At 31.5% G+C, this 144,179-nt stretch overlaps 11 protein-coding genes and 2 long non-coding RNA genes across 20 annotated transcripts in view; 3 read left to right on the top strand and 10 right to left on the bottom strand.

The window, feature by feature from the left end:
• Nucleotides 1-23,663: 23,663 nt before the first annotated feature.
• Nucleotides 23,664-30,148, bottom strand: LOC127904193 (uncharacterized). Its single transcript, XR_008057106.1, has 2 exons — nt 29,732-30,148; nt 23,664-23,768 (listed from the first exon to the last, which is right to left on the bottom strand). It is a non-coding gene; the product is annotated as an uncharacterized LOC127904193 (long non-coding RNA).
• Nucleotides 30,149-41,545: 11,397 nt separating this feature from the next.
• LOC127904192 (uncharacterized) lies at nt 41,546-49,363 on the bottom strand. Its single transcript, XR_008057105.1, has 2 exons — nt 49,078-49,363; nt 41,546-41,797 (listed from the first exon to the last, which is right to left on the bottom strand). It is a non-coding gene; the product is annotated as an uncharacterized LOC127904192 (long non-coding RNA).
• A 9,462-nt stretch (nt 49,364-58,825) lies between these two features.
• On the bottom strand, nt 58,826-59,874 carry LOC7487696 (ethylene-response factor C3). Its single transcript, XM_002319063.4, has one exon. The coding sequence runs from the start codon at nt 59,786-59,788 to the stop codon at nt 59,111-59,113; it is 678 nt and encodes a 225-aa protein (XP_002319099.2). The 5' UTR covers nt 59,789-59,874; the 3' UTR covers nt 58,826-59,110.
• An 11,622-nt stretch (nt 59,875-71,496) lies between these two features.
• On the bottom strand, nt 71,497-73,438 carry LOC7487695 (deacetoxyvindoline 4-hydroxylase). The gene is made up of 3 exons (XM_052446506.1): nt 73,037-73,438; nt 72,008-72,138; nt 71,497-71,722 (listed from the first exon to the last, which is right to left on the bottom strand). The coding sequence occupies exons 1-3, from the start codon at nt 73,436-73,438 to the stop codon at nt 71,497-71,499; spliced, it is 759 nt and encodes a 252-aa protein (XP_052302466.1).
• A 1,738-nt stretch (nt 73,439-75,176) lies between these two features.
• LOC7474620 (1-aminocyclopropane-1-carboxylate oxidase homolog 1) lies at nt 75,177-77,327 on the bottom strand. The gene is made up of 3 exons (XM_024583060.2): nt 76,676-77,327; nt 75,806-76,127; nt 75,177-75,723 (listed from the first exon to the last, which is right to left on the bottom strand). Exons 1-3 carry the CDS (start codon nt 77,209-77,211, stop codon nt 75,481-75,483), a joined length of 1,101 nt encoding a protein of 366 aa, XP_024438828.2. The 5' UTR covers nt 77,212-77,327; the 3' UTR covers nt 75,177-75,480.
• Nucleotides 77,328-80,889: 3,562 nt separating this feature from the next.
• LOC7474619 (rubisco accumulation factor 1.1, chloroplastic) lies at nt 80,890-82,611 on the top strand. Its single transcript, XM_002319615.4, has one exon. It carries the CDS (start codon nt 80,983-80,985, stop codon nt 82,336-82,338), a length of 1,356 nt encoding a protein of 451 aa, XP_002319651.1. The 5' UTR covers nt 80,890-80,982; the 3' UTR covers nt 82,339-82,611.
• A 135-nt stretch (nt 82,612-82,746) lies between these two features.
• LOC18104083 (pentatricopeptide repeat-containing protein At1g08070, chloroplastic) lies at nt 82,747-87,937 on the top strand. Of its 3 annotated transcripts, XM_052446480.1 has the most exons (4): nt 82,747-83,494; nt 84,122-84,168; nt 84,280-84,870; nt 86,463-87,937. In XM_052446480.1, exons 3-4 carry the CDS (start codon nt 84,786-84,788, stop codon nt 87,842-87,844), a joined length of 1,467 nt encoding a protein of 488 aa, XP_052302440.1. In that variant the 5' UTR covers nt 82,747-83,494; nt 84,122-84,168; nt 84,280-84,785; the 3' UTR covers nt 87,845-87,937. The 3 variants fall into 3 exon arrangements, with proteins under 3 accessions (XP_052302440.1, XP_052302441.1, XP_024439436.2); XM_052446481.1 differs by lacking the exon at nt 84,122-84,168; XM_024583668.2 differs by lacking the exons at nt 82,747-83,494; nt 84,122-84,168; nt 84,280-84,870 and having other exon boundaries at nt 85,274-87,937.
• Nucleotides 87,938-88,698: 761 nt separating this feature from the next.
• Nucleotides 88,699-93,131, bottom strand: LOC7474618 (uncharacterized). 2 transcript variants are annotated; one of them, XM_002319060.4, is made up of 5 exons: nt 92,848-93,131; nt 91,954-92,252; nt 91,789-91,878; nt 89,414-89,778; nt 88,699-89,288 (listed from the first exon to the last, which is right to left on the bottom strand). In XM_002319060.4, exons 1-5 carry the CDS (start codon nt 93,032-93,034, stop codon nt 89,024-89,026), a joined length of 1,206 nt encoding a protein of 401 aa, XP_002319096.3. In that variant the 5' UTR covers nt 93,035-93,131; the 3' UTR covers nt 88,699-89,023. The 2 variants fall into 2 exon arrangements, with proteins under 2 accessions (XP_002319096.3, XP_024438723.2); XM_024582955.2 differs by having other exon boundaries at nt 91,954-92,261; nt 92,848-93,129.
• Nucleotides 93,132-98,334: 5,203 nt separating this feature from the next.
• On the top strand, nt 98,335-100,026 carry LOC7487693 (AT-hook motif nuclear-localized protein 19). Its single transcript, XM_052446479.1, has one exon. The coding sequence runs from the start codon at nt 99,027-99,029 to the stop codon at nt 99,879-99,881; it is 855 nt and encodes a 284-aa protein (XP_052302439.1). The 5' UTR covers nt 98,335-99,026; the 3' UTR covers nt 99,882-100,026.
• Nucleotides 100,027-110,030: 10,004 nt separating this feature from the next.
• On the bottom strand, nt 110,031-116,238 carry LOC7487692 (uncharacterized). Of its 5 annotated transcripts, none has more exons than XM_052446478.1 (8): nt 115,178-116,238; nt 114,980-115,089; nt 113,828-114,039; nt 113,646-113,737; nt 112,700-112,802; nt 112,408-112,550; nt 112,032-112,158; nt 110,031-110,354 (listed from the first exon to the last, which is right to left on the bottom strand). In XM_052446478.1, the coding sequence occupies exons 1-7, from the start codon at nt 115,397-115,399 to the stop codon at nt 112,060-112,062; spliced, it is 981 nt and encodes a 326-aa protein (XP_052302438.1). In that variant the 5' UTR covers nt 115,400-116,238; the 3' UTR covers nt 110,031-110,354; nt 112,032-112,059. The 5 variants fall into 5 exon arrangements, with proteins under 5 accessions (XP_052302438.1, XP_052302435.1, XP_052302436.1 ...); XM_052446475.1 differs by lacking the exon at nt 110,031-110,354 and adding an exon at nt 110,608-111,226; XM_052446476.1 differs by lacking the exon at nt 110,031-110,354 and adding an exon at nt 111,777-111,814.
• A 2,296-nt stretch (nt 116,239-118,534) lies between these two features.
• LOC7487691 (protein EIN4) lies at nt 118,535-124,906 on the bottom strand. Its single transcript, XM_002319058.4, has 2 exons — nt 122,105-124,906; nt 118,535-119,430 (listed from the first exon to the last, which is right to left on the bottom strand). Exons 1-2 carry the CDS (start codon nt 123,851-123,853, stop codon nt 118,888-118,890), a joined length of 2,292 nt encoding a protein of 763 aa, XP_002319094.2. The 5' UTR covers nt 123,854-124,906; the 3' UTR covers nt 118,535-118,887.
• A 2,475-nt stretch (nt 124,907-127,381) lies between these two features.
• Nucleotides 127,382-135,346, bottom strand: LOC7487690 (AT-hook motif nuclear-localized protein 14). The gene is made up of 6 exons (XM_002319057.4): nt 134,761-135,346; nt 131,480-131,532; nt 129,554-129,685; nt 128,355-128,507; nt 127,867-128,152; nt 127,382-127,784 (listed from the first exon to the last, which is right to left on the bottom strand). Exons 1-6 carry the CDS (start codon nt 135,191-135,193, stop codon nt 127,732-127,734), a joined length of 1,110 nt encoding a protein of 369 aa, XP_002319093.2. The 5' UTR covers nt 135,194-135,346; the 3' UTR covers nt 127,382-127,731.
• An 8,015-nt stretch (nt 135,347-143,361) lies between these two features.
• Nucleotides 143,362-144,179, bottom strand: part of LOC7487689 (myosin-9) — a 12,605-nt gene continuing 11,787 nt past the window's right edge. Inside the window, exons 37-38 of the mRNA XM_024583426.2 lie at nt 144,100-144,179; nt 143,362-143,801 (exon numbers count right to left, since the gene is read on the bottom strand). The exon at nt 144,100-144,179 is cut by the window's right edge and continues 3 nt beyond it. Coding sequence (XP_024439194.1) covers nt 143,678-143,801; nt 144,100-144,179 — 204 coding nt within the window. The 3' untranslated portion in view covers nt 143,362-143,677. The remainder of the gene's footprint in view (nt 143,802-144,099) is intronic.

The raw sequence follows: 144,179 nt of genomic DNA, 5'->3' as shown, positions 1-144,179 counted from the left end.
TTTAATGTGAAATTTAAAACCCATTAGTATATATATTATATGTTCCAAGAAAAAAGTTATTTTTTCAATGTGGGATAAAAACTTTTTTGGTTTAAATACTTTAACTTAAAAGCTTAAGATAATATATTTTTAATGTGAGATAATTTTTCTAAAAAAATATTCTTTTAAACTTCATTATTTACAATATGTATAGCCTAAATTTACTGGATTTTTTCTCAATTTTTTCATATGAAATATTAAAGTTTTAAATATTTTTTTAAATTTTTCCAGGTTGACTCGAGTGGACCCTGGTTGACCCGTGAAACCGGGGACCTGACCTCTTGGCCGAGTCAACCCCCGGCTGTTTATTTTTGTGTATCAAAAACGCTTTTGAAAAAAATTGAATGTTTTTATTTTTTTCTTTACTTCAAATTAATATTTTTTTGGTGTTTTTAAATCATTTTGATACGCTAATATCGATTTTTAAAAAATAAAAAATATTATTTTGATATTTTTCTGAGTGAAAAATATTTTTTAAAAAACTGCAACTACACTTCCAAACAGGTATGCTTGAAATCATTTCATCATTTTATTCATCATTCTTAGCAGTTTGCCACCCTTCTCAACTTCTTCTTCAGCCTTTTCATGTATTCAAGCTTTTTTGATTTTTAAATAGATTTTTTTTCTCTTTTATAAGAATCTTATTTGTATGTTTAAAACAAAATAAAAAATCAGCTACATAAATAAAAAATGAAAAAAAATAAAAACAATTACATGAATAAAAATTCCTAAAAAAATAATAACAAATCCAACATAAATAAATAAAATACTTAAAATAGTTTTTTTTTTACTTTGTACAAAAAATAGGATTTTTTTAATAAATTGTTTGTTTTTTTTTTCATTTTTTTTTGAAATTAGAACTTGTAGAAATATGTCATGTGTCATTCTTTCTCTTTAAAAGTCAAAGTTACATAAAAATAAAAATTTCCTAAAAAATAATAACAAATCCAGCATAAAGGAATAAGCATTTAAATAATTCATTTTCTTTGTGAAATAAAGTAAGAAAAATTCTAACCTAAATTAAAAATTTTGGTAAAAAAAATTGCCAGCAAAAAAAAAAATTTAAAATTTTGTAATAATGCTTTTTAAATTTTTAATCTAAAATTGGAACATATAAAAATCTGACATATGTCACTCTTCCGCTTTAAAAGTCTTACAATTTGACATAATTATTAAACCTGGACTGGTCCGGTAATCTAATCCAGAACCTGATAGTCTGACTTGGGACCTGGTGGTTGGACCGGTTGGGTTAGATGAAAGACCAACAAATATAAAAACCTGATAAAACTTGGTTGACTCGTGGGTCGACCTATAACCCGGGCAAGACCCGACATATATGTGTGTGTATTAACTTCACTAACAGTAAAAGGAAAGAACAATGTATTGTGTCCTAATTTCTTTCTTTGAAGTTTGAAAAACCAAGAAATCTAAGTATCTCAGGAACATAGTCCAAGTAGATGAAGCCATTGCTTTCCTAAAATTTTCAAACCAGGATAAGAACATGTATTTTTTTTAATTTTAAACGTTATCTAGTTAAAGTTATTTAAATCTTTTTGCCCCTGTAATTTTCAAGACTCTGCTCATACTGTAAATAGGAAAACCATGGGTCATTGTAGCAAAGAGGTAATTAACTAGTTGTGGTAAGAGTCATTAATTATAGAAGAAAATGACTGGTGGTTGTTGGAGTACAACCTTTTTGACCGGTGAAGTTTGGGATTTCAATGTACTGCGTTGGTTTTTAAACTTGATTTTGTGAATTCACATAACAACTTTTGAGTTTGTGTAACAATTAATTAATTTATATTTTGTTTTTTTATGTTTGTCCAACAGTTGAGAATCTGCTAACTATAGAAAAGGCTGCTTTTTATGTTAATGTGATATTATTTTTGTTAATTATAGCATATATGTTAATATGATATTTTATATTAAAATAATTATATTAATGTTTGCCTTGATTTTTTATTTGGATTGTTCTACTAAACTCATAATCTAATTATTTTACCGGTCAATTATTGGATCGAGTTTTACAAACTATGCAATTAGGTCAAACGAGCCTTTTCTTGCATGAGAACAAATAATGCCCCCAGCAGCACAACTAGCATATAAACTAATATATTTATCGAAACAAGCTAGTTTTTGTTTTTATTGAAAACAAAGATATTTTCAACTCGGTTTTCTTTCTATATATATATAATAATAATAATAATAATAATAATTATTATTATTATTTCATACGATTGAAACTCTGAATGATGTTATAGAGGGCATAAAAACAAGACCAAGCGTGTATTCAAACTTTTGATATTGTATAGTTTAAAAAAACATATTTAAAAAAAGTTACAAATTATAATTTTATATCCGTGTACTCTAACCAAGCATAACCTAGGAGTGATGGAAGCCAAGCCCTCCATTACAAATTTTAAACATTGAAAGATCATCTTCAATCTCTAGCCGCTTGACCAAAAAGAAAGGAAACTCATTTTTCCATTGAGAACTTCATGAAAATATATATACAAACATTGAAAGTTCATCTTCAAATTACAAACTTGCATTTCCTCAAAGACCCCATTGAATATGCGAATCCCAAACAACAACCAATCAAGAGAAATTCAAGAGGCTCAACTAAAAACTGGTACAGTAGTTGAAGAGATTTTCTCTTTTCAATGAAACTCATCAAAATATGCATGAAAGTTACGAAAGCATAAGGTCTTCCAATGTGGTAAAGTCCCCCCATGTTTGCAGAGGCGTAGTTCCTGTGGGCACAATGGACAGCGTCCCAAAACGAACTACGATATATATATATTACTTTGGTCAGTTGACAGGTTCCAACCTCGCATCAATCGTAGTCATCAGTCTTGAAGCCGCCTGTTTCAGCACTCCACCATCAACGAGATCAACCCCATCACATTTTAATTAGAAAAAACCAACAAAGACCAACGCCTAATTAATCGCCCATGCCAAGATCTTCCTACATAATTAAGCTTTTGAACAATCGCTCCTATTTTTTTTTGTGTGTACAGTCTTTTATAGTATAGGGTCATAGACCCCATGTCCTGAATTCTTTTATCTTCTTCTCTTGAATTAACTTGTCAACTAGCCTATATATATATATATCAGCCAAGTTGCAGAGAGGGACAAAGACCAGCGTGCTACTACAGCGGCGCACACACAAAATGGCCCATTGGAGACCTATGAGATCCCATCTTAGTATTTCACCAACGTTGTTTGAGAACCACGACACTGCCCACAGATTTGCTTAAACAAATGAATGAATGATTCTAAACAAAGTAGCTTTCCTGACAACTGTGTGTGTGCCAGTGTGTGTGTGTGTGTGTGTGTGTGATTTCTGAAATTTCAGCCCATTATTGATCACATATATTGACCCCTCACAATTTGAACTAGCAATATAAAATGTAAAAACAAAAAAACTGCCTTACAGTTTTGGTTGCAAATTAAGCTGTAACTGATCTCATACCCTTTTGTGTTGCTGAATCTTCCTACATTGATCCAATAACAATGATCATGAAACACTCGCAGGTTCCTTAATTTCTAAAATTTTACGGTACTCAACTATAAAGGATAAAAAAACCTTTATAACCCTTTACTATATTTGTTTTTTTAGAGACATCACTTATATATTTTGAAAACCAATAATTCATTAAATTCTCTTCTCTCAAAAATAGTTTTCAAGGTTGTTTATATATATATATGTTAAAACATCATTAGTAAAATCCTAATTAAATCAAAGTCCTAAACTAAATAGAAAAACAATCCAAAAAAAAAAAAAAAAAAAAATTCCAAAATAGTAGGTTCCTAGCTTAATTTATACTGAAAACAAAATCACCTGGCATGCTAGTTGCCCCATATAAATAGATCTTTAGAATTATTTGGTAAAATTTCAGTTTGATCCAACATTTAAATAAAAAACTATGCCTGTTATCATAAGACTATGCATTAAACATGTACAGAACCTCAAAACTTAAAAAATCTTAACAATTAAAAAAATAATACAATAAAATAGTTATGCCAAGAATAAGGAAGAAAATACCCCACGTCAGTCTCTTGTACTTGCAAAAACCTGCAATTGAGTTAATTATCAGCTATTGAACTCAACCATGCCAAAGAAATAAATCCTTTGAATGTACTATTGTTACCAATTTATGCACGAGATACTTATAACAAATATCTTAAATCCTATGTCAACAAAGAGATATTCATATAAAATTTTTAAATCTATGCAAAACTTCTGAAAATTCAAAAATTCAAGGTCACATGAAATAATCTTTTAAGATGATGACACCATTAGTTGATGTTTCTAGTCATCACTAACAACAAAGTTTTGATCACTGACTATATCAATAATTTCAAAAGATTGATCTAACATGACTCCACTAGAAAATTAGAAAACACCAACAAGATATTTTGTTAGTATTTAGAAAAAAATTATGTCAGCAATTTTAATATCGATGAAATTACCAACAAAAACATGTCATCGACACTATGCTAATCAGGGATTTGTGTTCAATCAGCTGTTTCATCGATGACTTCATTTACTGATAAAATATTCAAGCTAAAAAATAAAATGTTAGAGCCTATTTTCCATTAGAAAGTCCATCAACAACCTTAATTTCCAACGGACTTAAAAATCTGAAGTATTTTCCATGCACTAAAATTTTTTAAACAACATATTAAAATTCCTAAAAAGATAAAGAGGAAAGAAAAAAATTCTGAACTAGAAGCTTGAGGAGAGGGAGGAAAATGTATAGCCAAATATGCATATAATTACTCCAATTTAATTTCTATTAATTTCTTGTTCAACTTTTTCTCTTATTTCATCTCTTAGTTCTGCCCTCATTTATGCTCTTATATTGGGCAACTCAACAGCTACGGTTCCTGAACCCTATTTAAGACTATCTCTCAACGACCGGTAATGTTTGGCTTGGGTCGTTGAAATAATATGACTCGTTTTTATATTTTAGATCGATGCCATAGGTATACTACAAACCCAATTCCTTTTGGGTCTTGTAATTTTTCTAGTCTCCAACTTCAATTGAGGATTGTGAGGAGGATGAGTGACATTGTTTTTTCCATGTTTCACAACTATGTCATATGTACCAAACAAAAGAAAAAAGTCAAAATTCAAAATTTATATTAATTATGAAAATAAATATTAGTAAGACAATTCTAACTATATAAAAAAACTAACAAGGAACACTTCTATTATACTATCAAATAGACTAACTTGTTCTAATACTAATTGACAAAATAAACAACATGGATATCATTTCTCAATCTCTAATAGACTGCGAAGAAAGAAACTAGGAATCTAAATTCCTAAGATTATGAAAGTAATCCTTAATTGTAGGGAAATTATAGAGAAAACTATGATATATTATGAAAGTAAATAATTCATAAAACTATAAGTTACATTTCCTTCCTCAAAGACCCCATTGAATATGCGAATCCCAAACAACAACCAATCAAGAGAAATTCAAGAGGCTCAACTAAAAACTGGTACAGTAGTTGAAGAGATTTTCTCTTTTCAATGAAACTCATCAAAATATGCATGAAAGTTACGAAAGCATAAGGTCTTACAATTTGGTAAAGTCCCCCATGTTTGTAGAGGCGTAGTTCCTGTCGGCATAAGGACAGCGTCCCCCCACAACGAACTATGATACATATTAATTCGGTCAGTTGACAGGTTCCAACCTCGCATCAATTGTAGAGTGTGTTTAGTATTGCGGTTCTTATTGTGGTTGTAGTTTTAAAAAATTATTTTATAAAAAGTATTTTTAGTTGAGGTTGGTTTGGAAAAATATATATTTGGTTAAAACTGTGGTTAAAATTGAGGTTAACCAAAAAGTAGTTTAATGTGTTTGGTTAAGAATGCTTTTGAAATTGAGATTATAAAATAATTTTAAAAAATATAATTAATATTGATGGTTTTTAATTTAAATATTGTTAATTTAACTACTGCTACTACATCATGAAATAAATTATATAGTGCTATTAAATAATATTAAACACTAGTTTTTCAAATAAAACACGATACCTGAAAAAAATATTTTTGATATTTTTAAGATATTAGAAAATTAAAAAAAATAAAATAATGACAAGTTCAATGATAATTAAACATTGTCAGCATGCTGTATGAAGTTGATAATCAAAAAAACAATGACAAGTTTTGAAAAGGGAAAAAGTCAATGAAAAAAAAAAATGAACTACTGATAGAAACAAAAGGATGATGAGAAGCAGGTCAGGAAGAACATGAAAAGTAAGTTTGGCATGCTTTTGATGAACCTGCGGTTAAGCCTCAATTATTATATGAGTCCCACATTTTTAACCAGCGTTTTATTATTTTCCAAACAGCCATTAACTATGGTTACGCCGCACCACACTTTTTACCACAAAAACAAACAAACAGCCTCGTAGTCATTAGTCTTGAAGCCGCCTGTTTCAGCACTCCATCATCCACGAGACCCAACCCCATCGCATTTAATTAGAAAAAACCAACAAGACCAACGCCTAATCGCTGATTTTTTTGTGTGTGAACAGTCTTTTATAGCATATATAGGGTCATACATCCCATGTCCTGAATTCGTTTCTCTTCTTCTCTTGAATTAACTTGTCAACTAGCCTATATATCAGCCAAGTTGCAGAGAGGGTCAAAGACTAGCGACTACAGCAGCGCGCACACAAAATGGCCCATTGGAGACCTATGAGATCCCATCTTAGTATTTCACCAACGTTGTTTGAGAACCACGACACTGCCCACAGATTTGCTTAAACAAATGAATGAATGATTCTAAACAAAGTAGCTTTCCTGACAACTGTGTGTGTGTGGGTGTGTAAGATTTCTGAAATTTCAGCCCATTATTGATCACATATATCGACCCCTCACAATTTGAACTAGCAATATAAAATGTAAGAACAGACATACTGACTCACAGTTTTGGTTGCAAATTAAGCTGTAACTCTCATACCCTTTTATGTTGCTGAATCTTCCTACATTGATCCAATAACAACGACCATGAAAGAGTCGTAGGTTCCTTAATTTATAAAATTTTACGGTACTCAACTATAGAGAAAAAAAACTTTATAACCCTTTACTATAAGAAAATTTTAGACAAACCACTTGTATATTTTGAAAACCAATAATTCATAAAATTCACTTCTATCAAAAATAGTTTTCAGGGTTGTTTATGTATATTAAAAAAAGTTATAATTAGTAAAAGCCTAATTAAATTGAAAGTTCCAAACTAAATAGAAAAACATTAATCCAAAAATAACAAAAATAAATAAATTTCCAAAATAGTTGGTTCCTAGCCTAATTTATACCAAAAAAATTATAAATAAGTTTTTAGAATGATTTGGAAAAATTCCAGTTGATCTAATATTTTAATAAAAAACTATGCCTGTTATCATAAAACCATGCATTGAACTTATTCGGAACCACTCAAAACCTAAAAAAATTTAACAATTAAAAACATTAATGCAATAAAATAGCTATGCAAAGAATGAGGAAGAAAATGTCCCCTGTCAATCTCTTGTACTTGCAAAAACCCGCCTTTGAGTTAGCTATTAGATATTAATCTCGACCATGCCAATGAAATAAATCCTTCAAATTCGAATGTACCATTGTGTTACCAATTTTTGCACAAGACACTTATAGCAAGTATCTTAAATCCTATGTAAACAAGGATATATATATATATATATATATATATATATATATATATATATATATATATATATAATTTTTAAATCTAGACAAAAGTTCTCAAAATCCAAAAAATCAAGGTCACATGAAATAATCTTTTAAGATGATGACAATTTTAGTTGACATTTCTGGTCATTGCTAACAACAAAGTCTTGATCACCGACTATATTGATAATTTTAAAAAATTAATCCAACATGACTCCACCAAAAAATTAGAAAACACCAATGATATACTTCGCTAGTGTTTAGAAAAAAAGTTATGTCGGCAATTCTAATAATATTGAAGAAGTTACTGACGAAAACATGTTATCGACAAGTTGCTAATCGGCAATTCTAATATTCATGTATGTTATTATGACCCCTCTTTATATTTTAGGTTGATTTCATAGGTATACTACAAACCCATTTCCTATTGGTTCTAGTAGTTTTCGTAGTCTCCAACCGCAATTAAGGATTGTGAGGGGATGGGTGACATTATCTTTTCCATGTTTCACAACCATGTCAGACATTATGTGTGCCAAACAAAAGAAACAAGTTAAAATTCAAAATTCATATTAATAATAAAAATAAACATTAGCATAAAAAAGCTTACAAGAAACATTTCTGGTATACTATCAAATAGATCAACTTGCTCTAATACTAATTGACATAACATATAATATGAATATCATTTCTCAATTTCTAAAATTTTATAGCCCAGACTGTAGAGAAAGAAACTAGGATTCTAAAGTTCTAAGATTACAACCCTTAATTGTAGAGAAATTATAGAGAAAACTATGATATATTATGAAATTCAATAATTCATAAAACTATCTTCTCTATAAAAAAATAGTTTACATCACTATTTAAATACAAGAAAAACATTTTAATTAATATAAATAGGAAAAAATTTTCAAAAAACAACAAGAAAAACAATGAAAATTATGAATCAATAGCTTTTAGATCTAATTTGGCCTAAAAACGAAATCAGCTAGCAAATGAGCTGCCCTTATACAGTTACATCCATAAAATATTTTGATAAAATCTTAGTTTAATCCATCGGTTAAATCCAAATTTATAATTGAACCACACATTGGGCTTGTCTAGAACTCCTCACAACCTATATACAGTTCTAAAGATTAAAAAAGCGATACAATAAAAATAATCATGCCAATAATGATGAAAAATTACCGACGTCAGACTAAACTCTTGTATCTTGAATAACGACCAGCGCTTTCAATGTTGTTGGGAATGAGAAACAAATATTTTTCCTGGAATATGTTGAAGTCACTGATGTCGATAGCAAAATTAGTATAATATGACATTATCTTCTTCTTCTTCTTCTTCTTGTTGTAATTAATGAGTCATAAAGTCTTGACTGCTCTATAATTTCTTCTTTATCTTAATTCAACCACTGGAACGACAATGACACTGAGTGGTCAGGTTTCACTATATAGTGATTCAACCGAGTTATGAAGAAAGGATTATTGATCAGTTGGTCTCTAACACAAGATTAAGGTTGCTTCATATCCGATGGGTGCAATTTCTTGTTTACTCAAGTTTATCTTCATCTACGCGTTGGTTTACTCGCATGTTTTAGGGATGGCTTTCGGTGCTATTCCTTCTAACAATGGCACTGGTTACAAGTTGAAGAGATTGCATATAAATATGGCATTACGACGACCATTACCTCCTCCACCACCTCAGCCTGCTCTAAGGCGTGGACCGGGTCACTGAAATTTAAACGCCTATCAAGTTCATTCGTGTAAGGTGTATCCAGAGATTATATCCTCAACAATAAGGTTGTACAGGTACATACAAGTTCATCCTTGCATTCGGTTTAACTCGTGGCAAGTTTTTTGGTCTTGAATTCTATTAAAATGATTCAAGAGATCGTTAAAAAAAAAAAAGGTCCAATGATGGAGTTTTGGAGGCCGTAAACTGGTGGCCCATGCTTTCCGGACGATCAGAAAGTTACCAAAAGTGATGCTGGCAAGTGGCGGGTGACTCCAAGGTGGTCGACACGCCTATATATATATGTTCATCCTCTTCTTGTTTTTTTCTTTATTCTTTTCTTTTAAGTTTTAGAAAATCTATCAATACATCATTGTATATTACACGTTTTATCAATCATATTTCAATTAATTGCAACTTTTAATTTGTTATTACCCTTTTATCAACTATTTTTATAAAAATTAACAATTAATCACGCCCCTTTAATAAAATCAATAGTTTTATGATACATAAAGGACTCTTTTAAGGGGATTTGGAGATTTTCCCACATCAAGCGCCTCTTTAACATTTTTAAAATTATTCTTCTTAACATTGAAGACATTTTATTTTATGTTTTTTTTAATTTTTAGATAATCACCGTAATTTTATGATATATTAAGAGAGTTATTTTAATTCACCTTATCTAATAATCCCTCTGCCAATTAATTTCAATAAAACGGTCATTTTCACAACATATGAGTAATATTTTTCATATAAATTGATGGCAATATATCCCTTTAGATCAATAGTGGATACCCCTTTCAATATATATATATATATATATATATATATATATATATATATATATATATGTTTTCGTAAATTCATATTAAAATTATCATGTGTTTGAACAGAAAACTATTAATTAATTTTAACAAAAATAACTGATAAAAATATATTAAAGAATAAAAACAAGGTAATTATTATAATTGATCGATTTCTTTATATACATAAAAGAATATGATTTATAAATGATGCAATATATAAGTATATATAGATAAATTTCTCCATGATATAAAGCCATTAATACTGATACCTTACCAAACAATCCATTACTATCACTCTTTGTTTTTAAATTGTGTCCGCTGGACAAGGTAACTTATAAGTCAACTTCCAAACCATTTCACAGCTGTCAAGTTGACTTCGAAGGCTTCGAAAGTCGAAACAATAACTTAAAAGTATTTCATGAATGTTATGAAGCAATGAAAGTTCATTTCATGAATATCCATGCCATCCTGTTCATCTTCGCAGTTTTTGCATCCACGGCAAAAACTTGTTATGGCAGGGATCTCGGCGTCCATTTCTACAAAATGGAGCTTTCAAGAACGGTGTTGCATCGTATCCCAGATGGATATTTAGCATCAATACTCCTAAAACTTCTTCTTCTTCTTCTTCTAAATAAAATTTCTAGTAATATTGCGAGTATGCTATGGTCATTTAATTTTATGCGTGGAGCTTTGTGCTTATCCTCTGTGTATATTGTACGGATACATGACCAGTTGCAAGACTGAGGATTTAATTAAATTATAATTATTTGACCTACCTATGATAAAATTTGAATCGCAATTGGTGAAGAAAAAGGACGCAAGGAACAGTCTAAAATTCTTAAGGATTAAGATTTGAATTATGTAACATAATCTGTTTGATAATAACACTCTATACAGTTGGCCTGGTGGTACAAACGAATCACATGAGTAAGTTCTAGATTTTAATTAGTGAATGTGTATCTCCTTCGTTGGCACTCACTCTGGTAAAACATAAATAGATTTTTTTTTTCGTTTGAGTATATATCGCTATTACTATCTTAAAAAGAACAAGAAATTAAAACCTGTAATAAAAGGAAAGAGGCATTTGCTTATGATAAATTATATATTCAAGATAGGATAGCAAGGAAATTAAACAGCTGAGAATTAATACAGAAACGAAACATTAGGAGATCAAGCCTAGTTGAGAATTAGTAATCACAAGAACCCCTCTAAGAAAATGGGAGGAAAGACGATTTAGATCGATCTTAATTTCCGTTTCCACGCCGCATTTTGTTGGGATTAGGAGCTGGAAATCCCCCACTTGCGGGAATTGTCCTCTTCTCAAACGCACGAAATCCCGTTCTTGAATGCTCCATTTTATTGACATATCGGACGGCATAGCAAGTTCTTGCTCCGGGTCCAAAAGCTCCGAAAAACAGCATAATTGCTAACAACATGTAAGGAAGAACCTGCAATATTGTTATGTGGCGATGGATAGAGAGTGCGTATGCTGTGAAGAAACCCAGTTGTGTTTGTCTCCTATTTATACAAGGCAGATGGAAGAAGACTTTGAAGGTGTAACAAGTCCGGTTCCTTTAGTCGACCAACGGCATTCCTTTTTGTTAGTCGACCAAGGCAGATGGAAGAATTTTATTATCAAATATTAAAAAAAAAACTGGAAAACCTGAAAATAATAATAAAAAAACTATAAAAATCTTATTTAATGTTATCGTAGTTGTCTTGTCATCCCTTAGCCGCTTGTGTGTTGGTGGAAAAACGAATTAAAGTATGTTTGACAGTGTGATTGCGATTACTTTTTATATAATTTTTTGTGTTGAAATGCATGTCAATGATGTTTTTTTATTTTTTAAAAATAATTTTTGATATCAGCACATCAAAACGATCCAAGACATACAAAACATATTAAATTTTAGCAAAAAAAAAAAAAATTGAATTTTTTGGGAACGCGATGCAACATATTAAATTTAAAAAAAAAATTAAATTTTTAGAAACGCGGTTGCAAACCGCGATCCCAAACGGTTTCTTAGCTCGGACATTCTTTTTTTTTTTCTTCTCCTCTTCCCTCTTTCCTCTTTTTTTTCTTGATTTTTGTGCAACACCTGGAAAAAAAAAGAAGAAAAACTACCGTGCCCGTCCACGGTCCCATTTATTCCTCCCTAGAATTAGTTTTTTCAATAATATCTAGTGAGGGGTTAGCTTGATTAAATTCGTTGTAGAAGACTTACTTAGTCGACTAAAAGCATATAATGAAGGGACATCTGATGATTTCTAACCATGGTTTTAATTGATTTCTTTGATTTTTTTTTTAAATTTTGATTGATCACATATTCAGATATGATTGATTAAGAATTGGTCAATTGACTGACTTTGTCAAATTAATAGACTTTCATGACGAGGTAGATGAAAGATTAAGGAGTCTCAAAAGTTTAAGTAGAGAAATGCTGGCAATGTATCGCAATTTCGCAGCTTGTAGGTGTTTTCCTGGTATGTGTTATATGCAAAGCCTTTGAGCGGTCGTACTCGGAAAGCGGCAGATCGATTAAATTATAAAGAACTCACACAATGGCTATCTATCCTATCTCTATAGTTTAATTGAACAGTTGCTTTAAGCTGAGGATCACTGCCCAAAGGCTATATCTAGTTGTCTTTGACTTGTAGCAAAATCTCTACCAAACCCCTTGAAATCAGAGTGCTAACTCAAAAGTAGTACGTACTCTGATTAATGTCAAGTATCTTCCTTTGCTCTTGTTATCGTACGTGAAGTTCACAGAAAAACACCAAACATGTGCGGACAGAACTTTGTTGACAATTTCTTCATTCTGGGTCCTGTAAGTAATTGGAGGGTTTCATGCACCAGCAGCCACGCCTATAAAATGGCATGTCTAGTAGCATTCCATGAATAACAAGCAACAATGGGCGGCATAGCTTATTTGCTTTCTTTCATTTTGATCCATGAGCTGCTTCTATCATCTCATATCAGTAACACAGGCAAAGCCTCTGCATGGGAAGCTCCATCTTGGTCTTCCCCTGATGCGATTTCATCAAATGAAATCTCTTATTACAAGTTGAAGGGGGTGTCTAGAAGGACAAAGCCATCACCTCCACCTCCAAGGGTTAATGCTCCTATTTATTACAGAAGTCCTCTGCCACCTCAACCACGACGATATTCAAGTCCTCCACCACCACCACCACCACCATGTTGATGCTAGATATCATTCTTCAAAAGATTGTGTAGCATCCATCGATCATTCACATGGATTTAGTAAGTTTCAAGCTTCAAGGGATTTTTGCTTTCCTTTAGTGTCTATGATGGTATCCGGTATATATATAGACACACACACATACACACAAATACATGTAAGCCGTGGATATCAGATGTAAAAGAAAATGCCTTAACAACTAAGGCCAACGGTTGTGTAACTTCCAAGGATATTGTTTATTTGATTATCTCTATATCTATTGATTTATTTATTGAGAGTTATTATCTAGAATTATTAGGATTTGATTTCTAATTATTTAGTTTACTTTCCAAGAGCCGCGCTAAGGTGGTTGCTGGAATCATTTTTTTTTTTTTTAAATCTTAAAAAAATACTTAGATTATAAAAAAATATTTAATATTGTTATCTAATCCGATTCATTCAATATGTTAATTTTAAAATTTTCTAACTCAATTTTTTTTATCTTGTTTAAATTTAAAATTAAATTGTGTTGTGTGAAAGTTATTTTAATGTGTGAGCCAATCAATTAATAATTATAAAGACAACTCATAACTGGTAAAAAAATAATTAAATTTTAAAAATAAAAGAAAATAATTTTTTAATATTAAAATTTCAACGTGCTGGATCGGCACAACATTTATGATTAACCTGCCAAATCAAGTGTGAATTTACCTTTTTCATTTTCTAAATGACAAGACAGACTCCTAGTTATATATTCGACCGAAATAAAGCACAAAGCAAGAATATTATTATTAATTCAGGGTAACAAATGTTAATAAGTGGGTGAGACCTGAGCTGAGTTTCACTCTTGAAATCATTTCATCATTTTGTTCATCATTCCTAGCAGTTCGCCACCCTTCTCAACTTCTTGTTCAGCCTTCTTTTCTGCCTTGCTGCGTTCCTTTAGCACAGCAGTTACGATATAAGTTCAGTATAAGCCCAAAAAAGAAAATAAAATAAAAATCACAAAGCTCAAGGCCCTAATAACCTAATATCAAAGAATAAACTTGAAAAAAATTAATTTAAAAAAAAATGACCAAAAAAAATTAAGGTTAAATCATGCTAATTTTCAAGACCTCTAACCTGGGTTATGAGACTAAGATTAACACATAGAAGGAAATTACTAAAACATCATGAAGAAAAATTCCTAATCATCCAAAATTAAAAAAAAAAAAAAAGAAATCAAAGCAATAAGGACCAAATTTGGTATAAAAACTAAATAAAAGAAAATAATAAGGGAAAAAATTGAAAAAAAATAACAATAAAAAAAATGAGGACCATATAAGATTAAAAAATTAAATGAAATAAAATGTTAAGGGATGAAATTGAAAAAAATAATCAAGAAAATGATAAAAAATAAAAAAATAACAATTAAAAGAATAAGGACCAAATCAAATATAAAAATTCAATACCACCAGAAGACTCGCACACGTCACCAGAGAGCACATAATAAAGACATTTATTTTTTTAATTATATTTATATTTGGTAAAAGATTAAATTTCCCCCATTTAGATTGTTTATAACTAAAAAATCATGAGGAAAAGATAAAATAATCTGTGAACCAAATTTTTATTTTTGTTATTAAAAGCAATATAGTTATTCTACTGTGCAATTAAAGCATTAAAAAATTAAAAAGCTCCTGAACAACTAATTTTTTTTTTAAGTATTTAAATTATTTTACTATACATCTATGTGAAATGATTTATTTCTCATCAATTAGTATTATGCAAAAGAGCTAATTAAACGGTTTTATTTAAAAATAATAAAATAATCATTTTACTGTTACAAATATTTTTTTAATTAATAGTTACATTTTTTTAATGCACAGAAATCACTAATCACTTTTAGTATTTATTTATTAATAATAAAGCTTGTTATGGGCAAACCGTTCCACTTTAACCGGGCTAAGAATTGACGAGTAGTTCGTCGTAGGCTTTTTTCCTGTGATGACTGCTTTAATCTGCAAGGATTTCAATTCCTATATGGTAGAAATTGTTTTTTCATGATTGGCTGTTAAAACGAATATTTATGATACTTGCAAGGATGCAAATAAATTATAACCTTGTATTTTACAAATTAAGCAATAAATATTGTATTTGAGATAACAATTAGAGTTTTTTGAACTCAACAACGCTGTGATTAATTTGTAGAAGTATCAACTATTTTAGAATTGTGCCAATGATATGGATAATTAAGAAATTAAGTCATATATCTATTTTTATTTTTATAAAGAAATTGTTAAGAATCTTGGTATCGATTAAAAAATTAATGAATTTTTATATGATAAAATAATATCGAGTATAAATTCAAAGCTTTGAAGTCAACTCGTCAACAGTAGTGATGAATTGGCTAGAGTTTGCACTTTGGCTTGCAAGTTGCCTTCGGCATGCTTGTGTCCATTGCCTGGAAAATTTATAGTTGTATTAACTCTTTTAGTAAAAAACAAACTGGAATTTTTGTTTAATTTTTTCCCCTTCCAAGTGTTAGAATTAACCAATTAGATAATTTTACAACATTATTTCTTACTACTAAGGTCTTGTAAGAGTGACATCGGCTCACCCCTTGCTGAAGGAGACTGACATTTCTCGATTGTCTCGTGATCCATTGTACCGGAACATGCTGTAAGAACTGTCCCTCCCCTTGAGGTTTTATCTGGAGAAGTAGTAACTAGATCTAATAGTGGAGTCCATAGCCAGGATCAGCAGCCAAGAGGAGGCAGGAGTGATCAATAACAACAATAAGAAGATACAGAGTCAACGGGGCAATGCATATGAAAATTTTAACGGCAGGACTGACAATACAATGACATCGGTGGTGGTGGTGAAAATTTACGGCTCACATTCCTGGGAGGAGTGCCATAATGATGAAGTGGGTTGGGATTTGGAGAAGATGGTTTCGGTGTCCCGAGTATTCTTTCTAGCTCCGCGTTTACTTCTGCAGAGAAATGCTTAGTGGAAGCAATTTTAACAGTGCCCGACTGACGATCACTATCGAGAGAGAGCATGATTTTGATGCCTGTGCTTAGTTTATATATTTGGAACAGCACAGCAAGAATTATTATAAGAAAAAATCAGAAAGAAAAACTTTCATTCTGATAATAAACTATCGCCACTATAACATATTGATGGCACCCTAGAAATGTTCATGTATATGAGTCGGACTAGAAATTTTGATGGTTTACTTGCAAAATTAATGAAAGAAGAGGATAAAGTACTTTCATACCTTTCAATTTTTTCGCTGTATAATATTTGTCATTTCCTCTCATGTTTTCTGGTGGGTATGCTACCTTGAGTTTTCGAGGAAGATCCCAGTTCCTACTGGAAGTTGTTTCCAATGCTGCCTGCTGATCAGCCGTATCAGAGGCCTGAACCATGTGCATGGCACTAGTGGAAGGGGATAGTATTACTAGTCCGTGAACTAACATGAACACTATCAAGTTTGAAATTTTGTTCATTTGGGAATTGATATAGAGATCAAAACCTACTCTTTGGACTTATTTATGCAATCTTGGTGTGTGAATCAATAATTTATGTATTAATATGAGCCTAAATACTTAAATTAACCCATTCTTGGTAGTTGAATGGCTGCAAAAATTCAACATTGCAGCCGACACAGAGCGGGAGTTTCCTGGAAAAGATGGTTGAATTTTAGCTCCTCCAGCTTTCCAATTTTTTAACTTTAATGTTACTCTGTTTTTCCAAATATTAAATAGCAAGTTTCTTTTGTCCTTCCACAAATAGCTAGGGAGTTCACTGCCATTAAATAGCTTGGAAACCAGAATCGTTCTTCCTTTTCTCTTACAAGACGATGGCCACAAATCTAAACGTTGACCACAAGGATTATATATCTGAACACAAGCTATTTCTTCTCAGTGGTCCCATTTTGAATCATGATTGAGCTCACCTGGATCCCAATATTCTTGCTGCAAGGCTTCCAGGATAGGTTTGGTAATAAATAGTTCGTTTACCTCCCCGAAATATGTAATTTGTTATTGACAATATTATAATTATTTTTCCTGATTTCAATACTAGAAATAAAAATATATATACCGATTCATGTAATCCCTTCTGGATTTATAATATTTTTTTTATTTTTTTTAATGTATTAATATTAAAAATATTTTTTTTAAATTTTTTTTTTAATATATTTTCAAATAAAAAACAATTCATATTACACTCTCTAAATTCTCAATATTCAAGTCTAGGCCAGCATATAGTTTTGAAACCCGGCACGGCCTGACAGGGCGACCCTGGACCCGACTTACCCGGAGCTGGAATCGAGCAAGGATTAAGAAAAAATATGGAAAGTCAAGCCCGGGGGTTGACCTGACAAAATCCGTTGACTTTTGTTTTTTTATACTAAAACAACGTCTTTTTGATTTTTTAAAAAATTAAAATTGACCCGGGCGATCCAGTGACCTGGTCAAAACCCGGAACCCGAGCCTTGGACAGGGCCTGCCACCTGACCGGGTTTAAAAACTCTGGGCAGCGTTTCTACATACTTTTGTCTTGTGGTAGCCAAAACAAAATTGAAGCTACTAAATTAACCTTTTACAAACATCAACCTAAAATGGATAGAGATTATTGCGTATCTTCTTCTCTTGATGAGATTTCTTTGTTTTAGCATGGCTATTTTCTCTAAGGATTAACATTTGAATTTTGTAACATAATCTGTTTGATAATAACCCTCTGTACAGACGAATCACATGTGTAAGTTCTAGATTTTAATCAGTGAATGTATATCTGCTTCGTTGGCACTCACTCTTCTAAAACATAAATAGATCTTGTTTTGTTTGTTTGATTATCGCTATTACTACCTTAAAAAGAACAAGAAATTGAAACGTGTAATAAAAGGAAAGAGGCATTTGCTTATGATAAATTATTCAAGAAAGGATAGCAAGGAAATTAAACAGCTGAGAATTAATACAGAAACGAAACATTAGGAGATCAAGCCTAGTTGAGAACTAGTAATCACAAGAACCCCTCTAAGAAAATGGAGGAAAGACGATTTAGATCCATCTTAACCTCCCTTTCCACGGCTCATTGTGTTGGGATCAGGAGCTGGATATCCCCCACGTGCGGGAATTGTCCTCTTCTGAAACGCACGTAATCCCGTTCTTGAATGCTCCATTTTATTGACATATCGGACGGCATAGCAAGTTCTTGCACCGGGTCCAAAAGCTCCGAAAAACAGCACAACTGCTAACAATATGTAAGAAAGAACCTGCATTGTTATGTGGCGATGGATGGATAGAGAGTGTGTATGCTGTGAAGAAACCCAGTTGTGTTTGTCTGCTATTTATACAAGGCAGATGAGATGATGGAAGAAGACTTTGAAAGACGTGTTATTTAATTAGGCCAAATTTTCATGGAGTGCAGGTCCTGTTATTGTCAAAAAGAGCGGTGGCTGGAATTAATGCTGAAATTGCTTTCTGAAGTCATCACTTCAACGGCAAGTACAAACTAGTGGAGTTGACTAGGAAGTCGTCAAATTGCTTTTGTACTGGTTTGCCTTTGCCAATTTTTTTTTTTTTTAGTTTAACGGGGATGTTCGGGTCAGGTCCTGAAATTAACAACCATGTAAGCCTCCAGTAACTATCATCTGAACAACCACAGGGCTCGAACCTGAGACCACAGAAGGAGCAAACCTCTTGGTGTCAATTTCTTTATTGATATGTTTGTAGAAATGAATTTAATTACTTGAAAAGTAAGCAAATATAACTGATTAAACATTTAATTCTACCGTTAAAGCTACTGATAGATAAACCTGAAATCGAAAAACCAAACCAAACCAAAATTAATAAAAAAACCAAATTGAAAAAACCCGAATCAAACCGAAACTAAAATCATTAGAAATTATATAAAAAAAACCCAAAAAACAATATAGTTTTTTATTTTTAATATAAAATAACCAAACCAAACCGAAACCGAAACCAAACCAAACTAAACCAAACCGAAACCGAACCGAACCGAACCGAACCAAAACCGGTCGGTTGGCTTTGGTTGTTGTTTTAATAAAATTAATTTAAAAAAAATGACCTAAAAAAAGACTGAGGTTAAATCATGCTAATTTTCAAAACCCGTGACCTGAGTCATAAGACCGAGATTATCACATAAAAGAAAAATACGAAAAAATCATGAAGCAAAATCCTTAATTACCCAAAATTAAAAAAAAATAGAAATCAAAATAATAAGGACCAAATCTAGTATAAAAACTAAATGAAAGAAAATAATGAGGGTCTAAATTGAAAAACAAATAGCAATAAAAAGAATGAGGATCATATTGAATGAAAAAATTAAATGAAATAACATGCTAAGGGATGAAATTGAAAAACAAAATCAGGAAAATGATAAAAAAAAATAGCAATTAAAAGATTGAGGACCAAATCATATATAAAAATTCAATAAAATAAAATGATGAGGGATGAAATTGAAAAAAATTAATTTAAAAAAGCATTAAAAATAAAACAAATGACAATTAAAATAATAAGAGTTAAAATTAATACAAATACAAACTAATAGGATACATTTTATTTTTGGAAGGGATGGTGCAGAATTCAAGGTGATGAGAGAGAAATTAAGAAGGAAAAAAAAGCATCTATTGAAGTTCAACCGCTACTCTATCATGCATGCACACGCGAAAATTGCTCTTTGTACTGGTTTGCCTTTGCCAATTTCTTTGTTGATATGTTTGTAGAAATGAATTTAATTACCTGAAAATTAAGCAAATATAACTGATTACACATTTAATTCTATTAAAATGGATGGCTGAATATAACTTTAATTTAAAATACTCATATAAATAATAAAATAATATTTTTCACAGTTATCTAAGTTTTGATTACACAGTAAATATTATATTATTATCTCACAAACATGAAACCATATTTGAGAAACTGATCTAGAGATCGATCAGTCCCAAATAACAAACAGGCACAAGAAATGTATAAAAACTGTATCCTCCTTTGAGTCTTAATTCTAAATTATGGGTTTGAAAGCACTTTTTTGAATTGAATATTAAGACTTTGAATTGATTTTATCACAATTTTCGTAAATGGAATATTAAGGTTTACACGGCAAGCAAAGAGAGTAAACTGAACGGCGGTAGAAAGCCACCCTGCGTGTGGACTTTGAGCTGAATATGTTTGTGTGTGGACTAGGCATAAATCTTAAATGAAAACATTAAATGAAATAACATGGGATGAAATTAAAAAATAAAATCAAGAAAAATGATAAAAATTAAAAAAAATAGCAATTAAAAAAATAAAGACTAGATTGGATACAAAAATTGAACGAAATAAAATAATGAGTGATGAAATTGAAAAAAATCAATTTAAAAAAACATTAAAAATAAAACAAATAATAATTAGAATAATGAGAGTCCAAATTAATACAAATACAAACTAATAGGATACATTTTATTTTTGGAAGGGTTGGTGCGGAATTCGAGGTGATGAGAGAGAAAAGAGGCAGGAAAAAAAGTCCATTGAAGTTTAACCGCTGCTTTGCTGTGCACAAGCGACTAACCACTAGGAAGAGGACAAAGCGACACTTTCAATGTAATCATGAAAGACGATATTTGATCACCAAGAGACGCGCACACACGACTGACCACTAGGAAGAGGACGGTGCGACACTTCCAATATCATCATGGAAGGTGATGTTTGATCACCAAGAGACGCGCATACACCACCCAGAGAGCGCAAGCATGCACCAACAATATTTGTTTATATTTAATTATATTTATATTTATTAAAAGACTGAATTACCCCTTATTCAAACTAAGAAAACCATGATGAAAGATGAAAAAACCCCTTAACTACAATTTTAATTTGTTTACTTTTAAGGGCAATGTAGTCATTTTATTGTGCAATCAAAGAGTTCAAAGACTAAAAAGCTATTGAACCATAATTATCTTTTTATTTTTATTTTTAAGAGTATTCAAGTTATTTTACCATGCATCTAAAATGTGAAATGACTTATGTGTCCTCAATTCGTATGATAATGACAAATAAACCTTATATGAAAAAGATTGTTTTGCTCTCAATAACTAATTAAATAATTTTATTCGAAAATGATAGAATGATCATTTTATGTTACAAATATTTTTTAATTAATAGTAGCATGTTTTTTAATGTATAGAAACCACTAATCTCTCTCTTTCTTAATATTAAGGCTTGTTATGGGCAACCCGTTCCACTTTAACCAGGCCAAGAATTGACGAGCAGTTTATCGAGGGTTTTTCTTGTGATGGCTGTTTTAGGGTGTGTTTGGAAACGCGGTGCAAACCACGTTCCCTCAAATTTTGGAAAAAAATTATTTAAAATGAATTTTGTTTTTATATTTTCAGATTGTTTTGATGTGCTGATGTCAAAAATAATTTTTAAAAAATAAAAAAAAATTATTTTAATGTATTTCTAAGCGAAAAATATTTTGAACCGTCACCGTTACTGCAATTACAAATACACAATTAATCTGCAAGGATTTCAATTCCTATATGGTAGAAATAATTTTTTTATGATTGGCTGTTAAAAAGAATATTTATAATACTTGCAAGGATGCAAATAAATTATAACCTGATATTTTACAAATTAAGCAATAAAGATTGTATTTGGGATAACAATTAGAGTTTTTTGAACTCAACAACGCTGTGATTAATTTGTAGAAGTATCAACTATTTTAGAATTGTGCCAATGATATGGATAATTAAGAAATTAAGTCATATATCTATTTTTATTTTTATAAGGAAATTGTTAAGAATCTTGGTATCGATTAAAAAATTAATGAATTTTTATATGATAAAATAATATCGAGTATAAATTCAAAATACTTGAGAGAAATAATAAAAAAAAAGTATTTCTGAAGGATGTTTTCAATCTCTTTTATTATATTTCAAATGGATATTTATCATCAATACTCCTCAAATTTCTTCTTCTTCTTTTTTTAAAATAAAACTTCTAGTACTTTTTTATTGAAAAAAATTAGTTATAACATAAATGATTGTATTCGTCTAACTTTTTTAGATCCTCATTCAAATTTCGCCTGTCCTGTAGGATATTGCGGGCATGCTACGGTCATTTAATTTTATGCGTGGAGCTTTGTGCTTATCCTCTGTGTATATTGTACGGATACATGACCAGCTGCAAGACTGAGGATTTAATTAAATTATAATTATTTGACCTACCTATGATAAAACTTGAATCGCAATTGGTGAAGAAAAATGACGCAAGGAATAAGTCTAAATAATACTATTTGGGAATGCAGTTGAGCCTTGTCTTTTAAAATTTTTATTTGTTTTTTTATAAAAAATTAAAATTCGTATTTTTAAGTATTTTATTTTTTATTTTTGATGTATTACTCTTTGTTTTTCTTCCAAATATTACAGTCTCTTTTGTCCTTCCACAAATAGCCTGGGAGTTCACTGCCATTAAATTGCTTGGAAATCTAAACGTGGACCACAAGGATTATATATCTTAATACAAGCTATTTCTTCTCAGTGGTCCCATTTTGAATCATCCCTGTATCCCAATATTCTGGCTGCAAAGCTTATTGCGTATCTTCCCCGAAATATATAATTTGTTATTGACAATATTATAATTATTTTTCCTGATCTCAATACTAGAAATAAAAATATATATACCAATTCATGTTTGATCCCTTCTGGATTTATAATATTTTTTTATTTTTAGTATAAAAAATAATTTTTAAAAAATAACAAAAATAATTTTAATATATTTTCAAATAAAAAACAAATTATATCACCATTTTTAAATTCTCAATATTCAAGTCTAGGCAAACGTTTCTACCAACTTTTGTCTTGTGGTAGCCAAAACAAAATTGAAGCTACTAAATTAACCTTTTACAAACATCAACCTAAAATGGACAGAGATTATTCGGAATCTTCTTCTCTTGATGAGATTTCTTTATTTTAGCATACCTGTTTTCTCTCAGGATTAAGATTTGAATTTTGTAACATAATCTGTTTGATAATCAAACAACCCTCGGCCTGGTGGTGCAAACGAATCACATGTGTGAGTTCTAGATTTTAATCAGTGAATGTATATCTGCTTCGTTGGCACTCACTCTTCTAAAACATAAATAGATTTTTTTGTTTGTTTGAGTATCGCTATTAGTACCTTAAAAAGAACAAGAAATTGAAACGTGTAATAAAAGGAAAGAGGCATTTGCTTATGATAAATTATTCAATACAGGATAGCGAGGAAATTAAACAGCTGAGAATTAATACAGAAACGAAACATTAGGAGATCAAACCTAGTTGAGAACTAGTAATCACAAGAACCCCTCTAAGGAAATGGAGGAAGACGATTTAGATCGATCTTAATATATGGTTCCAGGTGGTGGTGGACGTTGTGGTGGTGGACGTGGTGGTGGTGCGATTTGAATGTGCATTCTGTTGGGATCAGGAGCAGATACCCGAGGTGCGGGGATTATCCTCTTCTCAAACGCACGTAATTCCATTCTTGAATGCTCCATTTTATTGAGATATCGGACGGCATAGCAAGTTCTTGCACCGGGTCCAAAAGCTCCGAAAAACAGCATAATTGCTAACAATATGTAAGAAAGAACCTGCATTGTTATGTGTGGCGATGGATAGCTAGAGAGTGTGTATGCTGTGAAGAAACCCAGTTGTGTTTGTCTGCTATTTATACAAGGCAGATGATAGAAGAAGACTTTGAAGGTGTAACATATCCGGTTCCTTTAGTCGACCAACGGCGTTCCTTTTAGTTGGTGAGATGTTTTCACATTCGGATGGAAACATCACATGTGATACAACAAATATAAATAATACATAATTCTATTTACTTTAGAATTTTATTACAAAATATTTTTAAAAAAATCTAGGAAACCTGAAAATAAAGAAAAAAATGATAAAAAAACCAAAAAATCCAAAATTAAAAAATAACTCGAATAATATCTAAATAAGTGTAATTTAAAGATCTTTTATATCATAGTTAGCTAGTTATAATGAGCTAACCCTCTTATAGAACTGGGCTGGTAAAATGTCCTCGTGAAGTTTGAGCATAACTAAACAGTCAGATAAAAAGTTACGAGTTTTTTTGTTAAGCTAATTACTCTACGTTGACTAAAATCTCTTCTTGAGTTTAGCCTTGTTTTATTGGTTAATAAATCAGTTATAGCAGATTCACAATTAACTTATTAGAACAACCGGGGAAAAAATATTTTAGATAATAAACACAACTTATCATCATATAAAATTCAGCCTAAACTACTTAACCTGATCATATTGTGACATCCAGTTCATCGAGGATCCAAAACTTATTACAATTCTTGTTATATAAGATCAAATTAACATTCTTATGAGATTTTTGTATGTAAATGTTATAAAAATTACAAAACGTCTTTTGGAAATTTAATTTACTGTTCTTTTTTAAGAGGACAAAGCTCCATATTGTGAGTTATATGTGTCAAACACAAGATATTAATCCTTTACATAAGCTCAAATTTATATATATATATAGAAACTGACTTCTTTTGGTCTTTCAAAGACGCGTTATTTAGCCAGGCCAATTTTCAAAGGAGTCCAGGTCCGTGGATGGTAAGAAATTATTATTGTAAAAAAAAAGCGCTGGCTGGAAAAGCTGAAATAGCCAGCCCAACGTGCCTCTATTATTGTTGCAAAGCTTTTTGAAGTCATCCCTTCAAACTATTGTAGTTGAGTAGCAAGTTGTCAAATTGCTCTTTGTACTGGCTTGCTAATTTCTTTGTTGATATGTTTGTAGAAATGAATTTAGTTATCTGAAAATTAAGCAAATATAACTGAATAAATATTTAATTTTATTAAAATATATGACTGAATATAATTTTAATTTAAAATACTCATATAAAATAATAAAATAATATTTTTCATAATTCTGGAGTCTTAATAAACAAGATTTATGCTCAATATTTTAATTTTTTTGTTCAACAAGAGAATTTTATGCCTTATATAATTTTTATTTTTTCATGGTTTCTTTGCCTTTTATTTGTCTAGTGTTACCCCATGTCGTTGGGGATGACATGAGATCCAAATCTAATCGTGTTAGAGTTGGCTCGATATGTACTATTTTATCAAAAGATAAATTTAATAAATAAATTTGGAATCATTCTTTAGTATTTTTTTAGTTTAGTATTTTAAAAAAAACTAAATAAAATAACACATTATAAAAACTTAACCTTCAACAAAGATTGCGTAAATTAAATGCGGAGCTGCTGCTGCTACTGGAGGGCTTGGATTAGAAAGATCAGGATGTGATGCAAATTTCTGAGGATAAGTGCACTACATGGGTAACGCTGTCAGCAGATGCTTGACCTGCTGCATCCATCCAGCTGCTGCAGTGGGTGCAGATGACAGCATTTGTCTAGATTTGCTCTTGGGGGTATAGGAACGCTTCAGAATAATAGTTCATTCCTGCAACCAAAACAACAGAAAAGGTTTCTCTTTTTGAAGGTAGCAATAAATTAAGATCGGCATGGAATCTGATATTGATTATTTGGGTAGCATGTGCGTAATTCGCAACTCATTTATAAAACATGACATTCAAGATACATCTATTGTTCAGAACTTGAGAGCCTCTAAATACACAGTTGGTAGATATTGCATTATCAATAAGAATAAAAGAAGAATCCTTTTCTATGCATCAAGTTGACACCAAAGAAAATCGTAGTTGAAGGTGAAGTTTGGATGAGTTCCGGGACCTCGATTTCCAAATGAGATGAGAAGAGGATTCGCGGCATGTAAATTAATTATGTTTTTAGATTTAATTTTAATGTAAATTCGTTTAATAATCAATTAATATGACATTGAATTTGCATTTTCTCTGACATAATAGAGTACAATTAGATCTTGAACTTCCTTTACAATTGCAGCTGTGTTCCCCAACCTGTTTTCTCCACGCTGTTAGCCTTTATTTTATTTTGAAAAAAAATAAATTTTAGAGAATATCCCAGAATTGAGTTATGACATAACATATAACATGAATATAGTTCCTCAATCCCTAAAATTTTATAGCCCTAGATTGTAGAGAAAGAAAAATTTTATAGCACTAGATTGTAGAGAAAGAAACTAGAATTCAAAAGTCCTAAGATTACGATCCTTAATTGTAGAGAAATTATAGCCATAACTATGATATATTATGAAAGTCAATAATTCATAAAACTATCTTCTCTAAGAATATAGTTTGCAGGGCTATTTAAATACAAGAAAAACATCTTAATTAGTAAAATTTTAATTAAATTAAAAATTCAGATAATAAATAAATAGGAAAATTTTCAAAAAACAAGAAGAAAAAATAATGAAAATTATGAAACAATAGCTTTCGGATCTATTTGGCCAAAAAAACGAAATCAACTAGCAAATGAGCAGCTGCCCTTGTACAATTAGATCCTGCCAAGAATAATGTAAAAATTACCTACGTCAGACTAACTCTTGTATCTTGAATAACGACCAGTGCTTTCAATGTGGTTTGGAATGAGAAACGAATATTTTTCCAGGAATATGTTGAGGCCATTGATGTCGATAGCAAAATTAGGATAATATTATGACATTATCTTCTTCTTCTTCTTCTATTTTTTTTTTTTTATTAATGAGTTGTAAAGTCTTGACTGCTCTATAATTTCTTCTTTATCTTAATTCAACCACTAGAACGACAATGACAGTACTGAGATTATATCCTCAACAATAAGGTTGTTCATCCTCACATTCGGTTTAACTCGTGGCAACTTTTTCGGTCTTGAATTCTATTAAAATGATTCAGGAGATCGTTAAAAATAAATAAATGGTCCAGTGAAGGAGTTTTGGAGGCCGTAAACTGGTGGCCCATGCTTTCCGGACGATCAGAAAGTTACCAAAAGTGATGCTGGCAAGTGGCGGGTGACTCCGAGGCGGTCGACACATCGATATTCATCCTCTTCTTGTTTTTTTCTTCATTCTTTTCTTTTAAGTTTTAGAAAATCTATCAATACATCATTTCAATTAATTGCAACTTTTAATTTGTTATTACCCTTTTATTAGCTATTTTTATAAAAATTAACAGCACGCATGTAACATATAATCAATAGTTTCAGTGTAAATTCAAATAAAATATACATAAAATACTCTTTTAAGGGGAGTTGGAGATTTTCCCACATCAAGCGCCTCTTTAATATTTTTAAAATCATTCTTCTTAACATTGAAGACATTTTATTTTATGTTTTTTTTTTAATTTTTAGATAATCACCATAATTTTATGATATATTAAGAGAGTTATTTTAATTTACCTTATCTAATAATCCCTCTGCCAATTAATTTCATTCAAACGGTCATTTTCACAACATTTGAGTAATATTTTTCATATAAATTGATGGCAATATCCCTTTAGATCAATAGTGGATACCCCTTTCAAAATGTATATAAATATTTTTATCAGTTATTTTTGTTAAAATTAATAGTTTTTTTTGTTCAAACACATGATAATTTTAATATATAGATATATGGATGTTTTCGTAAATTCATATTAAAATTATCATGCGTTTGAAAAAAAAACTATTAATTTTAACAAAAATAACTGATAAAAATATATTAAGGAATATTAACAAGGTAATTATTATAACTAATTGATTTCTTTATATATATATAAAAGAATATGATTTATAAATGATGCAATATATAAGTATATATAGATAAATTTCTCCATGATATAAAGCCATTAATATAGATACCTTACCGAACAATCAATTACTATCACTCTTTGTTCTTAAATTGTGTCCGCTGGACAAGGTAACTTATAAGTCAACTTCCAAACCATTTCACAGCTGGCAAGTTGACTTCAAAGGCTTTGAAACAATAAATAGAGGCAAGGACGTAGTAAGTATTTCATGAATATCCATGCCATCCTGTTCATCTTAGCAGTTTTTGCACCCACGGCAAAAAACTTGTTATGGCAGGGATCTCGGCGTCCATTTCTACAAAATGGAGATTTCAAGAACGGTGTTGCATCGTATCCCAGATGGTGGTTATAATGAACTTAGGAGAGGAACTGCTCCCGTAACTCAGATCTCTGCTCCGGTGGCCAACCAGCGACATGGTATGGGAACACCACCAAAGTCACCTCCTGGATTAATGCATTAAAACCAGCTTATGTCGTCTTTTTTTAATTTCCTCTCCATTCTGATTCCTTTCTACTCGCAGCAATTGGTGTTCTTTAGGAATTTCACTAGCAAGGTCATTGGTGCTTCGTCTCGGGTTGGGTTAAATTTATTCTATTATAAAAAAAAATATTTAAGATATAATAATATTTTTAAAAAATTAAGAAAAATCTGAAATTCAGGTTATTAATTCAAATGAATTTAATAATTATGGTTAATTTAATAATATAATTAAAAAAACTAGAAATAATAAAAAACAAGCCATGAGCACTTGTCAATAATATGATAAGAAAGTCTCTAAATATTTTTAAAAAATCTTAACAATTTTATTTAATAATAAAGCAAAAAATAAATGAAAACGTATAATCTTATAAATAAAAAAATAATAAAAAAATCTAAATCTCAATTACCGGCAAGACAAACATTGAAGGATGAACTGAAAATTATTTTTTAAAAATAAGGATAAAAAAAATCGACTCAAGTTAGCATGCCACATTCACATCCCTGTCATAAAATCAAGATAACCTCCCACATGAAAAAAAAAAATGAAAGAAACTGAATAAAATAATGAAGGATAGCTCTCAAACAAACTAAATAATGAAAGACAAAACTGAAAAAAAAAATATATTAAAAAAGTTGAAAAAAACTTATATCAATTCACGTTAATTTGACTAACCCACTACTTCAGATATAAACCCATAAAAAAAATAAAAAAAATCATAAAGCTCAAGCTAATGATCCTAAATACTTGAATTAAACCATTCTTGGGAGTTGAATGGCTGCAAAAATTCAACATTGCAGCCGACACAGAGCAGGAAGTTTCCTGGAAATGATGGTTGAATTTTAGCTACTCCAGCTTTCCAATTTTCAACTTTAATGTTACTCTTTTTTTCCAAATATTACAGTTTCTTTTGTCCTTCCACAAATAGCTAGGGAGTTCACTGCCATTAAATAGCTTGGAAACCAGAATCGTTCTTCCTTTTCTTGTGGTAGCCAAAACAAAATTGAAGCTACTAAATTAACCTTTTACAAACATCACCTAAATAATACATAAGAACACCTCTAAGAAACGAAACATTAGGAGATCAAACCTAGTTGAGAACTAGAAATCACAAGAACCCCTCTAAGAAAACGGAGAAAAGACGATTTAGATCGATCTTAATATATGGTTCCAGGTGGTGGTGGACGTGGTGGTAAGAATGGACGGCGCGGTGGGTTGCGAGCAGGAGGAAATACCCGATATGGAATTGTCCTCTTCTCAAACGCACGTAATCCCATTCTTGAATGCTCCATTTTATTGACATATCGGACGGCATAGCAAGTTCTTGCACCGGGTCCAAAAGCTCCGAAAAACAGCATAATTGCTAACAATATGTAAGAAAGAACCTGCATTGTTATGTGGCGATGGATGGATAGAGAGTGGGTATGCTGTGAAGAAACCCAGTTGTGTTAGTCTGCTATTTATACAAGGCAGACGAGATGATGGAAGAAGACTTTGAAGGTGTAACAAGTCCGGTTCCTTTAGTCGACCACCGCCATGCCTTTTAATTTGTTGGTGAGAAGTTTCCACATTCAGATTGGTACATCACATGTGATACAACAAATACAAATAATACATAATTCTATTTACTTTAGAATTTTATTATCAAATATTTTCTTAAAAAAAACTAAAAAATCTAAAAATAAAGAAAAAACTATAAAAATCCTTAAAAAACTAGAAAAAAAATAACAAAACTAACTTGAACAACAACTTCTAAACTTAATATAAAAATCTTTTGGATCATAGTTATTTACAACAAGTTAATTCTCTTATAAAACTAGAATGATAAAATATCGTTATAAAATTTAAACATGTTTCAATAATTAGATAAAAAATTATAAAAGAATTAGTTTATTGTAACTAACTATGATCCAAAAAGTCTATAAATTAAGTTTACATTACCAAATCTTTTTGAAAATTTAATAAACTCATTTTGTAAGAGGACAAAGCTCCATATTGTGAGTTATATGTGTTAAACACAAGATATTAAATCTTTTACATAAGCTAAAATTTAGTCTATATCTATAATCGACATGTCAGTTGGAATTAAGGTATTGAAAAACATATATATATATATATATATATATATATATATATATATATATATATATATATATATATATATATATAAACTGACTTCTTTTGGTCTTTCAAAGACGTGTTATTTAGTGAGGCCAATTTTCAATGGAGTCCAAAAGCGTTTGCTGGAATTAATGCTGAAATAGCCATCCCTTCTTTGTTGACTAGCAAATTGCTCTTTGTACTGGTTTGTCAATTTTTTTGTTGATATGTTTGTAGAAATGAATTTAATTACCTGAAAATTAAGCAAATATAACTGATTAAACATTTAATTCTTTTACATAAGCTAAAATCGTATCCCAGATGGTGGTTATAATGAACTTAGGAGGAGAGGATCAACTGCTCCCGTAACTCAGATCTCTGCTCCGGTGGTCAACAAGCGACATGGTATGGGAACACCACCAAAGTCACCTTCTGGATTCATGCATTCAAACCAGCTTATGTCGTCTTTTTTTAATTTCCTCTCCATTCTGTAATGTTTTTAATGTAAGTTTGCTGTTGCATCTGTAATTAATAAGATAAGCTGATTCCTTTCTACTCGCAGCAATTGATGTTCTTTAGGAATTTCACTAGACAGGTGACCGGAGCTTCGTCTCGGTTTACGTTAAATTTTTCCTAACATAAAAAAAATATCTAATATATTATAATATTTTTAAAAAAATAAAAAAAATCTAAAACCTAGGTTATTAATTCAAATGCGTTTAATAATCATGATTAATTTAATAATACAATTAAAAAGAAACTAATAACAATAATAAAAAAAAAGGCCATTGACTTATCTAAAGAAATAAGCGCTTGTCTATAATATGAAAAGAAAGTCTCTAAATATTTTTTAAAAATCTTAAAAATTTTATGTAATAATAAAGCAAAAAATAAATGAAAACATATAACCTTATAAAGAGAAAAATAAAAAAAAATCTAAAGCTCAATTACCAATAAGACAAACATTGAAGGATGAACTGATTTTTTTTTTAAAAAAAAAAGGATAAAAAAAAACCGACTCAAGTCAGTATGCAACATTCACATCTCAGTCATGAGATCAAAATAACCTCTCATGAGAAAAAAAATACAAGAAACTAAATAAAATAATGGAGGTTAGCTCTCAAACAAACTAAATAATAAGAGGCGAAACTGAAAAAAAAAATCTATTAAAAAAGTTGAAAAAAAACTTATGTCAACTCAGGTTAATTCGACTAACCCGCTACTCAGGATATGAGGTCAGTATAAGCCCACACAAAAAAAAGTGAAAAAAATCACAAAGCTCAAGGCCCAATAACTTAATGTCAAAGGATGAACTTAAAAAAAATTAATTTAAAAAAAAGACCTAAAAAAGACTAAGGTTAAATCAGGCTAATTTTCAAAACCCGTGACCTGGGTTATGAGACTAAGATTATCACATAGAAGAAAAATACAAAAAAATCATGAAGAACAATTCCTAATCACCCAAAATAATAATAAAAAAACAAATAGAAATTAAAACAATAAGGACTAAATTTGGTGTAAAAACAAATAGAAATTAAAACAATAAGGACTAAATTTGGTATAAAAACTAAATAAAAATAATAATTAGGGAATAAATTTAAAATAAATAATAATAAAAAGAATGAGGATCATATAGGATTAAAAAAATTAAATGAAATAAAATGATAATGGATGAAATTGAAAAAATAATCAAGAAAATGATAAAAATTAAAAAAAATAACAATTAAAAAAATAAGGATAAAATCAAATATAAAACTTCAATACCACCAGAAGACTCGCACACGTCACCTAGAGAGCACATAATAAGGACATTTATTTTTTTAGTTATATTTATATTTATTAAAAGACTAAATTGCCTTCCATTTAAATTGATTATAACTAAAAAAAACCATGATGAAAAGATGAAAAAACTTGGGAACCACATTTTTATTTTTTATTTTTAAGAGCAATATAGTTATTCTATTGTGCAATCAAAGCATTAAAAAATTAAAAAGCTCCTGAACCATTAATTTGTTTTTTTTTTAAGTATTTAAGTTATTTTACTACACATCCATGTGAAAGGATTTATCTGTCTTCAATTAGTATGAAAATAATAAATGAATCTTATGCAAAAGAGCTAATTAAATGGTTTTATTTAAAAATAATAAAATAATAATTTTACTGTTATAAATATTTTTTTAATTAATAGTTACATTTTTTTAATGCACAGAAATCACTAATCACTTTTGGTATTTATTTATTAATATTAAGGCTTGTTATGGGCAACCCGTTCCACTTTAACCGGGCCAAGAATTGACGAGTAGTTCGTCGTAGGCTTTTTTCCTGTGATGACTGCTTTAATCTGCAAGGATTTCAATTCCTATATGGTAGAAAATGTTTTTTCATGATTAGCTGTTGAAACGAATATTTATGATACTTGCAAGGATGCAAACAAATTATAACCTTGTATTTTACAAATTAAGCAATAAAGATTGTATTTGAGATAACAATTAGAGTTTTTTGAACTCAACAAACGTTATGAATTGTAGAAGTATCATATCAAGTTTGAAATTTTATTCATTTGGGAATTGATATAGAGATGAAAACCTACTATTTGGACTTATTTATGCAATCTTGGTGCGTGAATCAATAATTTATCTATTAATATGAGCCTAAATACTTGAATTAAACCATTCTTGGTAGTTGAATGGCTGCAAAAATTCAACATTGCAGCCGACACAGAGCGGGAAGTTTCCTGGAAATGGTGGTTGAATTTTAGCTCCTCCAGCTTTCCCATTTTCAACTTTAATGTTACTCTGTTTTTCCAAATATTAAATAGCAAGTTTCTTTTGTCCTTCCACAAATAGCCTGGGAGTTCACTGCCATTAAATAGCTTGGAAACCAGAATCGTTCTTCCTTTTCTCTTACAAGAGGATGGCCACAAATCAAAACGTTGACCACAAGGATTATATATCTGAACACAAGCTATTTCTTCTCAGTGGTCCCATTTTGAATCATGATTGAGCTCACCTGTATCCCAATATTCTTGCTGCAAGGCTTCCAGGATAGGTTTGGTAATAAATAGTTTGTTTCTACCAACTTTTGTCTTGTGGTAGCCGAAACAAAATTGAAGCTACTAAATTAACCTTTTACAAACGTTAACCTAAAATGGATAGAGATTATTGCGTATCTTCTTCTCTTGATGAGATTTCTTTGTTTTAGCATGACTATTTTCTCTAAGGATTAACATTTGAATTTTGTAACATAATCTGTTTGATAATCAAACAACCCTCTGTACAGTTGGCCTGGTGGTGCAAACGAATCACTTGTGCAAGTTCTAGATTTTAATCAGTGAATGTACGTATCTACTTCGTTGGCACTCACTCTACTAAAACATAAATAGTTTTTTTTTTTGTTTGAGTATCGCTATTAATTACACCTTGAAAAGAACAAGAAATTAAAACGTGTAATAAAAGGAAAGAGGCATTTGCTTATGATAAATTATTCAATACAGGATAGCGAGGAAATTAAACAGCTGAGAATTAATACAGAAACGAAACATTAGGAGATCAAACCTAGTTGAGAACTAGAAATCAGAAGAACCCCTCTAAGAAAATGGAGGAAAAGCGATTTAGATCGATCTTAACCTCCGTCTCCACGCCGCATTTCGTTGCGAGCAGGAGCTGGAAATCCCCCACCTGCGGGAATATCCCTCTTCTGAAACGCACGTAATCCCGTTCTTGAATGCTCCATTTTATTGACATATCGGACGGCATAGCAAGTTCTTGCACCGGGTCCAAAAGCTCCGAAAAACAGCATAATTGCTAACAATGTGTAAGTAAGAACCTGCATTGTTATGTGGCGATGGATAGCTAGAGAGTGTGTATGCTGTGAAGAAACCCAGTTGTGTTAGTCTGCTATTTATACGAGGCAGACGATGGAAGAAGACTTTGAATTAAGGTGTAACAAGAAGTCCGGTTCCTTTTAATTTGTTGGTGAGAAGTTTCCACATTCAGATTGATACATCACATGTGATTCAACAAATACAAATAATACATAATTCTATTTACTTTAGAATTTTATTATCAAATATTTTTTTAAAAAAAAACTAGAAAACCTGAAAATAAAAATAAAAACTATAAAAATCCTAAAAAAAATTAAAAATAACAAAACTAACTATTGTTATAAAATTTAAGCATAATTAGTTCGTTACAACAAGGTAATCCTTTTACAGAACCGTGCTGATAAAATATTGTTATAAAATTTAAGCATAATTTAATATTCAAATAAAAAATTATAAGAGGATTAGCTTATTGTAACTAACTATAATCCAAAAAATCTCTAAATTAATTAAGTTTACACGACTAAGTTATTTGAAAATTTAATTAACATTTCTTTTTTAAGAGGACAAAGCTCCATATTGTGAGTTATATGTGCTAAACACAAGATATTAAATCTTTTACCTAAGCTAAAATTTATATATATAGAAACTGACTTCTTTTGGTCTTTCAAAGACGTGTTATTTACTTTGGCCAATTTTCAATGGAGTCCAAAAGCGTTTGCTGGAATTAATGCTGAAATAGCCATCCCTTCTTTGTTGACTAGCAAATTGCTCTTTGTACTGGTTTGCCAATTTCTTTGTTGATATGTTTGTAGAAATGAATTTAATTACCTGAAAATTAAGCAAATATAACTGATTAAATATTTAATTCTTTTAAAATACATGATTTAGTATAACTTTAATTTAAATACTCATATAAAATAATAAAATAGTACTGTCCACAGTTACCTAACTACACCGTAAACCATACATTTCTTGTAAATCACATATTATCGTCTCACAAACATGAAACCATATTTAAGAAACTGATCTAGGGCTTGATCAGTCCCAAATTTCAGATATTATATTGGTAAACTTAACCTTAATTAACTCAATTTTGGACGTCTTTTTTAAGGTTAACATTACCAAATCAGAAGCAGTCCCTTTGAGTCTTAATTCTTAATTATGGGTTTGAAAGCACTATTTTGAATTGAATATTAAGACTTTGAATTGATTTTATCACAATTTTCTGAAATTGAATATTAAGGTTTACACGGCAAGCAAAAAGAGTAAACTGAACGGCTGTAGAAAGCCAACCGGCGTGTGGACTTTGAGCTGAACATGTTTATATTTGGGACAATCTCTATTAATACGAAGGCAAAGCAGGGCTCGCAATATATGGGCCTCTAGCCCTTCTTTCGGCTTCATTTATGGGCTTATTTGAATATGTTTAGGCTCTAAGATCTTTTAAATATATTTAATGAAGGTATTTTGCTGGGAAAAGAAAATGAACTCGGATAGAAGGCCTTTTTTAATGTTTTTTTTTCAAGATATTGCAAATATAACTAGATTTTTTAAGATAATATGGAGTTAATAACATATAGAATTGATTTAGATCAATCCGGGTTAAGTTAAATTCATGATCCAAGTTCTAAGATTATAATAATTCCATAAAAAAAATAATCAAAACAAATTATGAAGTATAATTCTCAATCAACCCAATATTAAAGTATGAAATTAAAAAACAATAATTAAAAAAAACCAGAGTTAACTTGTCAAACTCGTGACCACATCATGAGATGAGAACAACCCATTAAAAAGAAGATTTAATATTGAAGGATATATAATTCGGTTCATGAAACCGAGATAACCTCTTGTAAAAAAATTAAAAAAAAAACAACCCAATTTAACTAGGTTAAAATTACCAAAACCTGCTACCTTGATCATAAAACCAAGATCTCCCCATAGAAAGCAGATCAAAACAGATTATGAAGCTCGATTCATAACTAATCTAATATTGAATGATAAAATTAGAAAAAAAAATCAATTAAAAAACAAAACATAACTTTAGTCAACTCAGGCTAACTCATTAAACATTATTCCTGGGTTATGAGATCGGAATAACCTAATATAAAGTAAACAAAACAAAACAAATAATAAAATTTAATTCTCAATCAACTCAATATTAAAAAAATAATTAAAAAAATAAATTAATTAGATTAACTCATCAAATATATGATTCATGTCACAAGAATGAGATAACGTAATAAAAACAAGTATGTATGTGTGTGTGTCTTTATATATATAAAGCATTATTTTAATTAATAAAAAAACATTATTTTTATTAATAGTGTTTTATAAGAAACGTTACCGTAAAACCCCTCACTTATAGGTTTTTTTTGTCTTTTCCTCGTTTTTTTCTTTCAACATTTTGTTTGGAAATTAAAATGGATTTAGTAGGTGAATTAAGCTAATAAAAACGCTGGTCAACTGATTTTTGCCTTACAAATATCTCTTCCAAATTTAATTTAAAATTCAACAAATCAAACTCCATATTACTAATTTTGCAAGGACAAATTTAATAAATAAATTTGTAATTATTCTCGAGTATTTTTTAGTTTAGTATTTTTTAAAAAATAAATAAAATAACATAGTATAAAAAATATTTATAAAAATAATATAATTTAAAGAATCATAAACATCTTTTCCAAGTTTAATTTAATACTCAAAAGACTAGATAAAATAACATTGTATAAAAAATATTTTAAAAAATAATATAATTTAAATAATCATAAATGATATTTGTACAAAAACTATTTACGATTCTTGCGAATCACAAATATCATCTAGGACCCTCTCATATGCTAAAAATAGATTAACACAATTTACAATAAAAAAAAAAAGGAAAGAGGAGAAAGAGAAAGAAAGAAAGAAAGAAAGAAAAATACCACGAAGGCATATTAAAGCTCTAATAATGAGAAAAATACCACGAAGGCATATTGAAGCTCTAATAATGACATCATCGATATTGTTGAAAATATTTTGATAAAACAAATCTAACAATTTCAAGGAAGGTCACCAATGGTGATCGGAATGAGCCACACGAGTTGTTCGAAGACAGATAAGTCCCGACACATTTGGATGACTTGTGTGTTACACTGTGGTCACTGTTCATGACCTTCTCAGATGTCGTTGGATTTGTCTCGTTGATATCTTTTTAACGGTACCAATTATATCGTCGTCATCAGAATTTTGATATGTCTTCAAGATCTTTTTTTTTTATTTTTTTATTTTTTCTTTCTCCTCTCTTTTTTTTATTGTAAATTATATCAGTTTATTTTTAAAATTTAAACAATAATAAATAACACTTACGACTTGCAACTAATAAATAACACTTACGACTTGATCATATGTGATGCTATAAATCTACTATTTTTCTAAATATTTCTTAAACTTTGTTATATTATCCACCTTTTTTATTGCTAAAAACAAACAAAAAAACTAACATTCTCCACCTGCTCTCACCACTCTGAAACTGAGCAAACCATCGAAACAAACCACCATCTTAAACAAATAACAAGGTAAATCAGTCGATCGAGTTTAAAAACTCTACTTTAACTTGTAGAAAACTTTGAAAAGAAAGAACCAAATTGAAATATATTTTTAGGTGCCAAGGGCAAAATGATCTTTAGAACTTGTTTGGAAATGAAGCTTTCTCACTGCGTGTTTATTAAAATATTTTTTTAAAAATTGTTTAAAATTATTTTGTCTTGATGTTTTTTAATCAATTTGTTAAATGTTAAAAATAAATTTTAAAAAATAAAAAAAATATTATTTTTATATATTATAAAACAAAAACATATTTTAAAAATAATCACTAATACAATACCAAACAATACCGTAATCCCGCCCACCCGGAGATCCATATATTAGAATAAAACGTTGCAAAAAATCACTATTTTTTTCCTATTTCGACACCTATTGTAAGAGATAATAATCCTGATTTGACTAACTTTGGGTAGCGGTGATTATTTTCATTTCGGTTCGGTTTTTACTTAAAAAAATAATTAAACCAAATTTTTTTAAAAAAAAAACAAAACCAAACCGAAACTGGTTCAAATTAACCGACAAGTTTCAGTTCAGTTCAGTTTGGTTATTTTATATTTAAAACCAAAAACTATATTATTTTTTGGGTTTTTTATTTGTAATTTCTAATGGGTTTGGTTGTGGTTTGACTCGGTTTTTTTCAATTTGGTTGTTTTATTAATTTTAGTTCGGTTCAGTTTGGTTTTTTTGATTTCAGGCTTATGAAACCAAAATCGAACCAGTTGATTTTTTAAATATTCTAATCTGTTTAATCGGTTTTTTTAACGGTTTGGTTTTTCCAGTTTAATCGGTTTTTCAGTTTTTTTATTCACCAGGCTCAGTTTGGTTTCGGTTTCATAAGCCATAAATCGAAAAACCAAACCGAACCAAGATTAATAAAGAAAACCAAATTAAAAAAACCGAACCAAACCGAAACTAAAACCATTGGAAATTATTAAAAAAACCCTCAAAAAATAATATAGTTTTTGGTTTTTAATATAAAATAACAAAACCAAACAGAACCAAACCAAACCGAACCGAACCGAATCGAACAGAACCAAAACCAGTCGATTGGTTTTGATTTTTGTTCTAATAAAATTAATTTAAAAAAATAACCTAAAAAAAGAATGATGTTAAATCAGGCTAATTTAAATTTATTATAACTAAGAAAACCATGATGAAAGACAAAAAAAACTCCTTGACCATAATTTTAATTTGTTTGCTTTTAAGGATAATGTAGTCATTTTATTATGTAATCAAAGCATTAAAAGATTAAAGAGCTATTGAAGCACATTTTGTTTTTATTTTTTAAGGCTTTTCAAGTTATTTTACCATGCATTTAAAATATAAAATGACCTATTTCTCCTCAATTAGTATAATAATGACAAATAAACCTTATATGAAAAAGATTGTTTTGCTTTTAATAGCTAATTAAATAATTTTGTTTGAGAATGATAAAATAATCATTTTATGTTACAAATATTTTTTAATTAATAGTAACATGCTTTTTAATGCACTGATCCCTCTCTCTCCTTTAATATTAAGGCTTGTTCTGGGCAACCCGTTCCACTTTAACCGGGCCAAGAATTGACGAGTAGTTTATCGTGGGCTTTTCCTGTGATTACTGCTTAATTTAATCTGCAAGGATTTCAATTCCTATATGGTATAAATATTTTTTTGTGATTGGCTGTTAAAAATAATATTTATGATACTTGCAAGGATGCAAATAAATTTTAACCTTGTATTTTACAAATTAAGCAATAAATATTTTATTTGAGACAAAAATTAGAGTTTTTTTGAACTCAACAACTTTATGAATTGTAGAAGTATCAACTATTTTAGAACTGTGGCAAATGATTAAGAAATTAAGTAACATATCTATTTTTATTTTTATAAAGAAATTGTTAAGAATCTTGGTATGATAAAATAATATCTGAGTATAAATTCAAAATACTTAAGAGAAATAATAAAAAGAAGTATTTATCAGAGATGATTTCATGTTTTAATATCTTTTATTATAATTCAAATGGATATTTAGCATCAATACTCCTAAATTTCTTCTTCTTCTTCTTCTTCTTCTTCTTCTTTTTTTAAATAAAACCTCTAGTATTTTTTTATTGAAAAAAATTAGTTATAGCATAAGTGATTTTATTCATCCAACTTTTTTAGAAGCTCATTAAAATTTCGCCTCTCCTGTAGTATAAGTCCAGCCCTTCCTTTGTTTATCTGCGTGTGAATCGAGAAATAAAAGCAAGTGAGTGGTGAAAATAACAACGATCTAGGTCATTGCTAAAAGAAATATAAAGGATAACAAAAATTATAGGTAGGGACTTTATAATTTAAGCATAGCCATTAAGAACTTGAAGTAATAAATGTTGAGATCGGTGAGGATGACAAAAATTATAGGTAGGGACTCTATGCCAGTTGCTAAAAAAGACTAGTTATTTGCCTTGATGCGAGAATATATGCATGTGTTTGCGTGTTCTTATGCAGAGATATATTATTTTAGAAGGATATGCCCTAAAACTTGAGATGAACGGCAAATTTTCAGCTGAAGATGGACGAACTGCTCCCATTCAAAGCTTTTGAAGTCAACTCGTCAACAGTAGTGATGAATTGGCTAGAGTTTGCACTTAGGCTTGCAAGTTGCCTTCGGCGTGCTTGTGTCCATGGCCTGGAAAATTTGTAGTTGTTTAACTCTTTTAGTAAAATACAAACTGGAATTTTTGTTTAATTTTTTTCCCTTCCAAGTGTTAGAATTAACCAATTAGATAAATTTTTAACATTATTTCTTACTACTAAGGTCTTGTAAGGGTGACCCCTTACTGAAGGAGACTGACATTTCTCGATTGTCACGAGTCATGTGATCCAGTGTACCGGAAAATGCTGTAAGAACTGCCCCTCCGATCCCCTTGAGGTTTTATCTGGAGAAGTACCTGGATCTAATAGTGGAGTCCATAGCCAGGATCAGCCGCCAAGAGGAGGCAGGAGTGATCATTTAACTACTCCGGTGCTCCCTTTGAATCAATTGACTGTATAATCCAAGTAAAATGAAAAAGATGCACATTTTTGCGAACGTGGGATATCAACTGATAGAGAGATTACCTCCAACTAGTGCAGTATAATCCTTTGGGTATATATGGAATCAAACTAAAAGTATATTGGAAATTAGAAATTATTAATAAACTTTCAACAACAAAAAAAAAGGAATTTTGTAACATGATGTGTTTGATAATAACCCTTTCTACAGTTGGCCTGGTGGTGCAAACGAATCACATGTGTAAGTTCTAGATTTTAATCAGTGAATGTGTATCTGCTTCGTTGGCACTCACTCTTGTAAAACATATATACATTTTTTTTTTGTTTGAGTATGGCTATTACGTACTACCTTAAAAAGAACAAAGAATTTGTAACGTGTAATAAAAGGAAAGAGGCATTTGCTTATGATAAATTATTCAAGAAAGGATAGCAAGGAAATTAAACAGCTGAGAATTATTACAGAAACGAAACATTAGGAGATCAAGCCTAGTTGAGAACTAGAAATCACAAGAACCCCTCTAAGAAAATGGAGGAAAGACGATTTAGATCCATCTTAAGATATGGCCCCAGGTGGTGGTGGTACGAGTACTTGACTGCGCGGTTTGTTGCGAGCAGGAGCTGGAAATCCCCCACCTGCGGGAATATCCCTCTTCTGAAACGCACGTAATCCCGTTCTTGAATGCTCCATTTTATTGACATATCGGACGGCATAGCAAGTTCTTGCACCGGGTCCAAAAGCTCCGAAAAACAGCATAATTGCTAACAATATGTAAGTAAGAACCTGCATTGTTATGTGGCGATGGATAGAGAGTGGGTATGATGTGAAGAAACCCAGTTGTGTTTGTCTGCTATTTATACAAGGCAGATGATGGAAGTCCTCGACCAACCGCATTCCTTTTAATTTGTTGGTGAGAAGTTTCCACGTTCAGATTGATACATCACATGTGATCCAACAAATACAAATACAAATAATACATAATTCTATTTACTTTAGAATTTTATTATCAAATATTTTTTTTTAAAAAAAAACTAGAGAACCTGAAAATAAAATAAAAAAGAAGGAAAATAACAAAACTAACTTGAAAAATATTTTTTAAGTCTAATTTAAAGATCTTTTGGTTCATAGTTAGCCCTCTTATAAAATTGGACTGATAGGTAAAATTTAAATATGATTTAATAGTCAAATAAAAATACATGTTGTACATGTGTGTGTGTGTGTGTCTATATATGTATGTACGTATGCGGTATGTATGTATGTATTATTTTGGCCTTTCAAAGACGCGTTATTTCCTCAGGTGAGGTCCGTGGATGGCAAGAAATTATTATTGTCAAAAAGAGCGTTGGCTGGAATTAATGCTGAAATAGCCTTTTGAAGTCATCCCTTCAACGGCAAGTACAAACAATTGGATTGAGTAGCAAATTGCTCTTTGTATTGGTTTGCCAATTTCTTTGTTGATATGTTTGTAGAAATGAATTTAATTATCTAAAAATTAAGTAAATATAACTGAATAAATATTTAATTTTATTAAAATACATGACTGAATATAATTTTAATTTAAAATACTCAAATAAAATAATAAAATAGTATTTTTCAAGGTTTATGTCAATATTTTAGTTTTTTTTTCAACAAGAGAATTTTATGCCCTATATAATTTTAATTTTTTCATAGTTTCTTTGCTTTTTATATAGGGTATAAAATTAAAAGTTGGCTTGATATATACTATTTCACCAAAAGATCCAATCACTACTTGGTCACCACATTCAAAATTTGATCTGGTTTTAAAAAATAATCAAGATCCTGCCGTTTCAAACCCTTGCCTAACTCGATTAGACTCAAGTGTTAAATAACAAAATATAATATGAAAATTTCAAAATAAAAAAGGGTTTTTAGAGAAAAACAAAAAGATAACACCATATTAGATTAACTATTATCAATCTAATCTAACATGTTAAATGCGTGGTTAGGGTCCTTGCATAACTATAATGAGTTAATCTAATTTAGCTAGTTATCTCTTTCATTTTCTTTAGCTTCCTTTGTTCTTGGTTGGACTTTCATTTAGCTTGGGTGGGATGAAGATTAGCCATAACAGAATCGTGGATCAAAATAAAAAAAAAATCGAAAGTTATTAAAAAACAATGATGAAATAAACAAAAAGACCTCTATCATTTCCTTTTATCGGTGAGACTTTATTGGGTTTATGTGTGATGAAGTTTGGAATTAAATTAAAAATTTATGAAAAATCAAAGATCAAATAAAAAATTTAATAGTTATCAAACAACCAATACTAAATAAGAAAAATTGCTGAGGAACCGAATTAAGAAAAATAAATAGCGTATGTGAGAAAACCATCATATTTGAGCGACACGTGCAGCTTTCTCCAGACCCGACAGTGTCCTTATTTAATGTTGCCATAATTGTCTTGTCATCCCTCCTTCCCATGGCAGCTTGTGTGTTGGTGGAAAAACGACTTGGCTCGGGCTTCCCTTTTTCTTCTTTTCCCTCAATCGATTTTCTTCCTTGATTTTTGTGCAATACCTGGAAGAAGGAAAAAACACTACTGTGGCCGTCCCCACGGTCCCATGTATTAACCATGGTTTTAATTGATTTCTTTGATATATTTTTATTTTTATTTTTATTTTTATTTTTGATTGATCACATATTCAGATATGATTGATTAAGAATCGGTCAATTGACTTTGTCAAATTAATAGACTTTCATCACGGAGTAGATGAAAGATTAAAACCGATTTTGAAAACGCGGTTGAAACCGTGTAAAATTGCTTTTGAAAACGCGGTTGAAATAGTGTTTTCTTAAAATTTTCAGATCGTTTTGATGTTTTAATCTCAAAAATAATTTTTTAAAAATAAAAAAAATATCATTTTGATACATTTCTAAGCAAAAAACACTTTAAACCGCAACCGCTACCATAATTTCATACATGCTTTTAAGAGCATGTTTGGGAACGCGGCGTTCCCTCAAAATTAATTTTTTTTGTATACAATGATTTTTTTATGTTTCATATCGTTTTGATGTGCTGATGTCAAAGATTATTTTTAAAAAGTAAAAAAAATATTATTTTGATGCATTTCTAAGCAAAAAACACTTTGAACCGCCACCGCTACCACAATTTCAAACAGGCCCTCGAGACCGGAAACGTGGTTGAAACCGTGTTCCCTCAAATTTCACAAAAACAAATTGCTAAAAATTATTTTTTTTATGTTTTCAAATCGTTTTGATGTGTTGATCACAAAAATAATTTTTAAAAAATAAATAAAAAATATCATTTTGATACATTTTTAAACAAAAAACACTTTAAACCACAACCGTTATTATAATCTCAAACAGCCTTTAGAAGCGTCAAAAGTTTAAATAGAAATGCTGGCAAGGTATCACATAGCCAGGATCAGCCAAGAGGAGGCAGGAATGATCATTAACTCCGGTGCTCCCTTTGAATCAATTGACTGTATAATCCATGTAAAATGAAAAGGATGCACATTTTTGATGTGTTGATCGTTTTGATATGTTTTCATATAGTTTTGATGTGCTGATGTAAAAATTATTTTTAAAAAGTAAAAAAAACATTATTTTGATGCATTTCTAAACAAAAAGCACTTTGAACCGCCACCGCTACCATAATTCCAAACAGGCCCTCGAGATCGGAAACGTGGTTGAAACCGTGTTCCCTCAAAATTTTTTTAAAAAAATTGCTAATTTTTTTTAATGTTTTCTGACCGTTTTGATGTGTTGATTTCAAAAATAATTTTTAAAAAATAAAAAAACATTATTTTAATACATTTCTAAACAAAAAACACTTTAAACCGCAACCACTATTATAGTCTCAAACGAACTTTAGAAGTGTCAAAAGTTTAAATAGAAATGCTGGCAAGGTATCACATAGCCAGGATCAGCCAAGAGGAGGCAGGAATGATCATTAATAGCTAGGATCAGCCAAGAGGCAGGAATGATCATTAACTCTGGTGCTCCCTTTGAATCAATTGACTGTATAATCCATGTAAAATGAAAAGGATGCACATTTTTCCGAACGTGGGATATCAATTGATACGGGATAATCCTTTTGGTACGGGATCAAACTAATTAAAAATATATTGGAAATTAGAAATGATTGTCATTAATGCAATGACAAGTATATTCAAAGTCATCCCATTACATTCAAAACTAGATAGAAAAGAAAATTATTACTAAATTTTCAACAACAACAACAACAACAATTAGAAGATACACAGGCATCGGGCAACGCAAGTTCTCGGTCATAGTGTTGGAGAGTCCATGTATCTGATTTTTCGGGTCCACTAGACAATCTTGCCTCCATCTATAAATTCAAATCAAAATCCAGGTGGGTCAAAGGATTATCCCTGTGTTTCTCCCTCAATTGGTTGTTATACGTCTCATGGAAATAAAAACTAAAGTCATCAAATTCAATTCAAGAAAATAATAACTCACAAAAGAAAATAGTTGAACGAACATACTACAAAGTGTTGAGCGTGGTTGTCGATGAACTGTTGCACCTCCTTTTGACGGTCTTCACTCCGCACGTGCATCTCCACAAAAAGCTCCATTGGGGTCGGCTCACGTCCAAGAGTTGTAGCCGGTAAGAAAAAATGTTACAAGTTAAATATATTTATAAATAACAACAAATTAATTAAAGATAGATGTAATTAAAATTAATCTTATCATCCGCTTCACATGCAAAATGAAATGAACAGAGCTGTCGGTATGAGTGGTAACCAAGCCATGAATTTGCCGGCTCCAATTCCCCGCACTGGACTGCGAGTGTCATGTGAAACACTCGGACGTCATGTGTTGATTATATTCTGTCCATGTATCCTCCGGAATGTATGGCGACCTGAAATCCTTTTAAACCGTCACGTCATTCCAGCTTGGTAAAGTGTTTTCTCTAGCATATTTTTTATCTTTTTTTTTGCGCCTTATAACAAAAATCACACAACCTACATGATACAAATGTATTCTATATGAGTTGCCGGCAACTGAAATTTCAATATTTAAAATAAAAAATAATTATCGTATTGTTTTCGTTGTTATCTAATTGCAGCGTGATTCTCTCAAACCCTCTCGCAACATTATCATTTTCTCTATCCCACTCAAATTTACCCTTGCATTAACAATTTATAAAAAAAAATAAATCAATAATCCAAATAAAGTAAATGAATTTACAAAAAAAAATTAAAATTTTAAGTTAACACTAACCTTAAATCTTGTAAACCATGCATCGACATAAGATTTCCAATCAGGATGTTTGAAAACCTGACTATATTGAAATAATAGAATCTCTATCAACGATTTAAACGGTGATGTTATTACCCGGGTGACCTCAATATTTGTAAACCTAAAAATCGATAAAATTAATGAAATATTAGTTGTTCATAAATTGTTTAACATAAACCAATTCAAAGCAAAACAAATTTACATTGAAAGGTCGTCCTTCCAATACACCTCGTACTTATGGGTAAATTGATCCCGCTATAAAGGAACATCGCCTCTACATTATGGAACCGCACTCGAAGAGGCAGCATTGGGAGTCGAGGCCGGTGCCTTTTCTTGGGCGATAATAACACATAGTCGTCATCATGGCTACTAGAAAAACTAGCTGCGATCATGTGCTCAAATCATATGATCATGGATTTTCTGATAGTGAATATTGTTTTAAGATATTGAAGTTTTTTTTTTCCTGACCCAACAAGCTAGGCAGAAGCATGCATGAAACTAACATTTTATTAAGACAAAAAACAGAGTTCATTTTATATAATAAACCTATAAACTTATTGTTCTTTATGCTTGTTGATTGTTGGATTTCTTTTACGAGTGATTAACTCAACTATTTAGCATATTTTGAATTTAATAAATAGAAAAATAAATGCCAAGTTTCTAATTAATATGCTTTTCTTTTAGGGTTTTTTTTTTAATTTACCGTTCCTCTCCATTTCTCTTCCTCTTAAGCTGGCTCTTTGTTTTTTATTAGCTTTTTTTCCTTTAGTTTCCTGGCCACCATTCAAATTTTAAAGAATGATATAAAGCCCATTAGTCCAGATATTTATATTGGCCTGAAGAAATTCTAAATAAATTACTTTGGTTTTTTAGCATATTGATGTTAATGCTTGTGTTATTTTTACTTAAATAAAAAAACAGATATAAACCTATAATACAGATAATTATATTTTATAGTGATATACAAGGTATGATGAACTTTTTATATTATATTCAGTTGATAAAGAAAAGAAAGAACAAAATACAGAAAAGTCTGTTTTATTTTTTATGTATTGCTATCAAACCTATAATAAATTATTTGTTATTTTTATTTTTAATGTGATATATATATATATCTCTCTTAACTTCAATTTCTTAAATACAACTAGGGAACGAGCAAAATTTCTTGATATTTGAGTACAATGTCCTTCAATTACTTACCAATCTAACGAAGTCAAGTAGTTGTACCTATCAAACTCATCGATTTTATTTTTTTGGTGAAAGTTTTGTCAACGACGCATGGGCCTATGGGCTAGACACAATTACATTTGGGCCAATCTCTGTTAATATGAAGGCATAGTAGGGATCGCACTATATGGGCCTCTAGCCCTTCTTTCGGCTTCATTTATGGGCTTATTTGAGTATGTTTATGCTCTAAGTTCTTTTAAATATATATCATGAAGGTATTTTGCGGGGAAAGGAAAAATGAACTCAGATAGAAGGCATTTTTTTAATGCTCTTGCCAAGATATTGCAAATAGAACTTGATTATTTAAACACGTTATGATGTGCTTCGGGTCAAAAAAATTTATGAACAAAAAAAATAAAATTAAACGTTTCTAATATTTTTTTTACTGAAAAATAATTTAAACCCTGTGAGGGTTGGTTTAAAAGTAACCTAATGACTTGTGAAAACATAATTTGATTAAAAAAAAATTTAAAATAATAATATATTGGATTGATTTGAGTCAACCTGAGTTAACAAGTCATATTCACAATCTTAGTTTTGAGATTATGATAACCTTATAAAATACAGATCAAGAAAATATGAAACTTAATTTTTAATTAACCCAATATTGAAGGAAAAAATTAAAAATAATAATTAAAAAAAGACCCTAATTAACTTGTACAATGATGCGGACTCTGTCATAAGACAATACAACCCAATAAAAAGTAAATTCAATGTTGAAGGACTCATGATCTAGGTTATGAGACCGCAATAATCTCTTAGAAAAAAAATTGAAAAAACAACCCAATTTAATAAGGGTAAAAATACCAAATCTTGTGACCTTGATCATAAGATCAAAATATCCCTATAGAAAGCAAATTAAAACAGATTAAAACAACCCGATTTAATAAGGGTAAACGACATCGTTTTGATTTTTAAGCAAATCAAAATTGACCCGAGCGACCTGGTCAAAACCCGGAACCTGAGCCTTAGACCAAGCCTGCCACCCGACCGGGTTTAAAAACTCTGGGCCAGGGTTTCTACCAATCCTCTGTACAGTTGGCCTGGTGGTGCAAAGTGCAAACGAGTCACATGTGTAAGTTCTAGATTTTAATCAGTGAATGTATATCTGCTTCGTTGGCACTCACTCTTCTAAAACATAAATAGATCTTGTTTTGTTTGTTTGAGTATCGCTATTACTACCTTAAAAAGAACAAGAAATTGAAACCTGTAATAAAAGGAAAGAGGCATTTGCTTATGATAAATTATTCAAGATAGGATAGCAAGGAAATTAAACAGCTGAGAATTAATACAGAAACAAAACATTAGGAGATCAAGCCTAGTTGAGAACTAGAAATCACAAGAACCCCTCTAAGAAAATGGAGGACAGGCGATTTAGATCGATCTTAACCTCCTTCTCCACGCCGCATTGTGTTGGGATCAGGAGCTGGAAACCCCCCACCTGCGGGAATATCCCTCTTCTCAAACGCACGAAATCCCATTCTTGAATGCTCCATTTTATTGACATATCGGACGGCATAGCAAGTTCTTGCACCGGGTCCAAAAGCTCCGAAAAACAGCATAATTGCTAACAATATGTAAGAAAGAACCTGCATTGTTATGTGGCGATGGATGGATAGAGAGTGTGTATGCTGTGAAGAAACCCAGTTGTGTTTGTCCGCTATTTATACAAGGCAGATGATGGAAGAAGACTTTGAACGTGTAACAAGTCCGGTTCCTTTAGTCAACCAACGGCGTTCCTTTTAATTTATTGTGTGTGTGTGTGTTCTTTTGGTCTTTCAAAGACGCGTTATTTCCTCAGGTCAGGTCCGTGGATGGCAAGAAATTATTATTGTCAAAAAAAAGCGTTGGCTGGAATTAATGCTGGAATAGAATTTGAACTGGTTTGCCAATTTCTTTGTTGATATGTTTGTAGAAATGAATTTAATTACCTAAAAATTAAGTAAATATAACTGAATAAATATTTAATTTTATTAAAATACATGACTGAATATAATTTTAATTTAAAATACTCATATAATATAACAAAATAGTATTTTTCACAGTTCCGGAGTCTTAATAAACAAGGTTTATGCCCAATGTTTTAGTTTTTTTTTTTCAACTAGAGAATTTTATGCCCTATATAATTTTAATTTTTTCATGGTTCCTTTGTTTTTTATTTGTCTGGTATTACCCCCACGTGGTTGGCCATTGGATGACATGAGCTCAATATGTATTATTTCATCAAAGGATTTAATCGCGATCTAGTCGCTCCATTTAAAACCTGATTTGGTTTAAAAAAATAATCAAAACCTTGTCGTTTCAAACTCCTGCCTAACTCGAACAGGCTCAAGTGTTAAATAACAAAATATCAAAGGAAAAATTAAAAAAAAAAGAGTTTATGAAACAAAATAAAACAAAAACACTATATTAGATCAATCCTTGCCAACCTAATCTAATATGATAAATGCGTGGTCAGGGTCATTGCATGACTATAATAAGTTAATCCAGTTTAGCTAGCTATTTCTTCTATTTTCTTTAGTTTTTTTTTTCTAGTTGGATCTTAATTTAGCTTGGGCGAGATGAAGATTGGTAAAAGAAAAAAAACAGGGATTAAAATAAAAATAACATAAGAGTTATTAAAGAAACAATGAACGAATAAAAAAAAATATTTATCATTTCCTTTATTATCAGTAAGATTTTATTGGGTTTGGGTATGATAAAATTTGGGATCAAATTAAAAATTAGAGATCAAATAAAAAATTTAATAGTTATTAAACAACAGTTACTAAATAAGAAAAATTGATGAGGAACCGAATTAAGTAAAATAAATAACGTATGTGAGAAAACCATCATATTTGAGCGACACGTGCAGCTTTCTCCAGGACCCGACATGCCCTTATTTAAATTCGTTGTACTAAAAGCATATAATGAAGGGACATCTGATGATTTCTAACCATGGCTTTAATTGATTTCTTTGATTTTTTTTTTTTAAATTTTTGATTGATCACCTATTCAGATATGAATTGGTCAATTGACTTTGTCAAATTAATAGACTTTTATCAAGGGGTAAATGAAAGATTCAGGAACTGTTTGGAATAATGTTGGTTTAAAGTTTTTTTTATTTAAAAATATATTAAAATAATTTTTTTTTTATTTTTAAAAATTATTTTTATATCAACATATCAAAATAATTTAAAAATATATATAAAAAATTTAAACATAAACAAAAAAATATTAAAATTTTTAGAAACATGTTCTAGTACCTAGAGTTTACATAGAAATGCTGGTGAGGTATCACATAGCCATGATCAGCCAAGAGGAGGCAGGAATGATCATCAGCTCCGGTGCTCCCTTTGAATCAATTGACTGTATAATCCAAGTAAAATGAAAAAGATGCACATTTTTGCAAACGTGGGATATCAATTGATAGAGTGATCTCCTCCAACTAGTGCAGTATAATCCTTTTGGTACGGGATCAAACTAATTAAAAATATATTGGAAATTAGAAATGATTGTCATTAATGCAATGACAACTATATTCAAAGCCATCCCATTACATTCAAAACTAGATAGAAAATAAAATTATTACTAAACTTTCAACAACAACAACATCAATTAGAAGATACACAAACAACGGGGCAACACAAGTTTTAGGTCGTAGTGTTGGAGAATCCTTACACTCGATTTCTTGGGTCCACCAGACGATCATGTCTGCATCTACAAATTCGAATTGAAATCTAGGTAGGTCGAAGGATCATCCTCGTATCTCTGCTTCAATCGGTTGTTATACGTCTCATGAAAATAAAAACTAAAATCATCAAATTCAATTCAAGAAAATAATAATTCACAAAAGAAAATAGTTGAACGAACACACTACAAAGTGTTGAGCGCGGTTGTCGATGAACTGTTACACCCCCTTTTGACGGTCTTCACTCTGCACGTGCGTCTCCACAAAAAGCTCCATTAGGGTCGGCTCACGTCCAAGAGTTGTAGCCCATAAGAAAAAAAAGTGTTACAAGTTAAATATATTTATAAATAACAACAAATTAATTAAAGATAAATGTAATTAAAATTAATTTTATCATCCACTTCACATACGAAACGAAATGAACAGAGTCGTCGATATGTGTGGTAACCAAGCCATGAGTTTGCCGGCTCCGGTTCCCTGCACCGGACTACGAGCGTTATGTGGAACGTTCGGACGTCATGTGCAGAATATATTCCCCCATGTATCCTCCGGAATGTATGGTAGCCTGAAATCATTTCAAATAGTCACGTCATTCTAGCTTGGTAAAGCGTTTTCTCTAACATATTTTTTAGGTTTTTTTTTGCGTCTCATATCAAAAATCACACAACCTACATGATACAAATATATTCTATATGAGTTACTAACAACTGAAATTTCAAAATTTAAAATAAAAAATAATTATCGTATTGTTTGCATTGTTACCTAGTTGTAGCATAATTCTCTCAAACCCTCCTGCAACTTTGTCATTTTCTCTATCCCACTCAAATTTATCCATGCATTAACAATTTATAAAAAATAAATCAATAATCTAAATAAAGTAAATGAATTTACAAAAAAAAATATAGTAAAAATTTTAAGTTAATGTTAACCTTAAATTTTGTAAATCATGCATCGACATGAGGATTCCAATCAGGATGTTTGAAAACCTGACTCCATTGAAATAATAGAATCTTCATCAACGATTTAAATCCTGATGTTATTACCCGGGTGACCTCAATTTTTATGAACTTGAAAATCAATAAAATTAATGAAATATTAGTTGTTCATAAATTGTTTAACATAAACAAACTCAAAGCAAAACAAACTTACATTGAAAGGTTGTCCTTCCAATGCGTCTTGTACTTACGGGTGAATTGATCCCACTGTGAAGGGATACCGCCTCTATGTTGTGGAACCGCACTCAAAGAGATAGTGTCGGGAATTGACGTAGGTACCTCTTCTTGGTCGACAATAACACGTTGTCATTATAGCTGCTAGAAGAATTAGTTGCGATCATGTGCTCAGATCATTAGCATATGATCATGGATTTTCTGATAATAAATATAATTTTAAGATATTGAAGTTTTTTTTTTCCCTGACCCAACAGTTCAGATCTCATTAACCCAGTAAGCTAGGCAGAAGCATACATGAAACTAACATTTTATTAAGACAAAAAACAGAGTTCATTTTATATAATAAACCTATAAACTTATTGTTTTTTATGCTTGTTGATTGTTGGATTTCTTTTACGAGTGATTAACTCAACTATTTAGCATATTTTGAATTTAATAAATAGAAAAATAAATGCCAAGTTTCTAATTAATATGCTTTTCTTTTAGGGTTTTTTTTTAATTTACCGTTCCTCTCCATTTCTCTTCCTCTTAAGCTGGCTCTTTGTTTTTTATTAGCTTTTTTTCCTTTAGTTTCCTGGCCACCATTCAAATTTTAAAGAATGATATAAAGCCCATTAGTCCAGATATTTATATTGGCCTGAAGAAATTATAAATAAATTACTTTGGTTTTTTAGCATATTGATGCTAATGCTTGTGTTATTTTTACTTAAATAAAAAAACAGATATAAACCTATAATACAGATAATTATGTTCTATTTTTTTTTATGTATTTCTATCAATCCTATAATAAATTATTTCTTATTTTTATTTTTAATATGAATTTTAAAAAAGTTATTTATTAAATAAATTGTAATTTTTGAATGCCTCCTTTTGTAGAAATGGATGGCAGTATCCCTGCCTCGACAAGTTCTTGCGGTTTCAAGAAACATTGCGAAGAGCAACACAATTGCAAGCATATAAAAACGAGCCTCCATTGCTACCTATTTCGTGATTAAAAGGATTATATTATTTGTGCACGTACCAATCCTATTTATATATAAAAAATGGAAGACTTTGTCACAAACAATTTTATATATATATATATATATATATATATATATATATATATATATATATATAATTTCAATTTCTTAAATGCAACTAGGGAACGAGCAAAATTTCTTGGTATTTGAGTACAATCTCCTTTAATTACTTACCAATCTAACGAAGTCAAGTAGTTATACCTATCAAACTCATCGATTTTATTTTTTTGGTGAAAGTTTTGTCAACGACGCATGGGCCATTGGGCTAGACACAATTACATTTGGGCCAATCTCTGTTAATATGAAGGCATAGTAGGGATCGCACTATATGGGCCTCTAGCCCTTCTTTCGGCCTCATTTATGGGCTTATTTGAGTATGTTTATGCTCTAAGATCTTTTAAGTATATATCATGAAGGTATTTTGCGGGGAAAAGAAAAATGAACTCAGACAGAAAGTATTTTTTAAGGCTTCTGCCAAGATATTGCAAATAGAACTTGATTATTTAAACACGTTATGATGTGCTTCGGGTCAAAAAAATTTAAGAACATAAAAAATAAAAATGAAACGTTCCTAATATTTTTTTTTACTGAAAAATAATTTAAATCTTGTGAGGGTTAATTTTGAGGGTTCAAAAGTAATCTAATGACTTATAAAAATATAATTTGGGTAAAACAAATTAAGATAATATTTTCTTTTAATATTAAGATAATAATATATTGGATTGACTCGGGTTAACTTGGGTTAACAAGTCAAATTTATTATCCTAGTTTTGAGACTATGATAACCCTATAAAAAACAACCAAATATTAAAAGATAAAATTAAAAATAATAATTAAAAAAAAACTATAGTTAGCTTGTCAAACTCGTGACCGCGTCATGAGACGAGACAACCCAATAAAAAGCAAATTCAATGTTGAAGGACTCATGATCCGGATTATGAGACCATTATAATCTCTTAGAAAAAAATTAAAAAAACAACCCAATTTAATCGAGGTAAACATACTAAAACGTGTGACCTTGATCATAAGACCAAGATATCCCAATAAAAAGGAAATTAAAACAGATTATGAAGTTCGATTCCCAACTGATCCAATGTTGAATGTTGAAATTAAAAAAAAATCAATTAAAAAAACAGCCTAAGTAAACTCGGGTTAACTCATTAAATATTATTCATAGGTCATTAAACTTGGCCATAATAACCTAATAGAATTCAAACAAAAAAAAACATGAAGTTTAATTCTCAATTATCTCAATATTAAAAGATGAAATTAAAAATATTAATTAAAAAAATTTTAGTCAACTAGATTAACCTGTCAAATTTATGATCCATGTCACGGGAGTAAGATGACCTAATAAAAAAAATAAGTTTAATATATATATATATATATATATATATATATATATATATATATATATAAAGCATTCATTGAAATAAATAAATAAAATATTACCAATTAATAGTTTTATAAAAAAAAAAGTTACAGTAAAACCCCTCTTCTGTAGGGTTTTTTTAAATGCTAATGTCTCTCGTCCTCGTTTTCTTCTTTCAACATTTTGTTTGGAAATTAAAATGGATTTAATAGGTGAATTAAGCTAATAAAAACCCTGGTCAATTGGATTTTGCCTTACAAATGTCTTTTCCAAGTTTAATTTAAAACTCAACAGATGAAACTCCAGATTACTATTTTTGCAAGGACAAATTTAATAACTAGGTTTGTAATCATTCTCGAGTATTTTTGTATTTTAATACTTAAAAAAACATTAGATAAAATAACACAGTATAAACAATATTTATTACTCTCTAGAGTATCAAATGTCTTTTCCAAGTTTAATTTAAAACTCAAAAGATCGACAAATTTAATAACTAAGTTTGTAATCATTCTCGAGTATTTTTATACTATAGTGCCTAAAAAATACTTAGATAAAATAACACAGTATATAAATATTTTAAAAATAACATAATTTAAAGAATTGCAAATGATATTTGTAAAAAAAAATATTTCAGACTTTTTTATATGTTAAAAATTAAACGACACAATTTACAATAAAAAAAAGTAAAAACAAAAAGAAAAAGACCATGAAAACTTATTAAAGCTTCAATTATTACATTTTTGATATTGCTGAAAATATCTCGGTAAAATGAATCTAACAATTTCGAGGAAGGTTATTAATGATGACTAGAATGAGTCACACGAGTTATTCGAAGATAAATGAGCTCTAAATAGCTAAATATATAACTAATATGACCTACTTTGATTATTATTCAAGATTTTTTTTAGTTTTGTTGAATTTATTTTATTAATATCTTTTAAATAATACCAATAATATTATCAATAGAACTTTAGGGTATCCATGTTCTTTCTCTTTCTTTCTTTTTTTAATTATTTTTTCTCTCTTCTCTTTTTATTATAAATTGTATTAGTCTATTGTTTTGAATTTGAGAGAATAATAAATAACCCTTACTCACAAGCTGCATATATTATCCGTGATTCTCTGATCTAAGAATTCTAAATAAATTTTTGCACTTCGTTATTTTAATATTTTTAGTGAAAAAAACCAAAAAAACAAAAACTCAACATTCTCCACCTGCTCTCACCACACGGAAACACTCATCCAAGAAGGCTTCATATTTGTTGTAAAACACCCATCATCAATCCCAAACCACCATCTTAACACTCACTTACATTACCATACACAACAAATTACCACTCCTAAATGAACAAGAAGTTAACAAAGCAACAAACAAAAGGAGGGAACTCTTCCCGTACCAAAACTCTCGCCCATCAGATCTACCACAGAAAGCAGATCTGTCAAGCAAGAGCAAGGATCCCATCACCCCTAACAGGCGAAGGAGATGGAGAGGAGGGGAGGGAAGTCACCTCCCACAAGGAAAAGGATTGAGAAAAAAAATAAAAGACCAAACTTTAGAGCAGCTCTGAGTGTTTGTGGTTTTTTACCTCTAAGAATTTTGATCCGAGATTGAAGTGTTAGAAGTGATGTTTCGGGTTGTTGTAATACTTGGAAGAAAGTATGTTCTTTCTCCAATGATGCTTCTTTTTAACTTTTATTTTATTATAGAAAACTTTGAAGAGAATGAACCAAATTGAAATATATTTTTAGGTGATGAGGGCAAAATGATATTTAGAACTTGTCTGGTGAAGAAGCTCGGTAGCTGCGTGTTTGTTAAAATAATTTTAAAAAATTATTTGAAATTAATTTTTCTTGATTTTCTTGATTCAATTTGTTAATATTAAAAATAAAAAAATATTATTTTAATATATTATTAAACAAAAAATATTTTAAAAATAATAACTAATATAATATCAAACAATACCTTATTCCGAGATCCATGTATTAGAATGAAAAATTGCAAAAAATACATCATTTTTTTCCTGTCGAAACACGTATTGTAAGAAATAAAAATCCTGATCTGACGGCTATATATGATCGCAAAGAACCATCAAGAAATGAAATCAACTTATCTAGAGAATATTTTATAAAATTAACATAATTTTTTTATTATTTTCCAATTAGTATAGAATAAAAAGTACTATCCATTTTCCTTTTTGTTTTCCAAAAACAAGGTAAAAAAAAACTAAAACATAAGAGATTTAAATCTAAAAATCTTTTTTTTTAAATAATAAATAATTAATGTCAATTGAACTAGAAATTTATTAGGTAATGAAGGTAGTAACTCATGGTGTTTGAAACTATGATAATAATTATTTTTTAAAGTAATTTTTATTTTAAAACATATTAAAATATATTTTTAATATTGATATAAAATATATCTAAAAATATCAAAAGCATATTAATTTAAAATAAAAAATAAAAAATAAAAATTTTAAATTTTTTTATAAATTCTTTTCAATCGCAGTTCGAAACACTGCATGTACGCGTGAAGCCGAGACACTAATAACGCCAGCTTAGCAATCCATTTGCCTCTGTGCCTTGTAAGAACTTTTAACAGAAAATCAAAGTTTGACTTCAAACAAATTATATAAACGTATGGCTACCTATTCTCCTTTAAAATTATTGCACATATCAATCAAGCAATCTCTGCCACCAACTATCACTATCGATGTGCAGTAGGATAACAATAGATGATTCTACACGCTATTCTAGGGATCGTACCGCATTTTTTTTACATAAAAAATAAAATATATATATAGATATTGTTAATGTAATTTTTAGTAGAAAAAATAAAATAAAATTATATTGGAATTCATAAGATGTGATCTCAAGTTGAAAGACAGTTTAAATGACTAGTAAAAATATAATTTGATTCAAAAAAATTAAGATGATATCTTTTTTAAAATATTAAAATGACAATATATTAAATCGACTCAGATCAACTCGGGTTAAACTGTCAAATCCACTACCCAGGTCATGAGACTCTAATAACTCTATAGAAAAAAAAAATTAAAAAACAAAAAATTTACTAAATTCAAATCTCAATCAACTCAGTGTTGAATGATAAAACTGAAAATAAAACTCAACTGAAAAAATGAATTGAGTCAACCTAGGTTAACCTACTAAATCTGGGTCATGTGATTGGAATAACTCCATAGAAAACAAATCGAAACAAATTATAAAATTAATTCTCAATCAACTCAATGTTGATTGGTGAAATTTAAAAAAGCCACTCAAGTCAACCGATCAAATCCATGACTCAAGTCATGAGACCAAGATAACCTCATACAACGCAAACTGAAACAAACTATGAATTAGAATTTTCAATCAACTCAATACTAAAGGATGCAATTGAAAAAGTTTCAACTAAAAAAAGAACTAAAAAAATTTGGTTGATCAACTCGCGACCCGAGTGATGATACCATAATAATCCCATAGAAAATAAACAAAAAAAATAAAATTTAATTCTCTATCAGCTCAATGTTGAAGAGTGAAGTTGAAAAAACAATTAATTAAAAAATGATAAAGAAATAATCCAAGTCAACATAGCTAACTTACAAAACTCGCGATCTTGGTCATATAATGAGATAACTCTATAGAAAATAAATTGAAATAAATTATGAACTTTAATAACCGGTAAATTCAATATTAAAGGATAAAATTTAAAAAACAATCCTTTCAAAATTTAAGGACTAAAATGTAAAAGATCTTTTTCTTAGAGCCAAAGTATAAAATATCTTGGCATTTCACTGTTCATTGAAATCCCAAATCCTTTTAATATATTTTAATTAATCCACTAAAATAAACAAATATGGGAGAAAGAAATCTGGTCCCCTTGTCTTCGTGACTAAATCCCATAGCTAGCTAGAGTCCCACATAATAATTACTTTTGTTGCGGATGATAATGATAATTAAGACTTCAATCTTTCTTCTCAATATTATCTTTAAAAATATCAAGTGCACACAAAAAGACATTATCCAACAAAAAAAGTGGTAATTATCTTCATCATCTAAAGTGAAATGATTAAAAATACAAAAAATAGACACAATTGGCCAATGAACCGTTGGTTAAGTGATAGTGATGATCATCGAGTAGAATTGGAGGATAGAATCCTTACTCCACCTCCAAACCAACACTTCCTAAGACGAAAAGAAGAGGAGGTGAGTAAAACGAGAGATGGTAGACACTAGCTAATTCACCAAGGACTAGCACTCTCTGAAATGGCTAGCAGTTCCTCCAAATATTCAGCCCCTAAATCCTCTAGCACGACGACATTTTCCACTTCCGTTCTTATTTCTTTCTCTTTCCTCTTCCTACTCTCGGCTTTCCTGTTCATTGAATGTCTTTTTTTCATTGCTAAAATTGGTGATTGTCCTTCTTGGAAGCCATAGCCCGTTTCTTTGAGTGACTCGTAGACTTTTTGGGCAGGAAAATTTAGTACTGCCATTGAACCTCTCATTGCAAATGCAGCTTGATCATAAGCTAAGGCCGCCGCCTCGGCAGTATCAAATGTTCCTAGCCAAACTCTCACACCGTTTCTTGTCGAATCCCTTATCTCGGCGGCGTACTTGCCCCAGGGCCGCCTTCTAACCCCTCTATAAGAGATTTCTCGGGGCTGTTCCCCTTGATAATCAGCTCTTGAACTTACCTCATCGTAGTTGGAATTGGTGGATGATGTGGTATCAAAAGAGTTGATGGGGGCCTCATTGAGGAGTCCTAAGAGAAGCATTTCTTGGGAATCATTTTCGTTAAAAGGGAGGGGTTGGCTGTAGAAGTTCTGTGCGTTACATGAGGAAGAATCAAGGGAATTGAAGGAGGAAGAAGATTCCGGGGAGAATTGTGAGTTTTGGTAGTGAAAAAATGAAGAATCCATCGAGGGATTAAAGTGGGAATTGTTTTGGTGTTTGAATGGCTGGTATTTCTGTGGTAGCTAGCAAGCTAGTCTTTGGTCATGGGACATAATGTTTGAAAACAAGGCAGTTTATATAGGCACAAGAGAGGGAAGATCCTCAAGTTGTCTTTATTTTTTAAGGAACGTGGTATGCTCTATGGTGAAAAAGACATATTACATGAACATGGTTACTAGAGGGCATTTTCAATAAATCTGGTCGTTAAAGTGGCCCATGAATGCGTTGATGCACGTGAGTCAAAGAGCCAATGGGGCATGGCGGCTAGGTCAAAGAAGAATTCATGGTGACATCATCTCGATGATTTCAGTGTTTTTGGTGTTTTGAAGGCTTGCCTCCTTGGCACCTTAATTAGCCACGTCCATCTGGCAATGGCACCAGCCATTAATCGATTGTTATGTCCTTTCTAGCGATTTGCTGCTTCCATTATCCTTTTTGTTCACACAAAATAAGAACAATGATCATTAGCCCAGCCAATCAGTATATATGTGCTAGAAGAATGATCTACTTTTTTTTTTGTTCGAAAAAGGAAGAACACCCTCTTTCTCTTTTTTATTTGGAGATTTTTAGACTGAGAGGACATGGGAAGGTGATTGATTTCGTTTCAAATTGCTTTCTGTTTTGGTTTAATTTATAATTATTAGAGGTATTTTAAAACTATTCTTCATACATTATATATAAATTTCCAAATACCTAAAAATAAACTATTTACACCCGGATTCAAATTAACATTTATATATGAGAATTTTATTTCTCAGAATCCAACCTTAAATCTAAATCTTAATACATACAAAGATTATATATATATATATATATATATATATATATATATATATATATATATATATATATATATAGACTAACTTTGAAGTTATTAAGTGATAAATCATTAGCTAGGATTGTAGCTTACTCTTGAAATTTCTTACACAGTTTTTGTTCACCTGTATATATATAGAACCTGATGAGGCTGAGAAAAAAACTAATTAAAATATGATTCAGTCGGGTAATGTCCATGACAATTATTAGCATGCCCCATATTATTGAAGGGAATTCCAAAACCTTGACTTTGGAAATGGGCTACGCAATCTTTTTTCAAATACTAATATTCCCCGTCCGTAAACATCTACAAATGTTTCCAGAATATAAAGATATAAAAATTCCAATACTATTTGGTGTAATGTTGTAGCCCATTATTAGTTGTTGATTCATATCTTATATTCTTTATAAGAAGCAATATTTTTACTTGAAAAATGCTCGAGTTGTTTATTTTAGACGGATAGTATTAATTTCAAAATAATTTAAGGTTTGGCAATTTTTTTTAATTTTAGTGAAAGACAGACACATTATCGATCAAATTCATATTTATCTACAATTTAAGATAAAACTCGGTCAAAACTTGATTGTTTTTTTTCTTTTCAAAATGAAAATGATATTTATGGACCAAGCATCCAAAAACATTTAAAACATGTATTAATCTATCAAATTCTTAATTTTTAATTCACAGAAGTGGAAGAGCTTTTTTGTTTTTACTCATTTTGAGTATATTAATGAGATAAATATATATTATACTAAGAAATATGAAACATTACTCCATAACAATTTTGTATGTGACTTCTTGATAGATGCATGAACCTATAACATCATCACCTGTGGAGTGAAGAGTTTGGAACGTTCTGTCATCTACAGTCTACGGCCACTTTAAAATCTTCCACGTTTGGTATGACTGAGAAAATAATTATTTAATCTTTGTGTTTTTTTTTTAAATTAACTAATCCTTTTATTTAAAGACCTCAATGTTACATCATTATATTTTTGTATTTATTTGTAACTTAATTAATCTTTCAGTTAATGTTTCGTGACAATTATTATTTTTTTCCTTAAAACATATCCCTCATTTACAGTCAAGTCTTTCAATCTCACTCATTGTCAATGTAACTAAAAGTACATCTAAAAATATTAACAGTGTATTGCTCCAATCAAGAGACTAACTTAGTTATGTTTAGGACCAATAACGTACGTAAGGCACTATTTTTTTTAATTTTGACACAATTAATTTTGTTACATTACGAATTTCTTTAATGTTAATATTTTCTAGGTTTTGAGCGATTTTAGATGAGTTAAACTTAATCTGGTAAAAATAATTATAATTTTTAATTCAACTATTAGATTAATTGAAATTTAACCAGTTTTTTTAGAGAGAGAAAAAATTTATACTAAGGATTTTTTTAAAATTATTAAAATTTTATATTTTTATCTACACTTACGGGTTAACTTTAAGGCTTGAGAACCTTGATTTTTTTTTTCTACAGTTTAGGACTGTAAAGTTTTAGGGCTTAAGAATCCTTAGCAGTTAGTGCTATACATTACGTTAATTGGTATGAAAGCATGTTGACTTCTTTGATGGAAAAAGATGATGGTAGCAACAACCAACCTCGCGTTGTAGGAGTGAAGGTCATCTAGAGCATTGTAAGAGCTTACGAGACAATGTCAAGCACTCAATCGCAGAAGCTATGTTGTTTGGAGAAAACAATGGCAGCAATGTTGAATAACTTGGAACATCTAATTTGGTTAGTGGGAGGTCTAAACAAGGATTGTGAAGAGAAGAGGAACATGCCTAGAGACTTAGTTTGGAGGGCCTAACCCCATGCCTATTCTAGAAGATTCACCTAGACAACCACGTATCTATGTGAAGGGTGTTGGAGAAGATAGACTTGATGAGACCATAGAGTTTTTATAGATTAAAACATATCACCATAACCCAAGAGACAACAAGTGGACGAGTTACAGATAAGAGTAGAAGTCCCCACCTTCAATGGAGACGTGGACATGAAAGAGTTTCTTGATTGGATCGATGAATGTGATAGGGTCAGAAAATATGCGAGTATCACGGAAAAGAAGATGATGAAACTAGTTGCATATAATCTGAAGGGCTGAACGTTTTTCAAATGGAAGTGGTAGACAAATACATAATTAAACGAGGGGAGACAACCTATAACATAATGATGTATATGAGGCAGATGATGCACACAAGGTTCTTTTCTCTTGGTTACGAACAATACTTATCTCAACAATATCAAAAATGTTTACAAGGAAATAGATATTTACACGTGTATAATGTTGAGTTTCATAAGGTAGTAGAGCATAATAAACCTTTAGAAGACAGAAGGGTGGCAAATTACATGATTTCCAAAAGGGTGGAGACCAATAACCAAAAATACATGAACTATAGGTGAAATCCGAGGAACAATCTAAAGTTAGTAAACATGTTAAGATTAAACTAACCGATGAAAAGCTATAACAAGTTGTTGAAATTACTTAGTAGGCTAGAGTTGATATCAAAGAGGACTTAATTAAGTGTGGATGTGTTGTCCAAACAAGCATATACATGGCATATCAATCTTTATCAATTACCAATTTAGCTAGTGTTCAAGATATTGTTATTAGGGATCACTAGACATGTAAACTTAAGTTGCTATCATCTTACAAGATGGTTTTTTATGTGATGTTGATTTTTTGAGTCATGAGAAGTTTTGCATAAATTTGGAAATTATATATGAACATATATTTGTTACAATTAGATTTAAGTTATCTAGGAAAATGTATCATATACATAAATTGGTAATGATGCTACATTCAAAGTATATATTTCTTTGGCATGGTCGAGTTTAATTTTTGACAATTAACCTGAGAGCCAGTTTTTTACAAGCAAAGGGGATTAACGTGGGGCACTATCTTTATTTTTCTAGGCATAATTATTTTTAATGTATTGCTTTCTTAATTGTTAAGATTTTCTATATTTTAAGGAGTTTTGAATGATTTAAACATGTAGTCTAGAAAAAATTATCATAATCTTTATCCAGCTATTAAATTTAGTTAAAATTTTGTCAGATTATTATAAAAACGCTTTCGCAGTCATGTGGCCTAGGAGTTACTACTTTGGAATTTTTTTTATTTTCCTTCTCGGTATGGATTATTTTTTCAATTTAGATTGAGTTTTCAATTTAATTAAGATTTTGTTAATTATGACATTTTCATTGTGTTTAAACAACTTTGTAGCCTATTTTTTTGGGAGAAGAGAATTACAAAATAAAGACATTTTAAAAACCAACAAAGTTTTCATAATTTTCTCTATAGTTAAAGCTACATCCTTACAATTTGAAAACCCCATTTTTTTTTTGTTATTTTTTTACAGTTTAGAACTGTAAAATTTTAAGAGTTTGAGAATCGTAGCTTTGTATACTCTAAAAAAGAGAGGTTTAAATCATGATTTTTCTCCTTTTGGTTTTGCTGAATTAAATACTAGTATATTATGTCTTTTTTGCTTGACAAAGATATTCAGCACAAACAAGACACTGCTATTAGGCGGAATTGGCCATTGGTGGCACAAATAAAACACAAAATAATTAAGGAAATCCTTTGGTTCATCCCCCCTGAGCGTAAGAAAAAAGAGAATCAAAGGCGTGCATGCACAGGACATACAAAATTTATCTTATAATTAATAATACTTTCAAAGATGGAAAGTTTTATTTTATTTTTGTTTTGAAAGGTGGCTCGTATTCGGCACATGGTGTAATGTATACTTTTTGGCATGAGTTTATATACGTACGTATGAAGAATTAATACATGGTATTCGGGAATAAAAAAGTTGTTCTTCTCCTTGTGCTCTGAGAAAGCGAAATGCATTTTTCTAGAATAGCAACATACAGTCATACAGTTCTATAAATACTTAAAGTCGTTCCATCCTCTTTTAATAGATACTAGCTTCGATGTCTAAGTTTTGCTGGGAGTTCTAACTATTTTTTAAGTAAAAATTAATATATGAGGTAAAAAAAATTATAAAAAATTGATCATGATATATAAATTTATAACAACTCTAATTAGAACTAAGTCAATATAGGATATCCCGCTAAACTCGCAGTCTAAATTATGTAACTGGAATAACTTGATTAAAAAAATAAAAAGAATTATAAAGTTTTTTTCAAAAAAATATGTTAACTTCTTATACCCATGACCCAAGTCATCAGACTTAAAACACTCAATCTGAAAAAAATCATGAAGTTTGATTATCAATCAATTAAATATTAAAGGATAAAATTGAAATAAAAAACTTTCAATTATAGAAAAAGATTTTAAAAAAATAACAATTCAAAAAATAAATAAAAGATTACTATTATTATGTCTATGGCTATAGAAAAATCCTTGTTTTTTTTTTTTTTTGACTAGGTGTCGCTACAAGTTTGATTTTAACTTTTAAGAAAAATATAATATTGATTTATTTTCCAAACAAAATGTCTAATAAGTAATTCATCTATTTTTAAAACAAGTTATCTCTTTGAATATATATATATATATTGCATGCGTTAAAAATATTCGTGCATTCGAGTTTATTTTCTTCCCATAATTAATTTTGTATTACGTACAAATCAATACATAGTGTTAATTAAGAGCTGCTTGATGCTTTTACAAACATATCATTAATTTTCGAAGAAAATATGCAGTAGCAAACTAAAAAAAGATGATGAATTTGGATGAAGCAAGCATGTGTGAACGCCAGCACATTTACACTCTCTGCTTTACCAACCAGCTTGTTTTGAATTTTTTTTTCCTGTTCAATGGATTGCTAAATATCTTCATCACCAAACAACCTATTTCTAAAGAATCCATTTATAGCCTTATAGGGACAAGTAATTGCTCGTCGAACTATCCACAACACTCATAATATCACCTTCAACTATGTCACCGAAAGTGCCAAAAATTAGGTTCCTTTTTGGCTTTCAATTAGCCCTCGTGCCAATTGAATCCATTACCCCAGCAACCAGAAAATTATCACAATAATTAATTATGCAAACACAAATGCGATTCCTTGAATTAGATGCGTGAACCCTGATCTCTACTGAACATTAATTATACTTATATGTGTATAAAAATGCCAATAGTTAGTATTTTAAGTGTAAATAGTCTTGACTTAACATGGGCGAACATAGAATTAATGCCATGATCCAAATTACTTTCCCTATAATTATATCATTACAAAAAGTTTTTGCTACAAAAACAAACGATCGAGGGTTTCAGACGTGGGTTTTGACCCCTCCGACGACCTGCCTAACTTGACAAGCTACCATGGAATGCGGCACTAATCTTATCCATGATATTATTCTATGGAGGTTAGAGGTAAAGTGTGAGGACTACTCGGTGCTGCACTTACTAGATGAAACTATATCTTGTGCTCAAACAGAGAGCAATCCTGGGAGTTGATGACTTTGCTAGTAACTGGATATACTCCCTGTTCTGTGGGATTGAGCTCCAAGAACAGATTATGAGGATATAATTCATCATTAATTCCCTAATTGTAATGAATATTGGTCTGCTTTCGACTAAATTAGCTTTGAGAATTTTAAACTATAAGGCTAGACGTGAAATTAACATTGATAAATCTTCAGGGGCAACATCAAAGTTTAATATCCCAGATTATGGGTTCTCAATTAATTCTTTTAATTCGTAGGCGAACAAAAATTAAGCAATCTCAATGCTAGTTTAGTCCAAAGCAAAATGCTTTTTTAATAAAAGAATAAAATCTCATTTATTAAAGGAAGAAACAAGGAGAAACTGTCCTATTTTATAAATTTATATAAAAAACTCATATTCCCATTTAAGGGAATAATTTTTTTATATAAATTTCTTTGAACTGAAACAGTTTTCTAATAATTTTAATTTCTTTAGTATATTTTTTCATCACAAATGAAAACTGTCTCATTTTATAAATTATAACAAAACTTATCCATTTTTTTCTAATCTAATTTAGTATTATAATGTAAATTAATTACAGATTTTAAAGTTGGAGCGTATAATAATATTATTAACACATTAATCCCGTGTTCCAGTAAAAACATAATTTGAATCGTTATTGTTAAACCCGGTTCGGTCTAGACTGGTTTTTTTTAAAAAAAACAATAAAAAAAAAAGTTAATAAAAAATTCAAGTTGATGTATCCATTATCAGTTCCTCGAGGCAGAGTCAGGTGTGAACATGACCCTCATATTGCTTGTAAACCTTATAAGCAACTTGATGTATCCATTATCCACTGGGCTTATGGTTTCAAAAGAGGGTCAATAAATGAATAATTTATAAGATAAGGTGATGATTGTGTGAATAAAATAGCATGGGATTTGGAATGACGTGTCACCTCTGAGGTTGGTCAATGAAACTTGATGGGGGACTTCCAGAAGTTTTTGAAAGTCTCTGGAACTTCAAACTTCATAATAAAAACTTTGGTCAAAAAGCTCAATTTTATGGGTAATGGGTGATGCATGAAAGTTAAGTGGAAGCTTTGCTTTTACTTTTTCCTTTTTTCTCAAGGATTTTATTAACACCTTCTCACTTTCATTCACGAGGAAGAACTTTATATTATAATATAAAGTGAAGTCGTTTTTTAATTTTTCTTAGCTCATTTTATGTTATTTTATTTTGGTAGTTTGTTCATGATTTTTCTTTTTAATTTTCTGAAATATAAACGTGTGACTTGCTATAATGGATCTTGTTGATGGCACGAGAAATTGGGTTTGTTGTCTTATTTTGATGAAGATAGGTTTTAATTTGGTCAAATATTTATTCTATTCTATAGTATCTTGAATAAATAATATATGAAATTGATTATGAAATATTGGAGTCATGATTCAAACTTAATTTAATATTTAATTATTTAAAAATCTTGTGATTGAACTCTAAAAAATATTAAAAACTCTAAATTGAATGATTTTTTCTTCTTTCCAGCTCTTTATCTATGTCTATTTTTTCAAAGGGTATTATTTTTTTTGAATATTTAGTCATAATAAGTAATAATACAAGAGTTGTTACCCATAGAATTCTTGCTGGTTATAACCTAGTACCGTCGGATAATCTGGCTAAGGCTGTCTTGTCAAAAAGCCAATCCAAATTCATTTGGTAACGAAAGCTGACCCGTAAGTGAGGTTCCTATAGTTCTCATATCTACAAGATCAAAAGCTAGAAAAGATGAGAAGCTTCGTTTCAAAGCTACTGTCCGAACCTCAGTCTTGATTTACAGTCTTTTAAAAATGTTTTTTTTTGTTTGAATATTTATTAAAATAATCGTTTATTAATTTTTCAGTGTAGAAATCTTTATATTTGGATGTTTGTGAACATGTTTGAATGTGCGTGTGGAATTATTTGAATTTGTTGAGGACATGTTTGAAATCTTTATTGCTACCTTATTTTCAATGAATTTGTTTTTAAAAATTAATAAGGTGGCAATATTTTTATAAAAAAATAAAGAAATCATTTTAAGTATTTTGATTTTTATCAAAGAATCAATTCATTGGTAGAATAATCCTAAAAGGGTTTTGTCATTTGTTTTTTCCCAAAAAAAAAGTAAAAATAAAAAATGTTTCCATTTTATTATAAATAAATTCTGTTTTTACTTTAAAAAATATCATTTTTTAATATAAATATAAATTTTTAAGTTAAAAGTATTTTGGCAATACCCTTTTAATTTAACTTTCCCTCTTGCAATAAACTGCAATTTACCTTTAAGGTAACATTTTTATTTATTTATTAATGTGAGTGTCTGGATTTACTTGCGTGTACCTCGGATTAATCTTACGGGCCTGAAGTTAATGACCATGTAAGTCTCTAGTAACTCTGAAGTTTGTGGGACTCGAATTGGTGACTTCTAAGAAGCAAACTTAGAATCTTATCAGTTGAGCTAAAACCTTTAAAATTAACAATATTTTATTTAAATATATATACACGTGCACACATATTTAATGATATTGTTTGGTCTTTATTTGTATTTTTTTTTTTTTTGCGAGGATTCTTGTTTAAGAATAATTTTCTTGTTATGAAAAGATTTGGTCGGGGTTAGCTTGACCATGCAAAGATCCACTACGAAGAGATTTCTGGGCTCATTTTGAAAAATGAGATAAATCCCAATAATCAATCATCATCCTCCAATGCTTGTAATTTAAAATATGAAGACTGCGCCTTGTTTTTTTTATCTAGATTCAAATCATCTTATCTCATGTTAGTCTTTTACCATAAACAGACACGTATGTTAGTTTAGACAAGTTTTTAACAAGGACATAATAGGTATTTGTGTCATAAAATAAATAATAATATAATTTATTTTAGGTATGATGTTTTAGGATGATTTTGTTGGTAATTCTGTAAAATAATTAACTTGAACAAGTTTTATGATTCATAAGTTGAACAAGAAAAAAATCTAAAATTAGACAATGAGCATGTTCCCGAGTTTTTTATTAGAAAAAAAATAAAAATGAGTAAAAAAATGGGAGTTGGATAATGAAAAATGTTTTAGACCTTATTGATGCAATCATGCCTACATAAATTGAAAAATCTGAACAAATCAAATGAGGATTTGTTGTAAATAGATTATTTAATAGATGTTTTTATGGATTAGGAGAATCCTGTTTGAACTATTTATATTATTTTTTCTTGATTTGTTTGGATTTCATATTTTATTTTGGATTTTTTATTATATTTTAAGATTTTGATTTTATTATCTAGTTGAGATTGGTTTTCTAACCTATTTAAAAGAATTATAAATCTCTTAAAGAGACAGAATTTATTAGACTTAATAAAACTATAAATTTAAAGTTTATGTCTAAAACCTTTTTTTCATCAAATTCTGGTTTTTAATTGTTTTTTCGTTGTTCTTTGTTTTATGCATCACTTATATTTTAGTTTTTAAGAGCGTAAAAGTGAATTTTAAGAATGTACAGTTAATTGTTGGTAGAAAAAGAGAGAAAATAATTAAATAATTAATAATGACTAATGAGAAAGAAAAAAAAATCTTTCATATGTATTTTAAAATAAAAAAGTAGGCGAGAGACAAAATAACAACAACAACAAATTTGGAGGTTAAATTTTATCCTCCTACTAAATATAGCCTAATTAATACTTTTTTCTAGTTAGAAATTGACTTTTAGATTGGTTTAATTTCTGGTATCACAAGTAAGTTTAGGGGTTAGAACATTTTTTTAATTTTTATTTTTTTGATTCATGTGAAGATATTCGAGTCAGCTTGCACGTACCTCGACTAATCCTCACGGACCCTGAAATTAATGACCAGGCAAGCCTCCAGTGACCATCAATATTAGCAACCTCAGGGCTCGAATCTGATATCATAGGGGGAGCAAACCCCTTAATCCCAAATTCTTACCACTGGACCACCTACTAGATGGTTAGGTGTTAGAACATTATTTAACGGAGTCGTGCTTGTTGTATTTTTACTGGTCAACCCCTGACCAAAAATCAATACATAATTTCCCAAGTTTTTATTATTGTTTTTTTTACAATTTATTTTTATTTTTAAAAAATATATGCTTTATGTTAATGTTTTTTTTTACTGCATTACTTACATGCTTTATTTATATACTTACTTTAAAAGCTTTTAATTTATTTAATTGTTTTCTCTTCCATGCAACTTAATGTTTTATTTTAGTTTTTCTAGCTCTACACTGTGTAAACTCTCTATAATTTCCTGTGCAATTGCCACTTTCATTTTTCAATTAAGGTATACAAATAAATCTTGCTATATTACTAGTACAAAATATTTATATTTATTTTTAATTGAATTTAAATATAAAATAAATACTTTAGTTTTCTCAATGCTCCATTTATAAAAATAAAACAAATACTTTGAGAGATAATATTTTTATTGTTATTTGAAATGCACTTGTCTAAGGTATAATATTTTTATATATACTATGCATTTCACTTTATTTTGAGAATGTATATTTTGTTGAATATATATGAACTCAGGTATTTGTTGCAAAATGTAATTAACGTGAATATTATATAAAATAAATAATTGTGCCAAAATGGTTTTCTCTTTTGATTCCATTTAGGTAGAGTTTTGCAAAAGCTGTTTAGTAAAAATTTGAATTTTGTTTTTATTTAAAATTAATTTTTTTTTATGTTTTTATTGATGTATTGATGTTAAAAATATATTTTAAGAAATAAAAAAATATTTTAATATATTTCTAAGAAAAAAATATTAAAAAAAAATATAAAACACTATGTATGAAATTAATTAATTGATGGACAAACTCTCCAAGGAATTATTTGCAGTCCAGAAATAGGAAGATAAAGCACTCAAGGTTCTATATTCCTGCTCAAGGTTCAAATGGTTAAATCTTCATCCAAAAAATCCAAAAAATCCAAAAAAAAAACCCTATTCTGCTTCAAGCTCAAGAACAAGGACTAAATTGTTGCAGTACAAAGATGAGGTACCAAGAGAGACTGATAACCCTCATGAGATAGATACATTTTTTTGCAGAAAGAATGTGGAGACAGAAATTGCACCGAGTCATTTTCTTCAAGAGTGTAATTGCAATTCACATAAACAACAAAATACTAAGCACAGGTTCGCAATGGCAACAATGCTTATTTCAACACCGACAGATATAAGTACTTTCAGGGTTTTGTTGATGTCGAAATTAAAAATTTAGATACTTTATTAGATAATAATACTAAGTCTTGATCACAGATTCAAATCTTATCACCGTTCATAGCGTGGCCAAAAGAGTTCTTCGACAGCCTTCAGGTTGCCAAGAAGGAAAATTTACTGAATTTTTAACGGTCTCTGATGACCATATGAACTGAACAGGGTAATTTCAGTGTGTTCTCATTTTCAAAATCACAACCTGAAACGATCAAGTGTAGAGATGCCACCATCACGTTCTTTCCACCTGTATTGAACAATGTAGTCTTTCAGCGGAACCTCCTTGTACAGAGGATTTTCATCTGATATCAGCTCTTTTAACGGGGCACAAATCCAGTCATAGAGTGCGAAGAAGCTCGCAACTGATATTCTTGGGCCGATGTGATTAGCCTGCACCCTGCGCTCATAAATCTGGAACTTGCTGTTTCAATAACATAACTTGTCAGAGCAAACAAATCAAGTTGAATAATGTTTGGCAAAAAAATCATCAGCACAAAATAGGTCATAAAATGTTCCAGGATTTGTGAAGTAGTGCCACCGTATGGTTCTCACCTGTAGTAAATCACCGATGATAACTACAAAAGCTCCAGCAATTGGAGGGACATCAACCCAGTGATCTTGGTGGAAATACATGGAGGCCGCCAATATGGTCTTGCAAAAGGGTAGTCAAGAAGTCAGGATCATTATGGGGAGCCCTTTAGCACACCCAATTTCAGTCAGATGATTACGCTCGAGTCCAAGAGCTTCTGATAGTAATTCAAGAAGAGTTCCTCCCAACCTCTTTATATATGCTAAATATTTGATTTCTATCTCCCTGCAATAAGTGAAACTCAACAGCTTCAAAACCAAAATCAACAGAAGTTTCATAAGCATTCGCACACTAGAGTTTGTCAGCTAGGTCAGCTTCATTTCTTCAGCCTTGGACTTTTTTGCTCTGTTCCAATACAGGGGAGTTGTTCTTGCTGGTGCTAATATTTATTACAGAAGCTGGTGCATTTGCATAAAACATAATGACAAGTAATACTTGTTACTATAAATTTATTGCCTAAAAACTTAAGAAACTTAGCGGGCAGAATTTAACACAGTAACTGTTGTGCCTAAACAAATGCAGCATGTTTTAAAAGGCTATCCGAATTTGATGAGGTAGAGATTTATGTAGGATTGCAAATTGAACTTGGAGATTTATGATGCTGCGTAAGAGTGAGATCTAACATCATATAAACAAGCTTCACCTGCTACATCGACATTCCGAGAAGCAGCTTGCAGACTCTACTGCAGGTTGGCAGTCAGGACACTGGACTGGCAAGTCTGCAGACTAACAGATAAAATGATGGCAAATTCTAGATCAATGTGGGTTATCAAATATGAGCACCACCCAAAATATTTTTTCATCAATAAGCTGCGCTGTATAAAAAGAATGTGCACTTTTTTCTGCCACAGGGAATGCATTTTCGTGGAGATCTTAGACTACCATGAAGAATTCTTCAGCTGATAGTCTCCACAGTCAAAATTAAAATTATGCAGAAAAAGATTTGACTAGAACTAACTGCGAGTTTTTAATTAAAGGATCTATGTCATAACCGTGGATTAAAATGAGTTGAAGAAATAAGAAAAAAGAATTACCTGCAGACTTCTGGATATTCTTCAGAATCTGGAGCGTCGGGAGCCATGCGAAAATATCCCTCCAGTTTGCTGCTTTTGCCTTCTAAAGGAGAGAATTGCTAGTGCAAGTCACCTTCTTCTTCGTGTCCCTTGTATAATATTCCATTTTCACTTCATTCTTTTCCTTATGAATTCCCTTCACTCCCTGAACCATTCCCTCCATGACATTTTTTGAAATACCATGATTCACAACCTGAAAGAACCCCCATGTCTCTGAAGCATTGCACATCTGCTCAACAATTTCTCTACGTCGAACATCATCTTCATGAATGCCTTTCAGGTCTATGACAGGAATATGAAAATGGGCTGGACTTGGTTGGCAAGAGACTTCACTTTCTAGTACCACAAAGAAGGGAGGAGTTTTAATTATCCCAGCGTCTACAAGTCCCTTGACACCAGCTTTTGATTCGTCAAAAGCCTGTAATTCTTTTTCTATATCACAGACAGATCCATTTTGAACCAAGTCTGACGGCATTTTGTTATGTTTCAAAGGAGAAGAGACCTCTAACGGAAAAAGTCAACACAAACAAACAAAAGGGACAATGAGAGAGAGAGAGGACTGAGACAAAAAGGAATAAACAATAAATCAATCTTTCAATTAGATGACAAGAGGTTTGAGTTAGATTCCCAACCTAAAACTATGAGTTGTTACTGAATGCTGCCGGCTTGCCTCCATCAAAAATAGTTAAATAACTCTCGTCGAGGTTGGAAGTCAATTGTCCAAATAATACTTCTCATGATCTGCTCTCTTTAAAATTCCTTTCATATGCTGACATTGCAGCCGGAAAAAACGTCTGTTTCTTCGAGGGATTCATCCTCAAGTAAGCCTATCTAAGAGCTGCAAAAAATGTGGATGTTGTCATAAAGTTGCTATCAAAATCTCTGAAGTCCATTGGTAAACCCTGGCTGGCAGGCAGGCAGACTATAAAATTTGTGTCAGAAAAGCCAATCTGGATTTTTGGGATGCTGCAAGTCAGTGAATGAAGAACTTCATCATGAAATGATAGAAGGTGAAATTTAAGGCTTGAGAGATGATTTCAAGGCATGAGAGGATTCCATGGAATGACTGAAGTAAGCTTGACATTCATCTCTCCATTACCTCCTCCCTAGAAATGCCCTCTGTTCATATCTCTTAGCTGTTTTGTGATAGAACGAAACTTGTTAAAAACTTGAACTGGCTGTCTGTGCTATCAATAAAGCATGTGCGATCAGCTTCAGTTTCTAACATCATTTATTAAATCTTAAAAGTTATAAAAAATGGTGAACAGATCACTTGAATATTGATTTAATAAATCAGGTTCATACTTGGGCATAATGGGGACTGGAAGGGAACAACGCTCTCCAGTATTTCCTGAAACGGTAGGTTAAAGTCACTTCTTACTGAGATATGATTAAAAGTTGAGGGATTGGTGATGTATATAGGCAAGCATTGCATTATAAAATGAATTAGAATACTGAATCAAAGCATATCCTTGCTTTCTGCCTGTCAGATTGTTCCAAGATGGACCTAAGATCTCAGGGAAGGATATTTTCAATCTTAGAAACATGAGATACGATCACTTAATTAGAAGACAGGAGGCATTTTCAGCAAGCATTCACAAAAGCGCAGATAGCTGTAGCTGCTGCACCATGCAAAATAATGATCAAATCCTCTGAAAGAAAAACCAGGAGCAGGCTCTCAATATGCAAACAAGGATGATTCAAATACCAACAAGAAGAACAAAGTTTTGGCAATCTTGAAAACAAACAGATAGAAAAAGGAGATATAGATGCCCTCAGATTTCTGCACAGGCAACCTTGGGTAATTATTAAATTTGGTGCTACTTTTGAATAACAAAATAAGGAACAAATGCAACAAATATGTTCTCGTTCCAAGTTCATAACCAAATAGAGTACCAGAGGAAGCTTCAGTGATTTCCATTTCACAGCATGAAATTACCAAGTGCAAGGGAGCCACCATCAAGTCCTTTTCAAGAAGGGTAAGATTTTGTTACGAGTAAGCTTGTCACGTATATTCTTGGACCAGTTAAGGTGACTAGCCATCACCGTGTGCTCAGTGTTCTTGAACTGATTGTCTTGGGTCATTGAATTTCTTGATTTCTTCCTTTTATTGATTTGAAAATATTCAAGAAAATAGAATTTGCTTTGTGAATTCAGTTATTTAGCTGTCCTTGGCAAGAGTATAATAGTCTTATCAATTTATTACTTCATGGTTTAGCTAAAACGACAAGAATAAGATCATGTAGATAGGTGTGTAGCTGCCACTAACATACAACAGAGTAATCTGATATGCTAAATGGTTCGGTTTCTCAAGTGCATCACTGAAATTAACTGAAACAACAAAAATCAAGCATAAATTCTTGACTGCAACACACAAATGCGCATTCAATGCTTATCAAACACCACCAGAAACTTAAATGTTATGAATTCCCCGAGCAGAGGCTGCTGAGATGTAAAATTTTGGAATGACTGAAATGGAGTGAGCAAGTAGACTTCAACGTGCTCTAATTTCCAAAATCACAGCCTGAAACGATCAAGTGTGGTCATTCCTCCATCTTGTTCTTTCCACATGTATTGAGTAATGTATTCCATAAGAGGGACTTCCTTGTACAACGGAGGATTTTCATCCGATAGCAACTCTTTTATTGGACCACAAATCCTGTCATAAATAGCAAAGAAGCTGGCCACTGATATTCTTGGGCCATTGTGATTAGCCAGCACCCTGTGCTCAACGCTCTTGAACTTTCCATTTGATATAAGCTGTTTTGATACAATAATTTGTCAATTGCAGACAAAGGTGAAAAGATGTATGTGAAAGAAATCACAAGAACAAGGTACTAACCTGTAGAAGGTCACCAGCGTTAATTACAAAAGCTCCTGGAATTGGAGGGACATTAATCCATTGATTCTGATGAAAAACTTGGAGACCACCAATATGGTCTTGCATAAGGATAGTCAAGAAGTCAGGATCAGTATGCGGTTTGCTTCCCAGAGTTCGGTTGGGCTCAGGGCACGGTGGATAGTAATGGCACATAATCTTGAGCCCTTTAGCGCACCCAAATTCAATCAGATAATTAGGATTGAGTCCAAGAGCCTCCGATACTAATTTAAGAAGGGTATCCCCTAAACCCCTTATATATGCCGAATACTTGATTGTTGTCTCCCTGCAACATGTGAAACTAGTTCAGAACTGTATCCCAACATCATGCATCCCAAGATATCTTTCTATTTAGTGTGTTTAACTGTGGTAAGAAAACAAAATGCTCTTATATGTTACTTTTATCAGAATTCATGCATTTTATAGCAATCACAGAGCCTACAAAGGATATACTACGAATTAACTTGGAGTTTGATCAATTTTTTCTTTTGGTGGGATAATTGGCATCTTATAGGCTCTCCCTTTCAACCATTCAGTTGGAGTTGCTTATGATGCAGCAGTTTCTTTAAATGCAAGTATGATGTTTCAGGAGTTCTTGGTGAAAGGAGTAAGAACTTGATTTTTCCAAGAGATTTCTGCAAAAGAAATGCCCGTCTTCTCTCCTTTGATTTGTTTGGAAGGTTCAGAACGTTACATCGCAATGAATCACTTGTGTCAAAAAGTATTAAGTATTCTACTAACTACTAATTATGAATAAGAGTGTTACTCTAAAACTTCATAGCAGGGTATCTGATTACTGACTCCACCTTAAATTAAAAAAAAAAGAAATGTTACCTGCAGACAACTGGAAGTTCTTCAGGACGTGGAGAATCAGGAGCCATTCGAAAATACAAGGTATCCTTCCAATCCGCTGCTTTTGTCTTATGAATAAGAGTATTGCTAGTGTAAGTCACCTTCTTCTTCACATCCCTCGTATAATATTCCCTTTTGACTTCATTCTTTTCCTCATGAAATCCCTTCACTCCTTCAATCATTCCCTCCGTAATATCCTTTGATACACCATGGTTCACAACCTGGAAGAAACCCCATATCTCTAAAGCACTTCGTATTTCCTTGATGACCTTTTCGTGTCGAACAGGATCATCACGGATGTCTTCGAGGTCTATGACAGGAATCTGAAGATGGGCAGGAGTCGGTTGAGAAGAGACTACTTTTTCTGGAACAACAAAGAAGGGTGGTATTTTTACTATCCCAGAATCTACAAGACCCTTAACACCAGCCTTTGATTCATCAAAGGCCTTGATTTCTTTTTCTATGTCATAGCCTGATCCGTTTTGCACCAAATCTAATTGCGTTTCGGAGCTTTCCATGTATCTAATGTAATCGTTGTTGGTTAATTTCCAAGGAGAAGAGACCTGTTTATGATAACGACAGAAGATTATGATAACTGAGTGGGATTTAATAGCGATACTAAACACACACTTGTATATATTGCCATTTGTATTCAGTGATGTCCTTACTACGGGTATCTAGAAGCTTTTGGCCGCCAAATAAGACCATGAACTGGCTAGTTTTCTCCTCACCGGTCTTTGCATGGAGTCGCCTCATTTGATAATGAATTTGCTACTTCTTTTTGGATTTTGTGGTGTCGGTTTGCTAGACTAGAATGGCCCTTTTTAATGAATTATAGTTATTTATAAAGAGTTAAAACACTCAATTAAAAAAATTAAAAAATTAAATTCTTAAAAAAATAAATATTAAAATATACAATTAAGAAAAAAAATTCTAATTATACAAATTTTTTTATAAAAAAAAACTATTAAAAAATTAAAATTAAAATTAAAAATCATTATTATTATTATTATTATTATTATTATTTTTGTAGTAGTAGTAGCAACAACAATATTGTTATCACCACAACTATCACAACAATTACTATTATTATTATCACCACTAATTTTCTAATTTTGTTTTTGTTGTTGTTGTCATCATCAATAATAATTGTATTTTCATTTTAATTTTTATAATCATCATCATTATCATTATGTTATCAATAATATTAGTATTTTCATTTTAAATTTTATAATCATCATCATTATGTCATCAATAATATTTATACTTTCATTTTAATTTTTATAATTATTACCATCATCATTATGTCATCAATAATATTAGTATTTTCATTATGTTATCACTAATATTTGTATTTTCATTTTAATTTTTATAATCATCACCATCATCATTATGTCATCAATAATGTTAGTATTTTCATTTTAATTTTATAATCATCATCATCATCATTATTATTAATGGTAGTAGCATAGTTTTCAAACTCGGCCCGGTCCAAGGCCTGGGTTCCGGGTTTTGACCGGGTCACCGGGTCACCGGGTCGCCCGAGTCAATTCTTTTTTTTTAAATCAAAACGATGTTGTTTTAGTAAAAAAAAAAGTCAACGGATTGCAACCGGGTTTTGACCGGGTCTTGCCGAGTCACACCGAGTTTTTCCTTCCTCTATTTTTTCTTCAACCTGGCTCGGTTCCAGCCCCTGGTTGGCCGCGTCCCAGGTCGACCCGTCAGGTCAGGCCGGGTTTCAAAACTATGGGTAGTAGTACCAAAAATATTGTTACCATCACAACCACTACAACAATTACTACTATTATTATCACCACTAATTTTGTTATTGTTGTTATTCTTATTACTATTATTATTATCACTACTATCATTAATAATATCATTACCATCATCATCATCATTATTATCATTACTGATTTAATTATTGTTGTTATTGTTATCATTAATAATATTATTATTTTCATTTCAATTTTTATAATTATTATCAATATCATTATCATCATCATCATCATTATTATTAGTATCATTATCATCATCATCATTATTATTACCGTGACCATTATTTCAAATATTATTATTACTATTATTGTTGTTGTTGAAAAAAATAAAAATCATAAATTTGATTTGAAGGATAAAATTTAAAACTATAAAACTTAGACAAAAGGCCCAAGAAAAACAATAAGAAATAAAAAAAAAAGGACCAAATTGAAATCATTATTATCATTGAAAAAACAAAAATCATAAGCCTGATTTGAAGGATAAAATTGAAAAATATAAAAACTTTGATAAAAAGACAAAGGAAAACAATAAGAAATTAAAAGTAGAAGGACCGAATCAAAATATCTTATATATACAAATTAAAAACCAAAAGTTAAATTGAAAAGAAATAAAACTTCAACAACAAAAAATAACTAAAAAAACAACAATCAAAACTAAAAGGTCTGAATTTGAAAAAAATAAAAGCAATGAGGACTATAATGTATTTACTTGGGTATGAGAGAGAAATTAAGGAAGAAAAAAAATAGTCATCGGCGATACACCGGTCACATTAGGAGTACACGTGTCGCCTATAATGGAAGAGGAGATGAAGAGGAATCGACTAAGACAGCGGAAGATATTTTTTGACCGTCGAAAACCACCGCAAGCGTCACACAAAGTGTGCGGCTGTTCCAACACGCCAACAACTTTTAGGGGAATTATGTTACCACACTCAACCAAACTTATAATTAACAACAAAACCTAGGTTAAAAGATCCAAATACCCATGACTACAAAATGAACTAAATATCTTGCATCTAAGGGCACATGCGTAATTCTATTGTGTATAAAAAATAAAAAATATTTAAATACCCCTACCCCTAAACCACTAAGTTTTTTACCTTTAAGGGTATTTTGGTTATTTTATTGTTCACAAAACATTGAATAGACACAAATACTCCCAAACAAATTAGTAATAACTAATGCACCTTGTAAAAAAAATACCAAAATGACCCTGGTCCAAAGGTATGTAATTTTTTATGGGAATAGAAAAATAGTCATTACACTATAGCAGTGAACAGTAAAATATAAGAGGAGCTACAATAAATTCTCATTATGTTTTAGTTATTTGTTAATATTACATATTATATAAGTTTGTGGATAAGTTATAAGATAGTATATTCAATAATAAATTGAGATCATTAATGAAATGATATTTCTTATTAAAAAGGATAAATAAAAATAATATTTATTTATTAAAAATTAAACACTTTTGTTTTTTAGAGAAATATAAAAGGTTTGTTTAAAAAAATGTGTATTTTAGTTGAAAGAATTACATTTTAAAAAAAAAGTTATAGAAGTCTCTATTTAATAAATTAAAACATTAATATAATGATATTTATTATTAGAAATATAAATAAAACTAATTCATATTTATTAAAAATTAAACATCTATTTTTTCAAAAGAAATAAAAAATTTATTTAAAAAAAAACATGTATTTTGATTTAAAATATATTATTTTAATAAATAATTTGTTTAAGATTCTATTCAATAAATTAAAAAGTGTCTTATTAAAAATGATATATATTGAAACTAATTCCTATCTATTAAAAATTAAACACATGTTTATTGAGGAAATCCTAAAAGAGTTGTTTCAAAAAGACATGTATTTTGAATGAAAATAAACTTTTTTGTGATAAGTTTATAGAAGATTTTATTCAATGAATTAACATCATTATGAACTGTCTTGTTAAAAAGAATAAATAAAACTAATTTATATTTATCAAAAATTAAATATTAATTTATTGAGGAAACTCTAAAAGAGTTGTTTCTTAAAAATATTGAAAATATACTTTTTTAGAGAATATATATATATATATATATATATATATATATATATTAAAAGTGTTTTTTATTTAAAAATGTATTGAAATAATATTTTTTTATATTTTAAAATTTATTTTTGATATTATCATATTAAAAAATAAAAAAAATTAATTTTAAAAAAATAAAATAAAATTTTAATTTGTTTTAAAATATTTTTGAAATGTAAAATAATGGAGCTCAAAATCATTTATAAATAGTTCTCTTTGCAATAAGGCCCATTCCTACTCCAATAAATTTCAACAAGACCAACTCCGAATTTCAATCCTATTAGCTTCCCGCTTACAAGGCCCAACCAACCCACAGAGCACAACAAAACAAAACTGTTCCTTCTCCCTCCCTCCCTCCCTCCCTCTCTTCAAGATAAGGCACCCTTTCCCATCTTCCACAAACGCCCATCACTTCTCTCACTCAGTCACTCAGTCACTATGCTTTCTCCAACTCTAAACACCCATAAGCCTCTCTTTCTTTCAAGCTCTAACAACAAACCCTTTTCCTCTCCTTTCCTTAGCCAACAACCTCTCTTTATCCTTCATTTATCAAAAACCCCTTTTAAACCCACCAAAACGCTATCAGTTTCAGCCACTCGTATCCCCTCTTCTCCACCTCCTTATCAACAACTCTACCAACCCTTTAGACCTCCACCTTCTCCTATCCCTTCTCAATACAAGTCTCTTGATGCCCCTTCTCGTCTCGAAATCCTCTCTAATCGTCTTGGCCTTTGGTACGAGTATGCCCCTTTAATCCCTTCTTTATTCCAAGAAGGTTTTACTCCACCATCAATAGAAGAAGCCACTGGTATTTCTGGGGTTGAGCAAAACCGTTTAGTTGTTGGAGCTCAAGTGAGGGATTCTTTAGTTCAGTCTAACACTGACCCAGAAATTGTTGCTTCATTTGACCTTGGTGGTGCGGAGTTATTGTATGAAATTCGTCTCCTTAGTGCCACGCAGCGGTCTGCAGCTGCCCGCTTTATCGTCGTTAATAAGATGGACACTAAGGGTGCTCAAGATTTGGCCCGCGCCATGAAGGATTTTCCTCGTAGGCGCGGGGATAAGTTCTGGGAGAGCTTTGATTACGTTCTCCCAGGAGACTGCCTGTCGTTTATGTACTACAGGCAGTCTAGAGAGCATAAGAATCCGTCAGAGTCGCGGACTAATGCTCTACAGATGGCATTAGAGGTTGCAGAGTCTGAAAAAGCGAAAAGTGCGATTTTGAAGGAGTTAGAAGGAGGGGGAGAAAGGAAAGAGAGGGCAGAAGGAGAAACAGCAGATGGGGTTCGGGTTCCGGTTGTTAGGTTGAAGATTGGTGAGGTTGCGGAGGCGACTAGTGTTGTGGTTTTACCGGTTTGTAGATCAGAGGACGGGGAAAGAAAAATTGTGGAAGCACCGTGGGAGTGTAAGGGCCAGGGTGAGTTTGGTGTGGTGGTGGCAGAGAAAGCGTGGGAAAGGTGGGTGGTGTTGCCAGGGTGGGAACCGGTACTTGGGTTGGGTAGAGGGGGAGTGGCGGTGGCTTTTCCAGATGCAAGGGTATTACCATGGAAGGCAAATAGGTGGTATAAAGAGGAGTCTATTTTGGTGGTTGCTGATAGGGGGAGCAAGGAAGTGAAAGCAGATGACGGGTTTTATTTGGTTACTCTTGACGGCGCCGGTGGTGATTTCAAGGTTGAAAGGGGTTCGGCGTTGAAGGAAAGGAATGTGGTGGAATGTTTAGGGACTGTGTTGTTGGTGGTTAGGCCACCAAGGTACGAGACCGATGATCAATTGAGTGATGAGGACTGGGAGTGAAATCATAGTGAGTTAGCAACTCTATTTTACTCTTGATTACATGGAGATTAATACACAGTGTTGTATGATGCTAGTAATGCTTAAGACTTGAACTTGGGATTGATATGGGCATCAATGCCCTGTATCAGGTTACTGCAATCCTTTCTATTATCAAAACTAGCAAGCTGCCTTAATACTCTGCTGTGTTATTTGTTAGGAGGCAACGTAATTTTTGTATTATTTGTAATTTATGATACATAATAATTTAAGATTCCATTAATCATTCTCCTTTTAGATTTCCACATCTTGAACGTCCATATTCCATCGTAAAATGATGTGTTAGAGTGGCCAACATATGATGAAAGCCTTCTTGACCCTTAACAGTGTGTTATCTGTTATTCCCCTTGCTAGCTTGTCTTAGTTTTCAAAAAGAAGTGATATGAAGTAGAAGATTGCATAACAATGCAACTTTACATGCTTTTCTCAGTATCAGGAATGCATGTCATGAGTAGCATAATTCAGAGAATTCATTCAAGTCATTCTTAGAAAGTTTGTGCTCTGCGATGCCATTTTGATAATACCTTCCATCTGCTTTCATAATTTTGGCCAAGATGGCGAACCTGAGAGGGTTGAGAAATCAGAAGGTATATTACGTCTTATTCAGGGGCTTCTTTAAAGATTTGGCTGGACCATTAAAGGTTATACAACAACAGCTTATATCTAGTAAAGCATCTGTATGGATGTAAAACAATTTTTTATTTCCTAAATGTCCCATAGCTTTGCAATTCATACATTTGCAGCCGAGGAGAGCCAGTTTATCTGTTTTCATCGTTCTTGAGCTTTGCCTATTAAAAGAAAAAAGAAGAGATGGGAGAAGAAGAAAAAAAGTTGTGCTCTTGTGTGCGTACTTTTCAATTACGAGTATAGTTTAAGATGCTCTTGTTGGACATTCTAAAGCTCTAAAGGATCTATTTAGTTGACAAAGTTCAATTTTTTGTGATACAAAGTTCTGGCAACTGAAATATGGTTCAAGTTTTCAGCTTAGGGTCTTTGTGCTAGCTCTGTTTTTGTCGTAGAGTGGCAATCAATATCTCTGATGCACACCATGCAATCATTCTGATCTTTAGTTCGATTATACAGGGTACTGTAAGAGGCAGATTTGGAGGACAAATGACAGGTAAGCAACTTTATTTAGTTTTTTGACATGCCATGTCAGGAAGGATTTCAATCTTTTTCAGTTCACAGTTCCACGAGTTTATCCTCGTATGTAGTGTAATGTGTTAGTTATCTTCTTGAAATGGACCAAGGAGTTTTCTGTACTACACCCCTCACTGTTTATTTGCTGAAATATCCTTTATTTTTTACCTTCTCAAATCCCTGCTTTTTACTGAATGTGTTGGGAGCAACTGCAAATCAAAATAACACTGCAATTAGAAAGTTTCAGCCTTATCATCTACGCATGCTTCCTTTCTAATAGTTTGTATGCGTAGGATCAAACGTTTAATGTTGTCATTGCTATGCATCTGGTCTTACTTGGCAGGGTTTTTAATGCTCTCTCTCTCTCTCTCTCTCTCTCTCTCTCTCTCTCTCTCTCTCTCACACACACACACACACACACACACACACACACTCAGTCCCACACTTTTTCAGGTTTAATACGTCCATGCGGTTGTCATTACTGTAGTCTGATATTTGATGGCAGGTTGCTACACAAACATGCATGCATACAACGTTTGTGTATTTTATGAGCTTCTTGCTTATTATGTGTGATCGTAGCCTTTCTTTTCTTAATTGTGTTTGAAAGGCTTGCCATGATCTCTTGGAAAGGAATACACCAAAAGTAAGAGCAAGGTAATATTTTTTGTGTAATTATAGTTCTATCAGCTGCTTAATCAGGATTACAACAAGCTCTCTAATTATCATTTGCCTAATTAATCACTGCCTCCGCGTTGGTGTGTGCAGGCTTGCTGGAAAATTGTCAGCTATTCGAGAACATCGCCTAGCTAGTACTACGTCTGGCTGATGATTCATTTGTCGATTTTGTTCTATATTTTTCGACTTATAAAATAAATGGAGACCATTAACTTCAGTGCTAGCGACTGATATCAACCTAAGGTTAGCATGCATAGCTGGACAAACAAAGGGATTTTGTGAGCAACTTAAGCATCAGAAACCAGAACTTCAGACTACGAGGCTTCTTCTTGATTTGAGTTAGTAGTTTTAATGCGAATTGCAAGAAAATAAAGCCCTTCTGGTGCAGAGGTGATAGAGTGCTTTTTACAAGCAACAAGCAAATTAAGGTCGACTGCAGTTGGGTCATGTGGTCAAGGGTTAGAGAATTGGTTGCTCCCTTTTGAGTTAGAAGCAAGAAACAAAACAAAAATAAAACAAGGAGCAATACTCCAAAGCAGTTGTTGTTTCTATGTTGCCGATGATGCAAGAAAGCCTTTACGAATGTTGAATATTCTATGCTTCATTATAGAATAAAATCAAAAGAAACTGTTCTTGCAGAACTCGAGGACAGGAACCAGAGGTGCTCGCAACGAAAACAAGGTGAAGAAGAAAATATTAGGAATGCTTAATTCAATATAAAAATCCCTTCCTCTTCATTCTAATAAATCAAAAGGAAACCTATCCATATACTCTTATATATTACATATTTTATTAATAATATATTTTTATAAATCAAAGGAATATATAAGAACATATTCCTGGGTTTCCTCAAAATCAAAGGATAAAGTTTCCAATGTCCAATTCAAATGTTTGCCTTAAGATTTCTTAGATTAAAGATTCTCGACATGTGAAACGAAAAGGCGAGCTTCATTGTCTGAGAAAAGGTCACTTGATTGGCCGTGTAGGTTTGAGAGTATTTTTCTAAAAATCATAGAATTATATGTAAAAAAAAAAAAATTAGAGAAGAGAGGGAATGGTAGGGCTAGACTACTCACACTCCATAGCTCTTTATGTTTTTTTTTTAAAAAAAATGTTAGGGTTTGGTGAAAAGAGGGGTTGATGGATGATATTTGTGTGGCTGAAAAGAAAAAACATGCAAGGTGACCACCTTACATGACAACTTCACAAGGATGGCCAACAGAAAACGGGCTAAATCATGGAAATGCCGCTGGTGTCCAAGCCTACTTCCCTCCTCCTCCCTCTCACATTTCAAAAACTCAAACAACCCATTCCTCCACCTTCCACCTTCACCAAAACCCCACAAAACCCATCACCCCAACATCAAAACAAACACCAAAAGCATCCGTCGTTCACTCCTAATAACCATCTCTGTCTTGACCAAACCCAGCAGCTCCATGCCCACATAATCAGAACCCACTTCAATCACGCCCAACAAGTTTCTTTTAGCCCCTTCGAATCACACGTAAGCCATGAAGCCCGGTACAATCTCCTTATAACATCATACATTAAAAACAACAAGCCAAGATATGCACTGAACACCTATACTTACATGAGAAAACTTGACATAGAAGTTGACAGTTTCATTATACCATCAGTTCTTAAAGCTTGCAGCCAAATCTCAGTAGCCCGGATGGGGAAAGAAATTCATGGTTTTTCTGTTAAGAATGGATTGGTTAGTGATGTTTTTGTAGTCAATGCATTGATGCAAATGTACTCGGAATGTGGTAGTTTAGTATCGGCCCGATTGCTGTTTGATAAAATGAGTGAGAGAGATGTTGTTTCGTGGAGTACGATGATTAGAGCTTATAGTAGAAACAAATTGTTCATAGAAGGGTTGAAACTTATTGAAAATATGCATTTTTCGAATGTTAAGCCTAGTGAGGTTGCTATGATTAGCATGGTTAATCTATTTTCTGACCTTGAGAATGGTGAAATGGGGAAAGCAATGCATGGTTATGTTATAAGGAATAGCAATAGTGAGAAAATGGTTGTGCCTTTGACTACTTGTTTGATTGATATGTACGCAAAGTGTGGAAATTTAGATGCTGCAGTAACACTTTTTTATGGTTTTAGTCAAAGAAGCATTGTTTCATGGACTGCCATGATTGCTGGCTACATTAGGTGCAATGATTTGGAAGAGGGTGAAAGATTATTCGTTAGAATGATTGAAGAAAATGTGTTTCCTAATGATATCACCATGTTGAGTTTGATTATTTCATGTGGATTTGTAGGGGCTGTACAATTGGGCAAGCGGCTACATGCCTACATTTTAAGAAATGGGTTTGGAATGTCTTTGGCTTTAGCCACTGCTTTGGTTGACATGTATGGAAAATGTGGTGAGATAAGAAGTGCAAGAGCTATATTTGATAGCATGAAGAACAAAGATGTTATGACTTGGACAGCTATGATATCGGCTTATGCGCAAGCTAATTGTATAGACTATGCTTTTCAACTATTTGTCCAGATGAGGGATAACGGAGTGAGGCCAAATGAATTGACAATGGTAAGCCTGCTTTCGTTATGTGCAGTAAATGGAGCCCTTGACATGGGCAAGTGGTTTCATGCTTACATAGACAAGCAAGGTGTTGAAGTAGATGTGATACTGAAAACTGCTTTAATAGACATGTATGCCAAGTGTGGGGATATTAGTGGGGCTCAGAGGCTGTTCAGCGAAGCCATAGATCGAGACATCTGCACATGGAATGTAATGATGGCTGGATACGGGATGCATGGATATGGTGAGAAAGCTTTGAAACTATTCACAGAGATGGAGACACTGGGTGTAAAACCCAATGACATCACATTTATAGGAGCCCTGCATGCTTGCAGTCACGCTGGTTTGGTGGTGGAAGGAAAAGGACTTTTTGAGAAAATGATCCATGACTTTGGCTTGGTTCCAAAGGTTGAGCATTATGGGTGTATGGTTGATCTTCTTGGTCGAGCTGGACTGCTTGATGAGGCCTATAAGATGATTGAAAGCATGCCCGTGACACCTAATATTGCAATATGGGGTGCTATGCTTGCTGCTTGCAAGATTCATAAAAATTCTAACATGGGGGAATTAGCAGCGAGAGAGCTTCTTGCATTGGAACCTCAAAATTGTGGTTACAAAGTTCTCATGTCAAACATATATGCTGCAGCAAACAGATGGAATGATGTTGCAGGCATGAGAAAAGCTGTGAAGGATACAGGAATAAAAAAGGAACCGGGAATGAGCTCAATCGAAGTAAATGGTTTAGTTCACGATTTTAAAATGGGAGATAGAGCACACCCTCTGATTGAAAAAATCAGTGAAATGCTAGCTGAGATGAGCAAGAAATTAAAAGAGGCTGGCTACTTGCCAGACACATCTGTAGTCCTGCACAATATTGACGAGGAAGAGAAAGAAACTGCACTTAACTACCATAGCGAGAAGTTGGCGATGGCTTTCGGTCTCATCAGTACTGCTCCAGGGACTCCTATTCGAGTTGTTAAGAATCTCCGAATTTGTGATGACTGCCATACAGTAACCAAGCTGTTGTCTAAGATCTACAAAAGGGTAATTATAGTCAGGGACCGTAACCGTTTTCACCACTTTAGAGAAGGATCTTGTTCTTGTGGTGGTTATTGGTAACGATACCAAAAAAGTTTCTGTATTATTATTATAAATCGTTTATGTACAGATAATTACATTGAAAGCTATGTTCAAGCTCTATCAATTGTCCAACTGGGAAAAGATGTCTGTTTGAACCAGCAGCATCCTGACCTTCTCCTGATCTGAAATCTAGGATCCTATATTAGACCATCATGAACTCTCGATTAGCATTGTTAATATGTAGTTCTTTCATTATTACATCACTACAAAGAAGCAAGGAAATATTGAAATATTTGCCGTACTGCAAGTGTGATGTAGCTAGAGACTGTAACATTGGAAAATGACCTTTCCAAGATTGGAGCAACAAAACCTCATTTCCTTGAGGAATTTCTCGTGAGTTTCTCTCTGTTTTCGAACTGTTGGGTACCTCCAACCCACTCTCAAGTGTTGTAAATTATAAAGCAGGTTTTGAATCAAATAGGTTCCAATTGTCAATCGGCTTTTTATATACTCAAGGATGGTAGCAAAGATGACATCTATTAGTGCTTGATATGATTATCTGAAGATGCTATATTTGTAATACCTTCAAGCTTACGATGCAATAAATGCGAGTGCATATTAGTTTATAATCACATAAAGATAATTTCTTGACGATTTACATACTACCTTTTCCTTCAAACTTTCTTTTGCTAAAATTTTACTTGGTTGTTAGTGATTATTATAATTATGAAAAAATTAGAAACCTTCTTACAGTACATAAAATGAATTTGTTTAACAGTTCATAATCTAACAGGTATGAATTCAGGTGTTGTTTGTTTTCTATTCAATTGTACTATAATATTTAGTAAGTAGCAGAATTATGAAAAAATGAATTAAGTTACTAACTGATAAGATAGATAAATTGTTGTGACATAATAAATAGAAGTAACCACTGAAGTTGCCATATCTCACACCAAGGGTTGGTAAATCAAGTACAAGTGGGCTTCGTACTTTGGTGCTGATTGTCAACAGCAAAACAACAGAGATTCTAATGTGAATTTTAGGCAACAGGCCAGAGAAGGGAAACGCGACAACACAAGATCCACATGTTAATGGTATTCCTGAAAATGTGTAGCAATACATGTTAGATTTAGACAACCAGAATTTCGAACAGATCCAATTTGCTTCACGGTTCAGCTGTCACTGCGAATGCTGCGTTACAATGCAGCAGACTAACTGTTAACCAAGCCACTGTGAGGCACGACGATCCCCACTGCCACCAACAGAGTGCCGAATACTGATTTTCTCACCAGCGTACTTCTGTTGAAGCCATTCAAAACCATTCACATCAAGTTTCCCATTTACTGATTTCCCTTGCTTTCTCCGTGTTTGCTGCTCCCGTATGGAAGCCCAAAGTTTCTGAATGGCATCCCTTTGGCAAGATGTGAACCTTGCGACATTATCAAAGGCATGCTTCACCAAAATGTCTATCACTGTTTGGCACCTGACATGAAAAAGTTTCGAGCTTTTCAATAAAAAAGACTACATAATTATCACTTGCAGTGCAGAAAAGTATTTGATATGTCGAAGTGTGTGTGCAGTACGTGCAGAAAAGGTGAATATTTGTACCATGGTATTTTGTAACGCCGAGCAGCGATCTCTAAACAGGTAATCAAGGCCTCTCGCTGGTACTTGAGGAATCTCTTACTCTCTTCTTCCTCTTCCTCCCTCACCTTGACTGGCGTATCTTTCTTCCCCTTAACCTTCTCATCTTTCTTCACTGTGCTTGGAATCAGAGCATCAAGCCCAAACGGATCAGACACATCCTTATTCTCTTCAGCTTCAGCACCTGAACATGTATCTTCTCTTTTACTATATTCATCAGTTGTCGCTGCCTTATCGATTAGTGATGCAGCTTCCTCTATGTCATCATCCTTGGTTGCAACAGGAAGATCAGCTATGGCATCTTTTACTTGTCCAGCTGTCTTTGAAAACTATACGAAGGTCCACAAAATACAGCATATATCAGACATGTTACAATATCTGAAGTAACATCTTTAAGTTAGCATACTCTTAGATCACAGAAAAAAAATGTTATCACACCTGTCAGTCATTTTAATTCTCAGTCTATGTTTTACTTAAAAGACCAGATCATTAACAGAACGTTCATCTCAAAAAGTTCAAAATCAAACAGAAAAATAACAAAAAAAAGTTAACCAAAGACCATGATGAAAACAGATCAGGCAGTATAATAAATTAGACATAACCAATCAAATCAGAGAGGTTGATATCATAGTGAAGTATATTTATACAAGATGTCTCACTAATCAGCCAACAAAAAAAAACCGCAAGAAAATATATATTCTACTGTATCTTTAGGAAGCACCATTTGGTTACAACAGTCACATCCACATCCAAACACCACTTTACTAACTAAATTATCAACCATATTACATTAAATTTCAACTATGCCCATCATTGACTTTGAATGTATTACTCCTCATTTTCTTTGGTACTTTTAATGGATAAAATTAAAGCAAAAGAGATCCTGGTTGTCATCAATAACATTCTTAGCTTGAACAGCATATCTACCCAACATTTCCATTCCTCAATTAAGTTTCTGACATTAAAGCAACTTATGGAGTTTCTCCAATAATTTGAACCCACAAGACCATATTACAGCAGTAGCTGCCCATCCCAGAGGCATCTGTAGGAGGATACCTTAATGTCCTTGCTGTAGTTTCTCTGTCTTATCTTAATAGTACATATTGTTTTGCCAGGATAAGAAAATGACGTTTAAAATTAAGGAGGACAGGAACATGCTAGTAGGATCAAATGTATTCTTTCTTCGATCTGTTCAAGCTGATAGATGCAGCCAAGGAAAAAGAAATCTAGGAGCTATTTTCATCTGATTCTTCTTTTGAATAAGATGAGATTCTCATGAGATTAATCTATAACAAAACTGATAGGAGTTGGTGGTGGGTCCATGCAGTTGATCGTTAATATTACATTATGGCTTAATTTAAGTGAGTTTCTTGTGTGTGGTCTGCATTGAATGTTCAATGGAGAAAAGCTTTATATGTTTGATTATTCTAGAGTTTTCTGGAAGTTTTAAGAGTCTTGGGTTTTTATTTATTAAATCTGAGCTACTCTTTCATATTTTCTAGTATTTCAAGGTTCATTATGAATTTCCTTGTATGTGATAACTAAACCAAGGACAAGAAAATATAGTAGAAGGTCCTCATGAATATCTACTTGATGGAAAATAAATCTACAATGCCTTACCCAACTACTGATGGTAGGCAACAAGAATCTGCTTCAATCACTGTGGCCCATAAGCTTTTACAACCCAACAACAATCTATATGAAATGTCAATGGTCAAGACCAAAAAAAATTAATAAGATTAAGGTATCCCACTCATCAGAAACATCACCAAATAGTTTTAAATTAATACTTACACACAGGTGAAACCACACTTATCTTTGGCTGCATTTTACATATTACATATCTTTTTCCATCCTTCCAAAAATAACAATTATTTTGTTGATACCAATTATCCTATATCTTCTAGTAGCTGATTACTCAGTAAATTCAATCTCATAATAATTAATGATTGATGATACTCACTCATGATTGATTTCATCGAGTGAATGTTATTTTACAATCCTAACACTTCCACAGCTAACAAGTATATTGCCTACTAGTGATACAGAATGCAAGAAGAAGTGAGCTAAAACAAATGAATGCAATATAAATTACAGTTGATTGAAATTGCAGATAACCAAAATCATATATGAACATTTTGATGATTTTCATATCCAATATCCTAAATATTAGCAAAGCAAACATGAAAGTAAGAACTAGCCAGAAATTAGCAAAGCATGAATGAATGTCAAAAACTATTGCAGACTGTCACACACTCCATACTGTGACATATGAAGATGGATTTTGAAGTAAGGATTATTTTAAAAAGAAAATGCCGTGATAGAAGTAAAGTGCATACCAAAAAGCTGTCGTCAGTGAAGAAGTCATTTGCTAACACTGCCCTAACTGTCCATGTAGCTAATTGGTTCTTCTGCTTCTTATTGAGGCACTGCAATAGGAAAATATGGTAAGACCCAAAGGAGACATTTTCTTCTGAAAATATACTATGATGCTACATACTTACTTCAGCTGCATCCCGAGCTGCCGAGAACAAGCAATGATAATCTGCCCGCACAGAAGGATCTGTGCAAGAAGTGGTTGAGGACATGGCAGCCTCAAGTATGGCAAAGAAGTGGTCACTAGTTCCTGGTTTTACACTTCCAGCCTGAATTAGCTGTATGGCAAGCTTTGAAGCCTTAGAAAACTTAGCTGGAGTCTTGATATGCGATGCTATCTTCTTCATGGCCTCTATAACTTGCGTCTCTGAGGCATCTGTTGTTGTTTTAAACCTCAACCGCTTTCCAGATGCAGTGGCCTTTTCAGCTGCACCATCTGTTAGTTATAATGGGACATTTAGCTTCTATAGAGCAAATAATAGGATAAATAAAATAAAACTTCTATTTGAAAGGATGTGTTAGGCAAACTCCAAATCATATCAAAGTCCAGAATCTAAGCAAGATACATGGAGTGAAAGAAACCCTAATAGTCTTTCAGAAAAAAATTCAGAACTGGCAGTGACAATAATATCATCAGAAAGCAATCCTTTATGATCACAAAGAAACTAAACCCTCCATTACAAACACTAATACAAGCAATCCTTCAAGTATCCCTGACATTTCAGATCCACTTAACAACAAATTAATAAAAAGAACTCAAACTTTTATTATGGGAAAAACTCTATTTCCAAATAAGAAGAACAAATGTCATTACATGATCACAAAGAGCACAAGGTACACTTCCATAGACATTCTTGAAGCAAAATTCTTTCCTTCCAGTGGTTTAGACTCAAAAGTAAAAAATAAAAAAACCCAAAACTTCAAACCTTGAAAATAAATTGAAAAACCCAGAAACTATTATCAAAGATACATGCATAAAAATAACAAAATCTAGAAAGAAAAAGAAAGGTATGGAAGTTTACCTTCTGGGTCTGGTTTGGCTTCCACTGGTTTAGGGCGCTTGAGGGCACTTTTCAAAGCTGGTTTTGGTGGAGCTGGCACTGTAGATGGTTCTCTTTTAGTTGTTTTTGAAGTATCGTTAGCTTCTGCTTCTTGGTTTTGTTGCTGATGAGAAGGTGGTGGCAAACCTTCAAATAAACTATCACCCATTTAGATTTGCAAATTATTACAATTGATGAACAAGATGATTCTCCCCACTCCCTCTCTCTCTCTCTCTCTATCTTATGATCAAAACTCAAGTTTTAAGCCCTTTTGGTTCTTTAATGACTGAGGAAGACGATGATGGATGGATGCTGCTTTTAATGGGCCAAGTTAAAGTTAGTGATTGAAGCCTAAATGCTGTGGCTGAAGAAGCCCAGTATGATTCAGTACTCAACTTCGATCATTTGGGTAACTCTGTCATAGTCCATTAATTAGAAATCAGTTTGGGCTTAATCACCTAATTTGGTTAAGTTGATTAAACTCATATAAATTTAATGTGTTTTATAGATATAATTGGATCTAGATTAGGCTCGTAATTATTTACAATCAAAATTTTGATATTTTATAAATTATAAACTTGATATATTTAATTTTTTTGAATTCAAGTTGGTTAAATATATCAGATTGAACTAAATTTTTTATGAACATTACACATATTCATGAGTTGAGTTTATATTATTAATTTTCATGAGTCCATATTTAAAAACAGACCTATAGCATTGTAGATGTTATAACAATGTCAATGTTAGGTCTAATTTTCACACATTGTATCACCATTAAATTATAATTACCTCTCATCTCCCTTCTAGCAAAGAATCAAGCTTTTTTTTTTATTACATTAAAGAAATCTAATAGAAAACCCACTAAAAAGAAATTTGGAGCTAAAATTTTTTAAAATAAATGCTCAATCCGAAAATTATCAAGTATAAAGATAAAAGGAGTATAAGGTATACGGGTTGAGTCAAGTTGACTGGGTTTAAAAAATCTCAACCCATCACCCGATCCATAATATCTATTTTTTAGGTTTTTTAACCCACTATCATTTATAATATTCACAGTATCTAACTTTTACGAGTTGAGTTTGGTCAAATAATATAAATATTACATATAAATTGATTTTTTTGAATACCCCTACATAAATTAGGGGTACGGTAAAATACAATGAGTTTTCAAATTCTAGGTTTTAAGTTAATTTATAAAATTTAGATGAAATCATTTTCACAAATAACTTAAGATTTGGTTAATTGAAGTTTTTGTTCATTATTTGTGAATTTAATTTAAAATAAATTACTTTTATGGAAAGGTAAAAAACTTTTTTTATTTCTGATTGTTATTGTAATTTTTACTCAATGAATCATTCATCAGTCAAATTAATAATAATTTTTATAAAGTTAACCTTTAACATAACATATGCTTAAATAATATATTTTAGATTGACACATCATCATGATAATATATATATAACAAAAGGATCATAACATGTATACTAATCATACAATATATCTTTGTATAAATTAAAACAAAAACAAAATAAAATTACTTGTTGGAGCACTTTAATTTTGATCAAGTTTTGTTGTTGTCAATGATCAATTCTTTATCATTAAAACTTTATTACTTCTCACTTAGTGCAAAAAACCTTTCTTCAATAAATCTTTTAGGATTCCAACAACACCACCTTATTTAAATGCACTTGTAGAAAAAGTCCAACAGCCTAAGAAAATAGTACTCAAGACTTCTACAAGGATTGAACCTAAACTCTAGATTAAGAGAAATTTTGAGAGGAAATAATGGTTTAAAACTAGAAGAGCAATGCTAGAAACTAAAGTAAAGAAGAGTGTCAAATTCTGTCAAAATAATGCATAATTAACCAATCCTCAAACACTTTTCTTCAAACTTTTTTTTATACAGAATTTTAACTAAAAGCTTATGGACTTTCCCCACCAACAACTTTGATTATTCACAATAAAACCAGAATTAAACATGAATATTTTTGGATTAAAATCATGTGACTATTGAGCTGAAAAATATGTTTATGTACTCTTGAAAGAGTTTTGAAAAAAATAATTAGTTTATTTCTTTTATGAACTAGACAAACCAACGGGTTGGAATAATTAATTCTTCATAGACAATGCCCATGTCTAGATTTTAATTGGTAAAATAATTTTTTGTGATCTAAAATATTATTTTACGATAAACCTAGGCCAAACCTGAAGCACGAGCTCGAATTGCTCTAGCACGAGTGTGTATTTATGCGTTTAAGTCCAAAGCCTTTGCTTAAAGCCTCTCCTCTATAAAAGCTTAGGTGTCATTTGGGTCCAATTTTAACTTTTCAACTTCTCACTTTATAAACATTAAGAAAGTTTTGTTTTTTTTCTATGTGAGATAGAGTTTTTTTAGAGAGTTTTGGGTTTTACCAAAACATTCCAACCAATAGTTATTTGAGATTAATTTCTCAATCACCCATACTTTGTTTAAATTATGTTAATCTTCAATGTTAAAGAGCTTATATTGGAGATTAAATTCCATCAAAGTTTTAACCCTAAAAGTAAGTGGACCTCACTTTTAATTTGACCTCAAATTTGTCCAATAACCATGTTCTTAAACAAATTTTCTAACAATCCCCCACATAAATATAAATTTTCTGGCAAGTTTAAAAAATGACTCGAAGATTTGTAAAGAGACACTGATTTGGTAGATCACTTCATTAAGAGAGGTAGCTTTTGGCTTTGAACGTTTCTTAATGAAATACTAATATATTTACTCATTAAATAGTAAACATGATGTCTTAAACTATTCATCTTTTGTGTAAACTAAGATAATAGTACTCACATAATTACCTACCTAGATATTTCTTTTAGTTCTCACTATTGTATTTATTTTTGCTTTAAACAACTCCCAGATTCACAAGTACTTTAGAGAATTTAGCCTTTTCAAAATTCTCAAAGAAACGACCACATTTCTCACTTATATAAGTGATCTTTCATTAAGATTATTATGCTATAATTCATTTGGTATACCAAGATATGAAAACTATTAAGAGCACATCTCATCATTTATCACGTTGTAGCTAGCACTTATATTATCATAAAATAAGTAGGAAATGATAGTTTTTTAGTGTTACCAAGAATATTATATGACTTAGTTTAACTAAAATTCTTAAATGAATGTTTTTGTATTTAAATCATGTAACTTTTAAGCTGAAAAATCTTTTCATGTATCGTTGAAGAATTCTTAAAAAACTGATCAATCTCTTCCTTTCATGGCCTGGACAAACCAATAGGCTAGAAGAAAAAATAATCTTTCGCGACTCGAAATAATACTTAACCCAAACTTGGCCTGAGCCGAGCCGATGTGCGCATGCACATGAGTTTAAGTCCATTTTAATTAGGATCTCTCCCCTCTAAGAGTTCGGGTGCTCTTTAGATCTAATTTTAACTTCTCAACTTCCGACTTTATAAACAGTAAAAAAGTTTTGTTTCTTTTCTCTATAGAATAAAATTCTTTTAGAAGGTTTTGAGTTTCACCAAAACATGTCAACTAAGAGTTATTTGAGATGAAGTTCTTATTTACCCAAAATTTATTTAAATCATGTTAATATTCCACGTTAAAGAGTTTATGTGATTAGATTCGAACAAAGTTTTAACCCAAAAAGTAATTGGACGCCATTTTTAATTTGGATTCAAATATATATATCCAATAACCATGTTTTAAAGCAAAATTCTCAACAAAAAGTTATCTTCAAACTAATTTACATATCAAGCAAAACTAAACTTCATTGACGATTTTAAAAGTATCATACCCTGTAAAGATAAGGAATTACTTTAATCTCGTCTTATAATGAAGCATATGCGTCATATAGAATATTTGAATATGTGATTAATCTTAAAAGTAGAAAGAATTTACTATCACTTGTCCACATATTCTACGTATCTATTGGTTAGAATATTACACATCTTACAAGGTGGAACTAGTTAATTACTAATTCATGTTTATACTTGTCGGTCTACTAACCAAACTATACTATTCTATAGTTTTCATGTATTGTTAACATCATTATACGTTGCAAGAAGGAAAAAAAAAGAAGAAAAAAACATCATATAAAAGTTGAATTATTTCCAAGGGAAGGTGATGAATTACTCATTGCCTATAAAACTGGCTAGATAGCTCCTAGCTATCAGTGAGTGATGCAAACGTTCTACATTATTTTAAGGGAAGGGAGACCCATTCTCCAGTGTGATCTATCTTTAATTTATAATATAAAATCGGCATGCTACAAAAGAACTATGTATGAGAAAAAAATAATATTAATTAACAAAGTATTTAAATAAGTATCCCTTCGTCCCCATTTTATAGAGGATGTTAGTAATTAATTATGATTTGGAGAGATATTTCAGAGATCTAAGACTGTTTGTGTAGGTGATGAAAGGATCATACAAAGAATTAATGAAATGGCCATGCAAAGAATGTGGATGAGTTGATATGATCATATCTAATTTTGCTTGCTGGCCTCTGCGTTTTTTTTACTGGATTGATTTCTTCTTTTCATTAATTCTTTCCGGATTTTGGGATTTCTTCAATCGCTGGCGAACTTTATCTTTGATATAGTAGTTCTATAGCTTTTTTTTTTTTTTTTTCATATTTTAATATGTTAATATATAGTACAATTGATCATTTATTCTTCCTCATACACGTGCAATGAAATAAGTAGTACAATTAAACTAATCATTGCTTTGTTTTAATTTTGAGAAGATGATTAAATCAATTGTTAAATAGTAATTAGTAGCATGATTATATATAGTGTTACACTTGTACTTGTATATTAATAAAATACCCAATTGTCCATTGAATTGAAAAGTACTCAATTAATGGTTTTATTTTTCTAAGATGAATTACTTCCCTTTTTTTAGGGTAATTTGCAAAGCATTAATATCAAATTAGAATAATTTTTTTTATTACAAAGAAAAGAATAGAACACAAGATCTCTCAAGAAAAAAAAATTCTATTGTCAGTTCAATTACGTGCTCGTTGACGATACTTGATTAATTAATTACTGAGCATTAATTAAGTTTACTTTCTCTAAATTAATCATTTTTGTTTCAAGGAATCAATTAAATTAATATTGCATAATGAAGGAAAAAAATTTGATAGCATTTTGTTTTAATAAGACTAACTTCAAATGCTTTAAAGAATGATGAATATTTATATATCTTGTAGCTTATCTAGTTAAGAATATTCTGTATCATTCTCATCGAAAGAAAGAAACAAAACCATGTATAAATTAAATTAAGAAGGGTTAATAATCTCATGGAGCCCAATGATGATATATTCAAGAATAAGTTAATAAAAGATACAAATTACATACATTCAAAGACTTGTGCAATATTTTAACAATGAAAGTTGTATTTGTTTATTACCATATTGCAGAGACTAGAGAGCATCCCTCTCCTCCACCGCACATGTTGGGGCCGAAGAGAAGGACGTGCACCCCACTTTCTCAAGCTCACGCTACCATACCTTCAAAACCCTAATTTCCAAGACGACCACCATCTTCTCATTTCTAAATAAACTATTGCCATGACAGTGTGTTAGAGAAAAATTTATTAGAGAAAGAAAGACAAGCACAAACCCACATTTTAGCTGGTTAGAGAGAAAAATACAGAACCCCACAGCTCCCCCAAGAACTTGACGCACCCCAAATCAAGGCAAACACACACTAGCATCCATAAAAACCATGAATCCAAGATAAAGAAACAGTTCTTGTTCTTGATCTTTCTTCTTGTTCATATCCTAAATCAAGTCTGTGGAGCTCTTTCTTTTTATACTCCTAGCTAGGGCTTGGAGTTTTGATCAGTCATTAGTTTCTTCCTTATTTAATACTTACTATAGCTAGCTACTTTACTTTAGTTCTTTCTTTTGTAAATCGTTATCTCTTTAATTACTTGTATTAACATAGATCGTCAATATTTGTTGCTTCCTTCTTTGATCTATATATATTCGTTACTTATACAGTATCTAGATGTCTCCTATTTAGTACTATATATCCGTCTAAGACAATATATATATCAATCTTTAGCTCATAAGTTCCAAAGGAAGGAGGACTTTCTTGTCTTGTGAGTCATATAGGTTTTTGACGCATCTTGTTTGTGATCCTTTGACAACCATGGCAAACCGGTGGTGGACAGGGCAAGTGGGATTGCCGGGGATGGACACATCAACCAGTTCATCATCTCCAATGAAAAAGCCAGATCTAGGTATATCCATGTCCAACAACAATAGAGAAGCCACCGAGAGTGGTGCTGGCAAAGAAGATGAGCAAGAAGACGAAAGAGAAAATAGCGACGAGCCTAGAGAAGGCGCTATAGATATCGCCTCTCGCCGCCCTAGAGGCCGTCCACCAGGGTCCAAGAACAAGCCTAAGCCACCAATTTTCGTTACTCGAGACAGCCCTAATGCACTCAAGAGTCATGTGATGGAGATAGCTAGTGGATCTGATATAGCTGAAAATTTAGCTTGTTTTGCAAGGAAGAGACAAAGAGGAGTTTGTGTGCTTAGTGGAAGTGGTATGGTAACCAATGTAACCCTCAAGCAACCTTCTGCCTCAGGTGCTGTTATGGCTCTCCATGGTAGGTTTGAGATTTTGTCACTCACTGGAGCGTTCTTGCCTGGACCAGCCCCACCTGGAGCGACAGGACTAACTATATATTTAGCCGGAGGGCAAGGACAAGTGGTAGGAGGCAGTGTGGTAGGATCACTAGTTGCATCAGGACCGGTAATGGTTATTGCTGCAACATTTTCAAATGCTACTTATGAGAGATTGCCACTAGAAGATGAAGAGGAAGGCAGTGGTGGCGCACAAGGGCAGCTCGGTGGCGGCAACGGTAGCGGTGAGGGTAATGGTGGGGGCATGGGGGATCCAGCAACATCAATGCCAGTTTATCAATTGCCAAATATGGTGCCTAATGGACAATTGAACCATGAAGGATATGGGTGGGCTCACGGCAGACCACCCTATTAGCTAGGAATTGCTACAATTGAGATAAAAAGGAATGAGAGAGGATTCGTACAAGAAAGGGATTGATTTAGAGCTGATAAGGGTATACATGTTCAGAGATAATAGGGCAAGATAGGGATGAATAAATAAAGATATCAATGGTCTTCAATATCTTGTGTATTTTCCTACTATGATTTTTCTTTAATATTTGCATCACTTTGGAGTTTATTATCTTCTTCTGATCTTCTCACTGAGTTTCATGGTTTTTCAAAATTTAATGACAGGTTCTCTTCTTTTCTTATACTACATATGTTTTTTTTCTAACTTAATTTTCCTTAACCCAAATCCGAAAATTTCCTTCAGTATGTATAACGCATTTTATATGTTTATTAGTTCTTTGCCACAAAATTTCTAGCTATCATCACTCAGTATCAGCTGTGGTGTGAATCAATTATTATGTTGGGCAACAATAAATTTGTCACACGCATATTAAGTAAAATGCTAAACCCTAAATCACTACTGGATCATGTTAATCATCTTCTCCTTCATTGCTTTGAAACTTGGAGGATCTGGCAACGCTTTCTGAACTAGTCTGGAGTTTTTGGGTGTATGTCAAAATCAATAGATCAAGTGATTATGCAGTTGAGTGGAATGGTTAAAGAAAAGTTACAGCGAAGAGCTTTCACAGTGCTATCATATGAAATTTTATGGGATATTTGAACATCAAGAAACAAGTTGATCTTTAAAGATAAACAACCTAATTGGAATGTAATGTTTTAGCTCATTCTTAATTGTCTTACTCTTTGGTTGAAGGTCTTAAACTTGAGTGGTGATTTCTCATATTCTAGAATGCTTTGTTTAAAGATCTTAATGATATTTTGAAATGATATGATAGGTGATGAGTGTTTATTTATAGATTTTTGTAAGATGTTATTTTTCTTCTACCTTCCTTCTTATTTAATTTTTTACTATCATTTTTAGTTAGGTTCGGTTTTTATAAAAAAAAAATAACTAAAACTGTTTTTTTTAAAAGCCGAAACCGGTTCAAACCGACCGGTTTCGGTTCGGTTATTTTAAGGGGAAAATTGGTTCAAACTAGTTTGACTCGATTTTTCCGGTTTGGCTCGGTTTTTTTCTGGTTTGGCTCGGTTTTTTCCAGTTTGGCTCAGTTTTTCCTAGTTTTTTTGGTTTGGGTTCGATTCGGTTTGGTTTTTTCAGTTTCAGGCTTATAAAACCGAAACCGAACCGAACCGGTCGATTTTTTAAAATTCTGATCGGTTTTTTTTCACAGTTCGGTTTTTTTGGTTTTTTTGCTCACCCTTAGCGCTGACAATTAATATGTCATAGTCTTAATAGTATTCTGGTTTATTCAATAAAATTCTTAATTATATATATATAAAGAGCATATTGTACACCCAATTAATTGTTCTGAGACAACAATGCTCAACTAAAATGTGATCATCACACAACATAACCAAACACCAAATATTCAATTTATTCTATAGTCTTTGTCTAATAGAGACAATCTATCCATTATAATAACATTGACATTTCTTCGATGTTTGGTTTTATGTCCAAAATTTACGGTGTCTAGTTGGTTTCAAAATTCATAAAATTTTATTGGAAATAACCTTTTGGATGCCCATTTTCAATTTAGTCGTCTAAGGGCATTTGATAATTCATTGTTGCTTAATTAATCCCTTAAAATGGATATATAGAGCTTTAAGTTACCACCTATGTGATTAATTATAAATAAGGCTCCCAACTTACATGAGGTCCATTAAACAAACATCTAAATTCAATATATATATATATATATATTATTAAAAATATAAGATACTCAAATTAACACCTATGTGAAGTCTGTCTTGTGATTAATTTGAAGTCAAACGTGTTGCTCTTCCGTACCTATATATCAATTAAGAGACTTGAGGTTGAGGACGAGAAACTAAGTACCCAGTTCTTAAAATATTGAAGGCATTCTATAACGTTTTGCAAGATTTCAGCACTAAAAGTATCCCTTCTTATTTGACCCACAGTCCGTGAACTATATATTATGAATAATTTGTCAAAAGATTATCTAATATACTTAATTAGTTAATAAACTGACCAATTAATAACATTCAATTAAAACTGATGAGCCAAGTTTTAGGTTCCAACGCATGGATTTCTTCTCCAAAAAGAAGCCAGGAATGGAATATGGCTGAATGTATGCACTCTTACTAAATAGTCCATGGCGCGTGTTATGCTCCAACAAGAAATCAAAGGGTAGCAGGAAAAAGAAAAAAAAAGGAAGAAAGGAAAATGTCATATTTTGAATGGAGAATTAATGGTAGTAATTGTCAAGGTGGTGGCATGGTGGAGTTGGACCAATGCTTACATTTGCAATTTTAAATTGCAAGTTGAAGTTTGAATCCTTGAAATTAAGCAAATCAAAAGGACTTTATGATCTTTACTTTTTGAATTTAGCTCCTAATTAATTTGACAAACTAATTGAATTTCTACCTCGAGAAATATACATATGAAGACCGGAGAGAAAGATCATACTAGTAGTTATTGAAAATCAATATGCAAAACCTTCTACTCGTTGTTATCCTTGAGAGAAATGATACATATTAAAGAATTATCTCATCTTAAAATCTTGAAATGCCAGATGAAGTTGTAGGATATGATTTATATTAAAAACTCTTTGAAGTTGAAATTTGCACAAACTCATGTAATATTATGCTATTAATTAATTTTAATTAGAAAAGAGAATGTAAATCATGTTATTCAACTCATAACCATTTAGTAATTAAAACTCTGACATCATATCAAATCTACTTTTGGATACCATTTTAGGCTCTCACTGCTGCAATTTATGCCAAAGCTATCCCAAATTTACCGCCCCATATGTTTTTATTATGTAAAATTTGTATACCTTCACAAATACCAGTACAACAAGTTAACTTTACAGTATATTTAACCATGCTCTAATGCCATATTTTTAATATGAAGCAAATACTCTTTTGATTTGTTATTTATTTAGAGAATAAGGAACAAGACACACACAATACTAACTAATCTAACTTAGAAAAATAATTATACATTAAATAAGGAACCTAATAATTAAGAAATTAACTCTAAGTTCCTAATATGAAATCAGGAAATCTTAATAATACTCCCCCTCAAGTTAGTGTAAAAATATCACACATATCCAACATATTTGAAAACTATAAGAACACTTAACTTGAACAAGATAAAGTAGAGGTTATTTGGGCAACTAAAAACATGTTATAATTTAATGATGAAATGACTACAATAGAATCTAAATTTAAAATATTAGTAAGGGTTAAAAAACTTTATTTGGTAATTTGGGTAGAAGTATCATTAACAATAAAAATAATTTTTTATGATGATAAATTAAGAGGTGAACATGTGTAGAATTAAATTTCATGTAAACTATAACACTAAAATAAATTATCCATGCGCTATTAGAAACAAGTACATATATAAATATTTAAAACCTTATCATCATTATTTGCAACTATTACCAATGCTGAGGTTTTTTCAGCAATATCACCTCCTAGCTTTGTTTCAAAAATTGGTATAGTGGAGGTTTTCTTGAAATTATTATTTTATAAATCACAAGTATGATTCCATCATTGCGAATATCCCACAAGCTCGTAATATCGACTTTTGGTATGACCCATCTTATTACAATAATTTTATTGGTAAGTAAATTTGTCGAAACCATTATTATTCTTTGACTACTTGGGTCCAGTTCAGTGCGCAGTGGTTGTAGCAATTTTATAAGTTTTATATGACTTAGCAATCACTTTTTTCTATCTATCATTTCATCTTACAATATTTTGATGAATTTATTTTTTATTTTATCTCTTTCTCTCTCTAATTTGAGATTGAGATATCCAAATCAATCACAAAACAAACAAAAATAATTCCCTCCTTTTTATGAATAATAAAATTGTGATTATTGTTCATGGTTAAAAACACTAGTTAGGCTGCTCCAAATCCAATCTCCGCCATTCAAATTATAGTACGTCACAATGTGAGCGTTCCTAAAAAAATTTAGCTCAATAAAATCACAAATAACTCTAATCAAAGCATTTGATCAAAACTAAACATATCCGCAAATCACTATTTCAAGAAATTGCAAATTCCTTGGATCTCTCTATTTAAAATAATTAAACACAAACACAATATTTTTCTCTTAATGTATCAAAGAGAGAAAGATTTGATTTTTTTTTCCTAAAGGATTCAAAGACTTCAAAAAAAAACGACAACAATAAGGGGAAAAAAAATCAAGAATTCAAGAATTTTAGAAATGTAGCTTTGATATAATGTTAAGGAATTATCTCGGCCTAAAAGGTTAAGTTTTTATATAAAATCTCAAGATATGATTTATATTATTTTTTAATAAAATGGATTTTTTTAAATTCCACCTGCAAAATTGAAATTGGTCTATGGTCAATTCATTAAAAAAGAAATAGAATTTCCTCATGAAAACAGACTTCTTTCTTCTTCTTTTTTTAGAATTAGTTATATAGAAAAAAACCATGTTTATATCCAAGTAAATAAGAACTGTGTTGATGGCTTCTTAGATTAATCCATACCTAATTAAAATATTATTCACATGCTCACAACGGCACCTCGAGGGAGCAGGATAAGCCAGCATGATTATATAAACTCATACCAACATGGAAAACTATCATATATTTAAGCTTTAAAAAAGGGAACGAGCACAACTTTCTGGCTAAGATCGGTACAACGTTTCTAAAATCGATGTTTCTTTACACTCGAATGGATTTGAAGGGTTTAGAAACACAGAGGACCATCTTCACATGGATTCACATGCCATTGTTAATGAAGTTCGTACAATTATTTGACCTTAATTGTTACATTCATGCACACAACATTCTATATATTAGTGTTATTAGCAATAAAGCAGCAGTGCCCTCTCGCAGCCCTCCTAGGGTTAATAATTAATCAATGTCTTTTGATTAAAATAATCTCCCCGGTAGCTCCTCCTTTCCTCGCACTGGTTCACTTTCTGAAGTGTTGTTTCACCAGCCGTGTTGAAAGTCCAACAGCACAATTAACTATAATACTTTGAAAAGGAATCCACAAAACCCAGCATTAAGCCGATGTGTGGACCACCAGATAAAGCCTAATTAAGTTACATGATAATGAAAACAAATTGATTAATTTAATCACAAAAGATGATGGAGAATCATGCATCATCGAGGAAAAAGATTGTTCATATTTACTTTCCACGTCCTGAATGCTGGAAAATTTCTTAGTTCGTCGCACGCAATTGACGTGGAGTACACGTTCTTCCCGGCAGAATTATTTGTCTTTTGACCTAACTCTCCACGAAAGGTTGTGCTTCATCGTCAGGATTATGTATATTCTTTATAATATCATCTCATTTACACTAATCGGGAAGCGTATTTGTGACATTGAGGCCTTCTTACCGTTTCTTTAAGAATTAATTAAGCATTAGTATATAATTATTTTTCATAACTCTAAGTGATATATGACCCCGGCATTGCTCAGTTCATGTAATGACATGAACAATATTGTCACCAGCTTTATAAAATATGGTATCAGAGTTTTAATAACTAAGCGATCATGAATTTAAATTTCATCATCTTTATTTATTTAAAAAAACTTAAGTACAAAATAGTGTGAGTTTATACAAGTTTCAAGCCCAAAAAATTTCACTTAAAGAAATATATTAGAAAATAATATAAATTATATCTTCAGACCTCACCCAACAACTCATAGTCGATAATTACTAGCCTTGTTGAAGAGGACAAAAAAAACTATAATTATCATGAATAGGCGTGAGTTAGTTAAATTATCTAAGATAAGTTATCTAGAGAAAGAGTGAAAAGAACAAATTCATGACATGTAAATCAAAGTTTCTCTTTGATCATTTTCTTAACATTAATATTGCCATGATTGTTCTTGTGCTCCAATTTTAGGGAATAGTTAATGATCGGGTTGTATTTCAACTTATATTAGCTAGCATCTCTTTTCTTTGAGTTTGAACTTCTGTTTTTTTTTTTTTAAATAAAAAAATAAAAAATAAAACTTCTTCTCATCAACATAACCAAGCATGCATGGAAAGTTTGCAAATTCCTTGTTCCTGAAAAGTAAGCTAAACTAATTAGAAGCTAAACTAATTAGATTTTAAATGCGATGCAGGGTGGAAGTATAGCAAACACATGTTAATTAAACATGATTAATTAAGCTTTGAAACATATAAATTTATGAAGTCCATTATAAAACCTTCTAATTAAGAATACGCTAATAATCCAAAGGAACGTATAATGAAAACAAATCAGGATTTCACAGACTCTAAAGTTATAGCTACACTATTCAGATAATTTTGATTTAATAAACTCTAAATGTCAATAACCCTTAGTGTTAATAGTGTATAGAAATGTTTAAACAACAAATTAAAGTACTGGCCTAACAATTAAAATCCAAAATAAATAAAAATTTGAAATATAATTAGAATATTTTTTCCAATCTTTTCTCTATCCTCCCAAAAAAAATACATATTGGTCCTCTTTGTTTTTGATGTTTTGATTTCAGTCTTTATTCTTTTAATTTTTATTTTTTTAATTTAATCCTTCAATTATAATTTTTCGTATATTATTTTATTTTCACATATTGTCATTCTTATTTCTTAGGTTTTATAATCATTTAAGAAAAAATAATTTTAATTAATGATAAAGTGATATGAGAATATTCTTGATCATCACATAAAAAAAAACATAATTTATTGATAAGAAATTATAATTATGAAAAGCCATCACCCCTTGAGCTCGAAAGATGAGGCAGAAATTTGATCCCTCCAAGGTTCAACACTAGCTTTTTCTAGTTTGCTATTTCGCAATTATTAAACAATCTATATTCAAATATTGTTCTTCGCTTAAATCCTAATTATATAATATTGTTATTTTTAAAGGGAAATTATCATGACAATCTAATTTAGTTATTTTTTTATTTTTTTTATTCTTTTAAAAATTATAGTTTACATTCTGTTGTCATTGATAACCCTGTCATGTCATTTTCTTATTGGTATGGTTGTGTAATGTTGGTGGTTCAGTTTGTCACTATTAAGCTTCTTTTCTTTTCTTTTTTTTTCTTTTCCCCTGAAAATTATAGTTTTTTCTTCTTTATTGTTAGCATTTCAATTTCAGTCCTTATTCTTTTGATTTTTAAAATTTTATTTTGGCTCTTTTATAGAAGTTTTATTAATCTTCAATTTCATCATTCAATCCCAATTTACCAAATATTATATTCTCCAATTTTAGGCCTCATTCTTTGAATTTTTTTTCTTAGCTCTTTTGTAAAAGTTTTAGTGATTTTAATTTAATTCTTCAATTCAAATTGATAGTAATATGTTTTCCAATTTGATTCTCATTGTTTTAATTTCTAATTTTTGTTAGTCTTTTGTAAAATTTATTATTCTTTTCAATTTCACCATTTAATGACAATATTGTTTTATTTTTTTATGTCATTTCAATCCACGTTCTTTTGAATTTTTTTTGTCATTTTACTAAATTGGTTTTTCTTTTAAATTTCACAATTCTAAATATATTTTTTTTAATTTTGATCTTCATTCTTTTAATTGTTATTTTCTTAATCCTTTTATATAATTGAAGTTTTTTTTTTCAATTTTATCCTTTAATATTTAATTGATTGAGAATTGAACTTCATGGTTATTCTAGATTGGATACTTCAGGTTTGATGGTCCGGGTTACAAGTTTGAAAAGTTAACATAGGTTTGACAGGATATCATAGGTTGGCTCGGCCCTGTTTACCGAGGTTACAGGTTTGTCATGCTAACTCGGGTTGACCAAGACCAATTTTTTATGTCATTTATTTAACTTTTTTTTCTTCCATATTTAATAGGTTGTAGATCCATTTGCTATTGTTTTTTTTTTTTGTCTAATTGAATCAAAACCAACTTATTTGTTCTAGTCAGGTCTATGACTCGATTCTTGTACTTTAAAAAAGAAACACGTTTGTAACAACTAAACATCATTTTTTTCACACAAAAAGATAATTCATCCTCATGGCGAAGCACAAGCACCAAGGTTGTCATGACCCAAATTCCAAGCCTATGGTCAGCAACGCAAAAGCAGTGACAAAAAAAATCCATCTACGCTAAGCCTCAAACATGTTTCTCATAAAATAAATTTTATAAAATTTCACAACATTTCATAAACTTTCAAGATATTCTTCAAAACCAATAAAAAAAAAATACTTGTTACAATATAAAAAATCAAACTTTAACTAAACAAGTGTAATAATGAAGCACTCTAAGATGTTAAAACAAGACTAAAAGAAAAGCATAATGGAAACAAGTAAGGCAAACCAACCAAAAGTGAAGAAGTATGAACTCTTAACAAAAACTAATAACCTGAAAATAATATTAAAAAGAAGGAGTGAGTTTAACCAACTCAATGAGAAAATAACTTTTAATATACATAGTAGATATTATAAATTTTAAGCCATATTTATATTGATATAATAGAAGAATAAAACTATTATATATATATATATATATATATATATATATATATATATATATATATATATATTAAGCATATTAGTATATGGTAGTGGAATACATGTTAGGTAATAGACGAAAACCCTAAGGTTCTGATAATAGACGAGGTTTGCGGACCCGATAACTGTAGGAGAATCAGTTGTCATAAGTTAGTGTCTCTCTCACGAGCTTGGTATATAGACTAATTAATATATGTATATAGACTAAATACTCTATACTAGTATGAAGTTTCTAACAAATATCCCGATATCAAGACATAATAGATATTCGAATAATTGTCAAAGTAAATGAATGTCATATTGAATAGAATTTAATTCAATAGAATACGAGCACATATTCAATAATTGATGAGTACTCGAAAAATAAAGCAACATATATATAAATATTCAAGAAATAATCAGTTATACTCCTTATATAATCAATATATTCATGTTTATATTACATGCATATTAAAAATTATTTCACTCATCCGGAAAATAAAGGTAAAAGACAAACAAATGTAGAACTAAAGATTACTAAGGATCATTAGAAGGAATATTAGCAGAACTTATATCGAATACAAAAAATACTCAAAAACAACTTGAAACAGATAATATAAAAGATTACAACTCTAAAATTAGAGATCAAAATATAATTATAAACCCGAAACAAATCCACATGATCGATCTCGAATATTTTTCAAATTGACCGAACCTAAAAGAACCGATCAACCTTCACTGCTTGGTTGACCAAAACCATTAGACCAACTGATCGACCTGTTTAGACAAATCGATTGACCGATTGATTGAGATCTTAGAATCTCAATATGTTAGTCTTTCAAAATTGCAGATCCTAAAAATTCAACATGTTTCTCGAGAACTCATAAATTCAGTTCTCATATCAATTCGATTTAATCCAAACTAACAACCTAAACATTAATTAAACATCTTAAATCATCCGATAGAATCAAGCATAAAAACATCAAGATTTTACTTTAGAAAACCTTATCTCCAACTTCCACTTCTTCTTTTTTTTTTCTTCCTCCTTTCTCTTTCTTTTTTCTGCTTCCTCTCTTCTTCTTTTGATTCTGTCTCTCTCCTTTAAATAATTTTGGTTTCTTCTTTCTCATTTTTTTTTACCATATATATATTAATTATCCAATTTGCTCCTCAATCATTAACACTCGTAATAAAGCACACAAGGGCACCATTGACTTTTCAAATCTATTTTATTTTTATTTTTATTTTGGATATTACAAGTGTTATTCCTATAACTATTTCTTCACGATTTAGAATTGGTTAATCAAATTATCCTAGTCTTGTAAACAACAAAAAAATCCATTTCTCATTTTTCTTAAAAGGCTCCTAACCGAGGGAGTCATAAGAATAATTTAGACAAACCCAATATTTCCCACTTGTGCTTCAACATAAAAAAAAATATTGACATTTTCCTGTAAACTTTATATATTTTCATCCATTGAATATTGGATTCCTGAGCATTTAATTCCTTTGTTTTATTTCCTTTGTGTTTCTTTCTGTGCACACCCTGACTGAAACTATGTTGTGGTCAGAACATGAATATCGTCCACACTCTAGCTTCTGGGGTTATATATGAACATTACAAATTAAGCTCTAGACTACTCACGCATGGAATGTTAATAGAAACCTAGCCTAGGGGATACCAGTAATATTTTGCAAGACTTCAAGGGAGGTCTATGGTATTTGCCAAATTGATCAGCAACAACATAGAGTTTGTCATGGATATGATCAAGAATAAATAATCTTCAAAATTGACAAATTAAAGTGAGAAAAGACCTTTGAAATGATCAAATTTCGAAGGATCCTGTTTTCTTTTTTACTTAAATATATGCCCCTAAGGCCCTCCAGGAATATGGCAGCACCTGTCCATATCATGGCCCTCTGTTAATCCTGCAGCAGGGAGAAAACACTCCTGTATAGTACATAAGGTGTAACAATATTGGTGATCAACAAAACCTAACTCATCTCTGGAGGTTTATAAGTGGATTTACTCCTCATGTTAAAGGCTCAAATTCTAATGGAGACCACATGATTTTTTTTTTTTTTTTTTTTTTTTTTTTTTTTGTGAATGCAACATTGAGTGATCTATTTCAAATCCAATTCAGAAGCAACTTCACTTTGATGTTCAAAGTAAATCTCAAAGTACGAAAACTGATTCCAAGGATACAATTTTTCTTAAAAATATAAATTACTTTCCTTCATGTCATGTGCAGTCTAGTGAGAAAATAACTTCACTTAAGTTCCATGGAAGTTTTATTGTAGCACAACAATTTACAATCTTGATGTAGAAAGACGAACTATTAAGGAATCTAGTTGCCTACGTCCTTGGTTGAACTAGGGACAGGATGCCATGCACCCAAGATGCCCGATAGAAATATTCCCAGATCCAAATACCTTTCGACGAATTTAGGGTAATTATTATTATTACTATTATAGACTGTATCATATTTGTATCGTTGTTTGTACTTTGAGCACTAGCTAGACATCTCCATCATGCTGTCACCTACCGGAAAGTGGAACTACTGCTGGGATAGAATTTGTTTTTTGAAAATTTAATAGAGAGAGGGCAGAAAACCCGAAGAAAAGAACATCACATTCTGGATGTAAGAACCCAGAAATGCAATCAAGCTTTAGCTTCAAATAGCCAAAGGGAGCTTCTGTGCAGTAGGAAACTGCAACATCTAAGGAGTAGGCTTCAAGGAAGTAGGCTTGAGTCGACATCCATTCCACACACCAGTTCGCTTTTGCCACAGAAGTCAAAGCTGCCCTTGGCACAGAAGCATAAACGCATAGGCACGGTGAGAGAATCAATGTTTTGGTTTAAAGAACATGCTATTACAACAAAGTAATTAAATTTAATAATTAAATCCTGGTGATGCATTTTTAGCTTTATATATTATTTTATCTTATTGTAATTATTTAATGTGATATAGATAAATACTCCCTATAATTTGTATCTCTCCAGGATCTTTACTGGATTGTTTTCATAGTTAAATACAAATTCCATCTATTAAACCCTATAATAGACATCACATTCTCAATCTTTCTTGTAATTATTATAGGTTCTCGATATTTCCCCTCACATACAACTCTCTTTTTTAGTCTATCAAGTGACTTGAGCTCTAGGGTTGAGCCTTTGATGCCAAATTTTATTATATTTGATAGTTAAGTCTAGGTTTCATCCAAAATATACTAAGCATTTTGGTGAGTGGTCAATTTTCAGATTTATATTTTGTTTTTATGTTTTTGTAATTATTGAACAGTTTTTCTAAAAGAAATTATAAATTTGAGTCCCTAAATGAACAGTTATCCTGCCACTAATCAAAGTTTTCCCATTAATTGCGGCAATCCTGTCAACAATCAAACTGAGATTAGAAGATTAGGGAGAAGAAAAAAAAAAAGAATAAGATGCTTTCTCTAACAATTGATTCTACCTAGCTCTTTGTAAAAACAAATAAAACCCAAAACTGGTTAATCTCATCTAGACGTTACAGCAGTAAGGAAGCAACTTGTAACATGAAATGTATGGTGGGAGAACAAGAAGGTTTTATCTCTTGAAAGCTGTACCTCAACAAGTGACATCTTGACTGCTACTTTATGCGGGCTTTTGGAACTTCCCATGAACCCACACCCTCTGCATGCTCTTCCCTTTACGGCGATTCACAGACTTGACGCAACAATACTCAAGCTCAAGCTGTAGGTGCATAAGTGAATTAATGCAACAGTCAAAATATAAAGTATTTATGTTTAAGTTTCCAAGTAGTCAGGAATTAATCAACAACTTCAAGACTCGATATCAATTGAGTACCAAATAATAATTTCAGTTCCAGTTACTTGGTAGTAACCATGCAGGCCTAATAGAAAGTGAACACATACACCATAGAAATCTGGAATACAATGACAACTGTTTGCAACAGCCCAATAGAAGAGATAAAACAAGTACCTCAATGAAGCCTACACCCACAAAAAGATCCCTGACCGTATCCAAACAGAAGAAATAAGAACGAGTTCCATCTGATCGCATGTACTCACGGAACCCCACTCTCTTTTCTTGCTCAAACCGCAGCATAGTCATGTCATAGAGCCCTGAATGTCATCAAAACATCTGATAGCAGTTATATGAAGTAGTTGCAGAAATACAGTGAGCATATGGAAAGGACGAAAAATGGAATACAGATGCATGGTATTAATTAATCATTTGTCAATTAATGATCTTATGGTTGTAATTCTATTACCATAATCCCTGAAAAGTAGCAGGCCACCAGGCTTCAGGACAGAAAAGCACTCCATGATAGCTGAGGACATTTTTTTTTGGGGCACCGCTGATAGTGTGAATATCTGGCATAATACACGAGAAAAGAAACACCTCAATAAACAAAAGTCACTGCTTCCAACAAATTGCAAAACAAACTACCAGAACATGGAAATTCTCTGTTTTATTTTTTTATTTTGTTTGGCATTGATGATAATTCATTAATGCATGGGACACATGAAATGAAGCAATATACTACCAAGTATAGATCTCCAAACTGAAAACACTGAACATTACCTTTAGATAAAAAGAGAGGAGCAAGACTTGAAGTCATGTAAGCACATGCAAGAAGAGTATATTCAAGATCATGGTGGGTGTTCATTGTATGATGATTGAGACCGACAGATAAAAAACCAGATGGCATGATAAACTTTGAAACATCCACCTGAATCTTGTCTATGTTCTTAAACATTGTTTTCTCAGCTAGTTCTTACAAGAATTCAAAAAAAAATCTTTACCAGGACAACTTAAGTGATCTAAGTTATGAGAAAAAAATGACTCTTTTCTTTGTTCTTCTGCAATAAATTGAAATTTTTCCTCCCAAAGCATTAACCATGCCACACAAAAAAGTCATGATTGAACCAATACATGCAGTCCATGGTTTGCGCGCTTCCATGGTGGCTGCTGCATCTATTCTATGTTCCAAAGATCTTCTCTTTATTTCTTTTTTATCTCAAATAAATGATCTTTTATTGTTTTTTATGAAGCCTATTTTAGATAAATGTGATTTTAGTTATCCAAGAAATTTATATGAGATATACTATAGTAACTTATTTGCTGTTTTATTTTGCTACAACCAGATGCTACAAAGTGGGTCGGATGGATGTCAGTAACAGAAGAAAGCATAAGTAGCAAAAAAGAAAACATACCAAGCTAACAAAATCAACCCCACCAATGCAACAGCCACATTCTCTTGACAAATATGAACCACTCTTATCTGCCACACCACCCTCTTTAACATCTGAAGAAGCGAGCAGAATTAACCAGATTGAAATGTACCTGTGGTTACAGTATTCAAGGATGAAAAGGCAAACAAGAAAGAAGTACCAACCTGAGGAGTATTCTTGCTGTTTCAGTGAAAAACTTTCTACACAAGAATCACAAACCAACCATTTCGGGAACCCAGTAAAAGCAAAGTCACAGAAGAATGGGTGGAAACGATTTTGGACTGCGAATATATTAGTGGAATGAACAATCTCTTTAGCCCTCTCAAGAGTCTCACTGCTACAATCACAAGCATATACGATAATGTCCTTGTTGCCACTACAAAAAGAAAAGAGAAAAGCTTTTTAATGGACGGAACACCAGAAGCATGATTTAAGGTCTACTAATGAAATGATATAACCTGGTGAGTGCAACATATGAGGATTCATCCACGAAATATCAATGAAAGAATGTAACTAAGTTTAACACATACAATTCGCATGCAAGATGATTATCAGAATTCCCAAACACGAGTTCACATCTGCAACTTAATTACCGGTTAGTTGAATTCAAATCAAGGTATCACTACACATTCCCTGAATATTGCTGTAATCGATGGCACATTGTCACCAAAAAATACATAACAAATTGTTCATGACACAGAGCAAATAAATAGTTCATAAGAAATTATATCTAACATGGAGTCAATACCAAAAATGAGAAATTTTCCAATGTTGATCTTCCAAATGACAAAAATTATTAACAAGGGGCAGAAAAGAGAGAAAAAAATGTTGTAATTGTGATAATTATTATGTCATCATCAGGACCATTTATGGCAACGGTTTTGTTCTATCAGATTATCTTAAAAAAGAAAAACCCTATATAAGCCTACTTTGGTCACTATTGTGTTAAACATTTTTAAGAGAGAGATTTCCCCCCTTACAACTTTATCAAATGTGAATCTTCTTACAATACAAATCCCATTAGAATATGATTTTTTGCACCTAAGTAGGCAAGCCTATCACCAACATATCAATACATCCAAGCAGCCTATGTGAGGATTCAAACTCAAGACATGGGCATGAACAACTCAACCCAGGTTCTCACTTCAATCATTTTTAGTTTCTAGTAAAAAAAATGTTAATAAAGTCCAAAATGTAGACATGTGTAAAGTGAAAGAACACACTTGCAATTCCTATGTATAAGAACAGTTCCACAGAAAATCACAGCCTTAAAACAGACAAAGAAAGCAAAGTTGCAGTTGTTTTTATAAGGTTACCGTAAGATAGGAATAGCAGAACTGCCATTGCCACAGCCAACTTCCAAAACCTTCGAAAACTCTTTACAGGAAACCAACTCAGGGAATTCCTTCAACAAATACCTTCTCTCCTGCACTTAAATAACATAACCCATTTCTTTAAAATCAAGAAAATGAATCCAAACTCAATTGAAAAAAAATTAAATAGTAAGTAAAGACCTTGAAGAATTTGCCAGAGGAATGGCGAAGATGGAACCTTTTCCATGCTTTTGAATCTTCACTTACTTGAATTTCTTGTTGTTGTGAAGGAGGAGTACAAGTGAAAGGGAGTAAGTGGTATTGATAAGAAGGGTTATCTTCTATTTCTTGTCTTAGTGTTTCCCATTCAAAGTCTTTGGAGAAGTACTCTGCTTCTGCTTCTGCTTCTGCTTCTGCACTCATTCTGCCTCTTTCTATCCCGTATGCAGAGAAGCTATATATAACCCTAAAGGTTCGGTCTAGTTGCAAAGAAAGGATACTCCCCCGTTTTCTTTTTTTCTTTATTTTTAATAAAATATTGAGATTAGTATCCAATAAATATATTGAATTTCTTCATGAAAAGAAATGAATATCCATTTATTAGATTTTGATATTATTAATACTCTGAATTCAAAATTACTCTACTTATCAACTTTAACCGATCAAAAAATTTTAAATTTTTAGAAAATATAATTTCAATGGCGTTTCCAAAAGCAAACTAAATTTAATAGTCTGGACTCTGAATAGTGTTGATCTTGGAATCAGATGTGCTTGCAGGGGGTGATACAGCGCACTTACATTTCTTTGGTGGAGAAAAGCAATGAAGAAAAGACTGTCCCTGCACCATGGTTAACTGTCCAAGTGATAAGAAATTACCCAGCTTTGGTCCCAAGATCCAAGTCAACCCTAGCCATTGAACGGGGAGAGCTCTACTAGTGGCGGACCACTGCCTCTGAATGAAAAGGTCACTAAGGGCAGGGTAGTGGGATGTGCTGGTGGAGAATTAGAAACGAGGACAGATAATTCCAGACAGCCAAAGGTATAGTCGCCGCCTTCAGGCTTCAACAACCATCACCTCTTAGGCTATCGGCAAGGGAACACTGCCTAATTATTAGAGTAATCACAACAGGGCTTCATTATTGTGCATAATTTGGACCTTAAGGAAAAATGGTGATGATTTCCGAACGGGAAAGTTCAAAGTAACAAAAATCAAAACCACATGAGCACCCGTGTCATAAAACCCACCAAGGTCTAGCAATCTAGCTTTAGGATCCAATCTTAAATGATTCCACATTATCGTAGCATGTGCCTTGTCTCAAGCTACCATATTTCAAAAAAAAAAAAAAAGTAGTGTTGTTTGAGTAAAATTTAGCAAAATAATTGAAAATTTTATTTTGAAAATAGCGTTGTTTAAATAAAAACATGATTTTTATTTACATTTTTATTTAAAAATATAATTTTTAATCACAATTATATAATTAAAATATAATTCAGAATAGCATGTTTGATTAATATAAAAACCTTGTTTTTTTTTTTTTTTCCACAGCAATAACTCGTCTCCTCCCTACAAGACATCAAAAACAACTTTATATCCTCTACCAAAACACGAAAATCATATCCCTTTCATCTCCACTCGTTTCTTTAGTGTTTTTCAAGAAAAAACACACGCTCAATCTTTTTCTTTAGTCTTCCCCACTATGATCACCGCTACCACCAACTAACCGTTAACAAATCAAGGTAAAAACATTATACTTCTCTTAATTTCATGGGTTTTATTGTTAAATTGTGAGCTTTTTAATTTTGATTTATTATTGTTTGTGTTGTATTTTATAATTGGATATTTTATTTGAATCAAGATAATTTAGAGTTTGAATCATTTTATTAGGTATGTTTCTAAACAATTAATATTATTTATGAGATCAATTAGGTTGAAATTGCAGGATGGTCAAGAAGTCATTGTTGATCTTCGTGATTTTGAAGATGATGGACTTGTTTATAATTATGTATCTCGTTGGTTCACCTTATACTACGCTACACTTGAGATACTTAGAGAGACATTATGTTTGGATTATGTTGTGTTAAAGAATGAGACCGCGTTTATGTTGTGTTAAAGAATGAGACCATGTAAACGCTAGAAAATCATGCTATTAATGAAGTCAACTCATCGATTCATTGCCACAAACGTAGATAGACTAGGATATATATATATATATATATATAGAGAGAGAGAGAGAGAGAGAGAGAATGGAATTATGTTGTGTTATTTTTTTAGTTATGAGTTTTTTTCTTGTATTTTATTAAATTCTTATAATTGTTTTGGACTTGTCAGGTTGAGATTTTAATATTATTGTCTATATTATGAACATTCAAATTTATTTTAAATAAGTAGAGTTTAAAATCATAAATTTATAAGTGAATGTTCATCGATAACAGGTTATATGTAATTATAAATCAGACATTCACAGGATAATAAATGCGAAAATATTTATAAGTAAACAAACGGTGTCACATTAAGTTAAATTAAAAAAAACAACACTAACAAATTACATGGAAACTTTAATGCCATTTTTTGTGCTTTTTTAAATACAACAATATCCCTCCATTCTTGTTATGTGTTTTAGGAATTATTTGTATTTTTAGGGTTTGAATTTATGGTTAATGCTTAGGGATTAGGGGTTTGTATTTAGGGTTAGTGTTTAGGATTTGGGGTTTGGTTTTTAGAACTAGAAATTTAAGGTTGGGGATTATAGGTTTGGGGTTTGAATTTATATTTAGAGTTAAATTAGGGTTTGAATTAAAAACGTAAAATCTATTCACGTTTTTTAGTGAAAATCACGAATAAGATTCACATCTTTAAATCAAATACAAAACTCGCATCTTTGACTGAACTATGCTATTTTCTTACAACTTTTCTTTACTACATGTTATTTTGCCAAAACATTAGAAAGGAAAATTACCCAAGCTACAGCGATCCAAATCCAGATCATGATTTGATATTTCAATTTTTTTTTAATCAAAGTGGCTACCCTTTGCTCTGTGAATGCTGAAAGCTTCTATTTCTCCACGGAAAGATGAAAGGTGCAGCAGACATAAATCACACAGACCAAGACATGCAACCTGACAATCTTAACATGTATAAAATAGCAGTTACTAGCAATATAAGAGTAAAAAGCAACTGAACTAACAAATAGCCAACTAATCTTGTACATGAACTGTGCATGACAAATCTGCATCGCATGTATTGAAGTAAATCTAGAAACCAGCTGCAAACATTATCTTAAGTTCAACTAAATTTAAGTTCATTGTTCTACATGACTTGAATTTTTAAATTCTGGACATCATCTAACCTTTGACTCAACATTCTTTGCAAAAACCACCCCGTGAACCTATAACCTACAACACAACAAAGATATCAGGACCAAAAATGTTTCAATCACTCAAAACATAAAGTGTGTTCTCTGGTGTTTCTCCTGGAATGATAACTTGGTTGAATAAAAGAAAACAATATAAGATCTACTACAACTTTTTACAAAACACTAATTGCGGAGACATCAAAACAACGTGGAAAGTTCAATCTATCTGTATTATTTCACTTCTGTGAATCATATTCTAGTAAACAACGTGGAAAGTTCAATCTATCTGTATTATTTCACTTCTGTGAATCATATTCTAGTTCCTTTTACTGTTATATAGAAATGTTATTTCTCATGAGTCATTATCCATTCTATGAAATTCTAGCCATTGAGCTCGACAAGGAAAATGGTTAGAAAAAAGTAGAAGTTTACACTCTGTGTAAATGATGTATAATGTTACGTTAAACATCCCAGTGCTGGATTTTGATGAAGAGCTGACTGAAGAACCCTGAACGATTGTTCTATAAACCAATGTCTGATCATCTTTACAACTTATTTTCACAACCCTTCACCAGCCCTCTGCAGAACTCTTCGAAGCTCATCTGCCATCCCTTGTAAGAGAACAGGTTTTCGAATCACTCCATTCATTCCCATCTGTAGGCATCTCTCCCAAACATTATCCTCAGCACTGGCAGTCACAGCTATAATCAATGGCCAATTACGACTTCGAAACTTCCGGATTCGTGTTGCCACTTCGAAACCATCCATTTCTGGCATTTGAAGATCCAAAACAACTAGTATGAAAGAGTTTTCAGCAGAGCTAAGAGCACTAAGGCATTCAAACCCAGATGAAACGGCAGTCACTTCACAGCCTAACTTCTCAAGTAGCTTCTTGGTCACAGTCCTATTTACATGATCATCATCAGCAAGTACAACACGAAGGCCTCTGAACTGAGAATTGGAATTTGGTTGTTCTGAGGAAGTTCCCGGGGCAAATATGGCTCTTCCATAAGATGGCCGAATTTGAAACCAGAGAACCAGAGTCATGCCTTGTGCAAAACCCAGAGGGTTCAAAGATATCCAGATATTACCTTGCATCATCTGCATATACACTTCTTTCTAATAATGTTGAATATGATACATAGTTAATGCATCTTAAATATACTCCAGGAAGACAAATTAACAAGATAATTAAATAAATAAACCTTTTCAAGTATGCTATGGTACAAGCCAAGGAACAAACAAAGGCAAAAAAGATCATTCTGACACCCCCCCCCCCCCCCATAAAAAAAAAAAAAAGGCTTTAAAAAACAAATGAGACACAGATTAAGGGTCCATTTGGCATGACTTATAGAGAACTACTTTTGACTTTTAAGTCAAAATTCAAAAGTTAATTTAAAAAATGACTTCTCATACGAATAATTCAAGTTAGATTTATCTTTGGCAGGCATGGGCTCAAAACAATTTCTTTGAAGAATGGAGATGGTTCGAGTTAGAATCAATAGGTTAAAAGTTTGAAAGGTAGAAATTTCAACTTTTGAGCAAAATTTTGTCTCAATTCTAGAAATAAGTTTTTGATCTAAATAAGTTATCTCTAACCAAACATACTTATGATTTTTCTTTTGGTTGTAAAAGTCATGCCAACTGACTCTAAGCATGTTAGGAGGAAAGAAATCATTGAGCCATATTTGATGAGGTTATTTGGATGCAGAAGTGAGTTGTCATTTTCAGATACAGAATTAGCTGAGAGCTTGTCCATGGAATAAGGTCATATAGAAACATCCTACAAAAGAAGAACACCTCCAATCTAATCAGATGCATTTACAAGAAGTAAAGCATGATAACTATCCTCTAGATTTAAACAATGGAACCAGCACCAAAAATGTCGTAAACTTGAAAAAGAAAGTGTTCTTTCACAAATTTTACTCCATGCAACACATTTTCATCTCTAGATGCAGTTAAATAAAATGGCAACATTAATAAGAACTCTAAAACGCGTAGGATTTTCACTGTAGCAGCAGTTTTTTTTTTTTTTTAACATGTTTTTTTATGGTTTTTTTTTTTTACCTAAAATTGATTTCTTCTTCTTTTTTTTGTTTCGTTTCTTTTCTTAATTTTTTTGTTTCAAAATTATCTTTGCTAAATTTTTTTAAATATTGAGCTGGTTGAAAATTTAACTATGTAGTTTTTTTCTTTAAAACATTATGGATTGCTATAATATTCTCATACATTGTTTTCTTTTTTTTAATGATTTCTTTATTTTTATTTTTTTCAAAATGGTCTTTGTAGATTTTATTTTTTTTATATTAAGTTGGTTGAGAATTTAGCTTTGTAGTTTTTTTATAAAAAAAAAAAATTCCCCAATATATTTTTTAAAAAATTATCTTTATCGAATTTATTTCTTCAATATTGAGCTGGCTGATAATCTAGCTTTGTAGTTTTTTTTTTTTCCAAAATTATCATTTTTTACATATTTTATTATTATTATTATTTTTTGTCTTTTTCTTTAAAACACTGTAGCTTTCCCCACGTGTTTTTTTTTCGCTTTTGTTTCCTTTTTTGTACATTTTTTTTTCATTTCTTTTACCCAAAATTGACTTCTTTGTTTTTTTTAAGATAGCCTTTTTTTATATATTAAGCTGGTTGAGAGATTAGCTTCGTAGCTTTTTTTAAAATAAAAAAAAAACACTATGGATTACTACAGTGTTTCCCTTACATGATTTTTGTTTGGCTACAGTGTTTTCCCCACATGTTTTTTTCAAAAAATTATCTTTGTTAAATTTATTTTTTTCAATATTGAGTTGGTTGAGAATTTAGCTTTAGCTTTAGCTTTCCCCACTTTTTTTTTTTTTTTTTGAAATTTTCCCCACGTTTTTTCATTATAATTATAATAATTATTATTATTATATTGTATTATATTATATAATTGTTTTTTCCTTTTGTTTTTTCTTTTTAATTTTTTTATGAATTTTTTTTTTGATTTAGTTTGTTAATGTTATTTTTTTTTATTTAGTTATCAGATTTTCATGATACGAATCTCGGGTTTGATGGGTTAACCTGATTTGACGAGTTATTTTTTTCATTTAGTTTAGTTTGTTAAAGTTAATTTTCTTTCTATTTAATTATCAGACTTTCATAATTTCATGACACGTATCCTGGGCTTGACGGGTTAACTTGGTTTGATGGGTTAACCCGGTTAATTCTAGGTAAACCCGTCATTTTTTTTTCTATTTGGTTATCAAACTTTCATAACGCAAATCCCAGGTTTTACGGGATAACCTGGTTTAAAAGGTTGACCCAATTAATTCAATTTTTTTTCCTTTTCTTCATTAGTGTTTTCCTTCCTGTTAATTTTTGTTCTTTGTTTTTTTTAATTAATCTATTTAATTATCACACTTTTATGACACGACCTTATAGCCAGACCCACATCCAGTATTCTTGGGTCCGGTGTTACAGTCAGACTCACTTAAACTTGGGTCATACAAGTTTAATTTTATTATTAATATTATAAATATTACTCTTAGGTCAGGCGTTGTAGCCAAACCCAAGATTTTTGGGTATAACTTTGCAGAAAAACCCAATATTTTTAAATTTTTATTTTTTTTAATATTTTTTATGCAAAAAAAATGACCCGCGGCATCGCGCGGGTATCAAAGCTAGTTTTACTTCATGGGATGTCTGTTGTCGTGACCTCTATTGCACAATAATGAAGCAACAATTAACAAAGAACAGCATATGTGTAGCCACATAGATAAAATAATATTTGATGCCTCACCTGTACAAGCCTTTTGCACATGCTGAAGCTCAGGCCCTCCTTAACTCCAGCACTGTTTTGCCTTTTACCAGAAGAGTTTGTCGTTGAGCTAGCTACATCTGAGAGAGAACTTCCCTCACTGATCTCCATGTCAAACTTTATACATACAAATTCATCTGGAGCATTTGGTTTCCACATCCCCAACATTCTATCTGTCTTGCCCTCATTACCATTCTCTGAAGAAACCTGAAATATAACATTTCCCCCACCATCATAGATGTTTAATAGATATCCAATCATGTGTAAAATAACTTGAAAGGCCCTTCTTTCATCTCCTATCACTAAATCAGGCAAAGAACTCTGAACATCAAGTTCAAACCCAAAACCTTTATACACACACAAGCACTTGGCAAGGCAAGAAGCTTCCTTGATCATGGAGTGTAGACGAAAGGGCCTCATCTCTAAAGGGAACCTTCCAGTATCTTCTGCTGAAATTTCCATCACATCATTAATCAAAGTTGAAAGAACGTTGCTGGTTTTCACCAATGTGTCAATAACAATCCTTTGCTCGAATCCCATATTCTCATTTTGGTACATAGAAAGCAGGCCCAAGATTGAGTGCATCGGTCTCCTCAACCCATGGCTCATCACTTTTTGAAATGAGTTCCTTGCCAGGCTCGCCATCAGTGCATTCTTCCTAGCCTGTTGCAACGCATGATTCTGCTCACTAAGCTTGTCTCTCATTACTCGTGATTCTTCTAGAACTGCTGCATGAGACAAAGCCACAGCTACCTGATCAGCAACTACTTCCACTATTTCCATTTCCTCATAGCTCCAACCTCTAGAACTCATACTTGGAAGAACCAAAACCAGTATAGCATAACAAGTATCCACTAATTCAGGTGTCCCCCCTTTGAAATTTGAAACCTGTAGCATTGGCATCCGGATTGCTGCGACAGCACCTGACTCCTCTGAACCTCCACCACTTGAAGCCGCAAGTGCCGAATCAGGCCTCAAAACCTTGACCCCCTTGCTACCTTGTATTTCTAACACATCCGGGTCATTAACAGAGATAGAAAGAGGATAATTTTTTGAATTAGTTTTCAGCTCATGGGTGAGATGGAACTCCTTTCTATTCTCGTTTGGCATCCATACAGCACAATTTTGCAAGTCTAAAGTCTTAGAAAGCTCAACTAGAGTGGTATACAATATCATATGCTTGTCAAGCGACTTCCTAATTTCTTGGGTTAGCATTCTAACATGCCAACTGGCTTCCTTTTGCTTCTTCATCATCCCAACCTCTTGATCTAATTCCAACACATTTTGCTTTAAGAAAAGCTCCCTCACTTTCCATTTGAGAAGAAGTGGAATCAAAGTTAAAAGGGTTATGGCAGTTGCACATGAAACTAATGCTGTGAGGAACTTGGCAATGGTGAGGGACAGTATCAGCTGGAATGAGTGCGGTCCATAATAAGTCCATGCATTGAGCAAATGCGTCAGTCCACAAAGGACTATGAACGCTATAAACTGAAGAAGGACCCATTTGAAAGGAAAGTTGGAGCAGCTAACAAAGTAAAGAAGTTCAATTGGTATCGAAAAATAGGCAACTGCAATCAGAAAATCACTCACTCTCTGACATTCTAGAATGTTGTGTATACTCCAAAAACCCTCATCATCGCAATTACAATTTACAAAGTCATTGTCACTGGCAGAGACCAAGATCACTAGATATGAAATCAACAAGAATCTAGGAGCTAATGCTCTTAACATTGCACCCAAATGAACACTGGCCTAATGCATTCTTGTCTCTGCCCTAATTCAATTCTTACAAATCCCTAGTATTTCCTAATAAACAAAAATGAAAAATGAAAGAAAACTACTTGAACTATATCTCTACAACCCCAAGCATGAACATACATTCCATGAACTAAAAAGCCATGCCCAACACTTCAAGATTTAACATACCAATCTGAATTTTACACTAAAAATCAACAACAGATCAACTAAAATTCAAGATCTTACAGATCCCAAGAAAAAGAAATCAGACAACTATAATCTTTTTCCACCACCAGTAGTCTTTAGCACATTTCCCTACCACTGCTCATCTCTCCATTGCTCCAATTATTTAGATAGCCATACAACAAAAGTAATGAAAAAAAAAAAACCAAAACTCTAAATTGAAAACAAATATCTATCTATCTATCACTTTGGAATATAAAAGGAGGGATCAGAAATGAAGAGTGGACCAAATAAAAAAGGTAAAAAGAATACACCTTGTTCCCTCTTGAATCAAAACCACTTATCCACGCCAAAACCAACGACTCCCTTTGTGGTATATTAATAAAACCCAGATCAAAATGTCTCAGCTTTTCAAATCACTGTTAAAAAAAGGAAAAAAAAAAAGATTCTCAGATATTGTTGCTGTATGAGCTATCAATCACTCTCACAAAGAAGAAGAAGAGCAAGAAAAGATCTTCCGTTTTCTTTGTTTTCTTGTCATAAGCAGAAGTTTCCTCTCTCCCTCCCTCGCTTTTCTACCAAAGATCAAAGAGAGAGATATAGCGTTAAGATGTGATAGTGATAGGATGCGAGAGAGAGAGAGAGAGAGAGTTGAAGGAAGTGTGTCCGAAGCTGAAAGTGCGGGTTTTTTTTCAAGGTAGAGAGAGAAAAAGGATGGAAAGGGTTTAAGAAGTGGGGTCCCCACAGAGTGAAGGTGAAGAGAACCTAGACACTCTCTGCTTCTCTCTCATCAACCCCCATGAAAGAGGGAATAGAATATTATTTATATAGAGTAGAGAGATGGTAATTTATGGTAGGCCTTTCTTTGAAGCTTGTAGCTTTCTCGTCTAGAATTTGCTTCTCTCTCGTTTATATCATAAATTTTATATCGCTTAGTGTGTCACCCTAAATATTTATAGTATAAAAAAATAGAAAAAATATGATAAATAATTAAAAATTAATTTTTAAGATGTTTAATATATTTTTATTATTTTTATTAGGCTTTTTTTAGTAATCTATTTTCTATAGTGTAAGTATTGATAGTTATAATTTAAGAATCATTCAATTTTTTTCTTTTTTTAAGCCTTGATTTTTCCTTCTTTTTTTTTTGTATCTTTGATGTAGAAGAAATTGTTGGAAATTGTTTAGTAAAAAACAATTATTTATTTCCATGATAACATAAAAATATAAATAATATATCAAATAATATATATATATATATAAAGTGCTTACTTGTAGAAATATAGAATTTTATATAAAAAAACAAGACAAAAAAAAATGCTCTCAAAGATTGTATTATTTATCCTTCAAATTAAATTATTCATCAATAGGTATAAATAGTCTCAACACAACTTGCCTATTAGGATTTTAATAGCAGTATCTTAATGGTAAATATTCTAATATAAATATTAAACCTATAAATAAAATGATATTCAAACATATGGAGTTGACTAAAAACTTTCTAGAATTATTTTAGATATTCATTAATTTTAATTGGAGTATTTTTTCATTGTAATATACGATCTGTGAAAAAAAAAATTTGTCTTCCATGATAGGTGAACCCTATCAGGGTATCTTCATGGATTTTTCACATGAGAATTTATCCGGGCATACAGGTTAATAATAAATTCAAAATGTTAGATTTATTTATAAGAGTTTTTTTTTCTTTAAGTCATCGATTGACCATCAGTTAGAAACCATCAAAATATTTAGACCATATCTAGATCACATAATACATCTTACTTCAGGTAAAATATACTAGAAAATATACTAGAAGTATTAATATTTTTTTTAGCAATAACTAGTTTTTTAAAAAATTTAATAAGATCAGTATACTCAATTCTTTTAATGACTATAAACCAAATAATTAGACGAAAACTTATTAACCCCCTCGATATCTCATCACACCGCGTGTCACATGCGACTCCATATATATATTGATATATATATATATATATATATATATATATATATATATATATATATATATATATATATATATATATATATCACTGTATATATTGCTTTGTGTCTTCTCAATTGCTAATTAATTGTTATAATGAAAACAAATTGTTGGCAATGACTTTAATTTCAACCCTTTTTCTCAATTTCTCTTCAATTAAACTCCAAATGGTTTATAAACAATTATGCTCGACTTAATTGTACCTGCTTTGGCTTAATTATTGCTTTTAAATATTTGTTATTTGTCTAATTTTATCCCAAATCATATTTTTTTTAATATTTATATTTTGATCATAATTTAACTACTATCATTTCCTTCAAAATCTATTAAATTTGACGTGAATTTTTTAGAAGGGGTAAAAATTTAATTATGATAGTGTTAATCTTAATTGCATGTCTAATATGAAAAAAAAAAGAGTCATATCCTATTCTAGACAGTCCTCATAGAAGAAATTCAATGTACATTGATAACATTCATGAAAAGACTATTTGATATTAAAGAGATAATTATTCATCTTTATCATAACTGGTTTTGTCATTTTATTATTATAACAAGTTATGATATTCAAATATTTTGTCCAATATATTCATGAAAAATAAGAAAGTCATCATCTTTATAGTTTTTAGTACCTTTAAAGTGGTTCAGACACAAAAATAAGTAGTGGGCATATTCAAAGAAACAACTTTGGAAATCAATCAAGTACCTAAAAATATTCAAAGTAAATAAATATTAAGAATGAAGAAATTTCAGTAAATTATATCATTATAGAGAAAAATGGAATCAAAATAAAGTTTTTATTGATAAAATATTAACATAAAATTTCAGTAACTTCACCATTACCATCCCACCTCCACCATCACTAAAGTTTTGAAAATTCTTAATTTTATCATTAACTTAAAAAGAAAAATACAGAAACATGTAATTCAAATAATACTAAAAACAATACATAGCCATTAAATTTTTCACAGGATTCAAAATGAGATTGCAAGCATGATAATCGATTCTAATAAAGTGAAAAGACTTGCTCCCAATAGCGAAAATCATTGACCTGCCGAGCGGCATCTTGTCTACTTCATTTTATGTGTATCTAACAAATAATACCCTGTGCAGTATTCATTCTGTACTTCGAGTATTTTGTTAAATAGGGGTAATTTTTATTTTATAAAGTATAATTGTCAATCTTCGGCCATTAATCGAGCAACTCTCAGCTTATTTATAATAAGCTGCTGGTATTATAACTACAAGGAGGGCGTATATCCTCACATGCTTAGTATAATCATCAGGCGAAGATCTCATGGTGGTGCGTAGGCGTACCGGTACGCATGATAGAAATCATCTCAATTTGCACAACTTTCCCTTTCATGCTAGGTTTGCCGTTGAACCTTAATTCAATGTCAACAGGAATCAGCCACCAGCTCCAGTGTGCAAAACCAGAGTAAATGGAGACACGAAAAAACAAAAAAACAGTACAGGAACATAAAATAAGGCTAAAACTTCTAATTTAGGGCCATAATCTAGGAAGCATAAGCTAGCAATGAGTAATGATTGCGACTAAACTGTACAGATATATATCATCTAGCACTCCGCGAAGGGTCCAAAAGCTTGTGCATGCATTTTCTCTGGTCAATGATCACAAGAAAGATGGCAAAACAGTGTTTCAAAAGTCAACCAATCTGTAATCTGGAATTTACTCGTAGTCCCCGTTTTCCGGAGATTGGGGTCCTCCATGACCTGTTCTTCCTGAAAAAGAAAAAACACCTCATGTCAGTCGGTCTTGTCTGTGGGTTGGAGGAAGTAGGGGAGGGAGGGGCGGTTGATATACCTGTAAAGTCATAACCAGAAGTTCTGACATCTGGACCACTCATCCAATCAATGGGCCTTGTAGGTGTCAAATGCATGCTGGTAGGTTGCATTGTAAAAGGATTCCCTCCAATGGTAGGATGGTCATCATTTGCCCTAGCTGGATTCATCAAAGAAGATTCAACTGGAGAGCGGAAGCCAAAACTTGGTACTGATGCTCCGACTGGTGATGGCAATTTACTGCCAGAGGCATCACCTTTTCCACTACCACCCTTCTTATTGTCAAGCATAAACGTACCGACGATGACCTGTGCACAAACAACTAATAAATCATAAAATATTAAAGACCCTGATCGCATTAACCCCTTTAAATCTGGAACAAGGATTTCTATGATCAGGACTCTGTCACATGCATGCATGCGCTTGCAAACTAAAAGGATTGTCCTCGTCATGCTTTGCTCCCTACTTCATCAGATGTTTTATTGGAGAAATTGTATATTTAAGCAATACCTGCACAGGGCCAGCAGCCTTTAGAGGTCCACCAACTCCTCCTCCAATAATCTGGCCATTTGTATCAGATAGGCAGACACTGAGCCCACCTGCTCTTCCCCCCATTTCAGTACGTACATACGATCCACACAGTGAAATGATCTCATACCGACCCTAATGTTGAAGAGACGCAGGAAAAACAATTAATTTCATATCATCTCAGAACATCATTTTTACCGCTTTAACTAGCACTTCGAATTGTCAAGTTGGTTTTCAGAGCATAAAATTTCATCGGAGGTGGATCAATTGTTCATGCAAACAGTAAAATGATAATTTACCAAGAGTATATGCCATCAGAGGATTCTTTGGGCACACATGAAAATAATAAAAAGGCTTCCAGATATAAGAGAGCTAGAAAGCAACATTGTATACCATTTGATTTTCGAGTGATACACAGTGTATATGCTGTTGAATTTTTGCAAAGCTGCTTCTGTCTGTATCGTTCGCAGACTTCCTCAATTAGTTGGTCTAACCAACAAAAACAAACCATGATATCATGGAAATGTACTAATAATGGTGCTCAGCTATATATTGCACTTCCCTGTTGTGCAGATTTGTAGATTAGTAGAACTGAACCACCCAAGCATAGGTTCCTTTACATGATTGGTCTTTTATTAAGAAGAAAATAAAAAATAAAAACCTCCATGCCAAACCATTTACAGTTGATATGTCCTTTCCTACCCGCCTGCCTGCCATCCCATTTTCCATGAGATGAATCTTATTTTTCTACGTGCAGACATTAAGAGTTCCACACTATTCCTCCACTAATCAGAAATCATTTCTCAGAACCAGAGGAGCACTTAAACCACCATGAGGTGACTTCTTTGCAGTTGTCATGTCACGTGGTTCTTCTTTATCATATACCCTTGAAGAGATGCAATATATTTGTTCCCTTCTTATATTTTGTTCTTTATTTCCTCTTTCAGTCAAGTATCATTCTTTCAGTCAGATACAGAATCATGATATTGGAAAAGATAACCAGAGGCCATAAGCAGCATAAATTGTCAGTTGGCAGCTTAATAAAAGAGAATGTAAGTTTCAAATCTTTTTATCATCGTTCTTAAATTCTTGTTCTACAATATCACGTTCATCTGAAGATTCAAGGGAAAAAGAACAGAGTTCTGGAATTTGAAAAGTTAAAAACATCCATAAACAATTACCTCATATGAAATGTTGCCTCCTGAAGTTGCTGGTTGGCTGAGAGATGCGCTCAGAATTGAACCAGATGCTGATAAAATACACATTTCACGCATACTTTGTTGTAGGAAATGCATGATTTTCTGGGTGACATCCTGTTGAGAATCTATGTTACTGAGGAATAAACAGAGACTTCGATGTATCTATAAAACCACTATTGGCATTCCAACTACTCATAGCATCTAGTTCCTAATAGATGCAACAAATGACTTCAGAACTAGATTAACCATGATCTATCACACCCTAATCACATCCCAAATCTTTATCACTTGAATGCCCAGGACTATTAAGTATAAAACTCAACCACATAATGTTGTTCATCAGAATAAAAACCAACAATGAAGGGAATTCTTTACTGACAGTTTTGGAACAGAAATATACAGACATACAATCACCCATGCATCACATTTAAAGGAGCTGCTTTCCAGCTTGTGTGTGCTAATGAAATACCACAAAAAGATCCAATCACCTTGTTTAACATTTAAAATAACAAATAAGTAACGTGTCATAGACTTTACAGATTCTTAGAAACTGCACACAGAAGGAACCAAGACAAACCAGTAATCAAAAATGAAAAACACATGCAGTTTGTTACCTTGACCGACTAATATTGTGAAATCTATATGGACAAATTCTCTGAAAAAATTGTCATCCCCAATGGAACAGTAAAGAACGTAACTAAAGTTGTTCAAACAAACAGACATAATGACCATGATAATTCCTAAGAACGAATTCAACACATATAGCAAAGGGAATCTGGAAACAATTAACAACCCAAAAACCAGACTTTTAACATTCTATCTTCCACCCCAATCAAAAGAGTCTACATTATCAAAGAAATACCGCCTCTAGAATTCACAGACACCGTATATATAGATTCTTCCACCATCAACTCTATTCTCTGACTTCCTATTTCTTTCCTTTCCTGGATGGAAACCATAAGTAAAGTATGTGCCATAGTATTGGCCAATGAAGAATTTTAGATCATGGTCTTTTTTATCTTTTCAAGTCGACATGTAACGCTTCACTATGCATGCCAATGAACACTTTCTCACAACCCGGAGTTCATTGTAGGTAAACCGAAATCTATAAGACTATAAAAAATTTATTCATTTCTCCCCAATTATCACATACTGATAGTGGCCAGCACAAATATTGATTTTAGGATGCAATCAATAACCTTCCACCAAATGCATCTCTGATAACCACCTAGCACATGATACATCACCAAAATTTCAAAACTTCCTTAAATATTGACGTCATAATCATCCACAGCTAAAGGACACAACCATCAAACAAACCTCCTCAAGTATCTACAAACATAAACCAACCATGTACTTGCATTATCTTTAACAATTAAAAATACCACATGTCCATAACATTAAACTAAGTCATCAAGAACATTAGCTTTCTCCCAGCAAAGAAAACATGTAGAAGTCTGCATATGCATACCAAAACTGAGCAGCAAGAATACTGAAAGCAAAGGAAAACAATCCCTCCATATCACAACTAAGTATATATTTCAGTTCTAAATCAAAATTTTAAAATTGGATGTTCAAAAAACCAGGCAAATCACCACTAAATTATTGCTTCCCAAGAGTAAGGAAATAAATGAATCCACATTTTTAAAAGACATGGGCAGGTTGACTATGGTTTTCCTGCCAAGTCACTAAAAGAGGAAAATTCCATTAAAGCACACAGTGCCACAGTATGCAATACATAAAAAAAATAAAAACAAAACAAATAGTGGACAGAGTTGAGGAAATCTTCATGAACAAAGATTTTTCTGTTGCATAGCATGCAAAAGAAATAGCTGGATAAATGCAAAATAGGCTACCAACTAATTTCTGATAATAGTAGTATAATCCAAGGTTAGAGAGTTTCCATACCTCACCCTCAGCTACTGTAATAACATGTGGTGTAAAACCATGCCCAGCATTGCCTGCAACAAAGAGAAAAGAACAAGAAGGGTAAGCATTCAATCTGTGCAATAAAATCAATGAGAGCAGTAAAATTGATATCATTTTTATCAAAGAAACAATTCATCAAAGAAATACAAGTTTACTGTTTACCAAAAAATCATGTAATGGAATGATATTCCTGGATAGGCATTCTCAAAACCAGAAAAATAAATAAATCAGTCTCATAACATACAGGGTTCCAAACCAACTAAAGACATTATACGGAGTGAGAGTCTGTCAATGGTGGTGTGAAAGCAACTCCAGAACTAATTGAAGAAGGTATTCCCAACTCAAATTTGCAAATTGGCATCATATTCGAGTTCAATGAAATCAGCATTCTCATCTATTTGACTAGAAAACGTTCCTAATCAACCAAACTCAAACAATTTCCTAGTATCACATAAGGTAACCACATAAGAAATGCACACATTTACTGACAGAGCAAGTCAGACACAAATTCAATGACATCAACAAACTTTCTCTGCACATATTATCAAATGCAAACTACATTTTTTAGGCAAAAGAAAATGTATCAATAATGAAGGAGAAGTGCAATCACAAATGAGAGGATAAGTCAGCCTCCAGTAACTAACTAACAAACTAAATTATAAAAACTAAAGCAGCTCAATCTCACTGAATATCAGCTATATTACACCTCTAAAGGCACTTGAAGAATGACAGCATAAGGAGGCAAAGGGAAAGTACTTTATCCAGTACAACTGCAAACTACACTTAACACCCCATATAGGTATCCTGCATATTTATAGCAGAAGTACTGATTTAATAATCTGCATGCAGCATAAGTGACATTGCATTATTAGAAGAGCCATTAAACAAAACCATAACCCATGTACAGTATGTTAGGTTGCCATCTCACTCCAGCTAAGAGTCAAGTGACATCACAAAAAAGAGCCTTACAAACAACAAGATAGTATCAGATCCTCCTGATAACTCACAAGCTGATGAAACAAAATGCTTATTGTTATTCAGGTACACCCAGATACTCCTACTCAAGGCTATGTAGATTACACCCAGATACTCCTACTCAAGGCTATGTAGATTACACCCAGATACTCCTACTCAAGGCTATGTAGATTATATAATATCACACATATAGCCTAGACCTAAATTTTGTTTGCCTTCTGTATCAATTTCTTTATCTATATGTTGAAAATGTTGTAATGAAGAAGAACAATTATAGGGCCTGGTATTCATTGGGAAACAGATCCAACAAAGCACTAGACAGTAGCAGAATAATTAAACTCAAAACTGAGATGGGAGTTAAGAATGATGTTGTGTTATAGCATTTAAAACTAGAGTGACAATACAAAAGAACAAGGAATGCCAGAAATAGCAGAAAGACGAGATAAGGTAACCATATCAAAGAGGCATGCAGTCAATGGGGCCCCCTCAATGAATTTTCTAGGGGAAAGAGAATGAGACAGGAAGGAAGCGAGGCTGATGAAAATGCAGCCTCGTTAAAAAAATCCAATATACAAAATATTGCCTAGATTTCTTTTCCATTCTTGGGATCAAATAATCAAAACACATGACAATGAATCCTCAAACAAAATTAACACAAATTGCAATGCTAAAAATGGTTGCAACCTCCACAACAATTTACAGGATCACAACAGGATCAACTGACTGGTCCTTAGGAAGCCCAGCCATCTTAATAAAGTAGGTGCTTGCTGATTCCTTTCAAGTAAATACCAATTCAAATAAACAAATCTCAAGGACAAGAATATTGATCAACCAGTGCTTCTCAAGGGATTCTGCTATACCTAATATGGTATGCCCTATCACCAAAGAGATTGCAGAGAGCCACCCCATGTAGTAGGACAAGCACAGTTAACTACTGTTTGCTCATTTTTCCCATCAAATCTCTAATACTAGAATAAATAAAAAATTAATGTCAACAAAGAACTTCAAGAAATAACCATTATAACAGGAAAAATCTTGGACAAAGAATAGTCAGAAACTCATCTGATAGCAGCAGAGAATACAGAAATAAATAAATGAATATAACCCAATGGGAGGGGGGGAAAGGACTGCACATTGCACTGACAGAGGAACAAACCCTCATTCATTCAAGAAACACAAATTCAACATACAGAAAGCTCGCAGAACCCATCAGACCAAGAACAAAACAAATTTTACAAAATTACTAGTTACTTGACACAAACACAAGCAATGATCGCACAAAATGCAAGATTCTAGATACTTGCTGCTATTGCAAACCACCAAAAAGAGAAGTTTTTCAAGGAATTTGTGCACTACAGAATTCCACAACCAAAGCAGAAAAAAAATTAAGAAAAAAAAATCACGTCCATTGAAAACACCAAAAAAAGACAGCAGTTCAAGGAAAAGCACCCAAGAAACATATTCATGGAAAAAGCATTGAAAGAATTAAACAAACAAGAAAAATGGATTCACTCACTTACTCATTGATCAAAAAAGAAATCCAAAACCTATTGTCATTTAAAAAAAAAAAATTCATCAAACCAGAAAAAACAATTAAGACAAACGCATGCAATGACTCATACACAATAGAAAAATCCAACTAATTCAAAAATCTCAACTGAAACCATCAAAGACCAAACCTTTTGAGCAATTAAACGACATCTTATAAACGGAAACCATAAATAACAGTATAAAACTGAACTAAACTTGAAAGAAACCCACCACAAGTCAATGAATTTCAATTCAACCACAGAAAAAATTAGAGGAAAAAAAATCACATTTTCACAACCAAAAACCAAACTTCTCAAGGCATTAAATAACATTTCACAAACAAATCCACCAAAACACAAAAACTTTCACTAATAAATTCAACTACTTACACCACCGAATACAAAAACCCTTCAAAACACCGTGTTTTCATGAAAAAATGGGACACCTAGTAAAAAATTTAAAAAATTCCATAAAACATAAAAAAGAATATCAGTGAAGAATACTAGACAAATACATGCAAGCATTATACAACATGCAAAACTTCAAGTAATTAGAAATTCTGACATTTACACCAGCAAAGACCATATCTTTCAATCAAATACACAGCATTTCACAAACAAGAACAATAAAAAAAATATCAAACTCAACTATTTACATCACTAAAGACAAAACTCTTCAAGGAATTAAACTACATTTCACAAACAAAAACGAAAATCAGCATTCAACTAATTGGAATATAAACGTGAAAAACTTACCAAGAGAAGCATGTTGAGATTTTTTGGATGAATAGGCTGAAAAGGAGGAAATAGTAGAGGAAGAACCAGCTTGGTGTTCTTTCTTTTCTCTGTAAGCAGCAGCAGAATTAGAGGAGGCCGTTTTCTTGGCAGCCAAAGCTTGTTCAGGCGTCCCATATTTCCTTGGCCTCCCTCTCTTTCTCTTCGCTGCTGCTGCTGCTGCTGCCGCCTCCACTGGTGCTCCTCCTCCTCCTGTCACTGTAGCAGTGGTTGAGGGTCCCATTGAATGAGGGTAGAGCATGTGGGGCCCAGTAGGAGTGGTGGAGTCTGTGGGTTGATGAGGTGGCAGGAGGCCATTGGTAGGTGATGGGGTGGTTGTGGTGGTGGTGGTGGTGGTGGTGGAGAAGTAAGAGGTGAAGTGTTGCTGCTGTTGGTGCGAGTCGTTGGGTTCCATTTCTTTTTTTTCTTTTTTAGAGAGATAGAGAAGGGAATTGTGAGATTTTTTTTTATTTTTCTGGAATTGAATATTTTTTTTAAGGATTTGAGTGTGTATTTTAGGGTTTTTTTTAAGGAGAGAGAAAAGGGGATTTTCAGATTTCTTTCTTGTTTTCAAGGAGTGAGAGTGAGTGATTTATGGCCGTTGGATTAGTTACTTCACTGACTTGGATTTAACGTTGAAGCACATCTCGTTTTTCTTGAGCTTATCTGGATTAACCACTTTTACTTTTTGATATTTAACGTACAATTCGATATCATAATTATTAATGGATGAAGTACAGTAAAAAAAAAAATTATTATTATTATTATTATTATTATATTAAAAATCATTGGCATTATAGTTAGATGACATGAAGTTTTTTCCTTTGATTCTTAAAATTTTTAAAATGCTTTTTTATTTTAATTTAAACTTAGTTTTTTTTTTATCTTTTAATATTATATTTATTAAAAATAAATAAAAAAACTCAAAAATATATTATGAAAATAAAAAAATAACCGAAAAAATCAAATTAAAAAAATGGAATTAATTAATTAGAAAACCTAAAGAAATTCCAGTTTGGTTCGGTTTCAAATGTCCAAAACCGATTGAACTAGATTGAACCGGTTCAACCAACACTAAAAAAAATATAAATACTCAATTTTCTTCCCAACTCTAACCTAAATCAAAGTAGCCGCCCCACCCCCTAAATTTTTATTCGCCTCTTATCTCTCCCAAGTCTTAAGAGCATGTTTGAGAGTGTAATTGCGGTTGTTTTTCAAAATGCTTTTCATTTGGAAATATTAGGGTTGAGCATTTTCGGTTCGGTCCGGTTTTGGACCAAAATAAACAACCACACCGAATTTTTTTTTTTTTTAGTTTTTGAACCGAACCGAACCGAAAACCGGTTCAAACCGATTAATTTCGGTTCGGTTTTTTTCCCTTCCAAACCGGTTCAAACCGAAATTATGATGCTCAAGCTAATTTCAGATTCAATCCACTCCTTCTCCAGGGAATGTTACAAGGCCTACCAATTGCAAACAAATAGAAAGCATTAAAGCAATTCCCAGCATCATGCATGCACCCAAATCTCATCATATTGAGGTCACCAAATATTAGATCGAGTCCATGATTACTGGATTCAACCAGAAGCATTTTCAAAAGCAATTACCAAACATCGCCGCAGGGAAAGAATTAATCAGAAGCATGATCTGAGAGATAAACATAAAACTGTCAAGCACCATAAAACCACAATATTTAGGCCAAGAACATGCAGATCCGAGAGATGAGAGACAGAGATAAAGAGCATGGAAGAGAATAAAACAGATTTAACTTAAATCATTTGAGAGATGAGAGACAGAGAATAGGAAGAGGGGGCGACTGAAGGAGATGGAGCTTAAGCAAAGGAGCATGGAGCAGAAGTTTAACAACTAATGAGTAACAATCGTGGAGCTGAGCATGAAGAAAAATAAGAGAGGAGAGATGAGGGCGAGATGTAGAGAGCAAAGGAAGGGGGGAGATGCAGAGATGTAGAGAGCAAAGGAAGGGAGGGGGGGAGATGCAGAGACAGAGAGCAAAGGAAGGGAGGGAGGGGGGGCGGCTGAATGTAGGTTTAGGGTTAGGAAACTTTCTATTTATACTTGTTTTATTTTTAAGTGGTGGCTTGGTTGAACCGGTTCGGTTCGGTTCAATCGGTTTCAGACTTTGAAAACCGAAACCGAACCGAACCGGATTTTTTTTGTGATTTTTTAATCGGTTAATTCAGTTTTTTTTTCAGTTCGGTTTTTTCGGTTATTTTTTTTCTGGTTTTTCCAGTTTTCTCGGTTTTTCGGTTTTTTTGCTCACCCCTAGGAAATATATCAAAATAATATTTTTTATTTTTAAAAAATTATTTTTGATATCAGCGTATCAAAATGATCTAAAAACACCAAAACAATATTAATTTGAAGCAAAGAAAAAAATAAAAAAATTTCAATTTTTTTCAAAAACGTTTTTAAAACACAAAAACAAACAGTACCTTAATCAAACTCAAAAGTAGTTCTCAACATCTGAATATAGTCACTTATTTTGTGTTTGTGCATAGATGGAATGGTGGATGAAGTTATTGGGTTGTTGGCAAACATGCTAAGTGGAAGGTTTCAGCCAAATATAGTCAGCTATAAAAATTTTCTTCTTAGATTATGCAAAGCACATAAAATTGGTAATGTTATTGAAGTGGAAGCAGCAATGATTGAAAATATTACCAACCAAATAAGACTACTTACACTCTATTGATTGAAGGTATTGCTTTTTCTAGATCAATAGCTCAAGCAATGGAGTTTGCTAATTCTCTTTATAATATGAAAGTTATTTTTAAAGATTCATTCAAATGTTTAAACAAGATTTTTCATTTGCTTGATGTTTACAAAAACTTCATTTATTCAGATAGTAAGAACTAGTTTATGTTGTTCTTGGATATTTAATAAGTCAATTTTTTTGTTTTGTCGATTTTTAACAAAATAAATCAAATCAAATTGAACCGAAATTAGTCGGTTTGAACCAATTTTGGTTTTGCATTAAAAAAATTCAGTTTGGTTATTTTTTCAATATAAACCGAACCAAACCGAAAATGCGTTTATTGGGTATTGGATTTCATAATTTATTTTGATTTGCTTTCTATATAGTTATTCAGTTCTCATGACCCGAATAGTGAGTTTTATGAGTTAGTCGTGTAGACTCGGATCATTTTTTTGTTATATTTTAAATTAATTTCTTTCTCAACTTCATCCTTCAACATTAAGTTGGTTGAGAATTGAGTTTCATGATTGTTTATTGATTTGATTTCTATAGGGTTATTATTGTCTCATAACTCGAATCATGAGTTTTGCAAGTTAACCATGTTAAGTTGTTAACTTAGTTTTTTTTATTTTTTAATTGAATATTTTTTTTCTATTTTTATTCTTCAACATTGAGTTGATTTGGAATTCGACTTTATAATTTCTTTTGATTTGTTTTTTATAAAGTTATCTTGGTCTCTTGACCCGAGTTTGATAGGTTAACCTAGGATAACTTGAGTCGTTTTTTTTTATTTTTTTTCAATTGAGTCATTCAAAATTGAATTGGTTGGAAATTGAGCTTCATAATTTTTTTTTATTTGTTATATACGTGGTTATCATGGTCTCATGATCCAAGTCGCAGGTTAGACCGATTGACTTGAGTGTTTTTAGTACTTTCCAATTGATTTTTTTTTTTAATTTCATCGTTCAATACTGGGTTGATTGAGAATTAGGCCCACTAATTTGTTTTGGTTTACGTTCTATGAGGTTATCTCGGTTTGATGACCCAATTCACAAGTCTGGCTAGTTGACTTAGGTGTTTTTTGTGTCCTTTTTATTTTATTTTCATCCTTTAATATTAGGTTGATTAAGAATTGAATTTCATAATTTATTTTGATTTTCTTTCTATATCGTTATCTTAGTCTCATGACCAAGGTTTGATAGTTTAATTCAGGCTGACTCGACTTAATTTTTTTAGTTCAATTATGTTATCAATTTCATTCTTTAGTATTGAGTTAATTAAAAATTGAGTTTAATAAAAAAAATTTATCTGCTTTCTATAGGCTTATCAGGGGCTCCTGACCTGGGTAACGAATTTGGAAGTTTAACTTGAGTTGATGAAAGTCAATTTAATATGTTGTCGTTTTAATATTTTAAAAAAGAAGTCTCTTGATTTTTTTTAGTCAAACTATATTTTTATCAATCGTCTGAGTTATTTTTGGACCTACCAAGTTAACCATATCCATTAGGCCAATCCCCATATATTTAAAAAAAAATTCTATTAAAAAACACATTAACAACACCTGAATATTTTTTTACATAAAAATAATTGATTTGATCTGCAACATAGCGTGAGCAATGATCTAGTTAATATATACTAAAAGGCCTTAACATTTTATTATAACTACGAACAATGACATGTCAAGGCCTTTTTCACTGTGATCCTTAAAAGTTTTTAGGACTTTTTTTATTTTTTTTTTAATTTCAAACTTGGTTTTTATTTTTATTTTTTGATTTTGTCCTTCAACATTAAGTTTACTAGGTATTATATTTTATAATTTAATTTTGATTTACTTTCTATAGAGTTATCTCAGTTTCATGACGTGAGTTTTGCGAGTTAGTCGTATTGACTTATGTTTTTTTTTATCTTTTTTTAAAAAAGTTTTTTTTTCCTCAACTTCATCATTGAACATTTGGTGGATTGAGAATTAAGCTTCGTAATTAGTTTTTTTATTTGCTTTCTATAAGGTTATCATGTTCTCATGACCCGGGTTGAGTGTTTTGCAGGTTACCAAGTTTAACTCGAGTTTCTTGTCTTTTTTTAATTGAATATATATATATATATATATATATATATATATATATATATATATATATATATATAATTTCATCCTTTAACATTGGATTGATTGAAAATTAGACTTTATAATTTTTTTTGATTTGCTTTATGTGGAGTTATCTTGGTCTCTTGATCCAAGTTGACTTGAGATATTTTTTTGTCATTTTTCTCAATTTAATACTTGAACATTGGGTTGATTGAGAATTGAGTTTCATAATTGTTTTTTTATTTGCTTTCTTTGGGGTTATCACGGTCATAAGTTAGGCCAGTTGACTCAAATTCTTTTTGTCATTTTCAAATTGATTTTTTTTATTTTATTCTTTAATATTGGATTGATTGAGAATTATGCTTCATAATTTATTTCGGTTTGTGTTCTATGAGGTTATCCTAGTCTCATAGCCCGAATCACAAGTTTGGTCAATTGACTCTAGTGGTTTTTTGTGTTTTTTTTAAATTATTTTTAATTTCATCCTTCAATATTGAGTTGATTGAGAATTGAGCTTCATAATTTATTTTGATTTTTTTTATAGGATTATCACAATCTTATAATCTAGGCTTAACATGTTAACTCAGGTTAACTCGACTCATTTTTTAGTTGAATTTTGTTTTCAATTTTATCCTTTAAAATTGATTTGATTGAGAATTAGGCATAATATATATATATTTTTTTTTTCTAAAAGGGTTATCAAGGTTTAATGACTTGAGTAACGGGTTCGGCATGTTAACCTGAGTTGATTCAAATCAATTTAATATGTTGTCGTTTTAATTATGGTTATCAAACCCGGCCCAAGGGTTGACTCATCCAAAGGGATGGGTACCGAGTCACGCGGGTTGACCCGAGTCAACTAGGTCAATCCGGGAAAAATTAAATATTTTTTTTATATTTTCATATCCTATATGAAAACGTTAAGAAACATTCCATGTGAATAGATGCTCTATATATATATATATATATATAGTTATCATTCCATGTAAATGAAGGCTATATATATAGCTATTCCATGTAGAAAAAAAATATAAAATATTTCATGTAGATGTAAACTATAAATATAGTTATCTCACATGAAAAAAGTGAAGAAAAATTTCATGGGGATGTAGGCTATAAAAAAATATATGAGGCCATGTGTTCACAAATTAACTTTTTAAGTTTATTAAAAAGTATATATAAAAAAAGGTTGGTCTCACTCGAGTCATGCTGGGTCATTCGGGTTTTGAGTTGACCTGGAAGGTCATATGGGTTTTAACGGGCTAATTGCAAGCCTGAGTTTAAACCATTCAAAACATGGCCAAGACCTCGAATCATCCGAATCCTAGGTCAACTTGTTGAGTCAGGTTTTAAATCTATATTTTCAATATTTTTAAAAAATTATCTTGATCAGATTACTTTAGATCAATCCTTATATAATTAAAAATTTAATTATAAAAAAAACATTAACAATGCCAACAACTTTTTTGGTGATGAGAAAAAAAAGCTCCTTCCCACGTCATAGTAAAATACATAAGATTTCATGAAAAGCAAAATTCGATGGTCTTTGGTCTGGCTAAAGAGAAAACACAATTTGTGTGATCTGCTTGTTGAGAAGACAACTAGATTTAGCTTACGATCCTAGAGTCTATCTTATAAATGGACAAACAAATTTCTTTAAATTTGAAATTAAAAAAAAATGCAAATTTGAATCCTTAAAAAAATTAACTAAAACCTAAATGGAGTGGTGATATTCTTGTGGTATGCACTGTATTGTGTGAAGGAAACACCGTGAATTGCAATAAATTTTTTTTTTGGTCATTTAATTTTATTTTAAATGAATTTTTTTTTATTCTTTCACAGTATATTAATTTAAAGTTAGGATTTGTAATTTGTTTTAATTGGTTTTTTATGTTGTTATCTTAATATTAAAAAACATAAATTGCTGCTTGATTTTATAAATTTTTTTATTATTTATTGTAGCGCTTACAAAAGAATTCAAATTTATGGGTAAAATTGAGATTGAAACAAAAAAAAATTTAAGGAGACCTTTTTTAACATTTTTTGCCTAAAAGGTTTTGTAAATTCAGTTTTATCTTTTTTTTTTTGTTTTCAGTCTCTTTAATTTGATATATTTTTGTTTTGATTCAAAATTTTATTTTGTTAATTTTTCAATTTTTGAATTTGAGAGAGAAGATAGAATCTTGTAGGAAAATAACTAAGGAGAAAGAGTTGATGTTTGGTCAAATTTCAGCAACGAAACAAGTCGTTCTTAGTGTCAACATATTTTATTTGACGAGATGAGTTTTATTTAGGTGTTTTTTTATTATTTATCTTGCCGGAAAAAAAAAAGATTAGAGATGACAAAGAATTCTTTTCCAACTTGATTTTGTGTTTTTTGACTAATTTAAAAGTGTTTTGAGATGAGAAATTTGTATTTTAAATTTAAAAGATTGTTCATTAGATATTTTTAAGTTAAAATATGTTGAAAATTAAATTTTTGAATCCAAAAATCCACAACCTAATTTTCCAACCACTTCTCCTATGGTAAAAAACTGGACAAGCAGGAAATGCATAGTTCACTTTCTTCTTCTTCTTTTTTTAAAAATGATGGATAGGTGCATTATGCAACTGAGGCTTAGGCGCCTGATTTTTTTGAATTTTATTTTATTTATTTAAATTTAAATTAATCAAAATAGATCAATTAAAAATATGTATGGGATCTTCAACATGAGTATTCAATTTTAATTGAAATTAATTAAAAATTAAAAATATTTTTGTGATATTTCTTAATAAAATATCATTCAATTTTTACTTAATTTTAGAATAAAATCACAACAATTGTTTTTTAATATTAACTACATTCTTTTTGTTCAACCTTACTAATTTATTTAAATTTTATTCAATTGTTTTTTCTATGCATGTTTATTTTTATTATCATTTAATCAAATAAATAATTGGTTTAAGAAAACAAAGTTATTAAACTCAAATGGATTCATAACTCATTTTGAAAAATCAAATATTTTAATATATAGTCATTTGTCAACTTTTTGATTTTGTTAAGAGAACGTTTGGCACCGCGTTCTCAAAAAATTCAAAATTTTTTTTGCTAAAATTAATTTTTTTATATGTTTTGAATTGTTTTGATACGCTGATCTCAAAAATGATTTTAAAAAAATAAAAAAACATCATTTTGATGCATTTCAACATAAAAACACTTTGAAAAACAGTCACAGCCACAACCACACTTCTAACCATGCCTTTAGTTAATATAGACAAATTGTTTTTAGCATTTAATGACTCGTAGGGTTCTTGATTTATATTATTACATATACGCATTAGCTTTTTAATTTACAATTCAAAATTTTTCTTGATGAAAAAAAAAAGCATTATAAAAACCTGCAAATTTATTTTTTTGCATTAAAAAACTTTTGTTATGATCCGGTCAAATACTAAACGGGAAAGGTATAGAACATCCAAAGACGCAACACAAAAATGCAGTAGCAGGAAACCATAGGCCAGGCGCTATATTTCATGGAAAGCTAGTTACCACCAATTGAAGGATGAAGGTAAAGACAGAATCAGAATGATTATTGACAAGTCTAGAACTTCAGTACCTCCTCCAAAGGTCGTTGGTATACATCTGTTCGGTAAGATGCAGTTGACATCAAAGCATTATGATCATATGAAGTGATCTGTGCGCGCGCGAATAGTGCTGGCGTCTTCTGTGAATATCGCACGAGTTTTAATATTTAGTATAATTTCTTCGAGTATTGCTTCTGCAACAAGGATTAGGGCTTGGCAAATGTTATTCAAGAGAAAAATCTTGTAAGCTTTTATTTTTTCTTCCTCGTAAGAAATATCAACTAGTTGTACAACAAATTAAACAGAGAAACGTTGCTAAATTGATATGGGAGCAATGGCATCCCTTTTTGAAGCAATGGACTACCTATAGAAAAGAATTTCAAAGGACGTAGTAATGTCTAGCGTAATGGAAAATCTCGCAAAATGAATAACCTCTCAGGAGGGCATCTACAGTTAAGGAGCTTGTGGCTTGAATTTACATCTTTCAGTAAGGGAGACTGATGAATAGAACTCGATCCATTTCTGCAGTGTGATCATATTTAATCACAGCGTGGCAGCAAGAAACTAAAGCCAGAGTTTTCACGAATCAGAGGTGGTGGTTCGATGTCAGCGATGTCAATTTGTTCCATGGACTTTGATAAGTCATCAACTGAAAATGGAATGCTGCAAGCATGAAAAAATTTATAATAGGTCAGTGACAGCCACAAGTTCAGGTTAAGGAGATGCGCCTCTTCTTGTGGCAAAGAAATATTCCTCATTCGAGATTAACTTCTATTCATTAATATGATGTTTTAGCTACAGGTGGAGAGCACTGGTTTCTTGCTGAAAGTTTTCAGCACTCGTCCTTCCCAGCTAAAATTCTAGCTGGGTATACAAAAATGTGTATCACAAGTTCAAATAATAAAAGAAAAAAGGTTAAATGATGCAGAAAATAAAGGAAAAGATAACATTGTTTGCTGACCTTGAATCATCATCCAGCAGGAAAGAATTACTAACTGCATTATTTGAATCTTCTGTCATCAACACCCTCATATTGGATAT

Source organism: Populus trichocarpa, chromosome 13 (genome assembly GCF_000002775.5).
Source record: "Populus trichocarpa isolate Nisqually-1 chromosome 13, P.trichocarpa_v4.1, whole genome shotgun sequence".
NCBI lineage: Eukaryota > Viridiplantae > Streptophyta > Magnoliopsida > Malpighiales > Salicaceae > Populus > Populus trichocarpa.
Note: the sequence above shows the minus strand (reverse complement) of the source record. Positions and strands in the feature narration are given on the sequence as shown.

Excerpts from the sequence above, each read along its gene's own strand:
- LOC7487696 (XM_002319063.4), bottom strand. The coding sequence starts at position 59,788 with ATGGATTCTTCATTTTTTCACTACCAAAACTCACAATTCTCCCCGGAA.
- LOC7487695 (XM_052446506.1), bottom strand. The coding sequence starts at position 73,438 with ATGCCGTCAGACTTGGTTCAAAATGGATCTGTCTGTGATATAGAAAAA. Across the intron at positions 72,139-73,036 it reads CAAGGGACACGAAGAAGAAG|CTGTTGAGTTTCACTTATTG; the intron begins GTGACTTGCACT and ends TTGGTTTTGAAG. Across the intron at positions 71,723-72,007 it reads AATCATCTGACTGAAATTGG|CAAGTTCCAGATTTATGAGC; the intron begins GTGTGCTAAAGG and ends TTATTGAAACAG.
- LOC7474620 (XM_024583060.2), bottom strand. The coding sequence starts at position 77,211 with ATGGAAAGCTCCGAAACGCAATTAGATTTGGTGCAAAACGGATCAGGC. Across the intron at positions 76,128-76,675 it reads GAACTTCCAGTTGTCTGCAG|GGAGACAACAATCAAGTATT; the intron begins GTAACATTTCTT and ends CACATGTTGCAG. Across the intron at positions 75,724-75,805 it reads ACGCTGGTGACCTTCTACAG|CTTATATCAAATGGAAAGTT; the intron begins GTTAGTACCTTG and ends GTATCAAAACAG.
- LOC7474619 (XM_002319615.4), top strand. The coding sequence starts at position 80,983 with ATGCTTTCTCCAACTCTAAACACCCATAAGCCTCTCTTTCTTTCAAGC.
- LOC18104083 (XM_024583668.2), top strand. The coding sequence starts at position 85,427 with ATGGAAATGCCGCTGGTGTCCAAGCCTACTTCCCTCCTCCTCCCTCTC.
- LOC7474618 (XM_024582955.2), bottom strand. The coding sequence starts at position 93,034 with ATGGGTGATAGTTTATTTGAAGGTTTGCCACCACCTTCTCATCAGCAA. Across the intron at positions 92,262-92,847 it reads AGCCAAACCAGACCCAGAAG|ATGGTGCAGCTGAAAAGGCC; the intron begins GTAAACTTCCAT and ends TATAACTAACAG. Across the intron at positions 89,779-91,788 it reads TCACTGACGACAGCTTTTTG|TTTTCAAAGACAGCTGGACA; the intron begins GTATGCACTTTA and ends ACCTTCGTATAG.
- LOC7487693 (XM_052446479.1), top strand. The coding sequence starts at position 99,027 with ATGGCAAACCGGTGGTGGACAGGGCAAGTGGGATTGCCGGGGATGGAC.
- LOC7487692 (XM_052446478.1), bottom strand. The coding sequence starts at position 115,399 with ATGAGTGCAGAAGCAGAAGCAGAAGCAGAAGCAGAGTACTTCTCCAAA. Across the intron at positions 112,551-112,699 it reads GCTACTTTTCAGGGATTATG|GGCTCTATGACATGACTATG; the intron begins GTAATAGAATTA and ends GATGACATTCAG. Across the intron at positions 112,159-112,407 it reads TGGGTGTAGGCTTCATTGAG|CTTGAGCTTGAGTATTGTTG; the intron begins GTACTTGTTTTA and ends ATGCACCTACAG.
- LOC7487691 (XM_002319058.4), bottom strand. The coding sequence starts at position 123,853 with ATGTTAAGAGCATTAGCTCCTAGATTCTTGTTGATTTCATATCTAGTG. Across the intron at positions 119,431-122,104 it reads TGTGCAAAAGGCTTGTACAG|ATGATGCAAGGTAATATCTG; the intron begins GTGAGGCATCAA and ends GTGTATATGCAG.
- LOC7487690 (XM_002319057.4), bottom strand. The coding sequence starts at position 135,193 with ATGGAACCCAACGACTCGCACCAACAGCAGCAACACTTCACCTCTTAC. Across the intron at positions 128,508-129,553 it reads GAGGCAACATTTCATATGAG|GGTCGGTATGAGATCATTTC; the intron begins GTAATTGTTTAT and ends CTTCAACATTAG. Across the intron at positions 127,785-127,866 it reads TTCTGGTTATGACTTTACAG|GAAGAACAGGTCATGGAGGA; the intron begins GTATATCAACCG and ends TTTCTTTTTCAG.